The sequence below is a fragment of the Bos grunniens genome, chromosome 8 (genome assembly GCF_055505025.1).
Source record: "Bos grunniens cultivar Pamir isolate PY7600 chromosome 8, Bosgru_T2T1.0, whole genome shotgun sequence".
NCBI lineage: Eukaryota > Metazoa > Chordata > Mammalia > Artiodactyla > Bovidae > Bos > Bos grunniens.
The window spans coordinates 44,541,367-44,685,545 of NC_141172.1; the positions used below are offsets into that span (position 1 = coordinate 44,541,367).

General features: G+C 39.2%; 1 protein-coding gene across 2 annotated transcripts; it reads left to right on the forward strand.

Annotated features, from left to right (window-relative positions):
* Positions 1–6,980: 6,980 nt before the first annotated feature.
* CFAP95 (cilia and flagella associated protein 95) lies at positions 6,981–111,251 on the forward strand. Of its 2 annotated transcripts, XM_086415478.1 has the most exons (6): positions 6,981–7,194; positions 34,559–34,667; positions 49,415–49,533; positions 50,102–50,170; positions 86,913–86,970; positions 110,954–111,251. In XM_086415478.1, exons 1-6 carry the CDS (start codon positions 7,043–7,045, stop codon positions 111,143–111,145), a joined length of 699 nt encoding a protein of 232 aa, XP_086271604.1. In that variant the 5' UTR covers positions 6,981–7,042; the 3' UTR covers positions 111,146–111,251. The 2 variants fall into 2 exon arrangements, with proteins under 2 accessions (XP_086271604.1, XP_086271605.1); XM_086415479.1 differs by lacking the exon at positions 86,913–86,970.
* Positions 111,252–144,179: the final 32,928 nt, after the last annotated feature.

Sequence of the window (144,179 nt, forward strand, 5' to 3'; positions counted from 1 at the left end):
ACTGTGCATAGAAGTTAAATAAGCAGGGTGGCAATATACAGCCTTGACATATTCCTTTTCCTATTTGGAACCAGTTTGTTGTTCCATGTCCAGTTCTAAATGTTGCTTCCTGACCTGCATACAGGTTTCTCAAGAGGCAGTCAGGTGGTCTGGTATTCCCATCTCTTTCAGAATTTTCCACAGTTTATTGTGATCCACACAGTCAAAGGCTTTGGCATAGTCAATAAAGCAGAAATAGATGTTTTTCTGGAACTCTCTTGCTTTTTCCATGATCCAGGGAATATTGGCAATTTGATCTCTGGTTCCTCTGCCTTTTCTAAAACCGGCTTGAACATCTGGAAGTTCGCGGTTCACGTATTGCTGAAGCCTGGCTTGGCGAATTTTGAGCATTACTTTACTAGCATGTGAGATGAGTGCAATTGTGCGGTAGTTTGAGCATTCTTTGGCATTGCCTTTCTTTGGGCTTGGAATGAAAACTGACCTTTTCCAGTCCTGTGGCCACTGCTGAGTTTTCCAAATTTGCTGGCATATTGAGTGCAGCACTTTCCCGGCATCATCTTTCAGGATTTGGAATGGCTCAACTGGAATTCCATCACCTCCACTAGCTTTGTTCGTAGTGATGCTTTCTAAAGCCCACTTGACTTCACATTCCAGGAAGTCTGGCTCTAGGTGAGTGATCCCACCATCATGAGCTTTTGCTGCTAAGTCACTTCAGTCGTGACTCTGTGTGACCCCATAGACGGCAGCCCATCAGGCTCCCCCATCCCTGGGATTCTCCAGGCAAGAACACTGGAGTGGGTTGCCATTTCCTTCTCCAATGCATGAACGTGAAAAGTGAAAGTGAAGTCGCTCAGTCATGTCCGATTCTTCGCGACCCCATGGACTGCAACCTACCAGGCTCGTCCATCCATGGGATTTTCCAGGCAAGAGTACTGGAATGGGGTGCTATTGCCTTCTAAATCCTTGGAATTTCCTAAGCAAGGAGAACAACAAAGGTGTCTCCTGTTATGTAAATAAGGTGACTTCTGGCCCTCACCTGAAGTGCAGGTTGCCACGGGAACCAGCAAAGTAAGAGTAGGAACTTAGTCCCACCCTCAACCTTCAGGGAAGGGAGCGGGCTAGGAAATTGAATCAGTCACCAATGACCAGTGATTTAGTTAGTCATACCAATGTAATGAAGCCTCCCCCCAAATCCAAAAAACAGGGTGCAGAGAGCTCCTGGATTGGCGAACATTGGAGATTCGGGAAGAGTAGCGCGCATGGTGAGAGCATGAAAGCTCCAGTGCCCTTTCCTGTACCTTGCCTTCTGCCTCTCTTCCACTGGCCTCTTCCTAGGCTATATTCTTTTATAATAAACTGATGTTCTAGTAAGTAAAATGTTTTCTGAGTTCTGTGAGCTATTCTAGCAATCTAACTGAACTCAAGGAGAGCATATAATCTCTGATTTATAGCCAGTTTGGTCAGAAGAACAGGTAATAACCTGGACTTGTGACTGGTGAGTGGGGGGGCAGTCTTGTACGGCTGAACACTTAACCGTGATATCCAATGCTATCTCTGGGTAGATAGTGTCAGAATTGAGCTGAATTATAGAATGCCCAGCTGGTATCCTGAGAATTGCTTGTTGATCTGGGCTCTCCCCTGCTCCCCAACTCCCACAGAGGAACTGAGTGCAGAACACCTTTATCAAGTGAGAAGGGTTTAGAATTCTCTCAGAGAGCTTCACATGTCACCCAGGGATTTGGAGGACCTGGTGAGTAGTGCTCAGTTTCTAGCCTAGAAATATCTGCAGGTTAGAGGCATTCTGGAGCTTTATATGGTAGCAGAGCCTGTGAAGCAGCTTGTGCTTCCAGGATTTAGAGGGCACCAAACATGCTGTTTTCCATGGACAAGAATGAACACTGGAAAGATTAACTGAGGATGGGCTGATTTCAAAGGACTCTGCCCAAGACGTATGAGGGCAAGGGTAAGATGACCTAAATAATCAGGATACATGATCTGCTCTTAGCAATAATGCAGTCTAAGGGGGCCTTTGAGGAACCTACAAAAATTCCCTATGACCAACATTTAGGCATCAACCACCCAGAGGGCTTTGACAGAAATTATGAGGTGAGCAGTCAGATAAGATGCTACTTCCCACCCCCTCCCCCTTAACTCTCCTCCAACCCTCAATCCTAACAAGGAAAGGAGCTGCATAGTGAACCCAGGAGGAAGAGAGGAGTTATTAAGGTGAAGGAATAGTAAACAGCTGACCTTACCTCCAATTCCTCTAGAATTCCATGGTGGGCTTACCCCCAAAACACTCCTTTTCTGGCAGACACTATTTGTTGAATAGTACTTCCAGCTTCCTGTGAAAAGAAACATTTCAACTCTTTTTCCCAACTTGAGCCATGGGCCAAATTTCAAGAAGTATACTAATTAGTCATAGAATAGTGGCAAAAAAGTAAACAAGCCCTCTGTCTTAAAGATCCTTACTCTTAAGTCCTTATTTTCTTTATTATTATCTTTTAATGTTATCTTACTTGATTTTAGCCCCCTCCTGGCAAAGAGTCAGATAGGACTGAGCAAGGAACACTTTCACTTTTGACTGTTTAGAAAATGATCCTTCTGAAATATCCTGAGCCTCCCTACTTAAAGCAATCTATACATCATGGTATAGAAAGAGATTTAATTAACAGAGGAAACAGCGTCATAAGCCTAATTAACAGAGGAAACAGTGACATAAGCCAACTGAACACTGGAAACTCAAAATCATGCAACCCCGGGAAAGACCCTACAAGTTCAGAAAGTTTTCCAGTTTCTGCCCTAAGCTCCCCTTCTTTTCCCCAGACTGGTGACTCAGAATCCTCAGCTATGTGCTTCGCTCACTCAACAACTAGAAACTTTGTGCATACACTTGACCCTCTGGGAGAAGCCCTTTTGCAAGTTTCTTATCAGGCTGCTCATCCTGCAGCTGGGGGTGGGACTTATGAGGAACATAGGAAAATGTTTACCACCACCAGGAGCAGCTGCTGCTGCTGCTAAGTCGCTTCAGTCGTATCCAACTCTGTGCGACCCCATAGACGGCAGCCCACCAGGCTGTCCGTCCCTGGGATTCTCCAGGCAAGAACACTGGAGTGGGTTGCCATTTCCTTCTCCAATGCATGCAAGTTAAAAGTGAAAGTGAAGTTGCTCAGTCATGTCCGACTCCTAGCAACCCCATGGACTGCAGCCTACCACGTCCCTCCGTCCATAGGATTTTCCAGGCAAGAGTACTGGAGTGGGTTGCCATTGCCTTCTCCCACCAGGAGCAGAAAGGAGCCCAAATCCAATTTCTTTCCTCTGAGCTTCTTCCCTGGGAGAAAATGTTCCTTCATCTAGATTAAAGACCACAGGGAACAAAGAAAGTCACAAAGATATTGAACTTAATTTCCAGTGCCACTTTTACATAAGAACTAGTAACTGGTAGCTAAATTATCTCATTCTTGCTGCTAATAAACAGTGAAGGTGCCAAAACACCAAAGAGGCACAGAAGAAACATGGAAGAAACTAAGGGTTTAGATCATTTGTGAAAATGGGTATTCAGTCTTTGAATAATTAAGGATATCCAACTTGTAGAATATTAAAGAAATCCCTAATCTACATTTATGTTAGAGTATGTCATTACTAACCCAGGTCATTAAAGTTTTAACATGATATCTATGAGCAACTCTACTGAAGAATTTCACTTATTGGCTGGATTATATATCAAAATAAGGGAAATGCTGAATTATAGAATACTATACATTGAATATTTAATAAATTAATCCCCATGTTGACAGTAGGAGTTCCAGAAATAATGTCTGCTGCATGATAGGACTTAATCAATACTAGTTAATAATGGCTTGAGAGCAGGTCAATGCCTGATATGTTTGCAATCCAAATTAGAAGCACTGAAGAATCATATTCAAGGTTAAATTCCTCTAAAAAGACTGTTGGTAGTTATGAATAGCTAAAGGAAAGGCAAGAAGATTGAAGCTTTCGTTAGCATTACTCCTTTAAATATGAACTTATTCAAATAAATTTTGGCCCAGATTTCTAGGTCATACTATTTTCCTTTTATATTTTTCATGTAACTGAATTGTACCAAAATGTCTTGAGGGCTCAGCAGTAGTTTTTGACTCTAAAATCCATACTACTTCTCAGGAGGAAGAAGAAGAAGAAGAGGAAACAGGAAGAGGAAAGGTGGGAAGAGAGAAAGAATAGGGAAGAAGGAAAGAAAATAAAGAGTGGTGATGGAAGAGGAAGGGATAAGGGGAGAAAAAGTGGGCAAAAGGAAACGAAGGAGAGAAGGGAGAGAGAACAGGAGATACGTAGCGGGGACAGCGGGAGCAGGGAGGACCAGACACCTCTCATTCATTTTGATCCTAAATTTTTTATACAAAATATTTGAAAGAGAGCCCCTAGATATGTATATGGTGGGTGATGGGAGGTCCTCATTTCTGGAGAACTAAAAAAATTCTATGCAATCCTTAATTAGGACATAAATACTTGTTTCAAACTTTTAAGTATTATACAATTTCAGTACAAGTTTTTAAATAGATTTAAACTAGACTCATCATGAAGATAGTACAAACTAATGTTCTTGTGTAATTAAAATTTTTTTCTCTCAAATAATTGCATGACACGTGGTAGAAGAACTAGGAGAGGATAAGTTGATGGTGACTTTGGAAGGTGCTGAGTAGGGGCTTTTCCAAGAATTGAGCAGACTGTTAAGAAAGAAAGGAAAGGAGATGGTAAGGAGGTTAACCTCCGTGGTTATTTACATCTGGCTGGATTACATCTGTTTTAGGTTTACTGTTCTGGTCAGGTCTCCTTGGCAACCTGTTTATGGATCTGATAAAGCTAATAAAGAAATACACTGGAGTAGGCTGAGATGAAGGGATTCCCACTTCGCAAGTTGGTCTGCCTGTACTTATCTTACAGAGAAGTACTGATTCAGCCACCTGAGCTGTAATTTTCTCACTCCAAGGATATTATGTTGAAAAGAGATTACTATAATAGAAGGCCTTGCATTAAGCCCTACACGTCATTGGTTTGATGAAGATTGAGGAAAACAGGAATAAGTCAAGTATGTCAAAGATCAGTGATTTCATAGTTATAAAAAATAAAGCTTATTAAATGATCTTGAAAAGATTCCATATGAATATAAAACCATTGTTATCATTGGTAACAATATATAAAAATATCTGCCAACATTTTTCTGACTCAGGCTATTAAATTTCATATTAAAATATGATGAAAAGATATTTATTAAATACACCTTATAGACAAAGCTTGAAAAATAGTGAAGTATACTTAGGAAACTCTACAAAAACAACAAGCAGTTTAGAGTATTTTTTCTAAAATGATAAGAACAAAGTTAGTATGTAGTTGTAACATTAGTAATTGAAATTTAATTGAGGACTGAGCATGTGTTAGGCACCGTTCCTTCTGCTTTCAATAAAGTTACCATCTTATGTAATTCTCACAAAACCCCCTCTGCAATAAATACTGTTCTATTACTGTAACTATTATTCTGTTCTGTAAGGATGGAATTAGCAACAGAAAATTCTATGAAATGTACTGCTGTATACAAAGAGAATAGATTATGTCTGAACTTGAGGGTATCAGAGAGTTAATCTCATACATCTCGACTTGGGAAAGTATTTAGTAGACACAAGACAATAAAGTTTATCAAGTTGATATAAAGGGGAAGAGTGTAACAAAAAAGCAAATTCTTAGACTTCAAAATGCTGTCTGTTTGGCTTAAGGAACTCTAAAATAATGAATTATGCTTGTTTTGTTTGCTTTTGTAGTATATTGCTAGTTGGTGTGTTAAAGAGCTTTTAAATCTCTGCAGCACAAGAAAAAAGACTTGGCTCTGGGCAGCTTCCATCTCTCAGTCAAATTGGCTAGAGAGACCTGACATGTTGGATGTACATATATTATGTTGCCACCTCTTAAAGCATAAGTAAAACAAATACACTTTAAACATAAGTAAAATAAAATAAACCAAATGGTAATATGATAATAGTATTTTTGGAGCAACAGCAATGTGCTATGCTTTGATTGGACAGAATTGAGATTAGCATGGATCTTGTTTACACTTCTAATTTTCTTTTCATTCCTTCAAGAAGTAAAGGGCTAAAATAGCAATCAGTGCTCTCCTAGCACTAGGCAGGTGACAGTGGGCTGTTTTTTTGGTTCCAAGAAACGTGGTTTAACCATGACTGTCAGTAAAATAGGGGCCTACACCTACCACAGGTGCCCACACTGGGCACTGCAGGCCACAGAAAAGCACTTAGTAGTTGTGTGTATTCAAATTTGTGAAATCTAATCCAGAACACTATTAGGCATACCATGATAAATCTTTTGCGAACTAGAAAATCGATTTGTAATGTGAAATATCTCTTGTGTTTTTAAGCTTGTGTAATGTGGTCTTCTTACAATAAGAAACTTCTGGAATTTATTGAAGCCTAAGGCTCTTTCTCAGAAAAGTTGTATGGAAAAGACATATTTTATGGTTTGAGGGGTGTTCTCTAGCTCCCTTTTAGTCAAATTTATGTAACTTGTAAGCAGAAGGTGTGGTGGCAACAGATGCTTAATGGTAAAGAGAAACTTCCCCAAGGACAGCCAGAACAGACCAGCCCGGGGTTCAGGTCCACTTAGGCCTTAACTGACCCAGCGCTCCTGCTTAACTCCGAGCACTCTAAGGGGTAGGCTGTTAGGAGGGTGAAACTACATATCCCAGGATGCAGTTGTCCCTCCCAAGCTGTAGGTAGTCTGCTCACTCCTCTCACTGCACTCTGGGGAGTGTAGTTTATTCCTTATCAGTAATTGCGTGCACTGTCTAGGAAACCAGGACTGTTAAGTTTGAGGGATCGGCCTCTCTATTGGCCCCGCCCTTCCATTGACCCCGCCCCTCCATTGACCTCGCTCCAGGTTGCTTAGGAGATGAGAGACGCGGAATCTTGGACTGTGTCAACACAGAGAACAGGATAGGTTCAGAGAGAAATCCTTCGAGGTCTGAGTCAGGAGGGCCGCCATGGATAGCTCTGACAGTTCCTGCCAGGAATGGTGCAGCCATGGACAATACTGGTTGGAACTCGGACCCACGGACTTAATGGAGCGCAAAGGCTCCCTAACCCTCCGCTCCCATCACAAGAAATACTCGAAGCCAGTATTGGTGTATTCCTGGTGAGCGAGCTCTCTTCGGATTCTTAGGTGCTGGGAGATGGAGAAGAAGGGAAGGGATGGGGGACGGGGGAGGAAAGGAGAGTAAGAGACAGAGGACGAGGGTGAAGAGCATGAAATAAACAGGAAAGAATAAGAAAAGAGGAAAAGAGCAGATAAAGAAAAACATCATTCAAGAGAGAGTAATCAGGAGGAAAAACAAAAGGAAACAGATCTTCAAAGGAGAAATGGAGAGTGTAGGATTGAAAGTTTGGGCAGGGCAGACGAGAGATAGAAGAGGACTCCAAGAACAGCTCCCTAGTACACATGGAGACCTGCTGCCACCAGACCCTGTCGGCCAGAGGTCACAGATCACCCACACAGAGAGTGGAGGTGGAGGGTATCTGCAGAGGCCAGGGAATCGTGGCAGAGTCTGTTAGGGGACCAAGGCACAGGAGGAGATGTCTGTTCAGAGGATGGCCTCAGGATTGCCATTTCTTGGGGGCAGTGAAACACAATGAATGATTTGAAAGAGGTCCCTAAAATTCCCTGTGTCCCCCACTGGGTAAACCAGCAAACATAGTTTATTTGACATGCACTGTGTTTACATTTTTTCTTTTAAAATAATTGACGACATTTAAAACCAGGAGATTTCACATGGAAATAGAGGATTGTGTCTTCTTTTGAAAAGCTGAAAGCCTTGGCAACAAAGAATTTTATTTTTTCTGGCGACTATGAATGTACTGGAGAGTTGAACACTGGCTACTGTTTAAGATGAGTCTACCCCTTTCTCTGGTAATTTTGACTTCTTGCCTGACCTCAGCAAACATTTACTTCCCTGCATTAAGTTTTGGGCTTGGAATTCACTTAGAGATTCTGCTATTTATTAAATATGACAGTGCCCAGTAGCAAAAACATGACACATATAATTGGGAGAAAAAATGAGGCCTTTTTAGAGCATTTAGAATTCTGTCCTTTGGGTCAATTTTCCTGGCTGTATTGTTGAGAATTATTGTTTTTGGATTATTTAGAATATTCTGGGTAAGAGGAAGATCTGAAATGAAATTTCATATCTTGTCCTCTTTATACTTTCACTTTTGAAAGAAAATAATTTTGACTCTAGCCCAGGGCTAAATTCTCCTTGATCCCTTCATTCATGTAATGTATGTGACTCCTGTTGTTTCTGTCTTGCAAATTTTCTATTGTCTACTCCCTTTCCCATGAGCCCTCTCCCTTAGTTTTACTTCTTATCCCTAAAACCAACTCTTTGCCTACTTTGAACTCACTATGACAGGTTATATTAATTTGAAATCAAGACCTACACTGGGAAGTAGAAAAATCCTCTTTAGCCTCATAAGAGGGGTTACCCCACAGGCCTCAAGCAAAATACTTAACTCTTCCATGATTTTGTTACTCCATAAGGATTTAGGTCATAATGTAAGTCACTACCAGAAATTGTTAAGGAGAAAGACATTTTTCAAGTGGACAGTGCTTCTGCTCCCTTCTGTACCTCTTTTGCTTTCAAGATTTTCCTTGTGGTCATCACAGACATCAGTAACAAAACACAGAAAAACATGTATGAGAAAGAGAATGAGGATCTTGGTGGGAGAAAAGGGTGGTGTAACTGAAAGTCATTCTGATCACTACTGGAACTGTAGAGAGTTCTCATGTTGTTGGTTTTAGAAAGAAGATTTGGGAGCAGGAAGAAATAAATTCAACCCAACAAATATTTTTGTGTCATGGACTTTGCTATGTGTTGGAGATAGAGATGGATAAAGTGGTTCAATGAAATAATTTATATAAAGCATTTAATACCATGCCTGTGCATATTAAGGAGTCAATCATACATAGTAACTAATATTTATTTAGCATAATATAATGATTAAAAGCTTGGATTTTAGGTTTCAATACCAGTTCTGCAGCTTGTGATATGGTAAGTGACATGACTGTTCTAGGCCTCTGTTTCTGCAACTGCAAAATGGGGTTGATAGTATTATTATAAGATTAAACAAGGTATTATATGTGAAGCATCTTTTGACAGATAGCCTAGCAGGTAAACACAGTAAAGAGTATATACATGTATTAGGACATGATCATTGACCTCAATGAATTTCATTGGCCAATAAAGTAGAGTGTCAGTAAATTCAGTATAATTTGATTTGTGCAAAATAGAGATGAGTGTAAGAGACAAATATAATAGGAGTGGGTGGTTAGTGTGCATATGGTTTTCTGAGCAAGGTTTAGAAGGAAGAATAGGGGTTCCATAGGTACACAAAAGAGAATAGACAAGAGCAATGTAATAGGAAGAAGCAGTGTCAGAGGGAAATAGAAGAGGTTCTCTATAGTTGGTAAATACAGTTGATCTCATTCCTTGTAGATTCTGTGTTTGCAAATTCCTTGCAAAAATTTATATGTAACCCCAATCATTACTTGCAGTGCTTTCATGTTCATTTATGGACATGTGCTGAGAGGCAAAAAATTTGAATCATCCCACACACATAGTCTTAGTTGATGTCAGACACTCTGCCTTCTTGTTTTAGCTCCTCTTCCTGTAAACAAGTATTCTTTTCACAGTCTACTTAGTGCCATGTTTTTTGCATTTTCGTACATTTTGTTGGTGATATCATTGTTCAGGTGGCCCCCAAACATAGTGTTGAAGTGCTGTCTAGTGTTCCTAAGTGCAAGAAGGCTGTTATGTGCCTCATGAAGAAAGTATGTGTGTTACATAAACTTCATTTGGACTTGAGTTACAATGCTATTGGCTGTAATTTCAATGTTAGTGAGTCAACAATATATATTAAACAAGATGTGTTTAAACAGGGACACACATAAAACCAGGTCACGTATTGATTAGTTGATGAAAATGTGACCTGAAGCTCATAGGAACCTAATCCTGTATTTCCCCTAAGAACAATGATTCGGTATTTTCTAATTGTTTGTGACTTTTTAGAACATAACAGCCTCAAATAATGAGAATCAATTATCAAATCTGAGAAACACTTGCATTTCTCTGAGCTGGCTGTGCTGCTGGCATCCTTGTTTTCCTTCCACATCCATTCACCAAGATCTGTCCTAAAAAAAAAAAACTATATAAAGTTCAAATTGTATAAATTTCTAGATGAATAAATGTCATTGACCATTTTGTTTTTATGTATTCCGGTCATCACTGTTTGCTTTCTTTTGACTTAATTTGTTATATATTAAAACTTTTATTGAATTTTTAAAAGACTTTTATTGGATTTTAACCTTATGTTAGTGATTAATTGATGAACACCTACTATCTAAAATACACCATTTGAGGGTATGTCAATAGTGGCTCCAGAGAAGGCAATGGCACCTCACTCCAGTGTTCTTGCCTGGAGAATCCCAGGGACGGTGGAGCCTGATGGGCTGCCGTCTATGGGGTTGCCCAGAGTCAGACACAACTGAAGTGACTTAGCAGCAGCAGCAGCAGCAGCAATAGTGGTTCAGTGGTTAAGACTCCATGCTTCCACTGCAGGGGTCATAGGTTTAATCTCTGGTCAGGGAACTGAGATTCTGCATGTTTCATGGTGTGGCATAAAATAAAATATAAAATAAAAGAATCATTTTGTGGCCTCTCAATTGAGTAGTTGATCAACTAAGGGACTGTGCCTATAGGTTTGCAAAATATAATCTAACTGGGAGAAATTCTGAGGTACCTCTTAATAAACATTTAAGTGATTCCTGTGTTCCTCTTTATGCAGAATGTAATGCAAGTCTGTTTGACTTCACTACACATTAAAAAGAGTTGTGTATAATAGACATGATAAGCTGAAATACCCAGAATGGCTGGTAAAAGTGTTTCTGGTCCATTACTGGATGAGAAATTGTATAGGAGCCTTGTCTTCTTGCAGTTGGAGTGGTGAATAGAGAGACATATCACTTGCATTATACCTTGATGCTTCTGACTTTTTTCTAGAAACTATCTTTCTCTCTTCATTCCTGTAGCATTTATGGAGCTATATCATCAGATGTTTCCATTGGAAATTATGAGTTGAGGGGAAGTTTTCTCTTGGGATATCTTCCCACTCATTGGAATAATTGAATACTAAGAACCAGGACAACTAGATTTGCCCTTAATAAATTCTCTAGTGTGAGGCTAGTTCTTATTTATTTATTTATTATACTTATCTCTTTTTCCTTGGCCAAATTGACATCTGGTAGTAAGTGATGGAAGAAGGCAATGGCAACCCACTCCAGTACTCTTGCCTGGAGAATCCCATGGCCAGAGGAGCCTGGTGGGCTACATTCCATGGGGTCGTGAAGAGTCGGTCTCGACTGAGCGACTTCACTTTCACTTTTCACTTTCATGCATTGGAGAAGGAAATGGCAACCCACTCCAGTATTCTTGCATGGAGAATCCCAGGGACAGAGGAGCCTGGTGGGCTGCCATCTATGGGGTCACACGGAGTTGGACAGGACTGACACAATTTAGCAGCAGCAGCAGCAGTAAGTGATGAGCCAAAAAAATTCACTCAAGTCTCCATGGAGACAGTCCATGCTCTGGTCTCCATGGTGACATTTAAAGAGTTTTAAGGACTCACTCAGGTTAATTTTATATATTTTTAATTTCAATTACTTCTCTCTCCTGCCTGAGTCCTAAATTAAAGAGCTTGGGTATTTTACTCTCCTGCCTCATCACCCCCATTATAGGAAGAAAACAGAAAGAGAAAGGGGAAAAAGGAAGAAAAATTAAAATGTGGTGATAATTGTAGGGTAGGGAATTTGATAGTTTTAAATTTTTTTACAGAAAACCATTTGGGTGGGGGAAAGAAATTAAAGAACTTTCTATGATGCTCTTCAGACTTATATTCTATTGTGCTGTTTGAACAAGGAGTTCATATGAATTCAAGGTACTTCACATTTAGAGGAGAATCCAGTTTCAAGGCACTAGGATATCATTAGTATGTTTATTAGAAAATAGAGATGACTTTTCTAATGTGCTGTATGTTCTTCTTACATTTAATCAGCAGTTTTCTCGTGGACTAACCTGGAAGTCTTAAACAGATCTTCTTTATCCATCAATCCCATCTTCTCATATCTCCAGCACACACTCAAGATAAAAAGGCAAAGAAAATAAAGCAAGCTCTTTAGTAATGTCATGTTGCAGCCTGCCTCTGTTGAAATCCATAAATGCTTCCCCTTCCAGCAAGCCTCCATTCTTCTACTTTAACAACTTAGACCCTCAGTCAAAAGTTTTTAACTCTTTTGTGCATTTTAAATGTTTGGTTATATGGCGAGCAAAGAGAAGAGAATTTAAAGAGCTTTTTTGGTCAGTAATGAGAAGTGAGAAGAGCAAGCCTCAGGGTAAATTATAAGAACACAGTTGTTGCTCAAATAATGTTTATCAAAGAAATGAACAAATGAGCAGATAGAAAGGACACACACACAAATACAAAAGGCATTGCAGGCTGGGGCCTCTATTTTATATTTTAAAAAGACCCTAAGGTAAAGGACTACAGGATAATGCAGATCCATAATAAACCCAGAGCTGATTTTCACAGTCCTGACCCTTAAAACATTTTTTAAATTAAATTATATATAGTTGATTTACAATATTGTGTTAATTTCTGCTATACAGAAAAGTGACTCAGTTTTACATATATATTTTTTTCAAATTCTTTTCCATTATGATTTATTACATGATATTGAATATAGTTCCCTGTGCTATACAATAGGACCTTTTTGGTTGTCTATCTTGTATATAATAGTTTGCATCTGACTAATCCCAAATTCCCAATCCTTCCTTCCCCCCAGCGCCCTCCCCCTTGGCAACCACAAGTCTGTACTCTGTGAGTCTGTTTTGTAGAAATGTTCATTTGTGTCCTATTTTAGATTCCACATATAAGTGATATTATGTGGTTTTTATCTTTGTCTTCCTGACTTAATTGGTTTGGCGTAATAAATCTCTAAGTCCATCTGTGTTTCTGCACATGCACAGCCCTGATCCTGATACAGCAGGATGACACTGAAGCATGTTTGGTCACCTCTGTAGAGGTAAGATTAGAGGATTATAAAGCATTAGGCTTTGATTAGAATGGTAAAGAATTTTAAAATGGGAGCTAAACATGTACTCTTCCTAGATGTACTACACGAATTACCAGGAATGTACTAGTAATGACAGGTACATGAATAACAGGTAGTTAGGAAATTCTTAGTTAGTATAGGGACAAAGGATAGTCACATTTTAAAGAGGCATTCTAATTTCTTAACTCATACTTAAAAAAAAATTTGGCTGTGCTGGGTCTTCAATGCAGGGTGCGGGCCTTCTCTTGTGGTGGTGCAAGGACATCTCTAGTTGCAATACATGGGCTTCTCTTGTAGGGCACAGATTCTAGAGTGCACAGCACAAGCTCAGTAGTTGTGTCTTAACTCGGGCTTTAAAAAACATTTCAAGTTATAATACTGTGTGACCATTTAAGATGATGTGGTAGTATAGATGGGGAAACAGTGGAAACAGTGTCAGACTTTATTTTGGGGGGGCTCCAAAATCACTGCAGATGGTGACTGCAGCCATGAAATTAAAAGACGCTTACTCCTTGGAAGGAAAGTTATGACCAACCTAGATAGCATATTCAAAAGCAGAGACATTACTTTGTCAACCAAGGTCCATCTAGTCAAAGCTTTGGTTTTTCCTGTGGTCATGTATGGATGTTAAAGTTGGACTGTGAAGAAAGCTGAGCGCCAAAGAATTGATGCTTTTGAACTGTGGTGTTGGAGAAAATTCTTGAAAGTCCCTTGGACTGCAAGGAGATCCAGCCAGTCCATTCTAAAGGAGATCAGTCCTGGGTGTTCTTTGGAAGGAATGATGCTAAAGCTGAAACTCCAATACTTTGGCCACCTCATGCGAAGAGTTGACTCATTGGAAAAGACTCTGATGCTGGGAGGGATTGGGGGCAGGAGGAAAAGGGGACGACAGAGGGTGAGATGTCTGGATGGCATCACCAACTCGATGGACAAGAGTTTGGGTGAACTCCGGGAGTTGGTGATGGACAGGGAGGCCTGGTGTGCTGCAATTCATTGGGTCGCAAAGAGTCGTACATGACTGAGCGACTGAACTGAACTGATAGTAGATCAATGACGTGGAAATATACTTACTATCTAGTCGGTGGAAGAATTAGAAATTTTCATGTAAGTCAGATACATATATAAAATTTGTTTTCTAAAACTGATCCTTAAGGTTTTTCAACTGTTGGTTACTAGAGAAAAATTCAAACATACCAATTTAAGGATTTCTCTATCTCTGAGTTTAAACAGTTTGTTTTAGATTAAAATAGTCTCTTTCGGAACAGTTCCCACTCTTCTGAGTCCTACCTCCTCCACCCTCTCCTTTTCCTGCATGAGGGACTGAAGTTATACGGTATTTTGGTTATGGGGGAGTGAGTCTCCCATATCTACATGTGGATCCTTGTTCTTGCTCACCTCATTCTTATTCCAACTTCTGTCCTTGCTATTGGTGAATTTTTGACTAATCCACTTGGTTCGTTGAAGACCTGAGGGGTCTGCTTACAGACTCATTTCTATTTTGGCTCTCCTTAGCACTATAGATCCCCATGTCAGCTCATCCTCCCCTGTACCCTAACTTAGGCTGGTAGTAGCCACTGTGGTAGGGATACCCAGAACATAGTGGTCCTGTAGCTGGCCCACTGACTCTCAAAGTTTAAGAAATTTAGCCCTTTTATTTCTTAACAGCTCCTGACTTTCAATAAAAGCATCTGACCCAGGACTAAAGAGGGCTTCCCAGGTGGCTCAGTGGTAAAGAATCTGCCTGCCAAACAGGAGATGCGGGTTCAATCCCTGGGTTGGGAAAGTCCCCTGGAGAAGGGAATGGCAACCCACTCCAGTATTCTTGCCTGGGAAATCCCATGTACAGAGGAGCCTGGCAGGCTACAGTCCATGGAATCACAAAGAGTTGGACACAATTTAGTGACTAAACAGCAGCAGCAGCAGGACTAAAGGAATTTATTGTTATTCAGAAGTTAATCACCAACACTTTATTTTTCTTAGTATTCAAAACAGTCCTAGATCTTCCCAGTGCGAATGTGGATGCCTCTAATTTATTAGAACAAAGATTATTTTAAAGAGTTAAGCAAAGAAAAATGTTAATATTTTAAAATATAATCTCATTTTAAGTAAAAAAAGAAACAGCATGTAATAAAGTCTTTTGTTAAAAATATATGTCTATATGCATTGGAAAGAGGCTGAAAGATATTTACTATGCAACACAAGATATTTTATTACTGGATGGTGGATTTATGGATTATTTGTCCTTTACTTTTTTCCTATTTGCCACTTTTACATTTTCCATAATGAATGTATATTATTTTCATAGTAAGAATAAAGTAAAAGTACTTTAAAAAATTTGATATCACTTTCTACAGCTTTTCCCTTGGAGCAAACATTCTCTAAATGATCAGAATTTAAACACAATACTTCATCTCTTTCATAGTCTGAGTCATTCTTCATGGTTTATTATGAATCTTTTAAAAATATCTTTTTAATTGCCAGTTTATATTGGATAAAAAGGATGATGCTATTCACATTCCTTTAGTTTAACCACCCTTTCATTCTTGTCTGTGTTCTATAATGGTAGGTCCTACGCGATGGTTATTTTTAATCTTAGTGCTACATACTTATTCCTCAACATACGCACATACCCACAAATGCTTTTGAATGTAGTAGTTTTGGGGAGGGAAACATCTTATTTTCTATTTTTCAGGACGATGCAGGACATTCTGCATCCTTTTGTCTGGACTGTATTTTTCTTTCAGTGCTATTCTCTCTTTGTGAAATCCCAACCAAATTATTTTCTGAAAACCAGTGGTTATAAAATTGTACCTTGACCTTTGTGTGAGGTTTTGCTTAATTTACCTGATGGCCAAAATAAAACAGTTTTACTTGCAAGATGAACCCTTGACCTGTAGGGCAGATATTATAGGACAGGCATTTCCTCATGTGGGTGCACTTGGATTAGAAAAGATCATTGCTGTATACAAGTACCTCTGCCAGAGCCAACTCCCTCCTGTTCTTGGGACCATCTCTCTCCTGGGCTGCAGGAGTCACCAGAGCCTTGTCATAATGCTGCTGCACTCTTCCTCACAGAGAGTCACATGTGCTTTTTCACCAGCTTTCTTTCCCTTAATGATGGTCCTTTTCTAGGTAAGGATGTGTAGGGTGTGAGGGAGGAGGTAAGAAGAAGGTGGGGCTTAGTGATATTTTGATAAGGAGAGGTTCAATCTTATGGACCCCAGGATACCCAGGCTCAGAGCTCAAGGTTTTCAATAGCACTAGAACGAGCACTGTTTGATAAACTTCTCTGAGTTGGCCTAAGAAGCCACCTCATCAGTACTATTTTCTGTGTACTGATCAGACTTCTTTTGACTGCAGTTGACAAATACTCAGCTTGCACTAGCGTAAGGAAGGAAGGAAATGAATTAGGTCATGATATTCATAGAATGGTTGATCACTAGATAAGAAGTGCAGGGATGCAGCTCAACCTCAGGAAAACAGATGTAAGGGATGCTACTGCCTCCAGGTCTTGCTTCACTTCTGCTCTCTCCTCCTCTTTGTTTACCCTCATTGTATCACTGAAGACTATGAGAAACATGACTGCTATGGTTCTGTAATCTATAACTTAGATCTTCAACCAACAAAAAAGCTGGTTTTAAGATATCTTAAGTTCTGAATTTTAAAATTTCAGGTCAGATGTCCATTATTGGGCCAAGTATCTGTTTGGGGTCATCTGACTGGTCAAGGTTAGGTAGAAAATGGCAGCTCACCAATAGCCATAGGGCACAATGGACATTCCCAGGAGAAAGGAGAAGTGCTAGGCTGATAATCCTATGTATGCTTAGTTGCTCAGTCATATCTGCCTCTTTATGACCCCGTGGACTGTGGCCTACCAAGCTCCTCTGTCCCTGGTTTTCTCCAGAGAGAAAATTTCTCCAGTATTCTTCTCCAGAGAAGAATACTGAAGTAGGTAGCCATTCCCCTCTCCAGACGATCTTCCCCACACACCTGTGTCAAACCTGAGTCTCCTGCATTGCAAGCAGATTCTTTACCATCTGAGCCAACAGGGAAGCCCAATAATCCCATAGATATCTACTATGTCCCATCCTATCTTGTAGATATTTGTATGATATAATACTATATCCTATAGAAAGTTACTGCAGTGGAGAATGAATTCTAAATTCCAAATACCCAAATTTATAACACAAGTTTAAAATATAATCCATTAATATATTGATGTTAATGGAGGTGATGGGATTTCAGTTGAGCTATTTCAAATCCTAAAAAATGATGCTGTGGAAGTGCTGCACTCAATATGCCAGCAACTTTGGAAAACTCAGCAGTGGCCACAGGACTGAAAACGGTCAGTTTTCATTCCAATCCCAAAGAAAGGCACTGCCAAAGAATGTTCAAACTACCACACAATTGCACTCATCTCACACTCTAGCAAGGTAATGCTCAAAATTCTCCAAGCCAGGCTTCAACAGTACATGAATCATGAACTTCCAGATGTTCAAGCTGGATTTAGAAGAGGCAGAGGAACTAGAGATCAAATTGCCAACATCCACTAGATCATCAAAAAAGCAAGAGAGTCCCAGAAAAGCATCTACTTCTGCTTTATTGACTATGCCAAAGCCTTTGACAGTGTGGATCACAACAAACTGTGGAAAATTCTTCAAGAGATGGGAATACCAGACCACGCAACCTGCTTCCTGAGAAATCTGTATGCAGGTCAAGAAGCAACAGTTAGAACTGGACACGGAACAACAGACTGGTTCCAAATTGGGAAAGGAGTACGTCAATACTGTATATTTTCACCCTGCTTACTTCACTTATATGCAGAATGCATCATGTGAAATGCTGGGCTGGATGAAGCACAAGCTGGAATCAAGATTGCTGGGAGAAATATCAATAACCTCAGATACATAGATGACACCACCCTTATGGCAGAAGGTGAAGAGGAACTAAAGAGCCTCTTGATGAAAGAGGAGAGTGAAAAAGTTGGCTTAAAGCTCAACATTCAGAAAACTAAGATCATGGTATCCGGTCCTGTCACTTCATGGCAAATAGACGGGGAAACAGTGGAAACAGTGACAGACTATTTTTAGGGGCTCCAAAATCACTGCAGATGGTGACTGCAGCCATGAAATTAAAAGATGCTTGCTCCTTGGAAGAAAAGCTATGACCAACATAGACAGCATATTCAAAAGCAGAGACGTTACTTTGCCAACAAAGGTCTGTCTAGTCAAAGCTATGGTTTTTTCCAGTAGTCATGTATGGATGTGAGAGTTGGACCATAAAGAAAGCTGAGCGCCAAAGAATTGATGCTTTTGAAATATGGTGTTGGAGAAGAATCTTGAAAGCCCCTTGAAATGCAAGGAGATCCAACTAGTCCATCTTAAAGGAAATCAGTCCTGAATATTCATTGGAAGGACTGATGCTGAAGCTGAAACTCCAATACTTTGGCCACCTGATCCGAAGAACTGACTCATTGGAAAAGACACTGATGCTGGAAAAAATTGAAGGCAGGAGGAGAAGGGGACAGCAGAGAATGAGATGGTTGGATGGCATCATTGACTCAATGGACATGAATTTGAGAAAGCTCTGGGGGTTGGTAATGGACAGGGAAGCTTGGTGTGCTGCAGTCCATGGGATCGCAAAGAGTCGGACATGACTGAGCAACTGAAGAGAAGTGAATATATTCATGATTTCCTACATTAGCTATTATTTCGACTTTAAATTTCCCCACTCACTCACCCAACTGGCACCCATACATGCAGTTTTCAAAAATTGACCTTAGGGACTTTCCTGGTGGTCCAGTGGTTAAGAATCTGCCTGCCAATGCAAGTGACATGAGTTCAATCCCTGGTCCACGAAGATCCCACACACTGTGAAGTAACTAAGCCTGTGTGCCACTACTACTGAGCCAGCTCACTAGAGCCCAGGAGTTGCAACTACTGAAGCCCATGTGCCTAAAGCCCATGCTTCACAACAAGAGGAACCAGCACAATGAGAAGCCTGAGAACCTCAGCGAAGAGTAGCCTCTGCTCCTCACAACTAGAGTAAGCCTGCACATAGTAATAAAGCAATAAAGACCCAGCACAGCCAAAGATAAATTAAAAAAAAAACTGAATCTTTAAAAAAATAATTTTAAAAAATTGACCTTAGATATCACAGATAGAAAATAAAAATCTTGTGTAGAGATTTGGTGAACAAAACATTTTGTGGTGTTTTGAAATATTTATGAATAAATTTGAGTATTATATTGCTGCTTTTAATAGACACATCTTCTATTACTGTTTATAATATTTAATTTTGAAATACAATTACATTTTAATTGATATTAGTCACACTAAGTGTTTATTTTTATCACACTAAGTTTTGATGCATTAACAAAGGTAATTAATTCACAAAAAAATTATGTTTCTTTGTTGAGATGTTAGATCCTCAATCAGATAGTTCCAAGTTCAATCAAATGGAAGAATTAATGTAATTTAATTTATTTATTGCAAAGAATTTATCTTCCTTTTGTAGAAAGTGGTAGGAAGAATATTTTGAAATTAAAATTTATGAATCACTTGTCACAATTTTTAAAACACTTGGGAAAACACTGAGCTGTTCCGCCAGGACCCAGAAGCATGAAATGAGCTTTTGAAAACAAAAAGCAAAATACCAAATAACCCCTACCCCCTCCAAAAAAAAACAAACAATGTTTTTTTCTAAATAAAGAGATCTCTTATGAATGGCATCAACTGGGTTTCAGATTTGACAGTGAATAAGAGATTCTCCCTGCCCTTAGGAGGTCAAGATTACTGTGAGACAGTAATAAGACCTATAATAAATAACATAACCCTCAGAGGGGTCTTGCTGGGCAATTACTATGTACTGTAATACTTGCTAGGACTGGAGTAAGCAGAGTGCTCTGGAGACATCTAAGAGGAGCACTTAGGCCTGTTGGACCAGGGAAAGTTTTCTAGAGCAGGTTGTCCTAGCTCCTAGGATCCACATGGATAACTAAAGATGGCCCATTATTTTAGTTTTCAAAGTGAAGGAATTACTTGTCCTTCCCCTACAGTGTTTGAAAATATGTGTACATTTTTATATTAGTTAATTTCAGTTGCTCAGTTGTGTCCAACTCTGCGACCCCATGGACTGCAGCACGCCAGGCTTCCCTGTCCATTACCAACACCCGGAGCTTGCTCACTCATGTCCATTGAGTCAGTGATGCCATCCAACCATCTAATTCTCTGTCGTCCCCTTCTCCTCCTGCCTTCAATATTTTCCAACACCAGGGTCTTTTCCAATGCGTCAGTTCTTTGCATCAGGTGGTCAAAGTATTGGAGTTTCAGCTTTAGTATCAATCCTTCCAATGAATATTCAGGATTGATTGAATCAAACCTTTTGGATTGACTGGTTTGATCTCCTTGCAGTCCAAAGGACTCTCAAGAGTTTTCTCCAATGCCATAGTTCAAAAGCATCAGTTCTTTGGCACTCAGCTTTCTTTATGGTCCAACTCTCACATCCATACATGACTACTGGAAAAACCGTAGCTTTGACTAGACAGACCTTTGTAGGCAAAGTAATGTCTTTGCTTTTGAATATGCTGTCTATGTAGGTCATAGCTTTTCTTCCAAGGAGCAAGCATCTTTTAATTTCATGGCTGCAGTCACCATCTGCAGTGATTTTGGAGCCCCTAAAAATAGTCTGTCACTGTTTCCGCTGTTTCCCCGTCTATTTCCCATGAAGTGATGGGACCAGATGCCATGATCTTAGTTTTCTGAATGTTGAGCTTTAAGCCAACTTTTTCACTCTCCTCTTTCACTTGCATCAAGAGGATCTTTAGTTCTTCTTCACTTTCTGCCATAAGGGTGGTGTCATCTATGTATCTGAGGTTATTGGTATTTCTCCCAGCAATCTTGATTCCAGCTTGTGCTTCATCCAGCCCAGCATTTCACATGATGCATTCTGCATATAAGTGAAGTAAGCAGGGTGAAAATATACAGTATTGACGTACTCCTTTCCCAATTTGGAACCAGTCTGTTGTTCCGTGTCCAGTTCTAACTGTTGCTTCTTGACCTGCATACAGATTTCTCAGGAAGCAGGTTGCGTGGTCTGGTATTCCCATCTCTTGAAGAATTTTCCACAGTTTGTTGTGATCCACACTGTCAAAGGCTTTGGCATAGTCAATAAAGCAGAAGTAGATGCTTTTCTGGGACTCTCTTGCTTTTTTGATGATCTAGTGGATGTTGGCAATTTGATCTCTAGTTCCTCTGCCTCTTCTAAATCCAGCTTGAACATCTGGAAGTTCATGATTCATGTACTGTTGAAGCCTGGCTTGGAGAATTTTGAGCATTACCTTGCTAGAGTGTGAGATGAGTGCAATTGTGTGGTAGTTTGAACATTCTTTGGCAGTGCCTTTCTTTGGGATTGGAATGAAAACTGACCGTTTTCAGTCCTGTGGCCACTGCTGAGTTTTCCAAAGTTGCAGGCATATTGACTACAACATTTTAACATTATTATCTTTCAGGATTTGAAAAAGTTCAACTGGAATTCCATCACCTCCACTAGCTGTGTTTATAGCGATGCATCCTCAGGCCCACTTGGCTTTGCATTCCAGCATGTGTGGGTCTAGATGAGTGACCACACCTTCATGGTTATCTGGGTCATGAAGATCTTTTTTGTACAGTTCTTCTGTGTATTCTTGCCACCTCTTCTTCATATCTTCTGTTTCTGTTTAGGTCCATACCATTTCTGTCCTTTATTGAGCCCATCTTTGCATGAAATGTTCCCTTGGTATTTCTAATTTTCTTGAAGAGATCTCTAGTCTTTCCCATTCTGTTGTTTTCCTCTGTTTCTTTGCACTGGTCACTGAGGAAGGCTTTCTTATCTCTCCTTGCTATTCTTTGGTGCTCTGCATTCAAATGGGTATATCTTTCCTTTTCTCCTTTGCTTTTCACATCCCTTCTTTTCACAGATATTTGTAAGGCCTCCTCAGACAGCTATTTTGCCTTTCTGCATTTCTTTTTCTTGGGGATGGTCTTAATCCCTGCCTCCTGTACAATGTCAGGAACCTCCATCCATAGTTCTTCAGGCACTCTGTCTATCAGATCTAATCCTTTAAATCTATTTGTCACTTCCACTGTATAATCATAAGGGATTTTATTTAGGTCATATGTGAATGGTCTAGTGGTTTTCCCTACTTTCTTCAATTTAAGTCTGAAATTTACAATAACGAGTTCATGATCTGAGCCACAGTCAGCTCCTGGTCTTGTTTTTGCTGACTGTATAGAGCTTCTCCATCACTGGCTGCAAAGAATATAATCAATCTGATTTCAGTATTGACCATCTGGTGATGTTTATGTGTACAGTCTTCTCCTGTGTTGTTGGAAGAGGGTGTTTGCTATGACCAGTGCATTCTCTTGGCAAATCTCTGTTAGCCTTTGCCCTGCTTCATTCTGTACTCCAAGTCCAAATTTGCCTGTTACTCCAGGTGTTTCTTGACTTCCTATTTTTGCATTCCAGTGATAACATACAGCTCCTAAAATCTCAGTGGTTTAACACATAAAGGTGTATTTCCTGCTCACAGAAGAGTTTCTTTAGGTTTCTGGTGAACTTTCGGCATTCCTCCACAGAGATCCTCTGGGATTCAGGCTGATTGAGGTGCCATCATCTAGAAAGTCTTTTGCTTTGGCAGGGAAAAAAAAGGTTTGAGAATTCTACAGGAGAAATGAAATGTATCATTTCTGCTCTTTTTTTTTTTTTTTTTTTTATTGGCCAGAGCTAGTCAAATGAACCTTACTAACTGCAAAGTTTCTGGGAATTTTAATCGCTTGTATTTCCAGAAAAAAGGAGAAATTGTATTGGCAGGCTAAATATCTGTCACATATGGAAGACTTCCTTGTAAAACTCCCATCCTAGGTGGGCTCCAGGGCTAGACTTTAGTACCTCCAGCCCTGAAGCCATTGCCCCTGTGCATATTAGCAAATGTCCCAAGGGCATCAACAGGTTTTGTGTTTTAAAATTCTATTTATCCCTTTGGTTACAGGCTTTCATCCAAAAATTGGCCTTTAAATTCCCCACTGGATTATCAGCTCTTTCATACTTTCAATGTGTTGGAATTTAAAATACACACACGGACACACGTGTGTGTATATGTATATATTGATCTAGCATTTCCACTGTTTTCAGTGAAAGAGTTTATCTGCAAAACTATGAGAATGAGGTCTGGCTGGTGCTCTGAGAGTTCCTAGTTTTCGACAGTCTCTCTACTGAGATTATCTGCTCTGTCTCTGCTTCTTCCACTTGTCTTCAACTGGGACTTGGCTGCTTAACGTAGCCCTTATACATGATGTAATCTAGGGATTATAACTTTGCCATAAATTAGTTTTCTTTTAATTTTTCCATTTCCTTTGCTGCTTTTGAATGATTTTTAGGAAGAAATGGAAAAAGTGTTCATTTGTGTAGCTAATGATGCTGTGAAAGTCCTGCACTCAATATGTCAGCAATTTTGGAAAACTCAGCAGTGGCCACAGGACTGGAAAAGGTCAGTTTTCATTCCAAGCCCAAAGAAAGGCAATGCCAAAGAATGCTCAAACTACCGCACGATTGCACTGGTCTCACACTCTAGCCAAGTAATGCTCAAAATTCTCCAAGCCAGGCTTCAGCAATATGTGAACTGTGAACTTCCAGATGTTCAAGCTGGTTTTAGAAAAGGCAGAGGAACCAAAGATCAAATTGCCAACATCTGCTGGATCATGGAAAAAGCAAGAGAGTTCCAGAAAAACGTCTATTTCTGCTTTATTGACTGTGCCAAAGCCTTTGACTGTGTGGATCACAATAAACTGTGGAAAATTCTGAAAGAGATGGGAATACCAGACCACCTGACCTGCCTCTTGAGTAACCTGTATGCAGGTCAAGAAGCAATAGTTAGAACTGGACGTGGAACAACAGACTGGTTCCAAATAGGAAAAGGAGTACGTCAAGGCTGTATATTATCACCCTGCTTATTTAACTTCTATGCAGAGTACATCATGAGAAACGCTGGACTGGGAGAAACAAGCTGGAATCAAGATTGCCAGGAGAAATATCAATAACCTCAGATACACAGATGACACCACCCTTATGGCAGAAAGTGAAGAGGAACTAAAAAGCCTCTTGATGTGAGTCAAAGAGGAGAGTGAAAAAGTTGACTTAAAGCTCAACATTCAGAAAACTAAGATCATGGCATCCAGTCCCATCATTTCATGGCAAATAGATGGGGAAACGGTGGAAATAGTGGCTGACTTTATTTTTCTGGGCTCCAAAATCACTGCGGATAGTGATTGCAGCCATGAAATTAAAAGACACTTGCTTCTTGGAAGGAAAGTTATGACCAACCTAGACAGCATATTGAAAAGCAGAAACATTACTTTGCCAACAAAGGTCCGTCTAGTCAAAGCTATGGTTTTTCCAGTAGTCATGTATGGATGTGAGAATTGGACTATAAAGAAAGCTGAGTGCCAAAGAATGGATGCTTTTGAATTGTGGTGTTGGAGAAGACTTGAAAGTCCCTTGGACTGCAAGGAGTTCCAACCAGTTCATCCTAAAGGAGATCAGTCCTGGATGTTCATTGGAGGGACTGATGTTGAAGCTGAAACTCCAATACCTTGGCCACCTGATGCAGAGAGCTGACTCATTGGAAAAGATCCTGATGCTGGGAAAGATTGAGGGAAGGAGAAGGGGATGACAGAAGATGAGATGGTTGGATGGCATCATCGACTCAATGGACATGGGTTTGGGTGGACTCCTGGAGTTGGTGATGGACAGGGAGGCCTGGCGTGCTGCAGTTCATGATGTTGCAAAGAGTCAGACACGACTGAGCGACTGAACTGAACTGAACTGTGTAGCTATGTTCATAATGAAAGACTGTTTTAGCTATAGATACTACTTATGAAGAAAGGCTTTTTCATTTGTTTCAATGTTAATAGAATGAATTGCTTTGAAATGAAAGAACATTGTATTATCTACTCAGTATACTTTTCTCATGGATTCATAGAAGTGTGCATTAAAATGGTCCTTTACCTCACATAATATAATCTTTTCATGTTACATGTTCATGCTCAGTCACTTCAGTTGTGTCAGACTCTGTGACTTTATGGACTGTAGCCCGCCAGTCTCCTCTGTCCAAGGGATTCTCCAGGCCAGAACACTGGAGTAGGTTGTCATGCCTGCCTCCGCAGGCTCTTCCCAACCCAGATATTGAGCCGTGTCTTGTGTCTCCTGTATTGGCAGGCAGATTTTTTACCACCAGTGTCATCTAGGAAGCTCCATTTTATGCTACTCTACAGTAATTAATTCAAGTTATCTAAGCCAGTAATATTAAGACTGTAGGGATAGGAGTTTATGCAGGTAATCAGGCATTTGTTTCTAGTTTGAAGGGGCCAAACTAGTCTTCATGCCATTCATGCCAGTATACTATCAAAGTGTTCTTTGGATAACAGTAATTACCAATATATAATACACTTTAAAGACTCAGTCTCTTTTTAGTCTTACTATTCCACCATCCTAAGTGTCTTTGGCCAGCCAACATAAGCTGTTTCTGGAGGGGAGATCAAAGGAACCCTAAGAAGTATCCTCAAATCTGAAGACAATTGAGATCCAGTAGTCAAAAAACATCGGTTAACAAAACGTCCCAATCCTGATTTGACCAGGACAATGCTGGTTTTCACCACTCTCAGTGTACTTAGTACCTGATTTCCCTCTAACCGTGTCCCAGGTGGGATAATCAATTATAGTGTCACTCCATTTAATCCATGTTCCTCCAGCTCTTTTCAAAGTCATACTGAAGGAGGAAACAGAACAGGCTCCATCTTGAAAGCTGGACTCCATCTCAGGCTGGACTGTGCACTTTGAGCTATATGCTCAGTATCTGTGGAAATGACATACCAACTGGAAAACCAGACCCCCTGGATGGAAGAGCCCTAGGGCTTGTATCTAGACTCTCCCTAGCCTAAAAGAATACCCTAATTATCTGTGTAACTGAATAGAATCATAAATTCTATTATGCTTTTTGGGGTATGACCACAGGCCTATTGATAATTATCCACTGTTAACTACCTAGGCTTAAGGCATATGAATCACGGGTTTAAGGCATACGAATCAAGGGTTAACTTTGATTGTATCTTTCTTTTCCTTTGTTTAGACTAGTTTCAGAGAATTTGGGGAGATGAGTTTGAGCATCTACACTTAGGGTATATAAGGTTTTCACAAAAACTGCTCGGGATCCTTGGCTAAGAGGAGACTCTGCGTTAGGCCCATCAGTGTAATAAACCACTCCACTATCTGCATTGTCCTTCTGAGTGAGTTTGTTTCCCGGAATGCGTGGCTACAACATGTTTGGCAGTTAATTATACTGACAACATTTAACATTTCAACTGTTAAGATAAACAGTCTCCCATGCTGTATTTTTTTGTTTACTTTCTATATTCTCCATGGGGCTTCCTGTTTCTAAAGTTTCTTATACAAAATTTCACAATAATGATGGGTCTTATTTACATGCCATTCAATATATGCTGAGTGAGGGAAATGACCTCACTTATCTGTCTCCGTCAAATATTTTTCTTTTGAGTGCAGTTTTTAGGTTTCGAATTCTGTGGCTTCATAGTTATAAATACACAAATCACATACAGCATGAGACACATTGAAAAACAAAGTCCCTCTTCATAAGTCTGAAATGTCACCATTTCTCCCAAGGACATAAAATTTTCTTTATGACTCTTGCAAATATCTCTAAAAGTCTTCATTTGTCAGTTTGAGAAATGTGTCACAAAATAGCAATATCTTGGCATATAAATCATTTGCCTCTGAAATCTTTGAAGAGGATTGTCAAATATTTCTTTGTAGTCTGTGATTCTACTAGTTTTAATGCTTCTAATGTGCCAGGAAATATAGCTGAGTCTCTGGGGTAATTTTCGTGTAAAGTCCTAGATAGCAGTTGATTATAAAACCTAATAGAAAAGGTTGGCTCAGATTTACATCAGAAATACAATAGCTGACAGAGTAGCTGTGAGCTACATTAATAGTTCTAAAATTTTAAATTAATATATTCTCCCATCTGGAGTCAACATTTTTAACATGTTTGAAATTCACGAAGAAAATGTGTTTCTTGTCAAGTAACCAGAAACCAGAATTCAGCTCTGATTTTCGTTGTCAGATATTGCTCAGGTTCACACCCCCTTTGCAATCAGTGTTATGCATATGTATGCTGAGACTTTTCCCATTCAGCATGCAGATTTATAATTCCTCTGGAGACAAGTTTTTGTTGAAAAGAACTAGCATCTCTATATGCATAATCACTCCTTTTTTATGTGCATTTTTGTTGAGTGAGCTGGGGTGCTCTTTATTTTTATGGACATGTTTGAAAGCCTTTGCTTTCAGCATTTATATTAAGGTGACAGGAACAAAATGTAAGAAATTCAATTAATCAATCATTTAAGATTTAATGAGCATTTACAACATGTAAGTCTTTAGGCACTGAGATCACAAAAATGAGTAAAAAAAAAAAAATGATCCCTGTGTCTAAGATGTTCTTAGTCTAATGAAAAGGAAGATTCATTAATGGATAATTGTTTTAAAACGTGAAAGGTGGAGAAGTTTGCAAAACCCCACTGCATTTCCCTCAGTTAGTCTTGACACCACAGAGAGAAACCTTAGGGAGTAACTTGGTCTCCTCTCCTGCAAGAAGAATCCTGTGATTTAACCCAGCCTTGTCCTTTTCTGAGAGCTGGACCACTATGGCTTAGGGCAGCCTGAGAGGATCTTCAGATCCTTGCCCCAAGTATGTTCTGGAATTGAGTTTGTTTAGTCCTGGAACTCAGTTGGGAATTTATGTGTTCAGTCAACTAGGGCTTACAGATTTGATTTGATGTGAAATCATCCAGCTCTTATGGTAGGAAACCCAAGCTCCCAAAGGACCCCAGAAACAAATCCAGAAAGTGTTTTTCATGAAGTTTTACTTGGGACTATGTTAGACTGGAGGAGACAGGAAATACAGGATCTAGAGCATTCAGGTAATTGTAGGATTGGTAGTGGAGTATTTTCTACAATGGAACCTACTTGTGCTATCTTTGCCTTACTAGATTCAATTGACCTTAATCCTCTCTGAATCAGTCCAAGTGGCATTTTTGACATCAGGGTCATCATTCCAAGCTCCTTTTTATACAGTTGGCAGCTCTGATCCTGTCTTGTCAGCCCTTTCCTCATTTGTAATTCTGTTCATATTCATACTGTTTCTCCCACAGTAGGGTAGAGAAAGCAAATTTCCTTTCTTGTAAATAAGGATGTCTTACATAAAGATTTCTCATATAAAAAAATAGCCACAGCTTAGCTCTGGGCTTGACAGAGCAGAAGCAAGGCTGATTGTCAAAGAAGATGCTGGCCCTGCTGGCAGGAGGTCAGGAGGTCCTAGAAGCACTTCTTCCAGCAAGAATGTTAGTCTGTATCTGCACACCTGACATCAAAAACACAGCTCTTCCTTCAGTGAACAGCACAGAATACCTGTATCAAGCTGCTTTAGCCTTGAACTGACTCCTGCTGTCAAATTCATGTCTGGAGAAAACTAACATCTGCAGATCCAGTCTGTAGACTACACCAGGGCTGGTCAATAATGACCTTTATACTAATCCAAAGCGATGTGCAAACTATAAAGACAATGTAGCAAGTTTTTCACATAGCTAAATTTATTCAATTTAAAGGATTTTAAGATTGATTTTACTTATCTTTGGTGTTGGAAGCCTTCTTATTAAAGGTGATGGATAGTTATTTTATTTTTAATGTTCCTGTTAAGAGAAAGTGTTGGCAATTTTATGTTGGTTTTACAAATTTGGGGATAAAGTTTTGCTGCTCCATGAAATGCTGAGGTTTGGGGACCACTAACCTTATGGCAGAAAGTGAAGAACTAAAGAGCCTCTTGAAAAGAGGAGAGTGAAAAAGTTGACTTAAAACTCAACATTCAGAAAACTAAGATCATGACATCTGGTCCCATCACTTCATGGCAAATAGATGGGGAAACAGTGGAAACAGTGACAGACTTTTTTTGGGTACTCCAAAATCACTGCAGATAGTGACTGTAGCCATGAAATTAAAAGATGCTTACTCCTTGGAAGAAAAGCTATGACCAACATAGACAGCATATTCAAAAGCAGAGACATTACTTTGCCCACAAAGGTCTGTCTAGTCAAAGCTATGGTTTTTCCAGTAGTCATATATGGATGTAAGAGTTGGACTATAAAGAAGTCTGTGTACCAAAGAATTGATGCTTTTGAACTGTCGTGTTAGAGAAGACTCTTGAGAGTCCCTTGGACTGCAAGGAGATCCAGCCAGTCCATCCTAAAAGGAGGTCAGTCCTGGGTGTTCATTGGAAGGACTGATGCTAAAGCTGAAACTCCAATACTTTGGCCACCTGATGTGAAGAGCTGACTCATTGGAAAAGACCCTGATGCTGGGAAAGATTGAGGGCAGGAAGAGAAGGGGATGACAGAGGATGAAATGGTTGGATGGCATCACCAACTCAATGGACATAAGTTTGAGTGAACTCTGGGAGTTGACGACAGATAGGGAGACCTGCCATGCTGCAGTCCATGGGGTCGCAAAGAGTCGGACATGACTAAGCGACTGAACTGACTGATCCAAGAATCTGGTATACAGTCATTCTCTAGCTCTTTCTCAACCTTGGTACTTTTGACATTTTGGATCCGATAGTACTTTATTGTGTGGGCTGTCCTGTGCACCATAGGATATTTAGCGGAGCATTGCTAGCCTCTTTCCACTAAATGCCAATAGAAAACCACTCCACCCAGATGCAGCAACTAAAAATGTCTCAGGATGGGTTTTAATGGAATAGGTGGGGACTATGATCAAAAAATTTGAAAGTTACTGTTCTACAGACATTGTAAATTTTACTTCATTTATATTCATTATTTTCTCATAAAGAATTTTTATTGCAATAAATGAGAAGTCATGGCAGCCATAAATAAATTCAGGTAGCAGTCAAAATAAGGCTATATAAAGTATATGTATATGTATAGACATATATATGTCTATGTATATAATACTTTGATTATGCATATTTACATTATTACAAAGATGCTATAAAGCTTAATTGATATTGACAAAGTATTTAAAAATCCGCAACAAAGCATATTGTAGATAGATATAATATTATTACTCATAATAACATTTGCATTTTTATGTCACTTTTCACTTGAGACTCTCATTCAATTGATTTGTGTCCTTAGTGTATGATTCCTAGTTCATCTTGGGGAAACTGAGGCGCAAGTCAATGTTCAACTGACATGATAAAATCAGGACTAATTAGGCCTCTCATATCCTTTATAATACCCTAATCATTTTTACTGTTATTATATGTGGCAAATAAGCCCCTGAAGGCAATGGCACCCTACTCCAGTACTCTTGCCTGGAAAATCCCATGGATGGACGAGCCTGGTAGGCTGTAGTCCATGGGGTCGCTAAGAGTTGGACACAACTGAGCGACTTCACTTTCACTTTTCACTTTCATGCATTGGAGAAGGAAATGGCAACCCACTCCAGTGTTCTTGCCTGGAGAATCCCAGGGACGGGGGAGCCTGGTGGGCTGCCGTCTATGGGGTCGCACAGAGTCGGACACAACTGAAGTGACTTAGCAGCAGCAGCAGCATACATTTAGTATTATAATAAATATATTTTTATTGTTAATTTTACATTTTGAATATTTTATATTTTACATTTTTGAACACATATGTTTATTTTTGCTAGGTTGGCAGCATCTAGGAAATAGGGGCAGGTCTTCAGCTGCGTGTCTCTCAGAACCTGCTGGCTCTGGGCACATCATTTGTGGGCAGCCAGCAGACTTTATGGAATGCCAATTGCATTGGCTTAGTCCTCCAAAGTTTCACTATAGATTGATGTTTTAATGCTGGGCTTTTGATTGTTGTCTGAGATTGTGGTAAGAAAAGGAATGTGTCTGTATTTTTGGTAATCTAGTTATAATACAACTTAAAATACATGGTGGGATAATCAAGGCTGCATTCTGACTTTCATGGACTTTCTTTGCCTTCATGGGTCCCTTCCTCCATTAAAAAAGTTTTAAATGATAGTTTATGATTGCTTTGGTATAAAGATGTATATTGTTCAAGCTTGATTATATTCTTTTTTACTGATTTGAAAGTGATTAAAACACTTTCCTTGGCCCCTAAAAGTTTCCCAGGCCCTGGACACTGGGCCTGTGTGTGTGTGTGTGTGTGCTCAGTCACTCATTCATGTCCAACTCTCTGTAGCCCCATGGATTGTAGCCTGCCAGGCTTCTCTTTCCGTGGGGTTTTCCAGGCAAGAATACTGGAGTGGGTGGCCATTCCCTACTCCAGAGGATGTTCCCAACCCAGGGATCCTATATTGCCTAAGATAGAGATGGGCCCTGGAAATAATACATTGAAATATTACTTGGTGTTTTGGCCTTTCATTCCTGTGTTCCTAGGGAGGTATTCTGGTTTTATTGCCTCAGGGAAGAATGACCCAACAGGCAACAAAAGAGCTAAATTCTTGGCTTTGAGGTTCAAAGCTTTAGGTCTTGGGATAGATTTGAAAGAATAGATGAAGAGCTGGGCTATTCTGTCCCTTAGTAGATGAAGAGTTCATGCACCAAAGATGAAAGAGGCCAGAGAAGTTGAGAATATGTGGATTTGTCTGGGATCCCAAACTTGGATTAAACTTTGGAAATCCTAGAGTAGATGGGACCTATCACTGCCTAATCATTTATTCCCAGGGTAATGTTTCCAGAGCTGTTGATGTGTGGGGCTCTGATGTGTCTCCCAAGCCCAGTGTGGTGGAGACATGAAACAAGTGCCTTCTTTGTGGGCCAGGCAAACAACTCAGGGATGGCATCTGGGTTTCTAGGAACCCTGGTTGGAGAAGGACACAAAAAGGTTTTTGGTGGTTTGGATAGTGGCAGGCTTCCCTGGTGGCTTAGATGGGAAGCGTCTTCTTGCAATGCGGGAGACCAGAGTTCGATCCCTGGGTTAGGAAGATCCCCGGAGAAGGAAATGGCAACCCACTCCAGTACTCTTGCCTTGGAAAATCCCACGTACAGAGGAGCCTGGTAGGCTACATCCCATGGGGTCGCAAAGGGCTGGACACGACTGAGCGACTTCACTTTCACCCTTCTGGCAAAGTGCCAGTCTGTGTAGACTGTGTGGCAGGACGAGGCGGGCAGAGCAGAGCTCTGCATGGATCCATAATGGAAGAACATTGGAGAAGGAGGATGTTTCCATGGGTTCCAGCAAGGAGATATGATGCCAGCAAAGATGGACTCTTGGCATTGTGGTACCACATGAACTCTTTAGAGTTGGAAGAGAACCAGAATTGACAGATTAGGTTTTTTTCACCTGAAATTATGAGCACTTGGAAAAGAAATTAAGTACAATAATGGAAAAATTAAGTTACAAATTTTGTACCTCAGAATTTTTTGAAGCCAGATTAGTATTCATTATATATAGGTTTATATGGGTTCTTTACATTATTTGCAGGACCTTCCACCTTTAATTTTTTTTCCTTTTAACTCTTCTAAAAATCTTAAAATGTATTGGTATAATTTCTGTCCTCATTTTATACATAAGAAAATAAGGGCACAGAAAAGTTAAGTGACTTCCCCAAGGTCACACAGCTAGCACTTTGCTGAGCAATGACTCAAGCCCATGACCCCATTCACTCTACCATTCCTGTTTGTGGTGTTTTTTTTTTTTTTGATTAATTAATTTATTTTTGTCTGTGCTGGGACTTCACTGCTGTGTGCGGACTTTCTCTAGTTGCAGTGAGCCAGGACTACTCTCCAACTGTGGTGCACAAGCTTCTCATTACATGGGCTTCTCTTGTGCAGCATGAGCTCTAGAGTGCTCGGGCTTCAATAGTTATGGTGCACAGGCTCAGCTGCCCTGCAGCATGTGGTATCCTTGTTCCTAGACCTGGGATCAAACCCATGACCCCTGTATTGGCAGGCAGGTTCTTAACCACTGGACCACCAGGGAAGTCCCCTACTCCTGGTTCTTAATGTCTGATATTCCCCTAAAAAACTTCAGTGAGAGCTTTCTCTCAGGCTCTCAAAAAATAGTATTGGTACCAAAATGCTGTTAGTGTTTTGCAGTTAATGCTCAGATGTGAGGAGGGCTGAGGGCTCATCTGCTGAGGCTCTGCTAGCATGCCCTGGGCTCCCTCTCTGCTGTGTTCTATGCAGAGCTCTGCTTCCATGAATGGTGGTGGGGAGGTAAGGGTATAATCTGAATACAGGGCCCCAGCACCAATGCAGTGGGATGAGGTGGGGTGGTCAGGTCCTAGGCTGGGTGCCCCACCCAGGTTAGTTGATGCTGTTCTGCTTCTACAGTCCTGTACTCACACTTAACAACATTGTAGATTTTTCTTATTTAATTGCCCACTCCTTTCCAGACTATGAGCAACTGAAGGCAGGAATTACACCACACTTTCTCCCCATTTGTATCTCCTGCACCTAACAGGATGCCTGGCATGTAATAGGTATTTAAAATATTCGCTCAATGAATGAGCAGATAGGTGGATGGATGGATAATAAGATCCTGGGTACCTCAGTGTCCCTCACATAGTCCTAGTCCCATATCTCTTGATAAAAAAGCAAGCCTCTTTTGATGGGTGTTTGGGTTCAGTTTCCTTTATCTCACCTGAGAAAGCTTTGTGAAAATAGCTCCTTCTGTTGTGGGCCACTTCACCTCCTCTTTCCTTCCTTATCCCCAAACCTTTCCTTTATTATTATTTTCCACCACTGTTTTAGTCAAAATGTTCAGAATACTTTTCCTCTTTCATCTACATGTTTTAAGAACTGTTATGTTTAACTGTTAACTTCCTTTAAACCCTCTTTAGAAGCAGAGACCACATGTTATAAATCCATATGAGTAAATATTTTACTGTCTCTTGTTTTGAGAAGAATTGTAATTAAATTTCATGGTAGAACAATTTCTAAAGTGGTAAGTTGCCTTTCTAAGATATTACCATGTCTTGTTTTAATTCTTACTTTCAGTAACTAATTTACATTATTAAATAAGATTCACTTCACTGGAGTCACTGAATAATCACTGCATTGGATAAGTGTTGTTTTATGACATTAGTTTTATCACGTTTTTAGGAAGTAGCCTCAGTATTACCTGAAAAGAGATGGGCAATATATGTCCCAAATCCAGTAATTTATCATTAGAACAATATCACAAATATAGTAAACTTTCATTGCATTATTTTTAAAATATTTAAATGCAATACATGATAAATAAGCTTTGTCCTTTAACAGATTCTAATTTTTTTTCTTAAGGCACCGTGACAGAGAAACTTATCCTAAAGATTATGATATAGAGGGTCCTGAAGAAGTGAAAAAACTATGTAATTCAACATATCGTCGACTTGGAACCAGTGAACCCCCAGTAAGTAGTAACCACTAATTTCTCTAAGTCCAAATCTTCCTCCTAGTGAAACATGAAAAAGTAGAGGGAGGAGCATTTTCTCAGGGCTCCTCTTACTTGTGTTAGTTACTTAGGCAGGTGGCTTAGCCACTGTTTGCCTCAGTGACCTTACCTGTAAGATGGGAGCACTTCATAAGGTTACTGGGTAAATAAAGCAAATAAAGTGCTTAACTCAGTGCCTGGCACATAGCAAGTGCTCAAGAAATTATTACTGCTATTGTGATACCTTGCTAGATGTCTCCTCTAACCTTCATCATCACCCTATGAAGTAGGTATTCTTATCTCTATTTTACAAATGCAGAGAAACTCCTAGACGTTAAATGACTTACTCAAAGTCACCCAGCCAGGGAGGTGAAAGAGTGAGAGTTTGAACCCATTTCTTTGATTTTATATCTTTTGTATTTAAGGTGACAGAGTTGTAAGTAATTTAAACATGCTGTTATTTCTTATAACATTTGTACAACCAAGTTACTAAAGGAGAAATCATTGCATAAGTACTTTCTGTTTGAATTGTGGATGGATTATTCCATGGTTATTTAGGTGTTTTTTTCTTTCTTTCTTTAAAAGATAATTTTGTTTATTTATTTATTAGCTGTGCTGGGTCTTTTTTTTCTATTTTATTTTAAATTTATTTTTTTATTAAAGGATAATTGCTTTATAGAATTTTGCTGTTTTCTGTCAAACCTCAACATGAATCAGCCATAGGTATACATATATCCCCTCACTTTTGAACCTCCCTCCCACCTTGCTCCCCATCCCATCCCTCTAGGTTGATACAGAGCCCTGTTTGAGTTTCCTGAGCCATACAGCAAATTCCCGTTGGCTATCTATTTTACATGTGGTAATGTAAGTTTCCATGTTACTCTTTCCATACATCTTACCCTCCTCTCCCCTCTCCCCATGTCCATAAGTCTATTCTCTATGTCTGTTTCTCCATTCCTGCCCTGTAAATAAATTCTTCAGAACCATTTTTCTAGATTCTGTATATGTGTGTTAGAATACGATATTTATCTTTCTCTTTCTGACTCACTTCACTCTGTATAATAGGTTCTAGGTTCACTGACCTCATCAGAACTGATTCAAATGAGTTCCTTTTTATGGCTGAATAATATTCCATTGTGTATATGTACCACAATTTCTTTATTCATTCTTCTGTCAATGGGCATCTAGGTTGCTTCCAAGTTCTAGCTATTGTAAATAGTGCTGCAATGAACAATGGGATACATGTGTCTTTTTCAACCCTGGTTTCCTCGGGTATATGCCTAGGAGTGGGATTGCTGGGTCATATGGTGGTTTTATTCCTAGTTTTTTAGGGAATCTCCATACTGTCTTCCATAGTGGCTGTATCAATTTACATTCCCACCAACAGTGCAAGAATATTCCCTTTTCTCCACACCGTCTCCAGCATTTATTGTTTGTAGACTTTTTGATGATGGCCATTCTGACTGGTGTGAGGTAATATCTCATTGTGGTTTTGATTTGCATTTCTCTAGTAATGAGTGATGTTGAGCATCTTTTCATGTGTTTGTTAGCCATCTATATGTCTTCTTTGGAGGAATGTCTGTTTAGTTCTTTTTCCCACTTTTTGACTGGGTTGTTTGTTTTTCTGGTATTGAGTTGTATGAGCTGCTTGTATATTTTGGAAATTAATCCTTTGTCAGTTTTTTCATTTGCTATTATTTTCTCCTATTCTGAGGGTTGTCTTTTCACCTTGATTATAGTTTCCTTTGCTGTGCAAAAGCTTTTAGGTTTAATCAGGTCCCACTTGTTTACTTTTGTTTTTATTTACGTTATTCTAGGAAGTGGGTCACAGAGGATCTTGCTTTGATTTATGTCATTGAGTGTTCTGCCTATGTTTTCCTCTTAGAGTTTTATAGTTTCTGGTCTTACATTTAGGTCTTTAATCCATTTTGAGTCTATCTTTGTGTATGGTGTTAGGAAGTGTTCTAATTTCATTCTTTTACATGTAGCTGTCCAGTTTTCCCAGCACCATTTATTGAAGAGGCTGTCTTTGCCCCATTGTATATTCGTGCCTCCTTTGTCAAAAATAAGGTACCCATAAGTGCATGGGTTTATTTCTGGGCTTTCTATTTTATTTCATTGGTCTATATTTCTGTTTTTGTGCCAGTACCATACTGTCTTGATGACTACAGCTTTGTAGTATAATCTGAAGTCAGGAAGGTTGATTCCTCCAGCTCCATTTTTATTTCTCAAACTATTTAGGTGTTTGCTCAATCAGTGTGAGGCAGGAGCCTCCCAAATTCTGTCCTACAGTGTCAAGAGATTTGGGACTAGTTGATGGCTCGGTTCAACTTCTTAGTTTGGCCTTGGGGCCTGAAGAGTTGGTAATTTCACAGACAGATATGAATGTGTTTAGAAGTCTGGGTTTGGATCACATTCTTCCCCTCAAAGCCTGGGCTACTTTAAAAAAGGGTAAGCCTAGGAAGATCCATAATTCTACCACTGAGGATGGCTCTAGAAAATTCTCTCTTCTGCAAGATGATGGGAAAAATTTAGCTTAGCAGAACCTATGCTGTTCCCCATTCCTTTTATAGTTATCATAGGCAGAGAATAATAAACATAGACTGAAAATGGGAATTTATTATAAAGATGCAGCTGCCTGGATATGGAACAAGGACACTTACTGGAACCAAGACAGCTCTAAAGCAAGTCATCTCTCTCTCTCCCTCTCTCTTTCTCTCCCCTCTGTTTTCTCTCTATCTGATACACACACTCTTTCTCAGAATCTCTATTTCTCTCTGCTTTGTCCTCCTTTAGTCCCACAGCTTAAATCTCAGGGGCATTCTGCCAGTTTCCCCAGTTTTCACCCTGCCCTCTTGCCTTTGCACAAGGCTGCCTAAGTGGTCATTAGCCAGCACATGGATGGAGCTCTTGAGCATAATGCCCAACTCAGAAAATAACCACCCCTTCCCACTTCTCCAAATCCAGCTTACCCCTGCTTTCTTGAGCATGGTGAGGATGAGAGCAAGGTGGACAATGCAGGCATTGTCTGGCATGCACTTAGCATCTTTGACCCTTAAAAACATTTATTTTTTATTCCTAAATGAAAATACTCTTGATCTCTAGATTGTGGGAGGAAGTGAGATGAAGTGAAATATAAGGAGTAGGAACCTCAAACATTTATTCCTTATATTCCATGCATTGTAGCAGTTAATTCTCAGGTTTAATAGAGAATGTATAAATGAAATAATATTTACCCTCTTTATGATTTTCATTCATAGTCATTGAAACCTTGTCCTACCAGGTTTACAGTGTGTGTTAGATAGGAATGTTACTGAATGAACTTGGGTCCACTTCCCAACCTGCAGCAAAGCCAAAATTCAGTTTGAAAATAGAGACAGGATTTTGGAAAAGGTTTACTATAAGTCTCATCTGCAAAACTAAGTTACAGATATGAGGCTCTGGTAATCTATCTGCAGTAGCAGAGCAGCAAGAAGGCAATCAGCTACATATTCATCGGTGGTGGGACAAAGATAAGTGAGTAATCAGGCCCAGATTTGGCTTTGGGAGATGAGATATGGGCCATGTAGAAGAGAAAGATGACAGAGAGCCATTTTAGTGTCTGCCCAAGAGCATCTCATGTAGGAATGGGAGAGGGATTGACTGTATTCCCATGAACTGAGCCAGGACATCGAAGTACAGAGATTGGCATCCTGTATCATGAAACACACCGCTGAATGTTCCCAGAAGAGTTCTCAGCTTCTATTAGAACACTGCAAGAAAGTCAGGTTTGAACGTCCTTCAGTGCCAGAGAGGGTCAGACACAGGCAAACCCAGAGAAACCCAAAACAAGAGTACATGTCCACTTTTCCTGCATTTGCTTCTCTCCTTCCTCATGTCTTCTCACCCTCAAACCCTCAAGGAGCCAGAAGGAGTTGGGGTGTAGGAAAGAATTCCAAGGGGGACAGTTGGGAAGAAATCAGCTGAAGTAGACCAGACTGACACATGCTTCTTGAGAACCTTTCATTTTAAGTGAAATTTTGGCTGGTACATGGGACTGGGCATTTTACTTACTCAGTAAAACTGTTCTTGGGACAGAAGTAGCCAAAAGGTTTTTATAATATCTGAGTGACCAGAAAATCCTGAAGCCTGTCCTATATTTCAGCAAAGAGCATAAAAAGGAACTATCCCTTCCAAGTAACTATGGATGGACAGCAATGAAAGAATAGATTTGTTTTCTGATTGTACCTACTTACAAGACCTATTTGTTCAAAGAGCCAATTGCCCATTTGTATATAAAATAGAAGTCTATTCACATCATCCCTCTCCATCCTCTTCCCTTACTTTAATTTTCTTCATGGCACTTCAATGACTGGACATATTTAAGACTTGTTAGCTGTTAATTGTCTGTCTCTCCCTACTAGAATACAAGCTTTATGGGAGAACAGATGTTGGTCTTTTTTGTTCTCTGCTATATCTCCATTTCCTCTAATGGTGTCTGGCACATAGTGTGTGTGTGTGTGTGTGTGTGTGTGTGTGTGTATGTTAGTCGCTCAGTCATGTCTGAATCTTTGCAACCCATAGACTGTAGCCTGCCAGGCCATGGGATTCTCCAGGCAAGAATATTGGAGTGGGTTGCCATTCCCTTCTCCAGGGCTGGCACACAGTAGGTACACAATAAATATTTACGGAAGGAGGAAAGAAAGGAAGACTGTATTCCACAAATATGTATTAAGTTCCTATTATCTTGTTAAGTGCTGGTCTAAGAAATGTTGTGCCAAGTCATCATGATGAGTGCTAGGGTTAGAAACATAATTCAAAGCAAGGTCACTGTACATCAGGAACTCACAGGCTTTGGGGGGGTAATGGGTGCATGCAACCGCAGTGGTGGTATGTATGATGGATAATATGACAGGAAGAAGGTCAGGGCACTTGAACTGAAATAAGTTGAGGAGAGGGTCAAGGATGGCTTCCTAGGGAATTCCCTACTGGTCCAGTGGTTAGGACTCAGTACTTTCACTGCCGAGAAACCTGGGTTCACTCCCTGGTTGGACACTAAGATCTCGCAAGCTGTGTGGTGGTGTGGCCAAAGAAAAGTATGGCTTCCCAGTAGAGGTGACCACCTGAAGCTTCTGGGCTGAGTGTTTAAAGGAACTATCTGTTGGTGGAATCTGGAAAGGTACTACCCAAATTTCAGTGGTAGCATAGTCGAATTCCTACCCCAGTGACCCCTCTGGCTTCAGGAAGCTGAGTGGAGTCGTGGATTCATAGGGGAGCAGTCATTCAAGCCACTGGAATTTCTGATTGTGTTAATAGTAGTCTAAGTGATTATGGGAAGTAGTATTTTAAATTACAATAGTTTGTGTTATTTTATTTGGACTTCATTAAGGTATTACTTAGCTATAACAGAGTGAGTTCCATGTAAAGTAAATGATCAAGAGTACATCTATCATTATTTCTTCATTTGTTAAGTCCCTCACCCAAGGACCTCATGGCAGATTATGACCCTCTGTCATAATCACTTATGTAAGACCACTTCTAAGGAAGTGTTGCACATTGAATCCCATAAACTTGGAAGGATTAACTACAGAGTAAATTTGATGTTGTATCGCAGAAGATGAGAAATGTCAGATAGAAAGGAACAAAGAGAAATTTGAGTAATTTTATTAAGCAGATTTTTCTTATACAGCTAATGGATCAATGCCAAGGGATTTTTGGAACAGGATAACACTGATGAGCAAATTAGTCTAATATTAGATTAGTATTAACAACATCACAGTCATTTTGGACTTAAAATGGCAAACAAATGAATAGTACAAAAGTGTGCTAACATTCACTTTATGAACAGATGAATACTAAGTAGGTCTCAAGTAAGAGCTGTTTTGGTGGATGAAAATACAACATTTAAAAATTAAAGACCCTAAAAGGAATATAATTATAATGGATTTGAGAAATTAAATTGTCATTTACTTAATTGGTTCAGGTATTTTTTTTTCTTTGATTGACATAGTAGAATAGTATTTTGAACACTACAATCTTACAAATGCTTCCTGCATTCAGATCTAAGTACTACCTGAAAAACACATATGGATCAAATCTTTATAAATGGAATAATTTTAAATGTCAGTGAAAGAGAACCACTTAAACCAGGGAGAAGAAAGATGTTTGGAAGATAGTGGACTATTGAGTCAGGGCCCTTTCTTGCTTTCTATCTCCATAACCTCTGAATTTGAAGTTGATGCCACAGGTTCCAGCATGCTCTCCTGGATTTTGTCTTTTCCTATGTCAGTACAATTGCATCTGACTTTCCTGTTTCAGGAATTCTGTGTAAGTTTTGGCCAACTCGAGCGTATTTCCTTGTCTTATGCTTCAGCTATGGGCTTGGGAACTCTATCGAGTATCACTTCTTGGCACTTGGATGTGAATGAAAGGAGGTATCTGCCATTTTGATCCTATTACTCTCCTTTGTGACTCTTTTTCTGTGTCAGTAGTCATGCCACATGGCTTCCCAGGTGGCTCAGTGGTAAAGAATCTGCCTGCCAGTGCAGGCGGCCCAAGAGATGTGGGTTTGATCCTTGGGTAGGGAAGATCCCCTGGAGTAGGAAATGGCAACCCGCTCCAGTATTCTTACCTAACAATTTCTATGGACAGAGGAGCCTTGTGGTCTGCAGCGTATGGGGCCTGCAAAGAGTCAGACAGGACTGAGTGATTGAGCCCAGTCATGCCCTAATTTAACTTTTAGAGAAACTAGCTTTTAATATTTCATATGTGTCCATTTGCTTGTGTGCGTGTGTGCGTGCTAAGTCACTTCAGTCCTTCAGTATGAGTTAGAGGAGCATGCTTTCAGGGAACCCTTATAAGGAACCCCCCAAAAAATGCCTGTTGGGCATCATTTAAAATGAATCTTGCTGAGAGAGATTCTGCCAGGGGGTAAGTCTTCCTCAGCACAAATAGGCTGGTTACATTCTAATGTGAAACTTGAGGCGAAGTCCTAAGTGACCTACTCTTTTCCTGTACCCATTATCCAGATTATACACCTACTGGCTTTCCTTAAATGTAGCTATACGGGAAGAGTTCATTTTGGAAGATTAGAAATAGAGACTTAAAAAATTGATACTCAGGAAAATGGGGAATAAGAATGATATTATGAAGTGTACTTCCTGTATACATATTAGATATTTTTTATATTACCATTTTACTCAAGATAGATTTTATTATGCAAATTAAATGGAAATTTTAGTGCTTATCCTGTAAGCTTGTGCTATGATAATTGCACATATCAAATTGCTGATATCCAGTTTGTGATACATATATATATACAGCCCAAAAGACTTTTAAACATATGGAAGTGTTTTTATAAATTATCCACCCTTATGTCAGGTTATGAACATTTCTAGACCAAAGTGATTTTTCACATTAAGATGGTGTAGGATTAGGTTTGCCTACACACAACAGAAACCAGAAATCAACAGTGGCTGTTCACGTAAGGTTTTATTCTTTTATATAAAAAGTCGGTGGCACCAAGCAGCCCCCTGCATTGAGCCGTGGGTATAAGGGTTTGGAGTTGGGTGTGCTGTGCCCCACCCTCAGTACAGAGCAGAGAAGGCGGATGTTTCTTTGGGGTCATGTTGGTGTGCGTCAGAGGAACTTAAATATCTGGCCTTGGTTCAGAAATCTAACAGATTGCCAGACAAAAGGAAACACTTGAAGTAAGAAGCTTCCTGTAAAGCTTTATAGGTAGAGTTTATATTTATAGCACCAATGTACATTTTGAAACCTTCTTTCAGGAGTGGGAGTAAAAGGGGAAAAAAGGGGGGTGGTGGGTGAAGGGGTAGATGAAAGCTTTAATTTAAAAAGAAAGTTCAAAGAAAGGAAATTATTTTGATTAAATATATTTCATTTGGGTATTTTTGGACCATATAGTAAATTAATTGTTAAACTGCAGTCGAGTTGTGGGAGTGAGAGTTTTGATAAGCCCTGTATGGACTGCATTGTGAATCACTTGCCAGTTGTATTTTATGGAGCTTATTTAATGATTTAAAAGACTGTACTGTATATAGGAGGTATGTTGCCTTCTTATTTGTATGTTTACCATATACTTTGATATTTGAAATGTTATGTACTGGAAAGGCCACTTATATTTCTAGAAAAGATTGGATTTTATGTAACCTCTTTTCCTTGAATTAACAGCAATAAAAAAATTAAAAAAAAAAAAAGTCTAGAGGATAACAGGCCAAGAGTGGTATGAACGTTCGATAAATTGTCAGACACCTACTGCTTCTTGCTTTCTGCTCTGCCATCCCTTACAAAAGGCCCAGTATGGCTGCTGGAAATCTGCCATTATGTCCACATTCCATGCCATAGAAAGAGAAACAGAAGCTGCAGGTTGTATATATTAATTCCATTATGTCCTATTGTCCAGAACAAGTCACTGGTCATTTCTAAGTATAAGGGAGGTTAGAAATGTAGTCTGAAACCTCATGGGCCCAACTAAAATCTGAGGGTTCTATTATTGATGAATAACAGAATTGGAAGTCTAATATTGGAGCATACTATTTACCTCTGATATGGAGGACACAGAGGGTAAGCGTGGGCTCTGCTGACAGATTGCTTCTCATTGATTCTTGGCTCCACCACCTACTAGGTTGTAACTTTGGTCAAGAGTTTACAATTTTCTGTTTCTTTATTTACTTGGGTAAAAAGTGGGAATAGAGTTTTCATGAGCATTTAATGTGAAGACATTTAGAATGGTGTCTGATCAATATGGCATTGTTATTGCCATTATTCCATGGTTTATTGCAACTAACTAAGCTACACCCAGTAGTCTCTGGGTTTTATTTACTACTATAGCTCTAGAACTTAGTAGGATGCCTGGCATTTCACATATATGGACGGATGGATGAATGACTGAATGAGTCAGACTGCTTGTTTTAAATTGTGGAATTTCTTTTCTCTCTGGTTTATCTGAGCATTAATCCCTTTCAACCTCAGTTTTCCCCTCCTTAAAATGAAGATAAAATAAGCCAAGAGTCTTTCCTTTCTCCCTCCAGAACTACTCTCTACCCGTCTCAACCCTGCTGTGTACCAAGGAGGCTGACCTTTATGGATTATGTCAGTGAGTTTTTTGCCCTCTGGCTTTCTGTGAATTTCCAGGAACTGGCCTGTGGAAGGCACTGACAGGTGATCAGCAATGGAAGGAGAGCTGGCTCTGACATTTCTTTGCTTTCCTCCTGAGAGGCCATTTTGACAGTGGCTGTCTTCTATGGATTAAATGATTGTGTCCCTTTCAAACTCAAATGTTGAAATTCTAACTCCCAGTTCAGTTCAGTTCAGTCGTTCAGTTGTGTCCGACTCTTTGCGACCCCATGAATCGCAGCACGCCAGGCCTCCCTGTCCATCACCAACTCCCGGAGTTCACCCAGCCTCACGTCCATCGAGTCAGTGATGCCATCCAGCCATCTCATCGTCTGTAGTCCCCTTCTCCTCCTGCCCCCAATCCCTCCCAGCATCAGAGTCTTTTCCAATGAGTCAACTCTTCGCATGAGGTGGCCAAAGTCCTGGAGTTTCAGCTTTAGCATCAGTCCTTCCAAAGAAATCCCAGGGCTGATCTCCTTCAGAATGGACTGGTTGGATCTCCTTGCAGTCCAAGGGACTCTCAGGAGTCTTCTCCAACACCACAGTTCAAAAGCATCAGTTCTTCAGTGCTCAGCCTTCTTCACAGTCCAACTCTCACATCCATACATGACCACAGGAAAAACCATAGCCTTGACTAGACGAACCTTTGTTGGCAAAGTAATGTCTCTGCTTTTGAATATGCTATCTAGGTTGGTCATAACTTTCCTTCCAAGGAGTAAGCGTCTTAATTTCATGGCTGCAGTCACCATCTGCAGTGATTTTGGAGCTCAAAAAAATAAAGTTTGACACTGTTTCCACTGTTTCCCCATCTATTTCCCATGAAGTCATGGGACCAGATGCCATGATCTTCATTTTTTGAATGTTGAGCTTTAAGCCAACTTTTTCACTCTCTACTTTCATTTTCATCAAGAGGCTTTTTAGTTCCTCTTCACTTTCTGCCATAAGGGTGGTGTCATCTGCATATCTGAGGTTATTGATATTTCTCCCAGCAATTTTGATTCCAGCTTGTGTTTCTTCCAGTACAGCATTTCTCATGATGTACTCTGCATATAAGTTAAATAAGCAGGGTGACAATATACAGCCTTGGCATACTCCTTTTCCTATTTGGAACCAGTCTGTTGTTCCATATCCAGTTCTAACTGTTGCTTCCTGACCTGCATACAAATTTCTCAAGAGGCAGATCAGGTGGTCTGATATTCCCATCTCTTTCAGAATTTTCCACAGTTTATTGTGATCCACACAGTCAAAGGCTTTGGCATAGTCAGTAAAGCAGAAATAGATGTTTTTCTGGAACTCTCTTGCTTTTTCCATGATCCAGCAGATGTTGGCAATTTGATCTCTGGTTCCTCTGCCTTTTCTAAAACCAGCTTGAACATCTGGAAGTTCACAGTTCATCTATTGCTGAAGCCTGGCTTGGAGAATTTTGAGCATTACTTTACTAGCATGTGAGATGAGTGAAACTGTGTGGTAGTCTGAGCATTCTTTGGCATTGCCTTTCTTTGGGATTGGAATGAAAACTGACCCTTTCCAGTCCTGTGGCCACTGCTGAGTTTTCCAAATTTGCTGGCATATTGAGTGCAGCACTTTCATAGCATCATCTTTCAGGATTTGAAAGAGCTCAACTGGAATTCCATCACCTCCACTAGCTTTGTTTGTAGTGATGCTTTCTAAGGCCCACTTGACTTCACATTCCAGGATGTCTGGCTCTAGGTCAGTGATCACACCATTGTGATGATCTGGGTCATGAAGATCTTTTTTGTACACTTCTTCTGTGTATTCTTGCCATCTCTTCTTAATATATTCTGCTTTTGTTAGGTCCATACCATTTCTGTCCTTTATCGAGCTCATCTTTGCATGAAATGTTCCCTTGGTATCTCTAATTTTCTTGAAGAGATCTCTAGTATTTCCCATTCTGTTGTTTTCTTCTATTTCTTTGCATTGATCGCTGAAGAAGGCAAGGCTTGCTTATCTCTTCTTGCTATTCTTTGGAACTCTGCATTCAGATGCTTATATCTTTCCTTTGCTCCTTTGCTTTTCACTTCTCTTCTTTTCACAGCTATTTGTAAGGCCTCCCCAGACAGCCATTTTGCTTTTTTGCATTTCTTTTCCACAGGGATGGTCTTGGTAACTATCTCCTGTATAATGTCACGAACCTCATTCCATAGTTCATCAGGCACTCTATCTATCAGATCTAGGCCCTTAAATCTATTTCTCACTTTCACTGTATAATCATAAGGGATTTGATTTAGGTCATACCTGTATGGTCTAGTGGTTTTCCCTACTTTCTTCAATTTCAGTCTGAATTTGGCAATAAGGAGTTCATAGTCTGAGCCACAGTCAGCTCCCGGTCTTGTTTTTGCTGACAGTATAGAGCTTCTCCATCTTTGGCTGCAAAGAATATAATCAATCTGATTTTGGCGTTGACCATCTGGTGATGTCCATGTGTAGAGTCTTCTCTTGTGTTGTTGGAAGAGGGTGTTTGCTATGGCCAGTGCATTTTCTTGGCAAAACTCTATTAGTCTTTGCCCTGCTTCATTCTGTATTCCAAGGCCAAATTTGCCTGTTACTCCAGGTGTTTCTTGACTTCCTACTTTTGCATTCCAGTCCCCTATAATGAAAAGCACATCTTTTGTGGATGTTACTTCTAAAAGGTCTTGTAGGTCTTCATAGAACCGTTCAACTTCAGCTTCTTCAGCATTACTGGTTGGGGCATAGACTTGGATTACTGTGATATTGAATGGTTTGCCTTGGAAACGAACAGAGATCATTCTGTCATTTTTGAGATTGCATCCAAGTACTGCATTTCGGACTCTTTTGTTGACCATGATGGCTACTCCATTTCTTCTGAGGGATTCCTGCCTGTAGTAGTAGATATAATGGTCATCGGAGTTAAATTCACCCATTCCAGTCCATTTCAGTTCACTGATTCCTAGAATGTTGACATTCACTCTTGCCATCTCTTGTTTGACCACTTCAATTTTGCCTTGATTCATGGATCTGACATTCCAGGTACCTATGCAATATTGCTCTTTACAGCATCGGACCTTGCTTCTATCACCAGTCACATCCACAGCTGGCTATTGTTTTTGCTTTGGCTCCATCCCTTCATTCTTTCTGGAGTTATTTCTCCACTGATCTCCAGTAGCATATTGGGCCCCTACTGACATGGGGAGTTCCTCTTTCAGTATCCTATCATTTTGCCTTTTCGTACTCCCAGCGTGATGCAATTAAGAGATGGGGCATATGGGAGGTGTTTAGTTCATGAACGTGGAGTCCTCATGAATGAGATTAATACCCTTATAATAGAGACACCAAAGAGCTCTTACCCACTTCTGCCATTGTGAAGACATTGTGAAAAGAGGGCTGTCTATCAACTAGAAAGTAGACTCTCACCAGTCACTGCTTGTGCCTTGATCTTGGCCTTCTCAGCCTTCAGAATTCTAAGAAATAATTACCTACTGTGTATAAGTCACTCAGTCTATGAGATTTGTAACAACAGCCTGAGCAGACTAAAACATTGTGTCTGTTCTGAAAGCCACAACTACCAAGTGACCCTCTCTTTAGAGCTATAGATCTGAGTTCCATAACTGCCCAACCTGTGACTCACCAGTATTGCTGTTGTCAGGGTGCTTCATCGTTGTATGCTGGTTTTCTGAATTCTGGCCACACTTTTATAAGTAGATTCTCTATTAAACTTTCTTCATTTCCCCCATATGATTTTTCTTTTACTTCTGGCACCATAATTAATACATAACACTCAGGGTTGCTTTAAGTATCTAGAGGGATAATGTATATTAAATGCTTAATATGGTATCTGATACAGAATCCGTCTAGTCAAGGCTATGGTTTTTCCAGTGGTCATGTATGGATGTGAGAGTTGGACTGTGAAGAAGGCTGAGCACCAAAGAATTGATGCTTTTGAACTGTGGTGTTGGAGAAGACTCTTGAGAGTCCCTTGGACTGCTAGGAGATCCAACCAGTCCATTCTGAAGGAGATCAGCCCTGGGATTTCTTTGGAAGGAATGATGCTAAAGCTGAAACTCCAGGACTTTGGCCACCTCATGCGAAGAGTTGACTCATTGGAAAAGACTCTGATGCTGGGAGGGATTGGGGGCAGGAGGAGAAGGGGACGACAGATGATGAGATGGCTGGATGGCATCACTGATTCGATGGACGTGAGGCTGGGTGAACTCCGGGAGTTGGTGATGGACAGGGAGGCCTGGCGTGCTGCGATTCATGGGGTGGCAAAGAGTCGGACACGACTGAGCGACTAAACTGAACTGAACTGGTACAGAATAAGCAGTCAATAAACTTAAAAGCCACTAATGCTATTATCTGTTTCCTTTTACTATTCATTATTTAAATTTGGCAATACCTTTGTTTTATATAATTTTCAATGGTGTTGATTGATTTATTGAAATATTTACTGTCAAAAATGACTAGATCATATCTAAGATTAATTGTTGGGCCAACCTTACACCTTAAAAACAAAATGATACCTAGTAATTTTTTCCCTAAAAGATAATGCTTTATTTTTCATTAGAGTGTAAAATATGGAGCCCAATATAGAGTCCTCTGCTGCTGATTTGTGAAACTTGGAATCTCTGAGGAAGAATAGTTGAGTTACAAGTATAAGAGTCAGAGCTGGGAAATTAGGCTGCGAGGCTGTTGATTCAGGAGGTGAGGTCTTAGGGGACAGAAATCATAGAAGCCATGGAGTAGACCAAGGAACCAGGATCAGAGACTAAAGTTAAAATTGCTTTGAATAGGATGGGTTCTTAGTTTTACAGAGCCTCTTTAATCTTCACAAAAATGGACCAAAGGAATTTGACTCTAGCTCTCGGATACTCTTGCAGTTGAAGTCTTCAGTTTTCTAAACAGTATTTTCTCTCTCTTTCTCTTTTTTTTTAAAAAACAAAATCTAGTGGAATTGATATGATCTGAGGCTTCATTGGATATCTTAGGGAAGCTTGTCTTCAGGTTTGTAGCAAGTAATTGATTCTCTTGGTGGTAATGAGTTCTGAATCTCTGCTGTGAACCTCCATATTTGTGATCTTCTAGAGTATTGTATGGGAAAAATATTGAATCCTCAGCATACATTTTTATTCCTAAGGTCCTCTAGACATTACCCATGATGCTTCTGCAATTGACTTGAGTATATCTTATAATTATCAGGTTTTTCTCATAGTAATAATTGTTTGATAGTTCATTGAATTATCTTCTGTGATAGAGAATGGATAACAACGATAATGGTGGTATCTAAAGTCATGTGTGATTTACAAAGTGATTGCTACGTTTTCTTACTTAGGGAAGTTAAAATATACTACCTTGAGAAGGAAATAGAAAGCAAATAAGAGTTAGTATTTAGTTGAATGAAGTACTTTCTATTTCATGGAAACAACCAATCTGATTTTTGTTCCAACAAAACATAGTAAGAAATTGCCATTTTCATATATTTATGATGAAATCATTGACTGCTATGGGACATTTATTTTTTAATATGAATAGAGTCAACAATTAAAATCAGAATGTACTTCAGCAGAAATATATTTTAGTAAGTGAGAATTTTTAACTATTTATTTTCTTTATATGTAATTTTTTATTTTTTCCAGGTTTGGATATCAGAAACACGTGAAAAAATGGCACAGGTTTGTTTAAACACAAAACTGGCCAAAATAAAGAGCAAGGCTTTATTGAATGAGGAAACTATGAACTCTGGAATTATTGAAAGGTATGCTTAATATAGCCCTTTGCTTGGAACAGACATCTACAGGAAAGGGCTAATAAATAAGCAGTGAAGGAGGTAGGTTAGACCCAGCTACACATTATTGGACTACAGCAAGCACGGACACCACATCTCAAGCTGCCATGCTTTCTGTTCATGCTGCTTCCTCTGTCTGGAATTCCCTTTCCCTTGGTTGTTTTCCAGTCAGCTCTGTGCATTATAGGTCCAATTAAAGTGTCTTTTTCCCTTTACGTGTTTTTTTCTGGTCATGCTTCTGACAACCTAGGTTTGAACCCCATCTCTACAATTTATTGCTAAAAGTTAGTGCCTTTCTGTGGAAATGCATGACATAGACTTCCTCTTGTATTGTAGTTATTGGACAGAATGCTGAAATTTTCCATTTACTTGTTGAGACATTTTATTAATATTTTGCAAAGTGCATTAAACTTGCAAATATGGAAATCCTTTAAAAATTTATTATAAAAATTCAGCTCCCAAATTAGTTTTGTATGGCTTTGAAAGTTTGTAAATGTCAGTTTAACGTGTTTTCTAAAAATTGTTATCTTGTTTCCAGGGACACTGGATTGCCTGCCACAGGTTTTGGAGCTCTCTTTACTAGACGCTCACCAGATTGGAGCAAAATGTTCGTAGTCCCTAAACTGCTGCAGATTGCACAAAATGTTTCTTAATGATTCAGAAGGTTTAATTGCAGGGGTGAAGGAATTAGTGGTGAACCAAAGTCAACAAACTGCCCTTTATGTGGTATCTTACAGGTTACTTTCCTTTCTTAAAAAAAAATGGTGTTTGTTTTTTTCCAATTTATGAACACCATCAGACTGTTAGAAGAAAAGTAGATTATCATTTAAAAAATATGAACAGTGATATATGTGTTTGTGTGCATGTGTATACACAAAAATTAGCATGAGACTTCTTTCCTTTAACAAGCTTTTCCCATCAATATGCAAGCAATAATAACAATAATACAGTAGTCAATACTCAATATTTGTAGATTCTATGTTTGTAAATTCTCTTACTGCTAAAACTGATTTGTAACCCCCAAGTCAATACTAAGGGTGCTGTTGCAGACAATAATGCATATGCATAAAGACATTCAGTTCAGTTCAGTTCAGTCGCTCAGTCGTGTCCGACTCTTTGCAACCCCATGAATCGCAGCACACCAGGCCTCCCTGTCCATCACCAACTCCCGGAGTTCACTCAGACTCACGTCCATCGAATCAGTGATGCCATCCAGCCATCTCATCGTCTGTCGTCCCCTTCTCCTCCTGCCCCCAATCCCTCCAGCATCAGAGTCTTTTCCAGTGAGTCAACTCTTTGCATGAGGTGGCCAAAGTCCTGGAGTTTCAGCTTTAGCATCATTGCTTCCAAAGAAATCCCAGGGCTGATCTCCTTCAGAATGGACTGGTTGGATCTCCTAGCAGTCCAAGGGACTCTCAAGAGTCTTCTCCAACACCACAGTTCAAAAGCATCAATTCTTTGGCACTCAGCTTTCTTCACAGTCCAACTCTCACATCCATACATGACCACTGGAAAAACCATAGCCTTGACTAGATGGACCTTTGTTGGCAAAGTAATGTCTGTGCTTTTCAATATGCTATCTAGGTTGGTCATAACTTTCCTTCCAAGGAGTAAGTGACTTTAATTTCATGGCTGCAGTCACCATCTGCAGTGATTTTGGAGCCCCTAAAAATAAAGTCTGACACTGTTTCCACTGTTTCCCCATCTATTTCCCATGAAGTGATGGGACCGGATGCCATGATCTTCGTTTTCTGAATGTTGAGCTTTAAGCCAACTTTTTCACTCTCCACTTTCACTTTCATCAAGAGACTTTGTAGTTCCTCTTCACCTTCTGCCATAAGGGTGGTGTCATCTGCATATCTGAGGTTATTGATATTTCTCCCAGCAATCTTGATTCCAGCTTGTGCTTCTTCCAGCCCAGCATTTCTCATGATGTACTCTGCATATAAGTTAAATAAGCAGGGTGACAATATACAGCCTTGACGTACTCCTTTTCCTATTTGGAACCAGTTTGTTGTTCCATGTCCAGTTCTAACTGTTGCTTCTTGACACGCATACAGATTTCTCAAAAGGCAGATCATTAAAGACATTAATGGTGGCAAAATGGTGGCAAAATTAATGGTGGCAAAATATTTGAGCCAACCAAAGCACACATTCCCAGCTGAGGTGAAAAAAGGTGAGACTACCTTCTTGTTTCAGTTTTCAGAGTGTATGCAAGTGTCCTTTTCACAATCCTGTATTTTTTGCATTTTTTTGGTGATTTTTTAGTGATTTTGCTGTTTGAAATGGTTTCTAAGTGTAGTGCTGAAATGTTATTTATTGTTCCTAAGGGCAAGAAGGCTGTGATATGATTTATGCAGATAATAGATGAATTTCCTTCAGGCATGAGTTACAAGTGCTGCTGGCCATACTCAAAGTTAATGCATAAACTATATATTGAATAGAACGTCTTTAAACAGAAACACACATGAAACCAAAATATGTATTGATTTTCTGATGAAAATGTTGTAACCAGAGCTTGAAGGAACCTAACCCTGTATTTCTCCTAATACATTCAAGATTTTCTAATTCAGTGTTCACAATGACTTTGCAGAACATTACTGTGACTAGTGAGAAGTGACTGTATAGGAAGAAACTACTATTTTTTTTAACTAATAAAAGAAATTGCTTTTGGAGACAACATGGTTTGTCACTACAGAAAAAATATTTCTTTTCTACTCATCTTTGTAAAGAAGACAAACTTTCATAATTGCTATAATTATATATATATGCATATATATAAGTGATGAAATATAGGTAACTATAAGCATGAAATGGAGAAGGCAATGGCACCCCACTCCAGTACTCTTGCCTGGAAAATCCATGGATGGAGGAGCCTGGGAGGCTGCAGTCCATGGGGTCACTAAGAGTCAGACACGACTGAGCGACTGAGCGACTTCACTTTCACTTTTCACTTTCATGCATTGGAGAAGGAAATGGCAACCAACGCCAGTGTTCTTGCCTGGAGAATCCCAGGGACGGGGGAGCCTGGTGGGCTGCCGTCTACGGGGTCGCACAGAGTCGGACACTACTGAAGTGACTTAGCAGCAGCAGCATAAGCATGAAAAAATTCTAAGTGTTGGATCGTGTATTATGAAGATATGAGTGTATATATCATCACTGGCAATTTAGTTGTTTGTGCTTCCTTTGAGAACTGTCTGGCTTTAGAGCTAACCTATTTTGCAGAGTGTGTGTAGGGTGGTAGTGGAAAGTGCTGTAAGCTGACCCTGAGTTGTCTCCTACAACTCCAAGTAGGGAAAATATTCTCGGATATAGAGGAACTGGAAAGTATATCTTGAGGAGAAAGAAATGCCAGGGAAAATAAGTGCAGTTAAGCCCAGAGAAGTACAGCAGAGGCATTCAACTCATATCTCTTATACTCACAGTGAATACACCAGCTGAGCCTCCCTTTTCAGTGGACCATGTATAGAGTCATCAAAAGCAGAGGCAACTGATCATCTTATTAATAATACAGCTGAATTCCTGGTCTTAAAAATATCATGACACATTTAAAGAACAAAAGCATCATGAAGAATGAAAAGACATAGACAACTTCTACCAGATGAAATAGACCTGATGGAACAAATGTAACAGGAGTTCAAAACTAATGGAACAGAAATAGAAAGCTTAATTACTTAGGGAAATAAAGAAAATGGTTGCAAATATAAGGCAAAATAATAAAAATCAGATTGACAGTAGTTTCCAAACAGCAACACTGGATGCAAGAGCATATTAAAGTATTGAAGGAAAAGAATTTTGAGCCCATAATTATTTAAATGTGAGAGTCAAATAAAGATACTTTCAGGTATACAAGGACTAATTTCAGACTTACTGTCCTGACATGAATAATGATAGAACTGGGCAAAATATTAATATGTTATGCAACTGTTGTCAGGATTGAATAGCAACCAGTGGGGTTCTGTGCTCCTGAAGATGAGAACTGAGGATCACTCACTTACTGAGGTCACTTTTCCTGGCTACAGTGCAGAGGTGAACCCAAGAGTAGAGCAGTGTTATTGTTGAGCTGGGGGTGGGGAATAGGAATTTAGAGCTTCTGATGTAATTGGAATTTGTAGGACAGACAACTGGACAGAAGGCTGTTGTGTTTGGAGGTAGGAACAGAAGTCTGCATGCAATGTCCCTCAGGTTCTTAGTCAATTGCTCGGCTCTGCATACACTATCAATATAGTACATACTCCTGATTTAAAAAATCAAATGGAACTGTCTAAAGTGTTTTCTGAAATTTCACAGTGCTGCCCCTTCCTTCATGGTAGTATTGTATAGTGAACTTCAGGGCTACATTACCTACTTTCAAATCCTGGCTCTGCCACTTACTAGCTATGTGAACTTGGGCTATTAATAGTTGCTTAATCATTTTGTACCTTGGTTTCTTCATCTGTAAAATGGGGATAGAGTTATAGAGTTGTTGTGATGACTAAGTAAGTTAATACATGTGAAACAGAACAGTAATTCGTGCATATATGTTAAATGCTAAGCAGATCTGCTGGTCCAGCCACTCAGCAAACGCTTTTGGTCAAGAAACTCCTATCTTTCAGTTCAGGAAAATATTCTTCATTTATTTCACTGATGATTTATATCTTCCATTTTCTCTGTTCTCACTTTTGGATATACTTTATTTAGATGTTGGTTTGCCTGGCCTGGTCTTCTAATTTTCTTGTCTTCTCTCTCATATTTATCTTTACTGTCTAGTTTACCCTCTGTGTCTTCAACCCTACTATTGAGTTCTCTTTTTGTTTTCTGAATCTTTGGTTTTTATAGAATTCTGTTTGTTTCATGACTGAAATATCTATTTGGCGATGTTAGTAATAGTTTTACTAAATTTTTACCATGCATAGTATCTATTTCCTCCAAGATGCTTTTTATTAGTTTGCCTTTTGTTTATTTGGTGTCTATCTTCCATACTAGAAGCTTTCCTTAGATGTTTGGTAATTACTTCTTGGTTCTCTGCTCATGGGTTTCCCCGGTGGTTCACCTGGTAAAGAATGCTCGTGCAATGTGGGAGACCTGGGTTTGATTCCTGAGTTGGGAAGATCCCCTGGAGGAGAGCATGGTAACCCACTCCAGTATTCTTGCCTGGAGAATCCCCATGGACAGAGGAGCCTGGTGGGCTACAGTCCATGATGTTGCAAAGAGTTGGACATGACTGAGCAACTAAGCATTCCTGCTCATAATTAAGAGATGCGGCTCAGAGCCTGTGTGTGAGGCTTATTTATTTGGAGCTTCACTGGAAGGATCTATGCATGTCTTTTTTTTTGTAGAAGCCCTGGTGTCAGTATTTTAGTCTTTCCTTATAAGCTGGTCACATTCCCCAGAGGAAGTTCCCCAAATTGCCCATGTGGGCTAGTACCTGTGGTGTTGGAGTAAACAAGGCAATTGGCTTGGACATCCATGTTAATCCTTCACTGTGTATGGTCGCTGAACTATGTTGTTGGTCAAGGACTTTCTCTTTTACCCTTTCAAGTGAATAAATTTCTAGCTTCCTCCTGAAGTAAGGGAGTAAGGGAGGGGCAGTTACTCAGTAATGGGGTGTGGAGGAGGATCCTGCCTGGAGTTTATGTGCTTCTCAAAAAGTTCTGCCCCAATCTTCCTTTGCTGGTTTAGGATTTGTTCAGCTTTCTGCTAAGTCAGAGACCACTTGTCCATCTTCTCTTGAGCTTTGAAAGTTCATTTCTTGTGTTACTTTTTCTGTTCTCCTTGTTCTTGTGGGTTTATTTTTATTTTTAAAATCTCTTTAATTTGATTTTAGTGAAGCTTTTTGAGGAAGCAAGATTCAATGTGCACATTCAGTCTTAACCTTGAAGTCATTCAGTCTCATCTGAAATTTCACCTCTTCTGAAGGACCTTCCCTTCCTACTGCCACTCCCAGCCCCCATGGTAGGTCTCTTGTGGGTGTTCATAGTACCATGTACTTCTTTTATCCCTATCTAGTTAGGTTGCTGTTACTTACATTATTTGTCTTTCTTACTGAATTCAGTGCTCTGAAGCAAAGGCTGTTGCAGCTCTCCCCAGTCCTAATAAAGAGCCTGACCTACTGTAGATATAATTAATTTCTCAAATGAACAAACTATTTCTGATGTTGAACAGCAAATTATACTGGAAAAGGGGTATAACTAATTCCTATTTTACTTGATTTTACAATTTTAAGTCCTGAAGAACTTAAGTTCTCAATGTTAGTTTGGTAAATACATTAAAAGACATGGTCTTTTAGAAAATCAGCTCTTATTAGTTTGAATTACTAGAATTACTTGTTTGTTTGATTTGATTCACAAGTATTAGCAAGGAAATGAATACATTAGTACCTTCAACCATCCTCCACTAATTCCATATGTAATTCTTTCTTTCAGTTAATGTACACTAATTATAGGGCATTCTATACAATAGAATGCTCTGGTGTTGTAGAATCTGCTCTCTTGAATATTAAATATTCTTTTGCTTCTTGCCAACTGTACAGCTGTAGAAGTTAAATGTCAACTTTAAAAGGCAATGAATAAAAATGAGTTTGCTCAATGGACCAAAATAATGTGCCTTTAACTTATAAAATAAAAGCTATAATCATAATGTAAATTTAAACTTCAGGTTATCTTGATGGTAAAAAATCAGAATACAGATATAGCTTTGTTATTAAGGAGACATTAGTTAGATGCATTTATCTTAATTTTAGATAACATTCATTATGTTGTGATAGCATTTGACAGTCTGTTTCTTTTCTTGCAACTCAAAAGCAGTAGCCCACCTACTTTATTTTGAGCCAATGTGAAGAAGACACAACACCTCTCTTCCTTAAACTGGCAGCAAACATCTCAGTGGAACATTTTGAAAATCAGAACAACCAGAATGTTTGACATCACTGGATTTATCACTCCTGACCTTAACTAGAGAAAAGGGCTTGGTGAATAATTCCTTCCACACATCCAGATGGAGATATGTTTTTGACAACTGCAATATATAGAATGGTCAGGTTGAGACCAAAAGTGATATTGATGACTTACACTTTAAAAATGAGATTGATATGCCTTGAGGCTGGAGTGAGCTTGTCCAGAACTAGAGTTATTGCTTCTCTAGAGAGTTGATTGCATTTCCATAGTGAATAACCAAGGTTGGCATTGGCCAGTGATGGAAGGGGTGAGAGTCAAGAAGGCTCAAAGATGTCAACAGTGCTCTTATGGTCTCAAATGGATACAGTTGCATGTTTAGGGGTCTCTAACATACATTACTTTTACTATATGGATAGAGAGACTAAAGGTCTAGAAAAATAATGAGGCACATTTCTTTTAAGGCACATAGGAAAAGTGGATAGAAACATGAAGCTGTAATAAGTTACTTTCTTTGCCCTTCTACCTGGTTCTTAAGACTCCTCAAGGAGCTTTCACTTAATTTGAAAGTACTTTTTATGAGGGATGAAAAACTCACTGTCAGAAGGCTCCTGGATATCTATTATCTAATACAAAATCATTTTATGATTTGTCCACAGAACCAGACAGTTGTAGCTGATTTATTATAAGAAATAAGGTTTTTCATGTGCAGTATAATGTCTTGACTGTGTCTGTGACCATTAAACAAACAAAAAAGCAGAAACCAAATTGACAGAACAAACAACCACAAAAACTATATAAAGCAAATCCAATTTTTAGAGATGTGGTATAAATATAATTTTAAGATCTTATTTCTCAGAAGCCCTTATTTAAATATAGGTACATAACCATATATGGTCCTGGGGTAATGGTTCACAGGAGAAGTTTTTTTTTTTTTTAATAGGAAAAAGCCAATTCTAACATAGCATATTTGCTGGGTGAAAAGCAGATCCACGGGCTTCTGGGTTAGTTTGAGGGCAGCCCAGAAGTATTAATCAACTACTAGAGGGTGGAGAAGAAGCAAGGTAGGTCTCTTACAAGGTCAGCTCTAACTAATGTGTCCTGTCATTTTTGCCAAATTTCATTGCCTTCTGGTGGTAGTGATTAGTGTTTATTGTTGAAATTTTATGATAAATGTGTCTTGTTTCCAGAATTGTCCAAACATTTATGTGATCCACCTGACTGGAGAAGAAAGAAATCAGTAGTGTTTTAGATCACTGGGTAGCTTTTTCTCCATAGTGTAGTTTTTAAGAAAGGGCGTGGTATAGGAAAATAGGAGACATGGATTCTACTTTCAGACATGAGTTAAACCTACTATGTGACCTTGTGGTGGCTAATAACCGTCTCTGGGCTCCAGTTGTTTCCATTTGGAAAATGAAAGGATTGAACCAAATGATCTGTAAAGTCCTTTCCTGCTCTAAAATTTTGTTTCTAAAGGAGAAAGGCATCTGTAGCTGCATAAATGGACAAGTTAAATGAGGCCAAAAAGTAGTTCAGTTAAGCTTTCGTTATTGCCATACAGCACTTACCCTTATGTGTGCAGTGATTACCTCACAGTAGTAGTAGCAAGCTTAGGCCACAGTTTAAACTTCCAGTTCACTCTTCTCACTGGGGCATTTAACATCTGTAAAACCTTTGGCACTCTTCAGAGGGAAGGGATTGAATATGAAGAGCAAGAGGGTCTTTTTTCCACCTCAAAGTGTAAGGCATTTACTTTCTTTTTTTTTTTTTAATTTTATTTTATTTTTTAAACTTTACAGTATTGTGTTAGTTTTGCCAAATATCGAAATGAATCCGCCACAGGTATACATGTGTTCCCCATCCTGAACCTTCCTCCCTCCTCCCTCCCCATACCATCCCTCTGGGCCGTCCCGGTGCACCAGCCCCAAGCATCCAGTATCGTGCATCGAACCTGGACTGGCAACTCGTTTCATACATGATATTATACATGCTTCAGTGCCATTCTCCCAAATCTTCCCACCCCCTCCCTCTCCAACAGAGTCCATAAGACTGTTCTATACATCAGTGTCTCTTTTGCTGTCTCGTACACCGGGTTATTGTTACCATCTTTCTAAATTCCATATATATGCGTTAGTATACTGTATTGGTGTTTTTCTTTCTGGCTTACTTCACTCTGTATAATAGGCTCCAGTTTCATCCACCTCATTAGAACTGATTCAAATGTATTCTTTTCAATGGCTGAGTAATACTCCATTGTTTATATGTACCACAGCTTTCTTATCCATTCATCTGCTGATGGACATCTAGGTTGCTTCCATGTCCTGGCTATTATAAACAGTGCTGCGATGAACATTGGGGTACACGTGTCTCTTTCCCTTCTGGTTTCCTCAGTGTGTATGCCCAGTAGTGGGATTGCTGGATCATAAGGTAGTTTTATTTCCAGTTTTTTAAGGAATCTCCACACTGTTCTCCATAGTGGCTGTACTAGTTTGCATTCCCACCAACAGTGTAAGACGGTTCCCTTTTCTCCACACCCTCTCCAGCATTTATTGCTTGTAGACTTTTGGATCACAGCCATTCTGACTGGCATGAAATGGTACCTCATAGTGGTTTTGATTTGCATTTCTCTGATAATGAGTGATGTTGAGCATCTTTTCATGTGTTTGTGAGCCATCTATATGTCTTCTTTGGAGAAATGTCTATTTACTTTCTTTTCCTACTCTGGCACTTGGATTATGGCTTGTCTCTTGGTAAAATACCACCAAGTTGTTGAACATTTCTCTACAAGAAAAAAAGTTTAAAATTGCCAGATGGTGATGGTGATGAGGATAACAACAAAGAAAATGTAGAGAGGAGAGTTGTGTGGTGAAATGATTATGGAATGAGAGGGAGACAGATCTGAATTAAATTCTTTTATCTTCTAAATTAAAAAAATTATTTTAAATTGGAGGATAATTGCTTACAGTGTTGTGTTGCTTTCTGCCATACAACAATGTGAATCAGCCGTAAGTGTATATATGTACCCTCCCTTCTGAACCTTCCTCCCACCTTCCACCCCATTCCAGCACTCTGTGTTGTCACAGAGCACAGAGCTGAGCTCCCTATGTTACACGGCAACTTCCCATTGGCTATCTACTTTGTATATGGTAATGTATATGTTTCAATGTTACTCTCTCAATTTGTCCCACCCTCTCCTTACCTTTGTCCATAGTTCATCAGGCACTCTGTCTATCAGATATAGTCCCTTAAATCTATTTCTCACTTCCACTGTATAATCATAAGGGATTTGATTTAGGTCAAATCTGAATTTAGGTCAAATACCTGAATAGTCTAGTGGTTTTCCCTACTTTCTTCAATTTAAGTCTGAATTTGGCAATAAGGTGTTCATGATCTGAGCCACAGTCAGCTCCTGGTCTTGTTTTTGCTGACTGTATAGAGCTTCCCCATCTTTGGCTACAAAGAATATAAACAATCTGATTTCGGTGTTGACCATCTGGTGATGTCCATGTGTAGAGTCTTCTCTTGTGTTGTTGGAAGAGGGTGTTTGCTATGGCCAGTGCATTCTCTTGGCAAAACTCTATTAGCCTTTTCCCTGCTTCATTCTGTACTCCAAGTCCAAATTTGCCTGTTACTCCAGGTGTTTCTTGACTTCCTACTTTTGCTTTCCAGGGATAACAAACAGTAATATTCTGTGTCTTGATGGTCTGGATAACCACAGTGGTGTGGTCACTCACATAGAGACAGATATCCTGGAGGGTGAAGTCAAGTGACCTCAGAAAGCCTTATTACCAATGATGCTAGTGGAGGTGATGGAATTCCAGCTGAGCTATTTAAAATACTAAAAGATGATGATGTTAAAGTGTTGCACTCAGTATGTCAGCAAGTTTGAAAAACCCAGCAGTGGCCACAGGACTGGAAAATGTCAGTGTTTTCATCCCAGTTCCAAAGAAGGAAAGTGCTAAAGAATGTTCAAACTACTGGACAACAGCACCCACTTCCTATGCTAGTGGTTATACTCAGAATCCTTCAAGCTAGGCTTCAGCAGTACGTGAACCAAGAACTTCCAGATGTACAAGCTGGATTTAGAAAATGCAGAGAACTAGAGAGCAAATTGCCAACATTCACTGGCTCATAGAGAAAGCAAGCAAATTACAGAAAAAAACATCTATACCTTTTTCATTCACTATGTGAGAGCCTTTGACTGTGTGGATCACAATAAACTGGAAAATTCTGAAAGAGATGGAAATACTAGACGATCTTACCTGTCTTCTAAGAAACCTGTATGCTGGTCAGGAAGCAAGTTAGAACCTTACATGGAACAACTGACTGATTCAAAATTGGGAAAGGAGTACAACAAGGTTGCATATTGTCACCCTATTTATTTAACATATATGCAGAGTACATTATGTGAAATGCTGTGATAGATGAGTTACAAGCTGGAATCAAGATTGCTGGGAGAAATATATATATATGATACCACTCTAATGGCAGAAAGCGAAGAGGAACTGAACAGCCTCTTGATGAGGGTGAAGGAGGAGAGTGAAAAAGTTGGCTTAAAACTCAATATTCAAAACACTAAGATCATGGCATCTGGTTGCATCACTTTATGGCAAATAGAAGGGAAAAAACTGGAAACAGTCATAGATTTTCACTTCCTGGTCTCCAAAATCACTACGGATATTGCCTGCAGCCATGAAATTCAAAGACTCTTGCTTCTTGGAAGGAAGGCTATGACAAACCTAGACAGAGTATTAAAAAGCAGAGGCCACTTTGCTGACAAAGGTCCATATAGTCAAAGCTATGCTTTTTCAAGTAGTCATGTACAGATGTGAGAGCTGGACCACAAAGAATTGATGCTTTTGAACTGTGGTGCTGGAGAAGACTCTTGAGAGCCCCTTGGACAGCAAGGAGATGAAACAAGTCAATTCTAAGGGAGATCAACCCTGATTAGTCATTGGAAGGAATGTTGCTGAAGCTGAAGCTCTAATACTTTGGCCACCTGATGCGAAAAGCCTGGAAAAGACTCATTAGAAAAGACCCTGATTCTGGAAAATGTTGAAGGCAAAAGGAGAAGTGGGTGGTAGAGGTGAGATGGTTGGGTAGCATCACTGATTCAGTGGACATGAACTTGGGTAAACTCCAGGAGATGATGAGGGACAGGAAGGCCTGGCATGCTGCAGTCTATGGGGTTGCAAAGAATTGGACACAACTTAATGACTGAACAAAAACAACAAATATTCCATTTATATATATCTCATTTCTTGAGGTAGGCTTCTATTGTTATAAACTTACTTCTTAGAACTGCTTTTGCTGTATCCCATAGGTTTTAGGAAGATCAGTGATATATACTGAAAACTTTTGGAGAACTTACATAGAAGTCATCTACAAAAAGATATGGGTTTCCTCAGTGGTGCACGTTCAATTCCTGGGTCGAGAAGATCCCCCAGAGGAGGAAATGGCAAGCCACTCTAGTATCCTTGCCTGGAGAATCCCATGGACAGAGGAGCTTGGCAAGCTACAGTCCGTAGGGTCACAAAGAATCACACATGATTGAAGGGACCTGGCATGCACACATGGGTTTTGGGTCATTGTGTTTTCATTGTCTTTTGTTTCTAGGTATTTTTAAATTTCTTTTTTTGATATGACATCTCGGTTATTTAGAAATGTGCTGTTCAGCCTTCATGTGTTTGTTTTTTTTTTAACTGATTTTTTTTTTCCTGTAATTGATATCTAGTCTCATTCCCCAATGACTCAGAGGGTAAAGAATCTGCCTGAAATTCAGGAGACACAGGTTTGATCCCTGGGTCAGGAAGATCTCCTGGAGAAGGAAAATGGCACACCACTCTAGTATTCTTCCCTGAAAAATCCCATAGACAGAGGAACCTGACATGCTACAGTCCAAAGAGTTGCAAATAGTCAAGACACAACCGAGGGACTAACCACAGCAGCAAGCACAGAGAGTTGTGGTTAGAAAGTGTGCTTGATATGAGTTTAATTTTCTTAAATTTACTGAGGCTTGATTTGTGACCCAAGTAAAGAGCCTCTTGATGAAGGTGAAAGAGGAGAGTGAAAAAGCTGGCTTAAAACTCAACATTCAAAAAATGAAGATCATGGTATCTGGTCCCATCACTTCATGGCAAATAGATGGAGAAAAAAATGGAAACAGTTATAGACTTTTTTCCTTGGGCTCCAAATCACTGTGGACAGTGACTTCAGCCATGAAATTAAAAGGCTCTTGCTCCTCGGAAGGAAAGCTATGACAAATCTAGATAGTGTATTAAAAAGCAGATATCATTTTGCCAACAAAGGTCCGTATAGTCAAAATGATGGGTTTTCCATTATTCATGTACGGATGTGAGAGTTGGATCATAAAGAAGGCTGAGCACCAAAGAATTGATGCCTTCCAATTATGTTTGAGAAGACTCTTGAGAGTCTCTTGGACAGCAAGGAGATCAAACCAGTCAATCCTAAAGGAAATCAACCCTGAATATTCATTGGAAGGACTGTTGCTGAAACTGACGCTCCAATACTTTGGCCACCTGATGCGAGGAGCCAAAATTGGAAAAGACCTCGATGCTGGGAAGGACTGAGGGCAGGAGGAGAAGAGGGCAATAGAGGATGAGATGATTCGATGGCATCATTAACTCAATGGACATGAATTTGGGCAAACTCCAGGAGATGGTAAGGGACAGGGAGGCCTGGTGTGCTGCAGTTCATGGGGTCGCAAAGAGTCAGACATGCTGAGTGACTCAACAACAACTAATGTGATTTGGAGAATGTCTCATGTGCACTTGAGAAAAAGCATATTCTGCTGTTTTAGAATGGAATGTCCTGAAGATATCAGTTAAGCCATCTGGTTTAAGGCTTGTGTTTCCTTATTAATTTCCTGTGTGGATGATCTATTCATTGGCAAAAGTGGGGTGATAAAGTCCCTTGCTATTATTGTGTTACTGTTGATTTCCCCTTTTATGTTTGTTAGCATTGTTACCTGGAACACCAGAGGGCACTTTGCCCAAAACTTCGATTACTATACTAGAGTGCATTCTGATAGGCCTGGCCTGGGTCATATGCCCAGGTGTTTGGGGTTTGTCAGGAGGTGAGAGTGGAGAAGAGAATCATCCCATTCATCATACAATCTAATTGGATTGCACTGAATGGGAGAGAGAATGTTATCCAAAAGAAGAACGCTGGACACAGAAACAAAAGGTCCTACAACAAATAAGAAGAATCAACAAATTCTGAATTTGTCAACAATCATCTGAATTCAATTCTTGACTTCCTTTCTTTTGTTAAAAAATTATTTTACCAAAATATAGTTGACTCATAATGTTATGTTAATTTTTACAGTAGAGCAAAGTGATTCATATATATATATATATATATATATATATTCAGATGTGTGTGCACTCATCTCACATGCTAGTAAAGTAATGCTCAAAATTCTCCAAGCCAGGCTTCAGCAATACGTGAACCGTGAACTTCCAGATGTTCAAGCTGGTTTTAGAAAAGGCAGAGGAACCAGAGATCAAATTGGCAACATCCACTGGATCATGGAAAAAGCAAGAGAGTTCCAGAAAAACATCTATTTCTGCTTTATTGACTATGCCAAAGCCTTTGACTGTGTGGATAACAATAAACTGTGGAAAATTCTGAAAGAGATGGGAATACCAGACCACCTGACCTGCCTCTTGAGAAATTTGTATGCAGGTCAGGAAGCAACAGTTAGAACTGGACATGGAACAACAGACTGGTTCCAAATAGGAAAAGGAGTACGTCAAGGCTGTATATTGTCACCCTGCTTATTTAACTGCTATGCAGAGTACATCATGAGAAACGCTGGGCTGGTAGAAACACAAGGTGGAATCAAGATTGCCAGGAGAAATATCAATAACCTCAGATATGCAGATGATACCACCCTTATGGCAGAAAGTGAAGAGGAACTAAAAAGCCTCTTGATGAAAGTGAAAGAGGAGAGTGAAAAAGTTGGCTTAAAGCTCAACATTCAGAAAACGAAGATCGTGGCATCCGGTCCCATCACTTCATTGGAAATAGATGGAGAAACAGTGGACACAGCATCAGACTTTATTTTTTGGGGGCTCCAAAATCACAGCAGATGGTGACTGCAGCCATGAAATTAAAAGACGCTTACTCCTTGGAAGGAAAGTTATGACCAACCTAGATAGCATATTCAAAAGCAGAGACATTACTTTGCCAACAAAGGTTCGTCTAGTCAAGGCTATGGTTTTTCCTGTGGTCATGTATGGATGTGAGAGTTGGACTGTGAAGAAGGCTGAACGCCGAAGAATTGATGCTTTTGAACTGTGGTGTTGGAGAAGACTTGAGAGTCCTTTGGACTGCAAGGAGATCCAGCCAGTCCATTCTAAAGGAGATCAGTCCTGGGTGTTCATTGGAAGGAATGATGCTAAAGCTGAAACTCCAGGACTTTGGCCACCTCATGCGAAGAGCTGACTCATTTGAAAAGACTCTCACGCTGGGAAAGATTGAGGGCAGGAGGAGAAGGGGACGACAGAGGATGAGATGGCTGGATGGCATCACTGATTCAATGGACGTGAGTCTGAGTGAACTCCAGGAGTTGGTGATGGACAGGGAGGCCTGGCATGCTGTGATTCATGGGGTCGCAAAGAGTCGGACACGACTGAGCGACTGAACTGAACTGTTATACACACATATGTTCTTTTTCATATTCTTTTTCATTATTGAATATAGTTCCCTGTGCTATACTACATTAAGACTTTGTCATTTAATCCATTCTATACATAACAGTCTGCATCTGCTAATCCCAAACTCCAAATCCATCCTTCTCTCTTAGCAAACCACAAATCTGTTTCTCTATGTCTGTGAGTCTGTTTCTGTTTTGTAAATATAAAGTTCACTGTGTGATATTTTAGACTCCAATTGTAAGTGATATATAGTATTGAGTTGGCTAAAAAGTTTGTTCTAGTTTTTCCATACCATCTTGTGGAAAAATCCGACAAACTTTTTGGCCAACCCGGTATTTCTCTCTTTCTGAGTTACTTCACTTAGTATGATAATCTCTGTGTCCATTCATGTTCCTGCAAATGGCATTTTTTCTTTATTTTTTATGGCTGAGTAATGTTCCATTGTGGAGAAGGCAATGGCACCCCACTCCAGTACTTCTGCCTGGAAAATCCCATGGATGAAGGCGCCTGGTAGCCTGTAGCCCATGGGGTCACTAAGAGTCGGACACGACTGAACGGCTTCACTTTCACTTTTCACTTTCATGCATTGGAGAAGGAAATGGCATCCCACTCCAGTGTTCTTGCCTGGAGAATCCCAGGGACAGGGGAGCCTGTTGGGCTGCCGTCTATGGTATCGCACAGAGTCGGACACGACTGAAGCGACTTAGCAGCAGCAATGTTCCATTGTATACGTGTACCACACCTTCTTGATGGACATTTAGGTTGTTTCGAATAGTGTTGCTATGAATGTGCAGGTATATATCTTTTTGTTGATTCTTCTTATTTGTTGTAGGACCTTTTGTTTCTGTGTCCAGCGTTCTTTTGGATAACATTCTCTCTCCCATTCAGTGCAATCCAATTAGATTGTATGATCAATGGGATGATTCTCTTCTCCACTCTCACCTCATCACAAACCCACAAACACCTGGGCATATGACCCAGGCCAGGCCAATCAGAACGCACTCTAGTATAGTAATTGGAGTTTTGGGCAAAGTGCCCTCTGGTGTTCCAGGTAACAAATTATAGAGAGCATCTTGCTGCTAGTGGAGCATGTCTGTAAATGCAACTGAACAGAGGTGTGGGGAAAGAGTTTGATTATATTCTTTTTACCTGTGGTGGTATTTTTCTTTTTTTCCTCTTCATTGAGTTTAAATTACTTATAGCTTAAGAGTAACACTACTAATAGCAAATATTTATATGATGTTTATTACATACCAGGCACCATTTTAAGGGTTTCATATGTACCGACTTATTTACTCACTATGAGTTGATTCCATCATCATCCACATTCTATGAAAGGGGGAAAATAATAGGTATGGAGAAGTTGAGTAACATGTTCAAGCTGGTAAGTAATAATGAGCCAGAATTTGAACTGAGAAGGTCTTACATCAAAGTTCATGGTCTTAGCTACTCTACTGAGCTGCTTCTCTGAATGATAGATCAACTAGGACTCTGAATATCACTTTCCTTTGCTAACTCAGAGATGATAATTGCTACATTTAGCCTTGAGCACTAAGCTCTTGAAGGAAGTACTGGTGAAAGTGTGGTCACAAGTCTCCAGAGGTGGCTTCCAGCAGTTCCTTCTCTCTCTGTATATGCATGCTCCCATCAAGAGGCAGAGGTTATCTCTCTTGTCTGGCCTTATGACTGCCTTTGATCAGTAGAATGTAGCAAAACTGATATCCTAAGACTTCTGAGTGCAGACTTTAAAGGGACTGGTAGTTGCTGCTTTCTGATTCTTGGACTCTAGCTGACATGCTGTAAGTAACCAAGACACATGGAAGAGAACAAAGGCACTGTATTTGACAGCTCCAGTTGAGCTTCCCAGACAACAGACAAAACCAGCTGCCAGCCATGTGAGTGAGCTATTTAGTGTAGTCAGATACCTAATGACTTTAGCTCTCACTGACATCACATGGGGCAGAAAAACCACCCAGTGGAGCCCATCATCCCGCATAATAATCAGAGATAATAGCATATTGTTATTTTAAGCCAGGAACATTTAAGCCACAGCAATAGGTAATTGAAAACAACCGTCATGCCTCTAACTACCATGATTATATGGCTACTCCTACCATTATTTGGCCTATAGGTATAGTTTTGTCATAGCTAATCCATAAGGCATACAAGCAGTTCAAACCTTTGAGACTGATGAGCTAATAAAACAAATGAGTGGTAAAGATTTTCAAAATGTCAATATTGTATAATTTGTATTTCAATCCTGTTTCCTTTTATCTCATGCCCATTAATGATGAGCCTGTATTAATCTTTATAATATTGGAAGTTTATGTAGTTGTCATAAATTTATCATTATTTATAATTACTTAAAGTAAGTCTTCAGCGGGTCCCAGTGGATAGTACTATACAATGCATCTGTGAGCCACAGAGGTGATTTCACAAGAATATGAACTTTCCAGAATTACAGAAATCTTTGCTACTATCCATATTTAATTTGATCCCATATTTACTGCTTACATAGTTAACTTATTACCCTAACATGTAAGAACAATATATTGCTTTCAAATAGCTTCCAAAAATTATTAGGCCTAAACAAATTTTATTTGTTCCATATATCTGAGTTTATTCTTTCAACATAAACAACAGAAAAATAACTAGTCATTTCTTGTGTATTAGTAGGAGATATACTTTGCTGAAAGTGACAGAAAACCTAACTAGAAGCAACTTAAATAATTAATAAATTTGGTCATTTGGCATGAAATATAAGGAAGTTCAAGACTGATGTGGCACCTAAACAATGCCATCAAGGATACAGGGTCTTTTTGTCTTTCTTCTCTACCAGTTTTGCTAGGTAGCTTTCATCCTCATAGTCTCAAGATAGTTACTATGTCTCCCAACAGCAATCTGTTCTAGAAAGGAAGATTTTGGAAAATGAAGAGGATCTTCATTTTATATCTATTGTGATTATATCAATTGATAAATTGTGACATGGCCACCCTTGGCTACGACAGTCTTCAAAGTAGAGAAAGACAAGGGAAGTTGGAATAGGGGTTGAATAAGCCAATCAATTGGACATGGAACAATAGACTGGTTCAAAATGGGGAAAGGAATACATCAAGGCTGTATATTGTCCACACTGCTTATTTAACTTATATGCAGAGTACATCATGTGAAATGCTGGGCTGGATGAAGCACAAGCTGGAATGAAGATTGCCAGGAGAAATATATCAGAAATACCTCAGATATACAGATGACACCACCCTTATAGCAAAAAGTGAAGAGGATTTGAAGAGCCTCTTGATGAAAATGAAAGAGAAGAGTGAAAAAGCTGGCTTAAAACTCAACATTCAAAAAGTGAAGATCATGGCATCCAGTCCCATCATTTCATGGCAATTATTGTGGGGAAACAATAGAAACAGCAACAGACTATATTTTCCTGGGCTCCAAAATCACTGCAGATGGTGACTGCAGCCATGAAATTAAAAGACACTTGCTCCTTGGAAGAAAAGCTATGACCAACCTAGACAGCACATTAAAAAGCAGAGACATTACTTTGCTGACCGAGATCTGTATAGTCTATGGTTTTTCCAGTAGTCATGTATGGATGTGAGAGTTGGACTATAAAGAAAGCTGAGCGCCAAAGAATTTATACTTTTGAACTGTGGTGTTGGAGAAGACTCTTGAGAATCCCTTGGACTGCAAGGAGATCAAACAAGTCAGTCTTAAAGGAAATCAACCCTGAATATTCATTGGAAGGACTGATGCTGAAGCTGAAGTACCAATACTCTGGCTACCTGATGCGAAAAATTGACTCATTGGTAAAGCCCCTGATGCTGGAAAAGATTGAAGGCAGGAGGAGAAGGGGATGACATAGGTGGAGATGGTTGGATAACATCACCGACTCAATGGGCATGAGGTTGAGCAAACTCTAGGAGTTGATTGATGGACAGGGAAGCCTGGCATGCTGCAATCCATGGGTTCGCAAAGAGTCGGAAACAACTGAGTGACTGAACTGAACTAAAGCCACTCTATACCCTACAACATGCTAGGGTGAACATAGTGAAACTTGAGTTCAATCATGAAATAGGAGTTGGAATTAGCTAGACCAACAGGAGCACTCATCTCACACACTAATAAAGTAATGCTCAAAATTCTCCAAGCCAGGCTTCAGCAATATGTGAACCATGAACTTCCAAATTTTCAAGCTGGATTTAGAATAGGCAGAGGAACCAGAGATCAAATTGCCAACATCTGCTGGATCATTGAAAAAGCAAGAGAGTTTCAGAAAAACATCTATTTCTGCTTTATTGATTATGCCAAAACCTTTGACTGTGTGGATCACAATAAACTGTGGAAAATACTGAAGGAGACTGGAATACCAGACCACCTGACCTGCCTCTTGAGAAACCTGTATGCAGATCAGGAAGCAACAGTTAGAACTGGACATGGAACAACAGACTGGTTCCAAATAGGAAAAGGAGTATGTCAAGGCTGTATATTGTCAGCCTGCTTATTTAACTTCTATGCAGAGTACATTGTGAGAAATGCTGGGCTGGAGGAAGCACAAGCTGGAATCAAGATTGCTGGTAGAAATATCAATAACCTCAAATATGCAGATGACACTACCCTTATGGCAGAAAGTGAAGAGGAACTAAAAAGCCTCTTGATGAAAGTGAAAGAGGAGAGTGAAAAAGTTGGCTTAAAGCTCAACATTCAGAAAACTAAGATCATGGCATCTGGTCCCATCACTTCATGGCAGATAGGTAGGGAAACAGTGGAAACAGTGGCTGACTATTTTGGGGGGCTCCACAATCACTGCAGATGGTGATTGCAGCCATGAAATTAAAAGACACTTACTCCTTGGAAGGAAATTTATGACCAACCTAGACAGCATATTAAAAAGCAGAGGTATTACTTTGTCCACAAAGGTCCATCTAGTCAGGGCTGTGGTTTTTCCAGTAGTCATGTCTGGATGTAAGAGTTGGACTATAAAGAAAGCTGAGCACTGAAGAATTGATGCTTTTGAACTGTGGTGTTGGAGAAGACTCCTGAGAGTCCCTTGGACAGCAAGGAGATCCAACCAGTGCATTCTAAAGGAGATCAGTCCTGGGTGTTCATTGGAAGGACTGATGTTAAAGCTGAAACTCCAATACTTTGACCACCTGATGCGAAGAGCTGACTCATTTGAAAAGACCCTGATGCTGGGAAAGATTGGGGTCAGGAGGAGAAGGGGACGACAGAGGATGAGATGGCTGGATGGCATCACCGACTCAATGGACATGAGTTTGGGTATACTCTGGCAGTTGGTGGTGGACAAGGAGGCCTGGCATGCTTCAGTCCATGGGGTCGCAAAGAGTTGGACACAACTGAGTCACTGAACTGAACTGAGACCAACAGGAGAGAAGGGCAGCCCAGGCTGAGAATATTGGCCATACAGACATGGGACGTATGATGAACATGCCTGGCTCAGAGTACACAGTTGATCTGTTGACAGCCAAAGTTGGAGAGAGATGCTGGGGATGAAGCAAGCAAGGCCTGAAAGCTATGTTAAGGAATATGGTCTTTATCATGCAGGCAGGAGTGAAAAGTATGCACCTGTGGGGTAGGAAAGATCAGATTTGTGTTCAGAAAGCAGAAAACAGATTGGTAGGTACCTGAGACTACAGTCAAAAGACTGCTGAACTAATCAAGGCAAGACACAATAAAGGCCTGAACTTTAGTGATGGTGGCATGGAGGGAAAGAAGGGCTCAGATTTTAGACATCTTAAAAGAGAGTAATAAACATTTACTTGATGATTGGTTAGTTATGAATGGCAACCCACTCCAGTATTCTTGCCTGGAGAATCCCATGGACGGAGGAGCCTGGAGGAGCCTGGTGGGCTACAGTCCATGGGGGCCGCAAAGAGTTGGACACGACTAAGTTAGCAACTTAGTTATGAAGGTAGAGAAGATTCAAAGTTGAATACCAGCTTCTGGCTTACCCAACAAGGGCTTAATGGGGCCATTCATTGAGGCAGTGAAGATGGGAAGAAAAGCAAATATTAGATAGCAAGTGGATATTTGAGACTGGGATGAGAAGAGTCAGTGACCCAGACCGTTGCTAATACAAATATCTTAACTAGTTCCTCTGCTTCCAGTCTTGTCCCTTTCAATCTGTTCTCCATTAAGCAGTTTGAATAATCCAATTAAAATGAAAAGTAAATCATGTTCTTCTGTTTACTTAGTATCATTACAGTATTTTTTTTCTTTTAGTGTTAATGAGCACATACTCTGGCACTGAGCTAAGGGCTTATTTCATTTAATTCTCATTCTTTGAGATGGCTGTTGCTACTATCTATCTCCATTACAAAGGGGCTCAGAGAGGTAAAGTAACTTTCCAGGATTTCCTCTGGTCCTTACTTAATAAGCACCAGGGCTGGGTTTTAACTTCATGTCTGGCCTATCTGACTGCAGGGTCTGTTGTTCTTAACCCTTCTAGTATGTGTCTTTCATGTGTCTTTCATGCTTAAATGGATAAGAGCACTCCATATCCTTCAAAGTATGCATGATTCTCTATCCTTTTGCTCCCCACATCATTACAAGGCCATTTGGATAGACATTTTATTAATTGTATAGATGAATAAATCAAAGCACAGAGGTAATAAAGAACTCCAATTCCTTATTAATCCATCCATTCTGTAAATACATATGGATCAGATACTAATAAAGGAAATTAAGATGCAGAAGGCTTAAGTTGCTTGCCAAAATCCCCATGACTACTTGCTTGTAAAAGCGGAGATTAGAATTTTGGGGTTCAGTTCTGTGTTCTTCATGAGAGGGGAATACTGCTTCTAAGCTGCTACGGAACTAAACCACAGCTTGGGTTGGATCAGGAGTAAAAGCAGATTCAAATTATCCTCCACTTTTTCTTTCTTCCCCATCTCTTACTCACTAGTTTTTTCAAGGTTGGTTTCTGAAAAATAGTCTTGGCATTCAGCAGTTGTGGAAGAACTATCAGATTTGTCTTCACAGCTTCCTCAGTAAATAGGAGAAGGAAATGACAGGGATATCCATTTTAGCTTGATAGGAGATTTTTTAAAATGATGGTTGCTTGTCCAGAGTGAGACAGATTTCCCAGAGTGACTATAAGATTTCCCTTCCCTTGTATCACACAGTGTCAAGTAGAATTCAAGGCCCTCTGTGGCTATACTCGTTCTAAAAATGGATGCTGCTTCTACTGCTGTCAGTGATTGGATTAATTCCAAATTAATTCGTTAATTGAGTTGGTAACTTAGGTTCTTAGGTGGGACCATCTGATTAGTTGAATAGATGTCGCATGTCACTTTTCTGGCTGTTGGGAAGCGGGGTGAGAAAAAATCTGCCCCTCTTCTTGATAAAAAAGAAAAGAAGCGGTTAACCTTTAAAATTCTTCCAGACTTAAGAAGCTGTGATTCCATGGTACATCATCTCATCTTAGGTTTTGGTGCATCATCTTATAGAGTCATACATGTTACCACTGATGTTACTTGGTGTTGGTGTTTTAAATGATACATGGCTTTAATGGTAACTGTCATAACAGACTCCTTTTCCTTTCTCATCTTACAAAACACTTTTAGTTGTTCTCTACCTTACAACTGTTAAAGGTTGAAGAGGGCATGAGTGGCAAACTGTGGGTGGTGCTGGATTAAAGCCAGCTAGTGAATTTCCAAGTGTCCTTTCAGCATGGCATATCTTGGTGAATTTACCAGCATCTGGTCTTCAGTTTTACATTCCCAGAAAGACAATTTTTTCTGTGCTTCAGAATTTATCTGACTCATGGAAATTGAGTTGTGCACATTAAACTTACAAGAAAAGCCAGAATTCTAATTAGTTAATTTATAATGAGAAATAAAATCTTCAAGCATTCCAGTCATGTCAGACTAATAAAAGCATTCTCTCTCATTAAAAAAAAAAAAAAAAAAGCTGTATAAAAAGCCAAACTCTAGTCAGAAGGTTGCCAGTCTGTTTGGAATCAGAGTGAAGGGGATTAGCTATATGATTACAGTGATCAATGGCCTCAGACTTTGAATGCCTGATTGTAATAGGACCCTTTGGCTGTACGTAAGAGAAGGCACAATTAAAATTACCTTGGGCCCAAAAGGGAGTTCATTGAAAACAGCACTCAAGTACCTCACGGAACTCTGGGAAAGTGCACTGAAGGGTTGAGTTTCAGAGACTGCTGAAATCAGGACTAGAAAACCTCCAGGATTCTCTTCCTGTTGGCTTCATTTGCTCCCTCTTAGAATAGGGACATTATAGCCCGTGATTCTCATCACAGGAGAGTGACCCTTTCCCATTAGTGTTTCTTAAGATATTTCAGGGGAGAGCTCTGACAGACATGAGCTGGAGTCTGATGTTTGGACCTCTCATCTATGGATAGTGATGGAGTGGTAGAGGAGGCATAGCATAGGCTTGCTCCTGTGACTCCAGACATGAATTAAAGTAAAAGTTGTCTGCCATAAGTTGGACTGGAGCCCTGACATTGATATACTCCAGCTCTGTTCTACTCATGAGCCAGAATACCCCTTCCCCAGAATATGCCAAGAACCAATGCTTCCTTTCCCTCTCTCTCCTTTTGCTTTCCCGAATTTCTCTGAAGGCCATTTCTCTTCTATGGACTTTTTCTTTCCTTCCTTATGTTCTTTATTTGGGTACAGCTTTAAGCTGATATCTAAGAGGAAGATTCATGTTGGTCTTTCATATTTTTATTCTCAAATGATAATTCGATTAAATACATCACTTAAAGACTGTTACTCTCTTCTTCAGATTTATAGAAAAGAAAAGGAGAATCACTAAGAGTTTATAAGTAGCCATAACTGACTGAAAGTCATTATTCAGTACTGTAAAAGTTTCCATGTTGTCTAGCTATATCATTGCCTTTTCAGTTAATCTTCTACCTCTGTTTACTTAGAATTCTCATTGAATTGAATTCTCTATATTTCTTTATGTTTTAATTTATTTTATTGCTTTATTCATTTAGTAAATACTTTTCAGTGTCTACCTTGTATCAGGCTCTATGCCTGGAGGTGATAATAAAGAAAGGGAAAAGGGCCTGATCTTCATGACCCAGATAATCACAATGGTGTGATTGCTCACCTAGAGCCAGACATCCTGGAATACGAAGTCAAATGGACCTTAGAAAGCATCACCAGGAACAAAGCTAGTGGAGGTAATGGAATTCCAGTTGAGCTATTTCAAATCCTAAAATATGATGCTGTGTAAGTGGTGCACTCAATATGCTAGCAAATTTGGAAAACTCAGCAGTGGCCACAGGACTGGAAAAGGTCAGTTTTCATTCCAATGCCAAAGAATGTTCAAACTACTGCACAATTGCACTCATCTCATACGTTAGCAAAGTAATGCTCAAAATTCTCCAAGCAAGGTTTCAACAGTAGTGAATCATGAACTTCCAGATGTTCAAGCTGGTTTTAGAAAAGGCAGAGGAACCAGAGATCATATTGCCAACATCCATTGGATCATCGAAAAAGCAAGAGAGTTCCAGAAAAACATCTACTTTGCTTTATTGACTACACTACAGCCTTTGAGTGTATGCTGTTACTGCTAAGTCACTTCAGTCGTGTCCGACTCTGTGCGACCCCATAGACGGCAGCCCACCAGGCTCCCCCGTCCCTGGGATTCTCCAGGCAAGAACACTGGAGTGGGTTCCCATTTCCTTCTCCAATGCATGAAAGTGGAAAGTGAAAGTGAAGTCGCTCAGTCATGTCCAACTCTTAGCGACCCCATGGACTGCAGCCTACCAGGCTCCTCCATCCATGGGATTTTCCAGGCAAGAGTACTGGAGTAGGGTGCCATCGCCTTCTCTGCTTTGAGTGTATAGATTACAACAAACTGAGGACAGTTCTTCAAGAGCTAGGAATACCAGACTGCCTAACCTGCTTCCTGAGAAATCTGTATGCAGGTCAAAAAGCAACAGTTAGAACTGGACATGGAACGACGGACTGGTTCCAAATTACAAAAGGTGTATGTCAGGGCCGTACATTGTCACCCTGCTTATTTAACTTATATGCAGAGTACATCATGAGAAACGCTGGGCTGGATGAAGCACGAGCTGGAATCAAGATTGCCGGGAGAAATATCAATAACCTCAGATATGCAGATGACACCACCCTTATGGCAAAAAATGAAGAACTAAAGACCCTCTTAATGAAAGCAAAAGAGGAGAGTGAAAAAGTTTGCTTAAAATTCAACGTTCAGGAAACTAAGATTATGGTATCCAGTCCCATCACTTCATGGCAAATAGATGGGGAAACAATGGAAACAGTGACTGACTTTGTTTTCTTGGGCTCCAAGATCACTGCAGATGGTGACTGCAGCCATTCACTGCAGATGGTGACTGCAGCCATGAAATTAAAAGACACTTACTCCTTGGAAGAAAAGCTATGACCAACATTGACAGCATATTCAAAAGCAGAGACATTACTTTGCCAACAAAGGTCTATCTAGTCAAAGCTATGGTTTTTCTAGTAGTCATGTATGGATATGAGAGTTGGACTATAAAGAAAGCTGAGCACCAAAGAACTGATGCTTTTGAACTGTGGTGTTGGAGAAGACTCTTGAGAGTCCCTTGGACTGCAAGGAGATCCAACCAGTCCATCTTAAAGGATATCAGTCTTGAATATTCATTGGAAGGACTGATGCTGAAGCTGAAACTCCAATACTTTGGCTACCTGATATGAAGAACTGACTCACTGAAAAAAACCCTGATGCTGGGAAAGATTGAAGGCAGGAGGAAAAGGGGATGACAGAGGATGAGATGGTTGAATGGCTTCACTGACCCAGTGGACATGAGTTTGAGCAGGCTCCAGGGTTTGGTGATTGACAAGGAAGCCTGGAGTGCTGCAGTCCATGGGCTCACAAACAGTTGGACACAATTGAGTGACTGAACTAAACTGAAAAGGGCCTGAACTCGGGGAATGGGTTTCTGCCTGCTTTAAGTGAGTTGAGAGATGCCCAATGCTAGCTTTCAAGGTCGACCTGCCCAAAGCAAACTTTGATATTTGAATGATAATCATATTTGAGTCATAACATCAGGTGAGAATAAAGTAGGAGAATAAGTTTATTTATAGTCATCTATTCACACTTAAACTTTTTAAGATGGAATATTTCCAAATAAAATACTTTCAAACACTCATCAACTCATTATCTGGTTACAATGTAAGTTAATATTTTTAATCAAATTTGCTCTACAATTTTTTTGAAAAATGATTTATCTAGTTATCCAATATATCCACCCTGTTGATGGACCCATTAGATAGTTTTCAAGTTTTTATTATTGCAAATAAGGCTTCATTGAATATCTGTATACATGTACATATGTCTCCTTCAATATATATGCAAGGATTTCTTTATACTCATGTATGAAACGAGTCACCAGTCCAGGTTCGATGCACGATACTGGATGCTTGGGGCTGGTGCACTGGGACGACCCAGAGGGAGGGTATGGGGAGGGAGGAGGGAGGAGGGTTCAGGATGGGGAACACAGGTATACCTGTGGCGGATTCATTTCGATATTTGGCAAAACTAATACAATATTGTAAAGGTTAAAAATAAAATTAAAAAAAAAATAAAGTGTTAATGTATTTGCATTAAAAAAAAAGATGTGTGCATCTTCAATTTTGTAAAAATATTGCCACCAATAGTGTACTAATATCTTCATTCTTTCAGATTTTTATCAACATTTAGAAAAATTTTAGTTTTTACCAATCTAATGGATATAACATGTTATATCTTGTAGTTTTACTTTGCATTTCACTAATCACTAAATTTGTCTGAATTTTAAATTTTAATTCATTTTAAAATTTCATTAGTCATTCTGATTTTTCTAGTATGAATTGACTGGTTATTTAAAAAACCCATTTTTATGAGATGTCTTTTATTGATTTGTAAGAATTTATAAAATATGGGCTAATCTTGCTTTAGTTAATTTTATATTATAATAACTCCTAGTCTTATAACTGTTTATACTGTCTTTTGAGCAATAGAAGTTTTAAATTAAAATTTAATCAAGACCTATATATAAAATATCAAACATTAAACCTTTTAGAAATTATATATATACACATACACATATGTAACATATGTTAAGCCATCCATTATAAATCAGTTCTTTATGTCCTTTTGATTTTTTTATACATTTTCTGCATAAATGTCAATCTTCTGTTGTATTCCTATAGGAAGCTCAGAGATTTTATTGCAATTATAAGTGGGATTTTACCACTAATTACACTTTCTAATTTCTTGTTATTGGTGTATGGCTGTTATATTTTTGTATATTGATCTTATATCTAACAACCTCCCTGAAAGTTGCCTATTTTTATGATTTGTAGATTCTTTTGGGTAGTCTAACGTACAACCTTATCATCTGTTGGAAAATGAGAATATTGTTCTTCCATTCACATTAGTATATTTGTGCTTCGTTTTCTTGTTTTACTGTATCTGCCAGAATCTTTAGTACATCATTGAATACAAATGTTGATGGAGAGCTTCTGTGACTATTTGGGAAAATATTTCTTGGGAGGATTTTCATCAGTTTAGTTTTGATTTTCACTTATTGTTTTCTTCTTATAGTAATGTTGCCTTTTGCTATTTAAATATATTGAGATTTCTTGGAATAGTAGCAACCATGTAATTGTACAAAGAGGGAATGGAAGTTGGGCAGTTTCCTCAATATCTTGGTTCAGGAGTGCCCTCTTCTGTTGAATCAGTGAAATGAGCTTTATTTCATTAATGGCATCTTTTATGAAAGAGTGGTGGTTCTAGGACCCTTAACTTGTGGGCTTAATTTCTTATTTTTCTTTACCTTGTTAGTTTTCTAGAGGCAGTGCCTTCCCAAGACTGCTATTGTGGTCTTTCATAATTTCCAAGTCTTTTTCTTCGAAAGCCGATGTTCAAATCCTCTAGTCTCAGGCTTGTTTTCAGCATTTTCCCAGCTTGTTCTCAGTATTTCTCTTTCTCCTTTTCCGTGTAATCCTTGCCTGATTTTGCTCCTAAATGGGCTCTGGATCTGCTTCTACTGATTCTGGATTGTTCTCCCACCTCTGTGTAAACAGAAGTTTGTAGTCTTTTCTAGCCTCTGTTACACTCTATGCATCAATACCTACATGATTTTGTTTGCTGTTAATCTATACGGTATTGGAAGATGTATGTAGATATAGGTTTAAGGAACCCAAGTTCTAGGCATGTGGTTCATTCTTCCTCTATAACCATGAATTAGTCATTTTATCCTAGTGATTCTGTCATTTTTTGTCTTACATATTCTCTGTGTTGTTAGGTTTATTGATTTGGGATTATTATGTCTTCTTTAGTGACTTATTCCTTTAATCAGTAAGTAATGATCTTTATAACTAATAATTTTTGATTCAATATCAATTACATATGATATTAATAAGAACAGTTGCTTTTGGTTAATATTTGCTGAATATGTATTTTTAATATCCTTTTATTTTCAAACATTTTTTGGAAAATAATTTTATTTTAGGTGTAAAAAGCATAGAGTTGGGGAGAAGATCAACCAAGATATAGAGTAGGAGGACATGGAACTCACTTCCCCCCATGAACACATTAAAAAATACATCTACACGTGGAAAAATTCTCACTGTAAGCTAACTAGAAACTGGAAGAAAGACCTCTGTTCAACCAAGACTATAACAAAAGTACACATGTAATTAAGTAGAGAGGAAAGAAAAGCAGTCAACCTGGAATCTGTGCCCCTGGGAGGGGACCCAGAAGAAAAAGATTGCATGAGTGGAGACATGCCCCAGAGACTGAATGGTTCAAGTCACATATCAGGTACCCCAGTCCTAGGGCCCAGAAAAGGAGAGATGAGCCCCCTTGGCTGGCTGGAGGACTGCTGAGACTAATAGAAGGGTTATGTGAAGCCTGGATTCTGAGGCAGATCAGACGTCAATTGAAGACTGCTCTACTGGTTGCTGGGTTTCCTGGAAACACTTTGGCATGTGCCCCAGCCTGAGGTGAGCAAATGCTCTAGCCTCACTTACTTCACATCACAGAGATCTAGGACTGCCAAGACCAGGGAAAAAGCTTGGCCATGGGATACAAAAATGACTTGGTTCTCAGTGGAGGCACAATGGCCATTGTTAGTGCTAACTCAAGCAATGCCTCAGAGATAGCCCAGAACAGTACTGTGACCATGGCTAGTTTACCACAGCTCATGCACCAATATATGCCAAGAGTCTGGAACAAGACAAGGATGCCCAGTCTTGCCACTTCTATTTACATGGTACTGGAAGTCCTAGCCACAGTAGTCATATAAGAAAAGGGAATAAAAGGCATCCAAGGTGGAAGGGAAGAGGTAAAATTGTTTCTATTGGCAGATGACATGATACTGTGTATCCAGTGAACCAGTGAATTTGCTCAGTCATGTCCAACTATTTGGGATCCCATGGACTATAGCCTACCAGGCTCCTCCATCCACAGAATTTTCCGGGCAAGAGTACTGGAGTGGGCTGCCATTTCCTTCTCCAGGGCATCTTCCCAACCCAGGGATCAAATCCAGGTCTCCCTCATTGCAGGTAGGTGCTTTATCATCTGAGCTAACAGGGAAGCCCTGATACTGCATATAGAAAACCCTAAAATCTCCAAAAAAAACTATTAGAACTAATAAATCAATTCAGTAAAGTTGTAAGATACAAGATTAATATACATAAATCTGTATATTATTAATCACTAATAATGAGCTTTCAGAAAGAGAAAGAAAAAAAGGGAGGGGGCTTATTTAAAATTGAATAAGAAATTATAAAATACCTAGGAACAAACTTAACCAAGGAGGTGAAATACCTATACTCTGAAAACTATAAAATATTGATTTATATTTTTATAAATTTAAATTGAAGATGATATTTAAAATATATAAAGGAAATTAGAGATGATATTTTAAAATGGAAAGATATCCCATGTTCATGGATTAGAAAATTAATATTGTTAAAATGGCCATACTTTTCAAAGAAAGCAATTAATGCAATCCCTGTTAAAATACTCATGACAGTTTTCATGGAACTAGAACAAATAATCCTAAAATTTATATGGAACCACAAAAGACTACTGCGTGTTAATGTGTGGCAAAAAATTTCCAACGTGATCGTCAGAAAAAATAACAAGGCTGAAGGTATCATTCTTGCTGACTTCAGAATCTACGAAAAAGCTACAGTAATCAAAAGAACATGGTACCGGCATAAAACCAGATACATAGATTAATGAGACAGACTAGAGAGTCTAGAAATAAACCCATGCATCCATGGTCAAATAATCTATGACAAAGTAGGCAAGAATATACAGTGGAGAAAAGACACTCCCTTCAATAAATAGTGCTGGACATAAAAACTGGAGAGCTACATGTAAAAGAATGAAATTAGAACATTCTCTAAAACCATGTTCAAAAAATAAATTATAAATGGATTAAAGACCTGAATGTAAGACCAGATACCATAAAGCTCCTAGAGGAAAACATAAGCAGAACACTCTTTGACATAAATCATAGCAGTGCTTTTTGGAGTCTGTCTCCTAAAGCAAAATAAATAAAAACAAAAATAAACAAATAGGATAACAAAACTTAAAGGCTTTTGCATGGCGAATGAAACCACTGACAAAATGAAAAGATAACCTATTGAATAGGAGAAAATATTTTCAAATGCTGTGATCAACAGGGGGTTAATATCCAAAATATATAAATAGCTCATATAAGTCAATATAAAAAAACGAACAACCCCATTAAAAATTGGGCAGAAGACCTGAATAGACATATTTCTGAGGAAGACACACAGATGGCTAAGAGGCACATGAAAAGCTGCTCAGTATTGTTAATTATTTGAGAAACGCAAATCAAAACATTAAGTGGTCCACTGGAGAAGGGGATGGCAAAACACTTCAGTGTTCTTGCCTTGCGAACCCCATGAACAGTATGAAAAGGCAAAAAGATAGGACACTTAAAGATGAACTCCCCAGGTCGGTAGGTGTCCAATATGCTACTGGAGATCAGTGAAGAAATAACTCTAGAGAGAACGAAGGGATGGAGCCAAAGCAAAAACAACACCTAGTTGTAATGGGACTGGTGATGGAAGCAGGGTTCAATGCTGTAAAGAGCAATATTGAATAGGAACCTGGATGTTATGTCCATGAATCAAGGCAAATTGGAAGTGGTCAAACAGGAGATGGCAAGAGTGAACATCGACATTCTAGGGATCTGTGAACTAAGATGGACTGGAATGGATGAATTTAACTCAGATGACCATTATATCTACTACTGTGGGCAGGAATCCCTTAGAAGAAATGGAGTAGCCATCATGGTCAACAAAAGAGTCCAAAATGCAGTATTTGGATGCAACTCAAAAACAACACAATGATCTCTCTTCGTTTCCAAGGCAAACCATTCAATATCATGGTAATCCAAGTCTATGCCCTGACCAGTAATGCTGAAGAAGCTGAAGTTGAACGGTACTATGAAGACCTACAAGACCTTCTAGAACTAACACCCAAAAAAGATGTCCTTTTCATTATAGGGGACTGGAATGCAAAAGTAGGAAGTCAAGAAACACCTGGAGTAACAGGCAAATTTGGCCTTGGAATAAGGAATGAAGCAGGGCAAAGGCTAATAGAGTTCTGCCAAAAGAATACACTCATCATAGAAAACACCCTCTTCCAACAACACAAGAGAAGACTCTACACATGGACATCACCAGATGGTCGACACTGAAATCAGATAGATTATATTCTTTGCAGCCAAAGATGGAGAAGCTCTATACAGTCAGCAAAAACAAGACTGGGAGCTGACTGTGGCTCAGATCATGAACTCCCTATTGCCAAATTCAGACTGAAATTGAAGAAAGTGGAGAAAACCACTAGACCATTCAGGTATGACCTAAATCAAATTCCTATGACTATACAATGGAAGTGAGAAATAGATTTAAAGGACTAGATCTGATAGACCGAGTCCCTGATGAACTGTGGATGGAGGTATGTGACATTGTACAGGAGACAGGTCAAGACCATCCCCAAGAAAAAGAAATGCAAAAAACCAAAATGACTGTCTGAGGAGGCCTTACAAATATCTGTGAAAAGAAGGGAAGTGAAAAGCAAAGGAGAAAAGGAAAGATATACCCATTTGAATGCAGAGTTCCAAAGAATAGCAAGAAGAGATAAGAAAGCCTTCCTCAGTGATCAGTGCAAAGAAATAGAGAAAAACAATAGAATGGGAAAGTCTAGAGATCTCTTCAAGAAAATTAGAGATACCAAGGGAACATTTCATGCAAAGATGGGCTTGATAAAGGACAGAAATGGTATGGACCTAACAGAAGCAGAAGATATCAAGAAGTGGCAAGAATACACAGAAGAACTGTACAAAAAGATCTTCATGACCAAGATAATCACAATGGTGTGATCACTCACCTCGAGCCAGACATTCTGGAAGGTGAGGTCAAGTGGGCCTGAGGAAGCATCACTATGAACAAAGCTAGTAGAGGGGATGGAATTCCAGTTGAGCTATTTGAAATCCTGAAAGATGATGCTGTGAAAGTGTTGCACTCAATATGCCAGCAAATTTGGAAAACTCAACAGCAGCCACAGGACTGGAAAGGGTCAGTTTTCATTTCAATCCCAAAGAAAGGCAATGCCAAAGAACACTCAAACTACTGCACAATTGCACTCATCTCACACACTAGTAAAGTAATGCTCAAAATTTTCCAAGGCAGGCTTCAGCAATACGTGAACCATAAACTTCCAGATGTTCAAGCTGGTTTTAGAAAAGGCAGAGGAACCAGACATCAAATTGCCAACATCTGCCAGACCATCGAAAAAGCAAGAGAGTTCCAGAAAAACATCTATTTCTGCTTTATTGACTATGCCAAAGCCTTTGACTGTGTGGATCACAATAAACTGGAAAATTCTGAAAGAGATGGGAATACCAGACCACCTGACCTGCCTCTTGAGAAACCTGTATGCAGGTCAGGAAGCAACAGTTAGAACTGGACATGGAACAACAGACTGGTTCCAAATACGAAAAGGAGTATGTCAAAGCTGTATATTGTTACCCTGCTTATTTAACTTATATGCAGAGTACATCATGAGAAACGCTGGGCTCAAGGATGCACAAGCTGGAATGAAGTTTGCTGGGAGAAATATCAATAACCTCAGATATGCAGATGACACCACTCTTAATGGCAGAAAGTGAAGAAGAACTAAAGAGCCTCTTGATGAAAGTGAAAGAGGAGAGTGAAAAGTTGGCTTAAAGCTCAACATTCAGAAAACTAAGATCATGGCATCTGGTCCCATCACTTCATGGCAAATAGATGGGGACACAGTGGAAACAGTGGCTGACTATATTTGGGGGTTCCAAAATCACTCTAGATGGTGATTGGAGCCATGAAATTAAAAGATGCTTGCTTCTTGGAAGGAAAGTTATGACCAACCTAGACAGCATATTAAAAAGTGGAGGCATTACTTTGCCAACAAAGGTCCGTCTAGTCAAGGCTATGGTTTTTCCAGTAGTCATGTTATGGATGTGAAAATTGGACTATAAAGAAAGCTGAGTGCCAAAGAATTGATGCTTTTGAAATGTGGTGTTGGAGAAGACTCTTGAGAGTCCCTTGGACAGCAAGGAGATCCAACCAGTCCGTCTTAAAGGAGATCAGTCCTGGGTGTTCTTTGGAAGGACTGATGTTAAAGCTGAAACTCCAATACTTTGGCCACCTGATGCGAAGGGCTGACTCATTTGAAAAGACTCTCATGCTGGGAAAGATTGAGGGCAGGAGGAGAAGGGGATGACAGAGGATGAGATGGTTGGATGGCATCACCAACTCAATGGACATGGTTTTGGGTAGACTCTGGGTGTTGGTGATGGACAGGGAGGTCTGGTGTGCTGCAGTTCATGGGGTTTCAAAGAGTCAGACATGACTGAGTGACTGAACTGAACTGAACTGACTGAATCAAAAGAAAAATGAGATATCACCCTACACCTATCAGAACAGCTATCATTAAAAAAGAACACAAATAACAAATGTGGGTGTGATGTGGAAAAAACGGAACCCCTGCACACTCTTGGGAATGTAAGGCAGAGACTCTGTGGAAAACAGTATGAAGTTTTCTCAAAAACTAAAAATAGAACTACCTTATGATCCAGCAATTACACTCCTGAGTATATTTCCAGAAAAAAAAGGAACACTAATTTGAAAAGATACATATACTGTAATGTTCAGAGCAGCACTGTTTACAATTGCTAGGATATGGAAGCAACCAAAATGTCCTTGAACACATGAATAAAGATGTGGTATATATATATATACAGTGGTATATATATACAATGATATATTTTACTCAGCCATACAAAGAATGTCATCCTGCCATTTGCAGCATCATGGGTGGACCTAGAGAATATTAGGCCTAGTGAGAAAAGTCAGACGGAAAAAGACATACTGTATGTTATCACTTATCTGTGTAATGTAAAAAAATAATAAAACAAACAAATGTATATAGGAAAACAGAAACAGACCCATAGAAAACAAGCTAGTGGGCTACCAATGGGGAGAAGGAACGGAGGAGAGGAAGATCGGAGTATGATATACAAAACCACTATGTATAAAATAAACAAGCTCAAATATAGATTGTACAACACAGAGAATTATAGCCATTATTTTGTTATAACTGTTAATGAAGTATAATCTATAAGAATACAGAATCACTATGCTGTACCTAAAACTAATATAATATTATAGATAACTATACTTGAAAACCAAAAACCAAAAAAAAAAAAAAAATACTAGTACAAAAAACACCCCATAGAGTTGGGCTATATAATACAGCTTGATTTTCAATCTAAGTTTGAGAAAATATTTTCACTGATGGGTTTAATTCCTTTACTTTCTTTGTGATTACCCAAGGTGTTTAGTTTTTTATGATTTTAATTGTCTTCTGAGCAGAAAAAAATTTTCACATTTTTTTTTTTATCCTTTCCTGCTTTCTATTAGAGTGTTCTTTAAAAATTTTAAATAATATCCTATTTGCTGGTTTGAAAGTTACACTTCTAATTTTTGTTCTTTTAATTGCCAATACTCATACTTTTAGAATCACCTAGAGCAGGGGTCCCCAACATCCAGGATCTAATGCCTGATGGTCTCCAGTGGAGCTGATGTAATAATAATAGAAATGAAGTGCACAATAAATGTAATCTGCTTGAATCATCCCCAAACCATGTCCCCCCATTCCCAGTCTGGTAAAATTGTCTTCCACGAAGTAGGTCCCTCTTGCCAAAAAGATAGGGGACCAATGACCTAAACGGCTTGTTAAAGCAAGATTGTGGGGCCCACTCCTAGAATTTGTAATTAAGTGGACTTGGCGTGACATCCAAGTATTTGCATTTCTAACAAGTCCCCAGATAATGCTAATGTTGCGCCTCTGGAAATCACATCTTGAAAATCTGACAGTAATTAATTGGTGGTTGCTGCTGCTAAGTCGCTTCAGTCATGTCCGGCTCTGTGCGACCCCATAGACGGCAGCCCACCAGGCTCTCCCATCCCTGGGATTCTCCAGGCAAGAACACTGGGATGGGTTGCCATTTCCTTCTCCAATGCATGAAAGTGAAAAGTGAAAAGTGAAAGTGAAGTCGCTCAGTTGTGTCCAACTCTTTGGGACCCCATGGACTGCAGCCCACCAGGCTCCTCTGTCAATGGGATTTTCTAGGCAAGAGTACTGGAGTGGGGTGCCATCTCCTTCTCCGAATTGGTGGTTAGCACCAGATAAATATTAGCATCTGTACCCAGTAACCATTCTTAGTTGACATCCTAGTTAGTTTTGAATTCTTCTACTTGTTCTCTACCCTCCCTTCAGCTCAGTCATATGTTAAAATGTTTAAATGTCCTTTTTCCTGGTATTTTTAGGTTTGCAATTCTCAGATGAATTTCTTTGACCATCTAATCCCATAATATTGCCAGAAACAGAATCAGGACAGTAATTTCTCATAGGAGAAAAAAATTTTCCCCAATTCTGAGTACTAGACAGAGAGAAACTTTCTTGCAATTTTCCCTAGTCTGATGGCTAGAGTTTCTTTGGTCTCTTTTATATGTAGGTACAACATTTACAGACTCTTGACTAGAAGCAGCAGTTTAGTTCTGGTGAGATACAGTATATAGTGTCACAAAGAGTTGGACACTTAGCACGCACACATATGGAGGTACAGCCTTTACAAACTCCTGATTATAAGTAGCAATTTAGCTCTGTGCCTTCTGTGAACCCAAGGTCATGTCTCCTGCCCTTGATAGGCAGTTCAAACTCCAGCTTTGAGTCTTAGACTGTGTTTGTAAGACTTGGGGGAGAAGGATGTATTTCACTCAGCATTTCTATGTATTTCATGGAGTGGAGGTTGGGGAAACTATGTAATCTCAGATGACCTGGTTTGTATTATTTTTCAGTTGCCAACTAGCAGAGAACATGGGGTATAGGGTCAAAAAGTTTGAAAAGTACAAAGTGAGTGGAAAAGAGAACCCTTGTCTGGAATGAACCTGAGCTTTGGGACTTGGTAGCATATCATTAGCATAGAAGAATAGTAGGTGATACTGGAAGTAATTGAAGGAAGGCACCTTGCTGGTGATAGTTAACACTATAAATGAGGCCTGGGAAATTAAAAAATTTAAAATTTTTATTAAGGCCAATTTTCCTTGAAATGTTTTTATTTTGTTTAAAGCACATACTACTAAAAAATTAAGATGTTTTTCTTTTGGAGTCATTCTTTTCTCAGATATTGACTTATCTTTGTTAGGTGTACATTGACAACATATGCTGAAGAATATGCTCCACCATATGAATATCAGCCACTTGTGAGTATAACAGAGCTGAAAAGCCATATTCTAATATTTCTGTGCTTAATATGATTCTTTACATCTAGTGTAAATAGTCAAGCTTGAGAAGAAAGGACAAATTGTTGAGATTTATGATGTTTTATATTTATCTAGAGATATTAGCTATTTGTGGGAGTTAATGGAATATTTTATGGTTATGATTTATTTTGGGAACAAGTTTATAGATTTCAGGGAGAAAATATTGCAGTATCTAAAATATATTAGTTACTTTCTTCCTCATCTTTGTTTTATTGTCCTGCTCCATAAATGCAATTTATCTGGAATAAGAATCTACCTTTCTATTCATTTGTATTATATTAGCATATGAAAATAAGTGGTTTAATTTAGCCCTGGGAAATACGTATGCTGATAAAATATGTCTAGTTTTACAACTTCAGTATCAGTTCAGTTCAGTCGCTCAGTCGTGTCTGACTCTTTGCGACCCCATAAATTGCAGCACGCCAGGCCTCCCTGTCCATCACTAACACCCGGAGTTCACCCAGACTCACATCCATCGAGTCAGTGATGCCATCCAGCCATCTCATCCTCTGTCGTCCCCTTCTCCTCCTGCCCCCAATCCCTCCCAGCATCAGTCTTTTCCAGTGAGTCAACTCTTCGCAGGAGGTGGCCAAAGTACTGGAGTTTCAGCTTTAGCATCATTCCTTCCAAAGATCCCAGGGCTGATCTCCTTCAAAATGGACTGGTTGGATCTCCTTGCAGTCCAAGGGACTCTCAAGAGTCTTCTCCAACACCACAGTTCAAAAGCATCAATTCTTCGGCGTTCAGCCTTCTTCACAGTCCAACTCTCACATCCATACATGACCACAGGAAAAACCATAGCCTTGACTAGATGGACCTTTGTTGGCAAAGTAAAAAGTTGGCTTTTCAATATGTTATCTAGGTTGGTCATAACTTTCCTTCCAAGGAGTAAGTGTCTTTTAATTTCATGGCTGCAGTCACCATCTGCTGTGATTTTGGAGCCCAAAAAATAAAGTCTGACACTGTGTCCACTGTTTCCCCATCTATTTCCCATGAAGTGATGGGACCAGATGCCATGATCTTCATTTTCTGAATGTTGAGCTTTAAGCCAACTTTTTCACTCTCCACTTTCACTTTCATCAAGAGACTTTGTAGTTCCTCTTCACTTTCTGCCATAAGGCTGATGTCATCTGCATATCTGAGGTTATTGATATTTCTCCTGGCAATCTTGATTCCAGCTTGTGTTTCTTCCAGTCCAGCGTTTCTCATGATGTACTCTGCATAGAAGTTAAATAAGCAGGGTGACAATATACAGCCTTGACGTACTCCTTTTCCTATTTGGAACCAGTCTGTTGTTCCATGTCCAGTTCTAACTGTTGCTTCCTGACCTGCATACAAATTTCTCAAGAGGCAGGTCAGGTGGTCTGGTATTCCCATCTCTTTCAGAATTTTCCACAGTTTCTTGTGATCCACACAGTCAAAGGCTTTGGCATAGTCAATAAAGCAGAAATAGATGTTTTTCTGGAACTCTCTTGCTTTTTTGATGGTCTGGCAGATGTTGGCAATTTGATGTCTGGTTCCTCTGCCTTTTCTAAAACCAGCTTGAACATCAGGAAGTTCACGGTTCACGTATTGCTGAAGCCTGGCTTGAAGAATTTTGAGCATTACTTTACTAGCATGTACTTGTACTTAAAACATTATACAACAAAAGCAAAACAAGGCTGCTTCCTATTAGTCTTGTTCTAGAAGTCCTAACTGGTGCAATAAATAAGAGACTTAGCTACTGAAAAAGAGGAGAAAAAAAATCTTTATTTTTGGATAGTATGATTTCTTCTCAGGAGAACCAGGATGTTAAAATAATAAGTACTTAGAATCAGTTTAGACCACTTAGTAACGTGATTGAATATAAAATACATCAAAGATAATATTTTTCCTTCATATTAGCAATAACTGCTTAGTAAGCAATCCATAAAAGAAAAAAACATACAAATTGCTATAGCAACACAAATTTTAAGTACTTTTATGAAGAAAATTCTCAGATAAAGATCAATAAAGAAGATGTGGAAGCTCCTCTCCAAAGATGGTAGACAGGCTACTTACCCAGCAAGAGTTAAATGTTCCTCCACCTTTTGAATCACGGTTGTCAGGTGACAGATTTGAGCAATAGAACATGACAACAGTAACTCTGTGCCAAATCTAGGCTAGCTTTAATAAGACTGCTTCCAATTCCTGGAGCCCTGAGCCACGGGCTAGGAAATCTAGGCTACTCTGCTGAAGGGAGAGGCCATGAGGAGGGATAATGATATACTTAACTTATGAACGATGAAAGCATCTTGGACATCCAGCCTCGTGGGCATAGACTGAAGCTTCAGTTGTCATCTGACTACAAACCACAAGAGATTGCAAGAAAATAATAATAAATTGTTATTTGAAGGCATTAAGTTTTGGGTGTTTTGTTTTTTTTTTAATAAATACACACCAAAGGTAACTGAAACAGAAATCTCAAGTACAAGGGAATATCTACTGTTTAGGGGACTGGGAAACTAAATTAATTATAAGTTAAATTTATAAATTTAATATAATTACATTAAAAAATCCCAATGGACTTTGTTTACTATCTGAGAACTCTAAGATTCTGAAAGTTATTTGAGAGTATAAACAGATGAGAATAATAAAAAGTTATTTGAAACAGTGGCATAACCATTTATGGAAATAAAAGATTCCTGATACCACCTATATTATAATATTATGTATTTTTGCTTATTAAAAAATACAAATCAAGCTGTTAGAAAAGCAAATATGATGGCTTATGGATTAATATGCTTAATACATAAAGAATTCAGATTTATTGGCAGGAAAACTGTTCAACCATAGGTAAATGAGCCAAGGGCATATAAAGACAATTCACAAATTGGGAAATAATTATTATTAGTTAACTGACAAATACAGGGCAAATCCCAGTCTACAAATAACAGAATGTGTGGATTAAAACAGTACATTTTTTTGCTAGAAAAATTGGTGATATTTTTTAAAATAATAATACTCTGTTGAGTGACACTAGGGTGAGATGGCTACTTTTTTTTCTATTGCCAGAAATATTGTAAATTGTTTGTCTTTCTGGAAAGGAATTTTTCAATATGAATTGATACACTATTTGATCTAATAATTCTAAGGATTTCCCCAAGAAAAACAATTCAATCCAGGGACAAAGTTTATATCCATTGATATTCATCACTGAATTATTTATTATGGCAAACTTGGAAATTACTCAGTGTTTTAGAATTGGGTACAGTACTCTAGGGATTCAGAATGAGTCTCCAAAAAATGTTTCACTCCTGCATGAGGATTTTTTTGAGCCAAAGACCCTGTGGGTTAAGATAACCTAATCTCCTCCTTTAACTACCTAGAAGAATTTAAACTGGGAATTTTTCTCAGGAAAAAAAAAAGTTATTACTGGAGATAAATTTTAGCTAAGTTGCTGCATCTATATTGCAGGGCAAATGTCTAATTGCCAAACATCTGCTCTTATTGTCTTGAAATAAGACAATTCCTGTCTTTGGACGCCCCAGGCCTCTATCCCATTCCTTAGCTCAGGATGACATGTATACCTCATTTTATCTTTCTGTCTTTGAACCTTCTCATGTATGTCAGGTTCCTGTATGTATGAAATTAAATTAGACTTTTTCTGGCTAATCTGTCTTATGTCAGTTTAATTCTTAGACTAATCAGAAGAATCTATAAGTGTAAAGGAAAGTTTTGTTTTCCTTTCTGACAGTACTAATTAAATAGGTTGTAATCACATAATGAGATATTTTATATATTTATATATTCCACCCTTTAGAAAGTCCATGGATAGTTCTTAGTGTCTTGATAAATCTTCTTATTTAAGGTCAAGGAAAATCATTAAGATACAAAATTGTATGTGTATTTTTCCTCCATACTTTTATCTAAAAGTATGGAGGAAAAAAAGCCTGAAGAAACTGTTAAATGCTATAAAAGTTGGCTAGTGAATGCTGAAATTCTAGATGATTTCCTTCATTATTACACTTTTCAACATTTTTCAGTGTAGCAAGCATGGTGGTTTATAATCAGAACCACAAGGAAATATATATTATTTAAAAATGAGTTTCAGGCTCATTTCCTTATTTGCATGGGATTTGGTCCCATCTCTAAAAAAAGGAAGTTGCAAGGCACATAATTAAAAACTCACAAAATTCAAAGGACTAATTTTCCCATAAGCATAAATATAAAGAATGTGGGATGTATTTTTTGGGTGAATAACTCTTTAGCCACTGTGTTATGTATTTGTACTTTTAATTTTTTCAGCATTATGTCTAGTATTTCTCATGTTGCTTGTTTCCACATTAACAGCACAGCATGCAGCATGTGATGGCAGTTGTTTGGCTTTATTTAGAGTTTTGTTCATTTACTTCTAAGTTTCTTGTCAAAGTAATTGACTTTGAGCATGTTTTCAGTACTGCTTCTAGCACCCCCATTTAATAATGCTTGCATTACATTGTTATAGAATATAAAAACTATTTTAAATTGTAATGACAGTGAATGGTTAAGTAATAGCAGAATAGTGACTGAACTCAGACTTAGAAGATACCATTCACATAAAAAAATATATGATTCATAAAATACTGACAAAATAAAGAGAATATTTTTTACTTGCTAGAGACCTCACCATGTGGCCTTTACATAAACACAACTCACCATTCACTCAGTCTATCACTTTTGCAATTATGCAGTTTCTGGAGAAATCTTAAAATATTTTGATTTGTATTATCTCAAATTTTATGCATGAATTGAGGCTTTATAAATTTTTATATTGTGGTCTCTTACATTTGCTTAATTCACATTTGCATAAAGTAGGATGGAATTATAAGAAGTCTTGAAGTGAAGTGAAGTCTCTCAGTTGTGTCCGACTCTTTGTGACCCCATGGACAGTAGCCTACCAGGCTCCACCATCCATGGGATTTTCCAGACAAGAATACTGGATGGGCTGCCATTTCTTTCTCCAGGGGATCTTCCCAATCCAGGGATCGAACCTGGGTCTCCTGCATTGCAGACAGACACTTTACCGTCTGAGCCACCAGGGAAGCCCTAAGAAGTCTTAAGGGAATCCAAATAATCTCCCTATATGAATAATAAATCCAAAATATTAGGAAGCTATGAAATTATTTCTAAGGAGAGAAAAGAAAGAGAATTGCAAGTTTCTTCTTCAGAATTCCACTTCCTAAAGGGAGTATTTAATTTCAATGAAAGATACCTTCTCTTAAAATCTTTCCTATCCGTCTCCCAAAGAACCAAAATAAAGGAAAAGTCACAGAGATATTACATCAGAAGATTGGTCTAAGACTGGATGTTTGTAGGGTACATGAATCTTTTAGACAAAGGACAAGTGAGGAGAGGGTAATGGTGGAGAGTCAACTGAACACACTTAGAATTAGTAAGGAAAATAATTATTTCAGGCATGGACTAGCAAACTCAGGAAGTTGAGGAGTAGGGAATTAAAAAAAAGAACAAGCATGGCAATAGTGAAGGAGTGAGAGAGCTAAAAGAATTAGAGGTAGTGAGTGAAGGGGATGTGCTGGAATTTATTGATATTTCTGGTTTAGAACAATCTGGGGGAATCACAGATCCCAAGATGTGGTCATGGGAATGAGGTGTTATAATGGAATCTAAGCCATTGACTTGAGAAGGTGAAAAAATGGTAAGTGAGAGTGTTGGCTAGATTCTACATATGAGTGTTGACGTCAGCCTACAAGATAGTAGGAAAGAAAGGTAGGACCAAAGACTGAGTCAAATGACCAGTCCCTCGGTGGGAGCATTTTGGAGATTCATGGCTCCTCCCAGCCCTGCAGCTGCCATTTGAGTACATCTGATTGGATGGGGGAGCCTGGTGGGCTGCCGTCTATGGGTTTGCACAGAGTTGGACACGACTGAAGCAACTTAGAAGAAGAAGAAGACGAAGAAGATTGGTCTTTACTGTGTGAATTACCATCCTTTTTCCTAAAGAGAGCTGTCTATTGAATTATCTTTCCAGGCATATGTGTAGCTTTAAGCCAGAAAATGTTTCATATCTCAGTTCTTTCAGAGATAAAAAACTGAGGAACTCTTAGAGAGTTACGTGTTAAAGCTGGCATGCATTCCAAATTGATTACAAGGAACCTAAGCAGTGTTGCCCAGTAGGTAAGAAAGAGGCTGTATCTGTTTAAAATATTCCCAACAGTGGTAGGATTGACCTACCCTGTCACCGGGATTCTGTGCCCTGGTATGGATACAGCATTGTTAAAATATTGATATTTCTGTGCTATTTAGAAATTTGCTGTGGCCTTGTGTTCTCCAGAACCCTGCTGCCTCAGTAGCCCAGCATTCTGGACTCCCAGGACCCAGGGGTACATTATGACTTACCTGGGCCCTAAGGACTTTCATGGGCTCCTTCTTCCACTGAAAGAAAAAAAAAATTAAATAATTTATTTTACAACTGTATTGCCATAAAGGCAAATATAATCCAGGTTGGATTATATTCACTTTTGTTAATTTATTTATTTTTATTTTTTATTTTTAAATTTTATTTTATTTAACTTTACAATATTGTATTGGTTTTGCCATATATCAAAATGAACCTGCCACAGGTATACATGTGTTCCCCATCCTGAACCCTCCTCCCTCCTCCCTCCCCAAACCATTCCTCTGGGTCGTCCCAGTGCACCAGCCCCAAGCATCCAATATCGTGCATCGAACCTGGACTGGCGACTCGTTTCATATATGATATTATACATATTTCAATGCCATTCTCCAAAATTATCCCACCCTCTCCCTCTCCCACAGAGTCCAAAAGACTGTTCTATACATCAGTATCTCTTTTGCTAATTGAAAGGCTTATTGAAGAGATGTATTTTTAGGCTGCATTTCTCACTGGTATTTTGTAAAGATTACCTATCCTTTTTTCTTTTATATTTTTATACTGTTCTGCCTCCTTGCCTATTTTTGATTATTTGTGACTATACTATTGTATTTTATAGCCATGTTATGTGATCATGTTATTGTTGACCCTCCTGAAATTATCAGTATACTATGGGTGTTATTTTTGTTGTTGTTTAGATGCTAAGTCGTATCTATCTCTTTTGTGATCCCATGGACTGTAGCCTGCCAGACTTCTCTGGCCATGGGATTTCCCAGGAAGTGAATTGTCATTTCCTTCTCTAGGGGATCTTCACTGGAGTGAATTGCCATTTCCTTCTCTAGGGGATCTTCCTGACTCAGGAATTGAACCTGCGTCTCCTGCATTGCAGGCAGATTCTTTACTGCTCAGCCACCAGGGAAGTCCAGTAGGTGTTATTACACAAAACTAAATCATACAACACTCATCTTTTCCTGAGAAATACTTTTGGACTTTGGTACTCTATTTTAAGCAAAATTTTCTGTATAATAGCTGCCATTGCTTACTGCCTTGAGATGTTTATGGGTATTAAATTACTGGCATCATTTCCTGGCTTCAATATGAGTTTCTATCATTTAATAGAGTTAGTTTTTCAAAATGGCATTTGCATTTTTCATTATGGTAAAATATATATAATATAAAAGTACCATTTTAACCTTTTTTTAGTTTACAATTTAGTGGCACTAAGTACATTCACATTATTGTTATAGTCACTTTGAAAATTCTGATTTTAAAATAAATTAAAACACTTTTGTGGGAACTTTAAAATACTATGGGCCTTAGACACTGGGCTTTCTGTGCCTCATGGCTCAGTGGGCTGAGCCTGGATTTTCTTTCTGGTAGCTTAACACCTGCCTGACAGGGGCATCTAAAACTTGTCCAAAGTGCTTGGTGTGTATTGATTTATAAATACTTTGAATATCATCCCAAACCAAGATACACCTCAGCTAGGAGTCACCTTGAGCACTATCAAGAGCCTTTTATTGTTTTATTAGGCTCAGAAACATGAAAGAAACTCCTTAAAGCCTGGAATTACCCTTAGTTTCCTGCTTCCCAGGAAGGGATGTCTAACAGGGGCTTTAAAAAGAAGATAAGGGAAAGAGTGACTTACCAAAAACCACCAATAGTTGGGTCAGAAAGTGAATCTAGAACAGGTTGGGGTTTCTGTAGGAAACATTACCCATCTGAACTAAATTAGCTTTCATTTCCACTTCTTTTTAAGCCCTTCTCTTTGTATCTGCTCCATTCTGTGTCCCTGTGATCTTCCATAATTCCAGTGTAGATAGTCTTTTTCTTTTTTTCTTGTTCTTTTGTTATTATTATTGTTTTAAAAATGTAATAGCATGAAAAGTTGTTCATTGTAAATCTGGTCACACTGAATAATCATGTGTAAGCCTTGTAGTCTAGAATAGAGTGTAGTTTTGCCAAGCTTTCATCCAAAAAATTAAGGTTGAACTTTAATTAGGTAATGTTTCAGAGTCCATAATGTGTCTTCATAATTTTTATTTTAGTACTACTTCGCTTTGTACTGCATCTTAATATATCTACTATTTAATTTTTTCTTTTTTCTTCTGTTAAGGTTCTGACTCACTGTCTACTAAGAGTATAATCATGGCCCTTTGCTGAATACTCTTGTTTATCTTATTATGTACTGTTGACTGAAATGAAATGAGAGAGAGGTTTACATTCTTCTGCAAAAGAGGTGTAGTGGTGATGGAGTGGAATTGGAGAAGAAGGAAGAGAGGTCACATGATTGTACCTAATATTTTTTGATTGACATCAAGGTGTTTCAAAATCCTGCTTCTAGTTAACCACAGAAACAGCCTTCTCTTACTTGGGTTCAGAAGGAGATGGTGGCTTTCTTTGATGTATATTCATACCTGAAAGATCTCAATATGTGTTGTACATATGTGTGCTGACCTGAAACATACATATGGCCATGATTTTGTAGCTTATAGGCAAATAATTCTGAATCTGAGTCTCATGGCATTCTCCGAGTGCTAAGAGACCACATTTCCTAAAATGGGAAGGAATGGGTGAATTTAATTCAGATGACCATTATATCTACTACTATGGGAAAGAGTCCTTTAGAAGAAATGAAGTATCCCTCAAAGTCAACAAAAGAGTCTGAAATGTAGTACTTGGGTACAATCTAGAAAATGACAGAATGATCTCAGTTCATTTCCAAGACAAACCATTGAACATAACAATAATAATCCAAGTCTGTGCCCCAACCACAAATGCCACAGAAGCTAAAGTTGAATGGTTCTATGAAGAGCTACAAGATATTCTAGAACTAATGCCAAAAAGAGATGTCCTTTTCATAATAGGGGACTGGAATGCAAAAGTAGGAAGTCCAGATACCTGCAATAACAGACAAGTTTGGTCTTAAGATACAAAATGAAGCAGGACAAAGGCAAACAGAGTTTTGTCAAGAGAGCACACTGGTCATAGCAAAAGCACCCTCTTCCAATGACACAAGAGATGACTGTACACATGGATATCACCAGATGGTCAACAGTGAAATCAGATTGATTATATTCCTTGCAGTCAAAGATGGAGAAACTCTTTATAAATCAGCAAAAATACTTGGAGCTGACTATGGCTCAGATCATGAGCTTCTTATTGCAAAATTCAGGCTTGAATTGAAGAAAGTAGGGAAAATCACTAGGCCATTTGGGTATGACCTAAATCAAATTCCCTATGACTATACAGTGGAGGTGATGAATAGATTCAAGGGATTAAATCTGGTAGACAGAGTGCCTGAAGAACTATGGACAGAGGTTTGTAACATTATACAGGAGGCTGTGACCAAAACCATCCCAAAGAAAAAGAAATGCAAGAGGGTAAAGTGGTTGTCTGAGGAGGCTTTCTAAATAGCTGAGAAAAGAAGAGAACTGAAAGGCAAGAGAGAAAGGAAAAGATATATGCAACTGAATGCAGAGTTCCATAGAATAGCAAGGAGAGATAAGAAAGCCGCCTTAAGTGAACAATGCAAAGAAATAGAGGAAAACAATAGAATGGGAAACACTAGAGATCTCAAGAAAATTAGATATATCAAGGGAACATTTCATGCAAAGATGGGCACAATAAAGGACAGAAATGGTATGAACTTAATAGAAGCAGAAGAGATCAAGAAGAGGTGGCAAGAATACACAGAAGAACTATACAAAAAAGATCTTCATGACCCAGATAACCATGAAGGTGTGGTCACTCAACTAGACCCACACATCCTGGAATGTGAAGCCAAGCGGGCCTGAAGAGGCATCGCTATGAAACACAGCTAGTGGAGGTGATGGAATTCCAGTTTAACTGTTTCAAATCCTGAAAGATGATGCTATTAAAGTGTTGCACTCAATATGCCAGTAAATTTGGAAAACTCAGCAGTGACGACAGGACTGGAAAGGGTCAGTTTTCATTCCAATCCCAAAGAAGGGCAATGCCAAAGAATGTTCAAACTACTGCACAATTGCACTCATTTCACATGCTAGCAAGGTAATGCTCAAAATCCTCCAAGCTAGGCTTCAATTGTACATGAGCCGAGAACTTCCAGACATACAAGCTGTATTTAGAAAAGGCAAAGGAACCAGAGATAAAATTTCCAACATTCATTGGATCATAGAAAAAGCAAGGGAATTCCAGGAAAACATCTACTTCTGCTTCATTGACTATGCTATAAAGCCTTTGACTGTGTGGATCAAAAAAAAAACTGTGGAAAATTCTTTAAGATATGGGAATACCAGATCACCTTACCTGTCTCCTGAGAAACCTGTATACAGGTTAAGAAGCAACAGTTAGAACCAGACAGGGAACAATGGACTGGTTCAAAACTGGGGAAGGAGCATATCAAGGCTGTGTTTTTTGTAACCCTGCTTATTTAACTTCTATGAAGAGAACATCATGTGAAATGGCAGGCCAGATGAATCACAAGTTGGAATCACCATTGCTGGGAAAAATATCAATAACCTCAGGTATGCAGATGATACCACTCTAATGGCAGAAAGTGAAGAAGAACTAAAAGAGCTTCTTGATGAGGTTGAAAGAAGAGAGTGAAAAAGCTGGCTTAAAATTCAGCATTCAAAAACTAAGATCATGGCATCTGGCCCCATCATCACTTCATGGCAAATATGTGTGTGTTGAGTCATGTCCGACTCTGTAACCCCATGGACTGTAGCCCTCCAGGCTTCTCTGTACATGGGATTTCCCAGGAAAGACTGCTGGACTGCTGTTTCCTACTCCAGGGGATCTTTCTGACCCAAGGATTGAACCCATGTCTCTTACGTACTCTGCATTGACAGGCGGATTCTTTACCAACTGGGCTACCTGGGAAGCCAAATAGAAGGGGGAAAAGTGAAATATTTTATTTTGTTGGGCTCCAAAATCACTGCAATGATTACTGAAGAAATGAAATTAAAGGACACTTGCTCCTTGGAAGGAGAGTTTTGACAAAGAGCTTCCTTTGTAGCTCAGTTGGTAAAGACTCTTCCTGCAATGCAGGAAACCTGGATTCAATCCGTGGGTCAGGAAGATCCCCTGGAGAAGGAAATGGCAACCCACTCCAGTATTGTTGCTTGTAGAATCCCATGGACAGAGGAGCCTGGCAGGCTATAGTCCATGGGGTTGCAAGAGTCGGACGTGATTTAGTGACTACACCACCACCACCAGACTACATGTTAAAAAGCAGAGACATCACTTTGCTGACAAAAGTCCATATAGTCAAAGCTATTGTTTTTCCAGTAGTCATGCTGGATGTGAGAGTTGGGCTATAAAGAAGTCTGAGGGTCTAAAAGTTGATGCTTTCCCATTGTAGTGTTGGAGAAGACTCCTGAGAGTTCCTTGGATTGCAAGGAGATCAAACCAGTCAATCAACCCTTAAGGAAATCAATCCTGAATATTCATTGGAAGGACTGATGCTGAAAAGTGAAGCTCCACTTTGGCCACCTGATGGGAAGAGCTGACTAATTGGAAAAGACTCTGATGCTGGCAAAGATTGAAAGCAAAAGGAAAAGAGGGCAACAGAAGATGAGATGGTTAGATGGCATCACTGACCCAATGGACATGAGTTTGAGCAAACTTCAGGAAATAGTCAAGTACAGGGAAGTCTGGCATGCTATTGTCCATGTGGTTGAAAAGAGTCGGACATGATTGCGACTGAGCAACAACGACAAGCTTTAACCTTTGTATCATTTGGCAGTTGCTCATATAGTTCCACAAGGCTTCCCCAGCTTCTCTCATTGATCTTTATTTAGATATAGAGATTAATAGACACATAGATAAGATGGAGAGATAGATAAGATATATAGATAATATGACTATCATATCTATTCTCTCTATCTCAACATTCAGAAAACTAAGATCATGGCATCCGGTCCCATCACTTCATGGCAAATAGATGTGGAAACAATGGAAACAGTGACATACTTTAGTTTTTTGGGCTCCAAAATCACTGCAGATGGTGATTGCAGCCATGAAATTAAAAGATGCTTGCTCCTTGGAAGAAAAGCTATGACCAACCTAGACAGCATACTAAAAAGCAGAGACATTACTTTGCCAACAAAGGTCCATCTTGTCAAAGCTATGGTTTTTCCAGTAGTCATGTATGGATGTGAGAATTGGACTATAAAGAAGGCTGAGCGCCAAAGAATCGATGCTTTTGAACTGTGATGTTGGAGAAGACTCTTGAAAGTCCCTTGGATTGCAAGGAGATCCAACCATTCAATCCTAAAAGAAATCAGTCCTGAATATTCATTGGAAGGACTGATGCTGAAGCTGAAACTCCAATACTTTGGCCATCTGATGCAAAGAACTGACTCATTAGAAAAGACCCTGATGCTGGGAAAGATTGAAGGTGGGAGGAGAAGGGGATGACAGAGGACGAGATGGTTGGATGGCATCACTGACTCAATGGACATGAGTTTGGGTAAACTCCAGGAGTTGGTGATGGACAGGGAGGCCTGGCATGCTGCAGTCCATGGGGTCACAAAGAGGTGGACACGACTGAGCGACTGAACTGCACTGAAAAGGTTATTTTTTGATGTGACTATTCATTGTGGTCATGTATGGATGTGAGAGTTGGACTGTGAAGAAGGCTGAGCACCAAAGAATTGATGCTTTTGAACTGTGGTGTTGGAGAAGACTCTTGAGAGTCCCTTGGACTGCTAGGAGATCCAACCAGTCCATTCTGAAGAAGATCAGCCCTGGGATTTCTTTGGAAGGAATGATGCTAAAGCTGAAACTCCAGGACTTTGGCCACCTCATGCGAAGAGTTGACTCATTGGAAAAGACTCTGATGCTGGGAGGGATTGGGGGCAGGAGGAGAAGGGGATGACAGAGGATGAGATGGCTGGATGGCATCACTGACTCAATGGACGTGAGTCTGAGTGAACTCTGGGAGTTGGTGATGGACAGGGAGGCCTGGCGTGCTGCGATTCATGGGGTTTCAAAGAGTTGGACACGACTGAGTGACTGATCTGATCTGATCTGATCTGATTCATATAGACCTCCATATTTTTCTTTGGGATGACCCTAACCCTAACTCATTAATGATATAGATGTTTATACTTATATTCACAGTCTATACTTCCTTGAACTTCCCATGACTATTTTCTTTGGTTGAATACTTTTATTTGTTACAAATGTTTCTCCTTTGTAAAATTTTACCAAATGAAAAGATATATATAAAGGTTTCTTAAATATATCCAACTATCTGCATGTTCTTTACAGCTGCATATGCCAGTTACTCTTATTCAATCATTGAGGAAAAAATATCCAATAGAAATGAAATCAATTTAAAAGTAATGTAGGGAAATGAACAAAGGAATCTGTCTAAAATGCCTATGACCTGTGATTCCCAGAGTTAGTAAAGTAATTTTGGCTGTAGGAGAATTGTTCTTTTCTTCCCACATCACTCTGTGTGTTTAGAAGACAGCCTAATTAGGGGAAGACAGGTCTTCAGCCAAGTGCATGTGAGTAGGGAAGAATTTTATATGTGATATATACTGAAATTAAACAAAATATCACAACAATCTACTTTAATATCTTTTTAAATTCCATCCAATGTGACATTTGGATAAATAAGCTTGTTGCCTCCATACATTTTAAAGAGTAAATGGAGTACACCAAATGAGGATGCTTAAAGGCATGCTAGGGAAGAATGATCTTTGCTGTATGAATACCAGGTGGCTAATAGCTATTTGTAATGGTGGACACAAGGTTAGTTCCCAGTGACTGATTTGGGCAGGAAACAACCCATTATGTATTTTTATGGATGAGCTCTCTAGATGAAGGAATTGAGACTGCTCTCAAATTATCTAGTGATATTAAGTTAGGTAGAGTTATTGATATTCTAGAAGGCAGGACTAAAACTGAAAATGACCTTGAGAAATAAAACTATGAAAAATAAAAAGTCCTAAAAAAACAGGATGAAATCAAATAAGAATAAGTGAAACCACAGAAATGGGTAAGGACTGGGTATATGGTTGACTAAGAAACAGCAATGTCATTTTATCCTGAAAAAATGGTTTGTAAGATAAATGATGCTTAGAGGTTATGGGAATGAGGTGGGAAAGGGATGGGAATCTAAGAATTGGATACTCATCACTTACTGATACATTTTACTGATGTACGTGGTAAAACCATGTCTTATTTGTCTTTCACAAGGAGGGAAGGTTGACTGGGCACTCAAGAGGACCCTCTGTAATATCCTAACCTATTTTTCTATTATCTGTTAAAAATAAGAAGGAAGAAAAAGAGAAGGAAAGGAAAAAGAAAACTTTATTAGCCTTAATGCAGATTTTCTGTATAGTGATTCTCTTGCTGGGTCTTTAGTAGTTCCCGTTGCTGCAGGGCCTATTTGCCCTCTGTGTTCCTTTCTCTGACACTCTTTTTCCATCTTCTATCAGGATGTTTTGGTTTCCCCAACCATTCTCTGAAACAGCACAGTCAAAGATGACAAGAGATTGATTCTTATTGTTGGTTGTGTTTTATCAGGTCTTGCCCTCTATGATGCTTCTTTGGAAGTGAGTAGTCATTGGCTACCACTGCATTCTTTGTGTCCCGCCTTTCCTTAGAATCTATAGCTTTGCAATGCTCTCTCCATGACTTTTTGTCTCTGTCTTTCATGGCTTTTTTATGAACCCAGCCATAAGTATTCCCAAGAATTGGGTCCCAGAACCCTGCTCCTCTCATTTTACATAATCTCAGAAAATTAATCCACTCCCATGGCTCTGTAACCATCACCTTTGAGGGGGTAACTTATTTTTATATAATTTCAAACTTACAGGAAATTTATAAGACCAGCACAAGGAGCTCCCATATAATCTTTACCTAGAGTCACCAATTATTTACCATTTGAGAGTAGATTGGAGACTTTGTGCCTCTTTACCTATAAATAATTCAACGTGCATTTCTTAATAACAGACACATAGCCATGGTAAAGTTTTCAGCCTCACAGAAAATTGATACAGGATAATTATGAAAGCCAGAGTCCATATTCAAATATAATCCATGGTCCTAGTGATATTCTTTATCGCTATTTTACCCAATCAATTATCACTGCTGTGCACAGGGCACTGACTTCTCTCCTGGACATCTGTCCAACAGCATTACCTTTCAAATAAGAATTTTGTACTGATGTCATCTCTAATTAAAAATGTCTGAGAAGTGACTCATCATTTGCCCCCTTTAACAAGTCCTCCTCATCTCCATGTCTTTTTAATTCTTTTTAATGGTGTTAGAACTCTCCCAGCCATCCAGATTTGAAGGTATGAGCATCTTCGATTCTTTATCCCCAGTTAGGCTAGTAAGTCCTTTAAATTCTTCCTGTGAAATGCCTCCTCTAGTACAGCTCTGCTTAAGCTGTGTGCTCTGTTGCCCACCCATTCCATACTTCAGACGAATTCTGTTACCCTCATCTATCCGGAAGACTCGGACAATTCAGTGATATCTTAAGATATCTTAAGAGTACTTTGTCAGTGATATCTTGAGTACTTTGTCAGAACTCAGGGTCTGTGTGGCACCAGAATAGTGGATCAGCCAATAATGTGAAATAATCCACAAATCTTTTTCTATATACAATTTCTAAACACTTCTTCCCAACCCACTTAATAGATGTTGAGTAATCATTTAGATATTATGTTAGGGTGTTGAAACTCTAACAATTGTCCACAATTCACATATGCAGAGGAAGTATGTCTAACTGATCACTGGCCCTCTTCCTAAGCCCATCACCAGTGGGAAAATACTAATTCTCAATCAACATAAGCTTAGTCTGATTCCATGATTTAAATAGCTCCTATAAGAAAATTTAATCTTTCTTGAAAAAAAAACTCACTTTCTCAGAGATCCTCTCCCACTTTCAATGTGTAGAAAAGAACTGAGACTGTTATCTGTTAAAAGGTCTGCTTACAAGGTTGGCCTTTGGTTGGCATGTGGAGATAAGAATTCCCTAATAAAAGTAGTTCACAGTGTCTGAACTGTTGGCACAAACAATGTGCCTTATGTTGAACAATTGTTTTCCTTCTAGGAGTCTGGAATTTTGGTATATGCTAGGCAGAGGGTGCCTATGTGACCAGTTCCTAAGAAAAATCTTGGCCTTGGAGTCTCTAATGAGCTTCCCCAGTAGGTAGCATCTCATACCTCATGGCTGGAGGGAATCAAGTGCATCCCATGTGATTCACTGGGAGAAGGTTCTTGATCTCAGAATTTCATACCTGTTTTTTCCTTGACTTTAGCCTATGTGCCTTTTCCCTTTGCTCACTTTGATTTGAATCAACTTGCTGTAATCAAGCATAGCCACGTGCATGCATGCATGTGCTCAGTCATGTCTGACTCTGCAACCCACAGACTGTAGCCTGCCAGGCTCCTCTGTCCATGGGATTTTCCAGGCAAGAATACTGGAGTGGGTTGCCATTTCCTACTGCAGGGGATCTTCCCTGACCCAGGGATCGAACCCATGTCTTTTGTGTCTCCTTCACCTGCAGGCAATGGCACCCCACTCCAGTACTCTTGCCTGGAAAATCCCATGGACGGAGGAGCCTGGTAGGCTGCAGACCATGGGGTCGTGAAGAGTAGGACACGACTGAGCGACTTCACTTTTACTTTTCGCTTTCATGCATTGGAGAAGGACATGGCAACCCACGCCAGTGTTCTTGCCTGGAGAATCCCAGGGACGGGGGAGCCTGGTGGGCTGCCATCTATGGGGTCGCACAGAGTCGGACATGACTGAAGTGACTTAGCAGCAGCAGCATCTGCAGGCGGATTCTTTACAACTAGTGCTAGTTATTCTTTATAACTAGTGCTAGCACTAATCATAGTCACAAGTACAATTATATGTTGAGTTTAATGAGTCCTCTGAGCAAGTCATTGAATCTAGTGGTGGTCTTGGGAATCCCAACACACCCTAATTTTCTCCCTGTGGCAAACTGCTATTTTCCCCAAATGGTTGCCACATGCGCTGCCATGGCATGTGCTCTTACAATGTGATTTTGACACTCTTCACATTGAGAGGTAGAGTCCGTGTTCAGTTCAGTTCAGTTCAGTCGCTCAGTCGTGTCTGACTCTTTGCGACCCCATGAATTGCAGCACGCCAGGCCCCCCTGTCCATCACCATCTCCAAGTCTGTGTTACATCCCCCCAAATCTGGGTGAACTGTGACTGTGATGAAAGTGATGCTATATGATTTCTGGAGTAGCTGTTTAAATGCACTGCAGTTTCCTCTTGTTCTCTTTGTGCCAACCTTATTCTTAGAACCCAGTCACCATGCTGTGAGGAAGCCCATGCAGGCACAAAGAGTTGTTGTGTAGCTGTTCCAGCAACATCTAGTCTCTGGGATGATATCCCAAGTCTACCTGGTTGCTCTTTTTCTTACTGGTATAAGTGGCTATAGTCTGTGAGTCTTTCAGTCTTTTTCTATTTCCCACTCTTTTTTTCTGGGCTTGGTTGGAGCCCTCATGGCTTGTCTGAGATGACTGAACTTCATTTCCACTTCCATAGATACTGTTGACCCCACAGAAGCCTTCTGTGATTCCCATTCAATAACTAGCTTCAGTGCTCAGCTCTGCAGCTAACAGTTGAACCCTCTCTCCAGACTTGCAACTACTTTCAGGGTCTTGTTTGTGCCACAGAATACCAAACATGCCTCAGGACTGATGATTCTCAGACCTCCCTCTGCCTGACCAGGCTGCTTCACTGGTTTGAGTTTGGCTGTGCCCCAGGCAAACGAAAGAACAGCATGAGAGGTGGTCTGTTTAAAGATCTCATGAGAAATGAGGGCCAGGAGACCCCTATGCCTTTCTGCCATTATTCTCACGTATCTAATGTACTTCTCTCTGTCCATATCAATGAGACCCTATCTGGTTTAAATCTGTGCTGCAAGCTCAGTTGTGTCTGACTCTTTTGCGACCCCATAGACTGTAGCCCACCAGGCTCTTCTGTCCATGGGATTCTCCAGGCAAGAATACTGGAGTGGGTTGCCATTTCCTCCTCCAAGGGATCTCCCTGACCCAGGGATCGAAGCCACGTCTCCTGAGTCTCCTGCGCAGGAGGGTTCTTTACTACTGAGCCACCGGGGAAGCTTATGAAACTGTGTGAAAGGTGTTGCTCAGTCATGTCAAACTCTTTGTGATCCCATGGGCTGTAGCCTGCCAGGCTCCACTGTCCATGGAATTCTCCAGGCAAGAATACTAGAGTGGGTTGCCATTTCTTTCTCCAGGGAATCTTCTCAACCCAGGGATTGAACCCAGGTCTCCTGCATTGCAGACAGATTCTTTACTGTCTGAGCCACCAGGGAAGCCCTGATTTAAGTCTAGGGATGGGAAAACTGGGAAATGCATCAACTATTTCTCCTGTCCTTTTGTGCTTTTACCTATTTTCATCTTTCTACAATGCCCCAAACTTCTGTATTTTCCTACTCTATATTCCAACTCTTGTTTAAGGTTTCATGGCAAAGAATGTTTTCTCTCCATGCTTGGAGAAATCTATGATTTGAATCTTCCAGGTATGGTTATTGATATTCTAAAATCCTCAAGAGTGTGCATTGGATTGCAAGGTTGTTGTCTTTAGGAAAAACTGTATTTTTCATTAGAAGGTGATATTACTTTGCTCTTTGTCATTTTTTTCTAAAACAAATTTTGATCACCCCTTGGGAAAATGGGTGGTTACATACAATGAAAAGAGAAAACTAATAATAATTTTGAAATGATTACTCCCTCCCTATATATTTAGTTTCAGAGGTAGACCAAATTACTTGCTTGTCCAAAGCTCCCAGCATCTCAATTTGGCCTTGGGTATGAGCTGCAGTCAATATAAAAGGTCCTTTGATGTAGGACCTTCTTGGTTGGTGAAGCTGCTTTTTTTCTATTCTATTTGGTGCCTTTTGTACTAAACTTTGAAAAACATACTTTATTCTGCTTCCTTATAGTAATTATACCCTCATGGTTCCTAATAGTTTGTTCTTATTTTTGAAAACCTTCTTTTTTCACCTGTTCCATATTTGCATCCTTCTAATTCCTGGGTGTATGCTTAGGCAGAAATTTACTGTCTGCCTTTACTCCTACTTTTTAATATATTTCCATCTCCCTTGTTTTTGACCCATTTCCTTGCTCTAACTCTCAGTACCTCAGTGTTCCAATAATGCAGATTATTCAGGTATATATTAGATATACCTGATGCTTTCAGTAGGTTGTACAAAAACCAACTCAAACTAGATTAGGCAGTAAAAGTAATTTATTGGCCCATATATTTTTGAAAAGTCTGGCTTCAGGAAAGGATTGATATGGCAATGTCATCATACTTTTTACTGACTCTCATATCTGCCTTTTTATGGTATTGGTTTCATGCTATACTGATTGTAGGCAGGCTGCCAACAGCAGCCTGGGCTAGGTGCTTCCTTATTTATATCCAGTAGTGAAAAAAGAATGTTTTCTTCCCCAAACCCTTGAACAGAAGTCTCAGGCTTTGAGCTGTTTGGATAAACTGAAGTCACATGTCTAACACTGAACTAATCACTGTCGTTGAGAGTGGAGTGAGATTATCCTGATTGTCTTAGGCCAGTTAGATTCTGCCCCTAGACCTAGAGGGGGCTTAATCTACTCACATTGCATGGCTGCTGCTTAATGGGAAATGAGAAAAGTGGATTCAGGATGAGCTGGAGTCACCTCTTAAAGTTTGCATGAAATGAGTCTGTTCATGTCTTCCCAACTCAGTGTTCACTACTGACTTCACTTGAAATCAAACATGGTAGGAGTATAGACAATGAAGAAATTGTCAAATATTACAGATTCAGTTGTATGGGTTTTTTTTGGGTGGGGAGGTTGGTTTACCATCTCTGATCATGGGAGGCATTCAGTTTTATGTGTGTTAACAGGCAACAAACATTCTCTTAATTAGTTTTCCTAACTTCAGCATTTTTCACCCCTTCTTATCCACTTGTAGAAAATAATGGCCTTACTGAGATATAATTTACTGAGATTTAATTCACATGCCATAAGTTTCACCCTTTTAAAATGTACAATTCAGTGATTTTTTAAAATATATCTCCAGTGTCATACAATCATCACCACAGTCAATTTTAGAACATTTTCATCATATCCCAAAGAAACCACATACCCAGTGTACCAGTCAGGTTTCTCTACAGAAACAAACCAAAGCTGAAATCCTAGGAAAACCAGTGCTTGAGAATCAGAAGCACCAACGAGCAGGATAAGATCAACATCTCAGCTCAAGCAATCAAGCAAAATGGGCCAATTCTTACTTTCTCTGCCTTTCTCTTCTATTCAGGCCCTCAGCAGATTGGATGATGCCTACCCACATTGGGGAAGGCAAACTACCTTATTGAGTTCATCGATTTAAATGCTAGTTTCATCTGGATACAACCCGCAAATAATGTTTAGCCACATATCTTGGTGCCTTTTGATCCAATCACATTCATTAATAGTCACTCCTCATTCTTTCCCCTCCATCATCCTCTGGCAAAGCAACTTTCTCTCTTTGTGGACTTGCCTATTTTGTCATTTCATATAAGGAATCATAAAATCTGGCTTTTGGCTTAGTTTCATGCAATTAGCATAATATTCCCAAATTTCATCTATGCTATAGAGCTACCAGTATTTTATTCCTTTTTTTGGCCAAAATAAATTATTTCGTTGTGTGAATAGACCACATTTTGTTTATACATCCATGAGTTAATGACATGTAAGTTGTTAAGATCCATTTCTAATCATAGCTCTGGGATCCAGTCTTTTTCATCTTCAGTCTTTAGCACCTTCTGCTGCCAGAATATTTCTCCTAAAACATCACATTTATTCTTATCATTCGTCTCATCAAAACATATCATCCTCTCTGCCTAGGAGATACTAAAGGAAGGTGTTGACTTACATGTGAAGCTCTCCTCAGTTCCACTGCAACAGGGGTAGGAATGAGGAGATCCTGCTTCCTACTTAGAGGGCAGTTTGGCAAGTGATGCTCTAATCTCATTTAAAGGATCTCTACCTGACCCAAAACAAACAAACAAACAAACCTCAAAGAAATAGAACCCCAACACAAAGCAAAAGCCCAAAACTATATAGAAAGTGACATGGATATTATGTAGCTTTCAGATTTTATTGTTTGTATATTTTATCTTTGAATTATTAAGAATTTCATGAAGGTGCTAGTGCACTAATGTGTCTTACAAGCAGACAGATTGAAGCCCTGACTGAATCACTGGCATTCTTTAGCTTCTTCGCTGAGATTTTAAGCAAATGATATTTTCTTGCATGTAAAGTGGGAGTAATAATTCCTACTTCAAAGCCAGTTGTGGATTAAAAGTTATACTCAACTACCATGTTCAGACCATAATAGGCACTCAGTAAATAAGTAGACACCATAATTATTATGAGATTAGAATTTTCAATTGTTTTCAACAAAGCCTATCTAAGATTAGAACTATTTTGGTGTTCTTTCATTGTTTCATAGTTTTGGTGATTTAATTTCAATTTTGTCCTAGTGCTTTAAAATCAGTATCAATTTAAAGCAGAAATTAGATAATCAGTACAGGGGCTTTATGTTTCTTGTTTGCCATTATCCTTGATGTAATCTGAGTGAATTAATATTTCCTTTGGGAAGTGGAAATGATAGTGTTTTGTTCTATTACGATAGAAGTTTTTATGACGTACTCTAAGGATGCGTATGTGCTAAGTCACTTCTGTTGTGTCTGACTCTTTGTGACCCTGTGAACTGTAGCCAGCCAGGTTCCTCAGTCCATGGGATTCTCCAGGAAAGAATACTGGAGTGGGTTGCCATGCCCTCCTCCAGGGGATATTCCCAACCTAGGGATCGAACCCGTGTCTCTTATGTCTCCTGCATTGGCAGGCAGGTTTTTTACCACTAGCACCATCTGGGAAGCCCGCTCTAAGGATAAATACCTTAAATATTATACTGGGTTATACTGAGGTAAATTTCTCATAGGATGAACCTTCCAGCTTGGCATTTACTTGCAAGTATGACCTGATAGCAGTTATTAAAAATATAACCCGCACAACAAAGGAAACTATAAGCAAGGTGAAAAGACAGACTTCAGAATGGGAGAAAATAATAGCAAATGAAGTAACTGACAAAGAATTAATCTCAAAAATATACAAGCAACTCCTGCAACTCAATTCCAGAAAAATAAACAACCCAATCAATAAATGGGCCAAAGAACTAAACAGACATTTCTCCAAAGAAGACATACAGATGGCTAACAAACACATGAAAAGATGCTCAACATCACTCATTATCAGAGAAATGCAAATCAAAACCACAATGAGGTACCATTTCACGCCAGTCAGAATGGCTGTGATCCAAAAGTCTACAAGCAATAAATGCTGGAGAGGGTGTGGAGAAAAGGGAACCCTCTTACACTGTTGGTGGGAATGCAAACTAGTACAGCCACTATGGAGAACAGTGTGGAGATTCCTTTAAAAACTGGAAATAGAACTGCCATACGACCCAGCAATCCCATTGCTGGGCATACACACTGAGGAAACCAGAATTGAAAGAGACATGTGTACCCCAATGTTCATTGCAGCACTGTTTATAATAGCCAGGACATGGAAGCAACCTAGATGTCCATCAGCAGATGAATGGATAAGAAAGCTGTGGTACATATACACAATGGAGTATTACTCAGCCATTACAAAGAATACATTTGAATCAGTTCTAATGAGGTGGATGAAACTGGAGCCTATTATACAGAGTGAAGTAAGCCAGAAAGAAAAACACCAATACAGTATACTAATGCATATATATGGAATTTAGAAAGATGGTAACAATAACCCTGTATGTGAGATAGCAAAAGAGACACAGATGTATGGAACAGTCTTTTGGACTCTGTGGGCGAGGGCAAGGGTGGGATGACTTGGGAGAATGGCATAGAAACACGTATATTATCATATGTGAAACGAATTGCCAGTCCAGGTTTGATGCATGAGACAGGATGCTCGGGGCTGGTGCACTGGAATGACCCAGAGGGATGGGATGGGGAGGGAGGTGGGAGGGGGGTTCAGGATGGGGAACACATGTACACCGTGGCAGATTCATGTCAATGTATGGCAAAACCAATACAATATTGTAAAGTAATTAGCCTCCAATTAAAATAAATAAATTTATATTAAAAAAAGACAATAAAAATATAACTGAAGATATTAGTCTTTGGAAAAATTATATTAATATAAAAGGTGTTAAATGGTAGTTAAATTGTTGTTGTTTTTTTCATATGTAGAAATAGTTCTTTATGCTGTATATTTATGGTTTAGTAATTTTTGCACATATAATAATTTATAATTTTATAAATAAGACAATCATTAATTAGACTTATCATTCATAATTAGAAATGCTTATAAATGCAATAGCCAAATACAAGAAGTGATGAGTAATTTGAGAGATTATATTAATCAACTGTTTGAAAATTAACCTTTGATCATAATAAGACTAACACATTAAAGATCAACTTTTGGAAATCATTCCTTTATACATATTTCAGTCATTTAATATTTAAATTGTCTTTTCCCTCCATAGGGTGATCCTTGTCAAGATGATGATTATTCAATTGTCCACAGAAAATGCCGTTCTCAGTTCACAGATCTAGATGGTTCCAAAAGAGTTGGCATCAACACTTGGCATGACGAGAGTGGGATTTATGCCAATTCATATGTAAAACGAAAACTCTACTCATTAACAGGTGGCCCTATTGCTCCCTTTTTAAAATAATGTATGGGGTCAGATTCTATAACTAACGAAAGGTAGTGGATGTAACAGTTGATGATTTTCTATCCTAATAAATACAATGGAAACTTTACATTCCTTTAACACAAAATCTTAAATTCTACACTAGTGTGTATATCCTTTTTTTCATAAGCTACTCTGGTATTTCCAAAGTTTAGTATGTTTATCATTGAAGGTATGTATAAAATTCTAGATAGTACTTGGAGGAATTTTATTTAATTGTACTTTATTTTATTGACTGGATTTATTTTATTGAATACATTTTATTGGGAAAAATACATAAAGCTAACACAGTCAAGCTCTTGATTGCTTAGGGTGTATCTGATTTTAAAAAATGAGGTAACTTCCACTTTTAAGTGAATAAAAATTTAGGTGGTGCTCAAATTCCTCACGAAACTCAAATTGCTGAAATTTGAGCAACACTGACCCTATGATGGTGTTGAATGTGTGTGTATGTGTATTGAGGGGGAGTGTGTCTGTTTATAGACTTTAACATATCTGTGGTGGCTAGCTGCACTATGGATTATCATTTCAGCATGGTATTTTTTCCTTATTTAATATTTAAGGAATATTTTCCTTATTTAATATAACACCTCTTGATTGTATGGCATAACAGTCATGCAGACAGAATCTTAGTGAAACTTTAAGGGTTTAATGGAAAATCCAATCATCTAGTGTTCGATTTAGAAGAAATCTTAGCAGTTGTTTTGACTTACACTTCCATTTTACAGATGAGCAGAGACAAAGTTTCAAGTAGCTTTCCCAGGGTTACATAAATAGCAGATTCTAGTTTAACTTTGGGGTGCATTTGAACTTTCATTTTTTCTGAGGAAGGTCAGCCTATTTGGTCAGCCTGAGCTAAATTTACTCTCATTATTTTTCTTTAAAAAAAAAGTAATTCATGAAATAGTATTTCATGATAAATGTTAATGTGGTTAGAAAAATACAGGTGAGAACACAAGTCTTGTGAATAGGGAAATGAAAATAAAGAAAATGTGGAAATGGCAAGGAAGCATTCACCAGCAGAGTTTTACTATATTTTCTTGCTGCTTAGTACCTATTCTCAGAGAAGGCAATGGCACCCCACTCCAGTACTCTTGCCTGGAAAATCCCATGGATGGAGGAGCCTGGTAGGCTGCAGTCCATGGGGTCACGAAGAGTCGGACATGACTGAGCGACTTCATTTTCACTTTTCACTTTCATGCATTGGAGAAGGAAATGGCAACCCACGCCAGTGTTCTTGCCTGGAGAATCCCAGGGACGGGGGAGGCTGGTGGGCTGCCGTCTATGGGGTCGCACAGAGTCGGACACAACTGAAGCGACTTAGCAGCAGCAGTACCTATTCTAGTGGATTACTTTTCCTTCTATAAACTATAAATTCAGGTTTAAGCACTCTGAACATTCGTTAACATCTAGGATGGACAGCTGTTTGAAGTATGCAAATCTGTATGTCAAGCTACTTATAATTTGTTTTTCATTTTGTAAGGGAAAAGTCTCAATGGCCATACTGACCTTTGAACTTGCCATTTACTTAGAATAAAAAATTCACCTTCTTTAGCAGGAATTCTGTATTATTACAATGATTAGCATTACATTTTACATAAATAACCTGGGTCTGTCACGAGGGATCAATTTAGAAATCAGTTTTTGCTTGATGAGGAGAATGAAATAAGGAGGGGTTGTATTTTAAACTAGTTGAATAATATGATGCATTGAAAAAATTAAAGATTACTTAGATTTTTCAGGAGTAATTATTTTGTGTTGATTTGGATTTCTTTAGATAACTGCTTTAATGGTTCACTCACTAGTGTCAGAGACTGTTTCAAACATAAAAGCTTAAACTCAGATATTGTTAGAGAATGTCTTCTTTAGGAAGTGACTGCACTATCTTCTAATGGTTCCACACATATACTTTGACAGATTTCACTTGAGACATCAAAATAACACTATATTTTGTATGTTTTTATACAGTTAGCATTCATATTTGTTCAGTATTTTTATTTTGGCCTTTATATGGTATTATATCTGAATTGTTGGTGTGAGCTTACCATGGCAGAGTGCAGACTGCTGTGGTGGTCCTTGATTAAATTTGGCCCACCATAAATTTTATTTAATCTTCAGTGGCTTTTTCTTTAATTTTAAAAAATCAAAATCATATGAATAAAAATTTTGTAAATACAGATAGCCTTCTGCAAGGTCCCCTTGGGTTTCATTTCAAAGCTCAGCTATTACCTTACTGTGTAAAAAAAATCAAAGAAAAGAATCTAAAAGAGAAAAAAAAATTGAGCCACATTTTATAGACTAGGACATTTTACTTTAAAATTCAAATTCTTATGTCCTTGGCACATTTACAGATCTGGTAGCACTGGTCTGATTTTTTTTTTTTTAATCTTGGTTTTTCTTTTTTCTTTTCTTTTCTTTTTTAACTTTACAATATTGTATTGGTTTTGTCATATATCAAAATGAATCCAGCAGCAATCATCAGGGGTATGATGGGGGGCCCTCTCTGGATGGGTTAAGTTCACCATTTTGCTGCAGTTCTCACCTGGTATACTTATTTATGGAGGCACTGTGACCCTTTACCAAAGGATAGGTTGGACAAATATGAAATAAGTTGTAGAGGGAAAGAGGTGGTAGAAAAATGGCAAAATTGGCAGATTCTTGGTGTCTGAGATTAAGATAATAAAGGCAGAGGCCACATCCTAATAGTAGGGACTGCAAATCTGGTTGAGTTCAAGTAGGAATCAAGATCCTGGAGTATATGATGTAGAAAATAGAGATATGGACAGTCTTATAACCACAAGGAACTGAGTTCCTCCAACAACCCAAATGAGCAGGGAACAGATTCTCTCCAAGAGCCTCTGGAAAGGAGCACAACCTGCTACCACCTTGATTTTATTCCAGTGAGAGCTGTGCCAGACTTCTGACCCAAAAAGCTGTAAGATAATACATTTTTTTTCAAGCCAAAAAAAAAGAAAATAGAGATGGAGAGTGGGAGAAGGCAATGGTACCCCACTCCAGTACTCTTGCCTGGAAAATCCCGTGGATGGAGGAGCCTGGTAGGCTGCAGTCCAGGGGGTCGCTAAGAGTCGGACACGACTGAGCAACTTCACTTTCTCTTTTCACTTTCATGCATTGGAGAAGGAAATGGCAACCCACTCCCGTGTTCTTGCCTGGAGAATCTCAGGGATGGGGGAGCCTGGTGGGCTTCCATCTATGGGGTCACACAGAGTTGGACACAACTGATGCGACTTAGCAGCAGCAGAGATGGAGAGTGGGTGGATGGCTCCACCTTAGAAATACTAAATAGAGAAATCTCAGATCCACTGGTTTATACTGGGAATCCCTTTGTACTGAGGCAGGAAGTGAGTATTTTTTTCAAATGTGTATTTATTTATTTATGGCTGTGCTGGGTCTTCATTGCTGCATGGAGTACTCTAGTTGCAGTGCACAAGCTTCTCATCGCAGTGGCTTCTCTTGTTGCTGAGCATGGGCTCTGGGGCATGCAGCTCAGTAGTTGTGGCTCCCAGGTTTTGGAACACATGCTCAGCAATTGTGGCACGCAAGCTTAGTTGCCCCACGGTACGTGGGATCTTCTCTGATCAGGGGTCAAACCCATGTTTCCTGCCCTGCCAGGCGGATTCTTTACCACTGAGCCACCATGGAAGCCCCTCACTGGTTTATTTACAGAGGAAAATCACTCCCTGGATTCCAGTGCTCATTTTTCTAGAGGCACAGAAAAACTCCAGATTTACCAAGACCCTAGGTAGCAATGGTAAAAGTCCTTTCTATGATAGGACATAGAGTACAGGTAGGTGACAGGGTAGGTGAGCCCATAGAATTGCTGGTATTGCTACCATCAACAACAGAGAGGCAGAAAGATCCTTTCTTAAAGCTGTGCTGGCCAAAAGCTAACTTTATTTCAGAGTGAGCAGGAGGGCAGTTTGCCAATACCCAGTAGTCATGTCTGACTCTATTAGCCCTCTAAATAGCTGTGGTGGAGCAAGCCTGAGGCAAATATTGTAAATGAAAGTGGAAAACCCAAACAAAACCCCACACAGTGTTCCAAATATTAAAATCATAAGCTTTATCAAAAATTTATTAGCTTTATTGAGATATGATTCACAAATTATAAAGTTCACCCTTAAAGTGTGTAATTCGGTGATTTGGGATATATTCATAGAGGTGTGCTACTATCACCACAATCAATTTAGAATGTTCTCACCATCCCCAAAAGAAACTCCTTACCCATTGCTGTCATTCCCCATTGCCTCTCCATCTCTTGGTTCTGAACAACCATTAATCTACTTTCTGTCTCTATGTGCATGTATGCATGTGTGCTTGCTTAGTCACTTCAGTCGTGACAGACTTTTAGTGACCCTTTGGACTGTAGCCCTTCGGGGTCCTCTGTCCATGGGATTCTCCAGGCAAGAATACTGGAGTGGGTTGCCATGCCTTCCTCCAGGGTATCTTGCTGACCCAGGATCGAACCCATGTCTCATGCGTCTCCTGTATGGTGGCACTGAGCCACCTGGGAAGTCCTTTCTGTCCCTATAGATTTACCTATTCTGAATATTTTATGTCAGTGGAATCATATGCATGGTCTTTTGTGATTAGTTTCTCTCACTTACAATGTTTTGAAGGTTTCATGTTGAATGAAATATCAGTGTATCATTCTTCTTTGGCTGAATAATATTCTATTTTATAGCTATATTACAGTTTATCCATTCATCAGTTGATGGACATTGGGATATTTCTGTCTTTTGACTATTAAAAAAAATGCTGCTATGAATATTTATGTATGAGTTTTTGTGTGGACATATGTTTTCATTTCTCTTGGGCATATAGGTAGCAGCGAAACTGCTGGGTCATATGTTAACTCTATGTTTAACCTTTTGATGAACTGCCAAACTATTTTCTAGTGTATTTTACATTTCCACCAGCAAAGCTTGAGGATCGCAGTTTCTTCATATACTTGCCAACATCTGTTGTTTTGCTTATAACCATCCTAGTGGGTGTGAAGTAGTGTCTCATTGTGGTTTCGATTTGTGTTTTCCTGATGGCTAGTAATGTTGAGCATCTTTCTATGTGGTTATTGACCATTTGTGTATCTTCCTTGGAGAAGCCTTTATTTGGATCCATTTTCCATTTTAAATTGGGTTATTTAGCTTTTAAGATCATAACCTATTTGTAATATAGTTTTCAAACAATTGAAACACATAAATCTGAAAAAAAAAAAGAGTTTTGTTGGCTTGAGAAGTAGCTTGGGAGATTTCATTTATAAACAAATACTGGAATTTCTGTTCCAACACAACAGAATATTTGAAAATGAATAGAACCTTAAGATCTTGTAGGAAAGCACTGTCAAGTGAAAATTTGTATTGCACATATGTGGTTTAACCAATATTTTTGACAATGATAGTGATGATACAGTGAGTCAATAAATAATACTGAAATTATTCATAAAATTCTGTTCTTTAATTTTTCATCACACAGTTCCGCTTTTCATTTGTCAGGATAGTTACTAGGGCTTGTTTTCTGGGAATCAAACTCAGCTCATTTGCTAACATTCTTCCTTCATACTAGAATTTTCCTTTTAAGTGTGGATCTCACCCTGCTATGCTTATGAACGCCTTTGACGGTCTGATGAAATCCAGACCTTTGCCCTGAAAAAGTTACAAATATTCCTGTTGAAAATATTGAGAAATATTCTAACATCACTAAGTAAAGAAATTTTCCTTTCCTTTGGAAGAAGATTAAATCAATTGTGAATATTTAACAAGTTACTGTTAAGGTCTGTGTGCCCATTTCCAGAAGACAAAGTATGCATGCATATATACACTTACATTCATGTATTTATACTTGGCGACCATGAAAGAGAATGCATAATTTTATCAGTTAGCTTTTGCTAACCACCTGAAAACATACTGACTTAAAATAAAAAATAGTATTTCTTATTGTTCTGTGGTCCACTGGGTGGTTTCTCTGTTTTGGGGCTAGATGGTTCTAGGATGGCCTCACCTAGTTGGCACTTGGTTCAAAGACAGCTGGGATGTCAGGGACATCCTGGCCATGAGTAGTTCATCATGTGGCAGGACAAACTGGGCTTATTCATTTGGTAGTAGTGCAGGGATCACAAGAGAAACAAATGGGGGTACTTCTGTGCACAAGGGTTTGTCAGACATCGTGTGTCATGCTTACTAAAGCCTGGCTGGAGCAAGTCAGGAGGCCAGCCTGGAGTCTGTGTGGGTGTGCTCTACCAAAGAGTGTGGGTAGAAGGAGGGGATAATTTCTATTTTTGCAGTCAATCACAGTCTATGCTGTTGCATGCTTCTTATGCAAAGTCCTTTGTACAAAAATTCTGCCTCTTCCTGCTCAGCACTTCTACAAGAGAGTCAAGAAGGAATCTTGCCCATTCGTCTTAAATTGGTAACATAATTTGGTGCTTTTTTGTCACTTGTGGCCCAAGTTGTTGGTGTTCATGGAACCTAGTTATGGGCTAGGATAACCCTTTTGGATCCATTCCTAAGGCAAAGTGAATCCCTCCACTCAGGGGTCCTGGATGGCTAAGAATTATGAGAAGTTTTTCCTTTGTCACAGATCTGGAATAGTGTAAACAAAGAATAAAAGGATAAGAAAAAAATAATTTGTGGACTTCTATCTCCTGATGTTCTAGAACTACCCCATTGCAGTTGAAAAATCAAAGCAGTTCCTAACTTAGGGAGGCAACTAGCCCTTAAGTTAAGCACATTGTAGGAAAAAATGGAAGCAGTGACAAATTTAATTTTCTTCAGTTCAGTTCAGTTGCTCAGTCATGTCCAACTCTTTGCGACCCCATGGACTGCAGCACACCAGGCTTCCCTGCCCATCACCAACTCCTGGAGTTTGCTCAAACTCATGTCCATTGAGTTGGTTTATTTTTTTGGGCTCCAAAATCACTGCAGTTGGTGACTGCAGTCGTGAAATTAAAGGACATTTGCTCCTTGGAGGAAAAGCTTATGACAAAACCTAGACTGCATATTGAAGAAACATCACTTTGCTGACAAAGGTCCATATGGTCCAAAAAACTATAAAGCTATGGTTTTTCCAGTAGTCATGTGTGAATAGAAGAGTTGGACCATAAAGAAGGCTGAGTGCTGAAGAACTGATGCTTTCAAACTGTGGTGCTAGAGATGACTCTTGAGAATCCCTCGGACAGCAAGGAGGTCAAACCAATTAATCCTAAATGAAATCAACCCAGAATATTCATTGCAAGGACTGTTGCTGAAGCTGATGCAAAGAGCTGACAGAGGAGCCTGGCATGCTGCAGTTCATGGGGTCACAAAGAGTCAGACACGACTTAGTGTCTGGAACGACAGGATAGTACCATCCATCCAGTGCTACCTACCATTTCAGGAGGTTTGCTGATACCCTGAACCCAAGTCATCCAGGTTTATAAGTTGTAGGAGGCGATAATTATGCAGGTGAAAAGACTAAATTGAGTTTCTTAAAAGTGACCCGTGGCTTAAAAGTACAGAATGTACAGATTTAGAGTTGATAATTAGAGCTGAGAACCAACACGTGCCAGCACTTTTAGTATATTTGCATTTCATCATCACAACAAAATCTGTGAATACTGTGTGTGTATATGTGTGTGTGTGTGTGATTATCATTAGTACTTCTCTTTGGCCCTTAAGCCTCAAAGTGGTGAAGGGAGTTGTTGGAATTCAAACCAAGATCATCTGAAAATAATCTCAGAACTTTTCACATCTTCACAGTTGAGCAAAGTATGATTCAACTCTTAGAGATTAAGGAGATACTGTTCATTTAGCCTGTGACTTTCCAGTCCTGTGTTGTGGCCAGTTTGTCAACTGGGCACACAATCCATGGCCCACCTCATCTTCCTAATAGAAAGCTAGGTCTTTATTTCTTTAGCCTGACCACTTTCTGCCTGATGTTACCTGTATGTGAAATTCTTGTTTTTCCATGTATTAATACTTTATCAGCCATTATTTTTATGAACCAAAAGATAGAAGCTTGCTTTGTACTTAGAGGCTCAAAACATAGAATTGTGACCGTTTCTGACTGTTTTAGAAATATTCTCCCTCTAAACATTATCCCCACATTCTCCTTAAGTCTGATATTAGTTGCTCCCCAGTCATTTGTGCTTTTTATGTGTCTCTGTATTATGGCACTCACCTGCTTTTCTTATTACCATTTACCAGTTTTTGGAGAGGAGGCATCATGTCTACTCATTGGGGGCCACTTGTGTCTAAAACAGTGGGCACTCAGAAATGCTGAGGGCATTGGTATAAAGACATTTGTCATAATCATATACTGGTATGGTGAGTGTATGGATAATAATGATTGCAATCCATATGATCAGAATGGGATTAGCTAAAAAGACTCAGTTAATTAACAGGTTTATATTACCAAGAGTTTCAGTTATAATCTTGGGAAAATGGGAGGAGATAGCAAAATTGACCTAAGAAAATTTATGCCCTGCATGGTAAACAGACAGTTTGCCAAAGCATCTATTAATCTGACTGAAATCCTACTTAAAGTAAAAAAAAAAAAAAATTTGCTCACAAGCCAGAGCATCAGTTTGAATGAGTACTTCTCGTGTCCCCAAAACTGGTGAAAGTTGAACTGTGTAGCACAATAGGTGTGATGAAGGTAGCTAGTAAGACTGAAGGCTGAAAAGATGGTGTGGAAGAGGAGTGGAGAGGAAAGTTGCTTTGAAGAAATGCTGCACTGAAGGAAAATCAGCATGCACACTAGCGTTCTCAGGTTCACAGTCTGCATACAACTGTGCAACTGCCTGTGGTAGCTACAAACTTGGAGAATGATGGTCCTGAATTGGATGTTTGAGGATAAATATTCAGTTTGCCTTTTTCATATTCGTCTCAAGCCTTCCTCACTTAAATTTCTTACTGTAGAAAATGAAATTGCTTCATAAGTACTCTGAAGGTCCCTGGTTGATGGTTCATTTTTATCTCTACTCAAGCCTTCTGTTTGTGTTATGGGCTTGAGAAATATTTATTAAGTGACAGGATTTTGTCATCTTTTGGTTGTCTGAACACAAACTATCTTACTGATGTAAGTCACCTTTCTATCACATACTGGGAGTGGACAGTAGCTGTCCCAGTGAAGTAAAACAAAGAAATCAAAAAGCTGAAATAAGTAACCAAAATATCAAAATGAATGACATTCAAATTTGACTTCTCCATGGCATAACCTATTTACAGCACCATAGATGACCAAGAATTAGCCATGGAAGGAAGTACTCTACAGAGCTTCAGTTAAAAGGGGAAAAAAAAAAAAAAAAACAAAAGACAAACACATACCAATTCCCAACTTCCAGATAAAAATATTATTTTAAAATTTATATTCTCTTTATTAAAGGTTAATTTATATTAACACTATCTGAATCTTAAAAATATAGAGATTGACCAAATAGTAAAATTTGTAACAAAAGAAGATTTTATACAGTCTGGAGTCTTGGTATACAGCAATGCAAGGAAGAGGTGTACTTAAAGAAAAAACTTGTAATAGTTCAGCTCTGAGGATTCTTGAGAAAAAGTAGATTTATCTCTTCTCCTGAGTTGCTTAATACTAATGAGCAATCTGGTCAAAAGTTAAACATGAAATCTTGAAACTTTTGCCTATCCACAAATATTTTCTATGTCTTTATCCTTCAAGGTAAAGATAAACAGTGTTTTCTAGAGAGCATCCAGAGCACCAACATAAATGACTTTTGGAAGAGAAGCATGAAAGGAGCCCCACAAATGGGGAGGTAAAGGGCTGTGGCCTCTCCAAATAGGCTTTTGAGAGGTTGTCCCTTCTGCACTTTGCTGCATCAGCTATGCACTCCACCCCTTAATCCTGCTACTCTCTCAAACCACTGGTGTCATCCTTAAAAAGTGGATGATACTTAGCTGTCTGCACCTTTTGCCCCAGCCACTCCTTTTTGTCTGGATTCTGCGATCATCTGTGCTTCCTATCAGCTATTGCCCTTCAGATCCACTCCCCACACTTCCTCTTCCTGTTCTGGACCCTGAGAGGCTGTGCTTTAGAGACGCTTCGGTGGACTCCATGGCCCTCTGGCTTAGGGTTGAATGGTTTAGCAAATGAAAATATAGGACATCAGGCTAAATTAGAATTTCCAGTAAAAGGATAGTTTTTAATGCAAGTATGTCCCATGTCGTATGTAATATGAATACTTAGACTTACCAGAAATTCAAATTTAACTGAATGTGTTGTGTTTTATCTGGCAACCCCACTCTGGCTTAGTCATTGGTTTAGTCAGTGGGAGCACCAACAGGTAATCAAGAAAATCGAAGTAAAGTCAGAGTATTTCCCTGCCCTGTTCCCTCTTGACTAAGTTGATACAGGCTGATTTTGTCCATTAACAGATGGTCCTACCTCTTGTTATGCAGTCCCTGGTTCCAGGAGCCTCACCTTTCCCAAGTCTCTTCTGACATAGGGAAGGTAAATACTTCTCCAGTGCTCACATTTCTTTGTTCTTCCTTAATACTACCTGGGTAACTTGTCATTTCCCTGGTTCCTTCTCATATTTCCCACACCTTTTTAATACTATATTAAATGCTTCTTAAATAAACCAAATCGAACAGCTATCTGTTTCCTGCCTGGATCCCTAAAGAGATGCACTCTTACAGACCTAGTCCCATCATTGTCTTCTGGACCCTGACACCTTCCATTTCTCACAACAGTGGCAATATTGACCCAGGAGTCCTTTTGTGAGTCATGGAGGCACTGCCCTGCCCACAACTCCTCTTTCACTGGCTTGCCTTACTTTTCCTAACTGTAATACCCAGGTATTTCCCTGGGTTGACTTTTACCCTGCTCTCTGCATACAGTGTCTTCAGATCAGATCAGATCAGATCAGTCGCTCAGTCGTGTCCGACTCTTTGCGACCCCATGAATCGCAGCACACCAGGCCTCCCTGTCCAACACCAACTCCCGGAGTTCACTGAGACTCACGTCCATTGAGTCAGTGATGCCATCCAGCCATCTCATCCTCTGTCGTCCCCTTCTCCTCCTGCCCTCAATCCCTCCCAGCATCAGGGGCTTTTCCAATGAGTCAACTCTTTGCATGAGGTGGCCAAAGTACTGGAGTTTCAGCTTTAGCATCATTCCTTCCAAAGAAATCCCAGGGCTGATCTCCTTCAGAATGGACTGGTTGGATCTCCTTGCAGTCCAAGGGACTCTCAAGAGTCTTCTTCAACACCACAGTTCAAAAGCATCAATTCTTCAGCACTCAGCCTTCTTCACAGTCCAATTCTCACATCCATACATGACCACAGGAAAAACCATAGGCTTGACTAGACAGACCTTTGTTGGCAAAGTAATGTCTCTGCTTTTGAATATGCTATCTAGGTTGGTCATAACTTTCCTTCCAAGGAGTAAGTGTCTTTTAATTTCATGGCTGCAGTCACCATCTGCTGTGATTTTGGAGCCCAAAAAAATAAAGTCTGACACTGTTTCCCCATCTATTTCCCATGAAGTGATGGGACCGGATGCCATGATCTTCATTTTCTGAATGTTGAGCTTTAAGCCAACTTTTTCACTCTCCACTTTCACTGTCATCAAGAGGCTTTTTAGTTCCTCTTCACTTTCTGCCATAGGGTGGTGTCATCTGCATATCTGAGGTTATTGATATTTCTCCTGGCAATCTTGATTCCAGCTTGTGTTTCTTCCAGTCCAGCGTTTCTCATGATGTCTTAGACTCTACTATTACCTTCATGTGGAATTTGTTTTTTTTTCTTTTATTTATTATGATGCAAATGACAGAAAATATTCACATGTATGACATAATGCCTTGGATATGCCCAAAGTTCAATGAGGTCCCAGGAAATTGGTTGGGAACTAAAAAAAATAGTTTTGGATTCTGATTGCTAGAATTTTGTTAAGGATTTTTGCATCTATGTTCATCAGTGATATTGGCCTGTAGTTTTCTTTTTTTGTGGGATCTTTGTCAGGTTTTGGTATTAGGGTGATGGTGGCCTCATAGAATGAGTTTGGAAGTTTACCTTCCTCTGCAATTTTATGGAAGAGTTTGAGCAGGATAGGTGTTAGCTCTTCTCTAAATTTTTGGTAGAATTCAGCTGTGAAGCCGTCTGGACCTGGGCTTTTGTTTGCTGGAAGATTTTTGATTACAGTTTCAATTTCCGTGCTTGTGATGGGTCTGTTAAGATTTTCTATTTCTTCCTGGTCGAGTTTTGGAAAGTTGTACTTTTCTAAGAATTTGTCCATTTCTTCCACATTGTCCATTTTATTGGAATATAATTGTTGATAGTAGTCTCTTATGATCCTTTGTATTTCTGTGTTGTCTGTTGTGATCTCTCCATTTTTGTTTCTAATTTTATTGATTTGATTTTTCTCCCTTTGTTTCTTGATGAGTCTGGCTAATGGTTTGTCAATTTTATTTATCCTTTCAAAGAACCAGCTTTTGGTTTTGTTGATTTTTGCTATGGTCTCTTTTGTTTCTTTTGCATTTATTTCTGCTCTAATTTTTAAGATTTCTTTCCTTCTTCTAACCCTGGGGTTCTTCATTTCTTCCTTTTCTAGTTGCTTTAGGTGTAGAGTTAGGTTATTTATTTGACTTTTTTCTTGTTTCTTGAGGTGTGCCTGTATTGCTATGAAGTCTCCCCTTAGGACTGCTTTTACCGTGTCCCACAGGTTTTGGGTTGTTGTGTTTTCATTTTCATTCATTTCTATGCAAATTTTGATTTCTTTTTTGATTTCTTCTGTGATTTGTTGGTTATTCAGCAGCATGTTGTTCATCCTCCATATGTTGGAATTTTTAATAGTTTTTCTCCTGTAATTGAGATCTAATCTTACTGCATTTTGGTCAGAAAAGATGCTTGGAATGATTTCTATTTTTTTGAATTTACCAAGGCTAGCTTTATGGCCCAGGATGTGATCTATCCTGGAGAAGGTTCCATGTGCGCTTGAGAAAAAGGTGAAATTCATTGTTTTGGGATGAAATGTCCTATAGATATCAATTAGGTCTAACTGGTCTATTGTATCGTTTAAAGTTTGTGTGTCCTTGTTAATTTTCTGTTTAGTTGATCTATCCATAGGTGTGAGTGGGGTATTAAAGTCTCCCACTATTATTGTGTTATTGTTAATTTCTCCTTTCATACTTGTTAGCATTTGTCTTACATACTGTGGTGCTCCCGTGTTGGGTGCATATATATTTATAATTGTTATATCTTCTTCTTGGACTGATCCTTTGATCATTACGTAGTGACTTCTTTGTCTCTTTTCACAGCCTTTGTTTTAAAGTCTATTTGGTATGAGTATTGCTACTCCTGCTTTCTTTTGGTCCCTATTTGCATGGAAAATCTTTTTCCAGCCCTTCACTTTCAGTCTCTATGTGTCCCCTGTTTTGAGGTGGGTCTCTTGTAGACAACATATGTAGGGGTCTTGTTTTTGTATCCATTCAGCCAGTCTTTGTCTTTTGGTTGGGGCATTCAACCCATTTACGTTTAAGGTAATTACTGATAAGTATGATCCCGTTGCCATTTACTTTATTGTTTTGGGTTCGAATTTATACACCGTTTTTGTGTTTCCTGTCTAGAGATAAAAACCATATGATTATCTCAATAGATGCAGAGAAAGCCTTTGACGAAATTCAACATCCATTTATGATAAAAACTCTCCAGAAAGCAGGAATAGAAGGAACATACCTCAACATAATAAAAGCTATATATGACAAACCCACAGCAAACATTATCCTCAATGGTGAAAAATTGAAAGCATTTCCTCTAAAATCAGGAACAAGACAAGGGTGCCCACTTTCACCATTACTATTCAACATCGTTTTGGAAGTTTTGGCCACAGCAATCAGAGCAGAAAAAGAAATAAAAGGAATCCAAATTGGAAAAGAAGAAGTAAAACTCTCACTATTTGCAGATGACATGATCCTCTACATAGAAAACCCTAAAGACTCCACCAGAAAATTACTAGAAATAATCAATGACTATAGTAAAGTTGCAGGATATAAAATCAACACACAGAAATCCCTTGCATTCCTATACACTAATAATGAGAAAACAGAAAGAGAAATTAAGGAAACAATTCCATTCACCATTGCAACGGAAAGAATAAAATACTTAGGAATATATCTACCTAAAGAAACTAAAGACCTATATATAGAAAACTATAAAACACTGGTGAAAGAAATCAAAGAGGACACTAATAGATGGAGAAATATACCATGTTCATGGATTGGAAGAATCAATATAGTGAAAATGTGTATACTACCCAAAGCAATTTATAGATTCAATGCGATCCCTATCAAGCTACCAACAGTATTCTTCACAGAGCTAGAATAAATAATTTCACAATTTGTATGGAAATACAAAAAACCTCGAATAGCCAAAGCGATCTTGAGAAAGAAGAATGGAACTGGAGGAATCAACCTGCCTGACTTCAGGCTCTACTACAAAGCCACAGTTATCAAGACAGTGTGGTACTGGCACAAAGACAGATATATAGATCAATGGAATAAAATAGAAAGCCCAGAGATAAATCCACGCACATATGGACACCTTATCTTTGACAAAGGAGGCAAGAATATACAATGGATTAAAGACAATCTCTTTAACAAGTGGTGCTGGGAAATCTGGTCAACCACTTGTAAAAGAATGAAACTAGAACACTTTCTAACACCATACACAAAAATAAACTCAAAGTGGATTAAAGATCTAAACGTAAGACCAGAAACTATAAAACTCCTAGAGGAGAATGTAGGCAAAACACTCTCTGACATACATCACAGCAGGATCCTCTATGACCCACCTCCCAGAATATTGGAAATAAAAGCAAAAATAAACAAATGGGACCTAATTAACCTTAAAAGCTTCTGCACATCAAAAGAAACTATTAGCAAGGTGAAAAGACAGCCTTCAGAATGGGAGAAAATAATAGCAAATGAAGCAACGGACAAACAACTAATCTCAAAAATATACAAGCAACTCCTACAGCTCAACTCCAGAAAAATAAATGACCCAATCAAAAAATGGGCCAAAGAACTAAATAGACATTTCTCCAAAGAAGACATACAGATGGCTAACAAACACATGAAAAGATGCTCAACATCACTCATTATCAGAGAAATGCAAATCAAAACCACTATGAGGTACCATTTCACACCAGTCAGAATGGCTGCGATCCAAAAGTCTACAAATAATAAATGCTGGAGAGGGTGTGGAGAAAAGGGAACCCTCTTACACTGTTGGTGGGAATGCAAACTAATACAGCCACTATGGAGAACAGTGTGGAGATTCCTTAAAAAACTGGAAATAGAACTGCCTTATGATCCAGCAATCCCACTGCTGGGCATACACACTGAGGAAACCAGAAGGGAAAGAGACACGTGTACCCCAATGTTCATCGCAGCACTGTTTGTAATAGCCAGGACATGGAAGCAACCTAGATGTCCATCAGCAGATGAATGGATAAGAAAGCTGTGGTACATATACACAATGGAGTATTACTCAGCCATTAAAAAGAATACATTTGAATCAGTTCTAATGAGGTGGATGAAACTGGAGCCTATTATAGAGTGAAGTAAGCCAGAAGCAAAAACACCAATACAGTATGCTAACGCATATATATGGAATTTAGAAAGATGGTAACAATAATCCTGTGTACGAGACAGCAAAAGAGACACTGATGTATAGAACAGTCTTATGGACTCTGTGGGAGAGGGAGAGGGTGGGAAGATATAGGAGAACGGCATTGAAACATGTAAAATATCATGTAAGAAACGAGTTGCCAGTCCAGGTTCGATGCACGATACTGGATGCTTGGGGCTAGTGCACTGGGACGACCCAGAGGGATGGTACGGGGAGGGAGGAGGGAGTAGGGTTCAGGATGGGGAACACATGTATACCTGTGGCGGATTCATTTTGATATTTGGCGAAACTAATACAATTATGTAAAGTTTAAAAATAAAATAAAATTTAAAAAAAAAAGTTTTGATGGTTAATTTCATGTGTCAACTTGACTGAGCTATGGTGCCCTGCTGCTGCTGCTGCTGCTAAGTCACTTCAGCTGTGTCCAACTCTGTGTGACCCCATAGACAGCAGCCCACCAGGCTCCCCCATCCCTGGGATTCTCCAGGCAAGAACACTGGAGTGGGTTACCATTTCCTTTTCCAATGCATGAAAGTGAAAAGGGAAAGTGAAGTCGCTCAGTCGTGTCTGACTCTTAGCGACCCCATGGACTGCAGCCTACCAGGCTTCTCCATCCATGGGATTTTCCAGTCAAGAGTACTAGAGTGGGGTGCCCCAGATATTTCATCAAATATTGTTCTGGATATTTTCTGTGAGAGTGTTTTTGGATGAGATTTATAATTAAATTGGTAGACTTTGAGTAAAGCAGGTTGCCTTTAAAATATGATGGGCCTCTTCCAGTCATTTGAAGGCCTGGATAGAACAAAAATGCTGACCTCCCTTGAACAAGAAAGAATACTGCAACAGACTTCCTTCAGACTTCAGCATCAGCTCTCCCTAGTCTCTAGCCTGACAGCCTGAGAGCCCACCCTGCAGATTTTGGACTTTCCAGCCTCCATAAATCATATGAGTCAATTCCTTAAAATCTATCTATCTATCTACACACAAACACACACACACACACACACACACACACATCTTGTTGGTTTTGTTTCTCTGGAGAATCCTGACTAATATAACAGTGCATAGAATGCATTCAGGTGGGAGAAGAGGGTGGGCATAACAGTCAGTAAAACATTTTATAAAGGTATGATATAGATTAGATTGGCTACAGATTATGAAATATTTAGATCAGGCTGGGTTTAACTGTGCTGCTTTCTCTCCCACCTGGAAAAGCTTTTCAGAATGTAGGTCAGTGAGAGTGGTATTATTATAGGCATTCGTAGTTCACATACTTCTGCTTGCAAGAAACAAAAGTCTTAGACTGGCTGAAACACTAAGTGCTTTTATGATCTCACGTAACATGAAGTTCAAAGGTAGGACAGGCCCTTGGTCTGCTGTGTCCTGGCTCCTGAGTTCTCTTGCCTCTGCCCTCCTCAGACTGGCTACATAATGGATGAAATTGTTCCAGCCCTCATGTCCAGGCATGAAATGTTCAGAGGAAAGAGAATGACTTTCTCTTCTTTGATGCATTTCTCAGAAGCTAGGAAAATTTCACAGAGTCTCCTTCATGTATATCTCAGTGGCCAGAATGGGGTCACTTGCACATTCCTAAAACCATCCCTGGTAAGGGGGATGCCATGACTGGCTTAGACAAGCCAGAATCTCCTCCTGAACTACAAATGGTGTTGGCTTCCACTGGATTCTGTTATATGGCTACCTGATGTAAAGCAGGGTGTCAGGAAGAAAGAAGAGGGAAGCAGATGTTGAGCAGGTAGTCAACAGAATCCACCAAATTGGCTACCTATTCTAGGCTGTCCCTTCTTTTCATGCATCTGAGTGTTGTCTTGATACTCTGCCAAACAAAACATTGCTTTCTTTAAAAAAAAAAATCAAACCACACTCAGTATATGATTTTTTGAAAATTTGCTTCAGTTACTGGGATGTGAGGGTAAGTTATATCACATAGCATGTGGCAGTTTAATTGAAAACCTCCACCAAGTGTCTCTGCTCTCACGTTTCTTCACCCCCTTCTTTCTCTTGCATCCCTCCATTCACCAAACCATTTCCTATTTTAAGACTTGAACTCATACCCTTTTCCTGGTCTATGCAGGGAATCTGCCTACTACTATTGATGTGAGGCCCTGGAAGCCCAGTGCCACCCTCAGATTTATCAAAGTACCCATTCAGTCACTAGTTGCTGAGAAAATAAATTTTCTTTGTATCATTCATTACATGCAGAAAAGCCTATAATATTATTTTCTTCGAAAGTGTAAAGCTTTTGCAAATTTGGTATTTTAACCAATGTTAGTAAAAAGTTACTTGTGACCTATCTCACAAGCCATTGTAATGTATCAGAGTGCTAAGGCTATATAGTAGAAGACTTCTAATTAATCATAATCAATAACCTGACCTCTCTCCTGAGCTTGAGTCTCGTATATGCTGCTCATTTCCACCAGACAGGAAAGGAACCTCATTATGTTCAAGATGAAATAATATTCCATTGCAAATTTGTCTCTCCTATTTCCTATTGCTATTAATAGTATCACTGTCTTCCCAATAGTCATTTTAATTTCTCTCTCCATTTCTCTCTCTATTAATCTCTCACTTCCAAAAATTTGGCCTGGAGATTTTAACAGGTGTTTCTTGAAGGAAGTGTTCTGTTGGCCAAATGTCACTGGGGAATACTATATGCCATCTCTCTATCTTGGAACATTATAACACACGTTCAAATATCAAAGACCCTGAGAAATTCTGTAGAATAGAACGCAGTTTACTCCTATTTAATCTGATATTTTCTGGGTTTATTTCATCACAGAATCATTTTTGCTAGGAATATTTTTTCATATATTCTAGGATATTAGTATGTCATGGAAAATAGGGAAAGCATCGCTCTAAGCATTTTCTGAATAAGGATGGAGAACAAAATTAATATTTATTGTGTAGTAAAAACGATATTCATAGGTGAAGTAGCCTTTTTCTTTTCTTCTTTTTTTAAAATTCCTATACTGTGGCCTGCCAGCCACAAGTGTCATGCCACAGGCCTTCTGTGGGTGCCTGCCTCAGTGTGCTACAGATGTGTGTGGGCTGAGCCTCCCTCACAGGGCTCACAGGTTTCTGGGACTCAGCAAGGGAGGGTGGCTGGTGGGAGGACTTCTGTAAAGAAGGTGGAAGATAATTTTTCCATAATTTATGAAGTTGTGAAAAAGCCATTATCATGATTTTTACAGTGAATAGTGGAATATTTCAGAAATAATAAAGATATTTTCCTAATTTCAAAAAAAATTCCAGTACTACTAATAAGGAAAAAAAGCCCAAGTACTTCTTTTAGTAAACAGACTTAGACAGAAATCCAACCTCATGATGATGAAGTATAGATTCACCTTAAATGTTATGATAATTGGCATGTATATGTTTGACTCTTCTCCCTTATCTTTCTAAATGAAGGGTAATGGCTAACTCTGCTTTACCTTATAAAAATGATTTGTGTCACATTTCACTCTGAGATTTTCATTAAGCACAACTAAAACTTGTGGCCTAGGGTTCCAATTATCATTTTAATATAGGCAGGATCAAGTATTCATTGATTATAAATATTTTATTCTCTATTGTACTACCAGACTAAGGATTAACAAGTCTTTTTTCCCTTAAAACTTAATGTGTTGAATTCATATAGGTGCATAATATATGTCCTTTTATTTATTGAACATGAGAATGTTAGATTCTATAGGCTTTTGGCCTAATATTAAGAACAGTTAGGAAAAAAATGCATTTAATTAAACTTAAGTCTATACAGATGGGTGGAGTTGCCAAAGTAAGAAAACAAATTTGGAGATATTTGGGAGAGGATAAATTCAAGTTATAATTGGAAAGTGAGAAGAGATTTAAAAAATGGATTAAAGGTAGAGTATTTTTCAATATTGTACATGTTTGGTGCATTTAATTCAAATTTTTATTAAATATGCATACAAACTCTGAGTAAGCTTATTTCAGATACTATACTGATAAGATAACTGATATGACACTGGCAATTAAAGGGTTGTTTGGGCTTTTAAAAAAAATGAGACCCCAGAATTGGCCACAAGAAAGTGCTTATTCATTACTTAAGAAACAAACTGCATAGTGTATATAGTGACTTTTTAAAAACTGAAGTACATCAAACAAAGAAATATTTCTAAAAGCCTCAAGCAAATGTAGGAATCTGAAAACACTTATCTTTTCAAGCCAACTGAAGAAAAGAACATAGGGAAATCATAAAGTAAAGAACATTTCTTTTCAGAATGCCTCTTTCTCATAAGTAGTTTAAAATCCAGTGGAGTATGCAAAAAGCTCTTTCATAAAGCAGGAAAATAGAAGAAAAAAGGCTGTTGGCATTTCTGATTTTATTGGATAATTGTAAGACAGTGGCTATGAAAGACAAGACTCAAGGAAATGGGTAATCGAGAGGCAGGATAAAATGATTTAAAAAAAGCAGATGAAGTAAGTGTGGAGGCAAATTTAATGCCTCTCACTTTAAAGAAATCAGGCAGAGAAAAGTATCTCAAGAGATTGCCAGACAGATGGTATGCTACAGAACCTTAGATTTCTCTGAAGAATGAGTCTGCCTCAGTTCAAGTCCTGGAGTAAGGAAAGGAGTTTTTCTGAGTAGAAGGTAAGCAGATCATTTCACCTTTCAATTGCTGCTTTGTATGACTTGAGGGTGGGGATCATTCATGGGAAAATATCAGTGATGGAATTTTTAAATATTTCTAGATGTTTAGCGGAGAAGGCAATGGCACCCCACTCCAGTACTCTTGCCTGGAAAATCCCATGGACGGAGGAGCCTGGTAGGCTGCAGTCCATGGGGTCACTGAGGGTCGAACACGACTGAGCAAAACTTCACTTTCACTTTTCACTTTCATGCATTGGAGAAGGAAATGGCAACCCACTCCAGTGTTCTTGCCTGGAGAATCCCAGGGACGGGGGAGCCTGGTGGGCTTCCGTCTATGGGGTCACACAGAGTCGGACATGACTGAAGCGACTGAGCAGCAGCAGATGTTTAGAGCTAAACAGCAAATAATTCTATATTTCTAGAATTTTAGTTCTAAACAGAAGAACTAAACAGTAGAACAGTAGGGCATGTGAGATACATACAATTTATTCAGTGTATGCAGCACACAGTGACTTTCTTCAAAATAGTATGGAAATAGGGAAAGAAGAGTAAGTTTGTAGTGAGCACTCCTGGTAAACATTACCTCAATGCAGTGATCAAGGGCAACATCAGCAGTAATAAGTAGTGTCTACCCTTGATAGGTGTCCCCAGTGACTCATCAGTGAAGAATCCACCTACAATGCAGGAAATACAGAGATGTGAGTTTGATCTCTGGGTTGAGAAGATCCCCTGGAGTAAGAAATGGCAACCCATCCCAGTATTCTTGCCTGAAAGATTACATGGACAAATGAGCCTGATGGGCTGCAGTCCATGGGGTCGCAAAGAGTTGGACACCACTGAGCAACTGGAAGCATGCACACACCCTTGATATTATATGAAGAAAATGGCACTTGACCTCTCTGGTCTTCCTCTAAAATCCCCTCACTCCAGCTGAATCATGGGAAAACAGACAAATCCCAATTAAGGGACACTATGAAATATCTTACCAGTACTCATCAAAATTTTCAAGGTCATCAAAAACAAGGAAAGTCTGAGAAACTGTCACAGACAAGAGGAGCCTAAGGACATATGATTACTAAATGTAATGTGACATCATGCATGGGTTCCTGGAACAGAAGAGCATTGTATAAAAGCTAAGGAGAATTGAAAGAAGTAAGGACTGTGACATATGTACCATTCTAATGTTAATGATAGGGAAAACCAAGTGAGAGGTATACGAGAACTCTGTACAACTTTTGTGTAAGTCTAAAAATACTCTAACATGAAAATTTCATTGAAACATTTAAAAAAGTGTTCATGATGAATGCTGGCACCTGAACATGTTGACTGAGAAATTGTTACAAAGATGTGATATTTGATAGCCAAGCCTTGTAATATGAAATTTGTATTTTCCATAAGCCAATTTGCTTGGATTAAATGCCTTACTTTTTAAATGGCTAAAACACTTCTTTTTTTTTTTTCTAATTTTATTTTATTTTTAAACTTTACATAATTGTATTAGTTTTGCCAAATATCAAAATGAATCCGCCACAGGTATACATGTGTTCCCCATCCCGAACCCTCCTCCCTCCTCCCTCCCCATACCATCCCTCTGGGCCGTCCCAGTGCACCAGCCCCAAGCATCCAGCATCATGCATCGGACCTGGACTGGCAACTCGTTTCCTACATGATATTTTACATATTTCAATGCCACTCTCCCAAATCTTCCCACCCTCTCCCTCTCCCACAGAGTCCATAAGACTGTTCTATACATCAGTGTCTCTTTTGCTGTCTCGTACACCGGGTTATTGTTACCATCTTTCTAAATTCCATATATATGCGTTAGTATACTGTATTGGTGTTTTTCCTTCTGGCTTACTTCACTCTGTATAATAGGCTCCAGTTTCATCCACCTCATTAGAACTGATTCAAATGTATTCTTTTTAATGGCTGAGTAATACTCCATTGTGTATATGTACCACAGCTTTCTTATCCATTCATCTGCTGATGGACATCTAGGTTGCTTCCATGTCCTGGCTATTATAAACAGTGCTGCGATGAACATTGGGGTACACGTGTCTCTTTCCCTTCTGGTTTCCTCAGTGTGTATGCCCAGCAGTGGGATTGCTGGATCATAAGGCAGTTCTATTTCCAGTTTTTTAAGGAATCTCCACACTGTTCTCCATAGTGGCTGTACTAGTTTGCATTCCCACCAACAGTGTAAGAGGGTTCCCTTTTCTCCACACCCTCTCCAGCATTTATTATTTGTAGACTTTTGGATCGCAGCCATTCTGACTGGTGTGAAATGGTACCTCATAGTGGTTTTGATTTGCATTTCTCTGATAATGAGTTAAATGGCTAAAACACTTCTACATGAATTCAATAAAACTGGTTCCAAAAAAGAAATCTGGTAGGCAAAAAGAAGTAAAGAAAAGATAGTTGAGTTCACAGATGCAAAAAAAAAGTACTCTGTAATTTTATTTATAAAAAGTTCAAAACATATAATTAAGGGAAAATTAACCTACAGTATTAGAAGTTGAAATGGTGATTATTTTAGGGGGTCACAATATGACTAGGAAGGGCATTAGAGCTGCTTCAGAGAGCATAATGCTCTGTTTCTTGATCCAGCTGGTAGTTACCACACTGTATTCACTTTGTGAAAATTCACTGGGCTGTTAACTTTTGTATGCTTATTTTCAGTATGTATGCTCTACTGTGCTTAGTTGCTCAGTCATGTCCAACTCTTTGCAACCCCATGGACTGTAGCCCCCTAGGCTTTTCTGTCCATGGGGATTCTCCAGGCAAGAATACTGGAGTGGGTTGCCATGCCCTCCTCCAGGGGATCTTCAAAACCCAGGAATTGAATCCAGGTCTCCATTGCAGGCGGATTCTTTACCAGCTGAGCTACCTGGGAAGCCCCTTCAATATATATATTATACCTCAATTTGAAAGTTTATTAAAGAAAACCATTGAACTTGAGGAGTTGGATAAATTGCTTTCCAAGATTAAAAAATGTATGTACTATAAATGGTTTCTGAATAGTAAACCCATTTCAAAGCAGAAGATCTAGTATGCTGTGTTGTTAAAGGTGTATGTTGTCCATATATTTACTTACTCACTTCACAAATATTAAGTAACTAGGGCTGGCTTGTATCTAAAACCATAGATTATATGGGAAAATAAACCTATAAATAGACAGTAATATGATGATTTCTATAATAGATATGTGTGCAAATGTAATGGAATTCTAGAGATGTTCTTTGGTCTGTTGGGGGAAATCATAGAAGGCTACTCAATAAGTTGAAACATGAGTTGAAAGATGATGGAAGAGCATGAGTTCAGTTCAGTCGCTCAGTCATGTCCGATTCTTTGCGACCCCATGAATCCCAGCACACCAGGCCTCCCTGTCCATCACCAACTCCCGGAGTTCACTCAGACTCACGTCCACTGAGTCAGTGATGCCATCCAGTCATCTCATCCTCTGTCATCCCCTTCTCCTCCTGCCCCCAATCCCTCCCAGCATCAGAGTCTTTTCCAATGAGTCAGCTCTTCTTATGAGGTGGCCAAAGTACTGGAGTTTCAGCTTTAACATCATTCCTTCCAAATAAGGATCTGATCCAGGGCTGATCTCCTTCAGAACGGACTGGTTGGATCTCCTTGCAGTCCAAGGGACTCTCAAGAGTCTTCTCCAACACCACAGTTCAAAAGCATCAGTTCTTCGGTGCTCAGCTTTCTTCACAGTTCAACTCTCACATCCATATATGACTACTGGAAAAACCATAGCCTTGACTAGATGGAAAGAGCATGTTACTGCTAAGTCACTTCAGTCGTATCCGACTCTGTGTGACCCCATAGACGGCAGCCCACCAGGCTCCCCGTCCCTGGGATTCTCCAGGCAATAACACTGGAGTGGGTTGCCATTTCCTTCTCCAATGCATGAAAGTGAAAAGTGAAAGTGAAGTCGCTCAGTCGTGTCTGACTCCTAGCGATCCCATGGACTGCAGCCTACCAGGCCCCTCTGTCCATGGGATTTTCCAGGCAAGAGTACTGCAGTGGGTTGCCATTGCCTTCTCTGATGGAAAGAGCATACATTTGCCTAAAAGAAAGTGGTTATTTACATTGAGCAAAGTGAGAGGAGGAGAGAATTCTAGACAGAGGCAATAGCTAGAGAAAAGTCACAGAGGTAGGATGAATTTGGAATGATGGAAGCTAAGCATTATTGACTAAATGTCTATGTCTTCCAGGAAATTTGTAATTTGAAGTTTTGACCTCCAGTGTGATGGCATTATGAGATAGGGTGTTTGGGAGTTAATTAGGTTTAGATGAGGTCATGAGGGTGGGGTCTTTATTTTGGAATGAATGAAGAGACCAGAGCTTGTTCCTACTACCTCCCTCTTTCCCCACCATGTGAGGACACAGACCATGTCTGTCTGCAAGCAGGAGGAGAGACTTCATCAGACACCTACTCATCCGGCATCTTAATCTTGGACTTCCCAGCCCCCAGAACCATGAGAAATAAATGTTCATTGTTTAAAGTATGCAGTCTATGGTATTTTGTTTGTGGTGTTGGAGAAGACTCTTGAGAGTCCCTTGGACTGCAAGGAGATCCAACCAGTCTATTCTAAAGGAGATCAGTCCTGGGTGTTCTTTGGAAGGACTGATGCTAAAGCTGAAACTCCAATACTTTAGCCACCTCATGCGAAGAGTTGACTCATTGGAAAAGACTCTGATGTTGGGAGGGATTGGGGGCAGGAAGAGAAGGGGACGACAGAGGATGAGATGGCTAGATGGCATCACTGACTTGATGGACATGAGTTTGAGTAAACTCCGGGAGTTGGTGATGGACAGGGAGGCCTGGCGTGCTGCAAATTCATGGGGTCACAAAGAGTTGGACATGACTGAGCAACTGAACTGAACTGAACCAAAACTGACTAAGATACTGAGGCAGTAGAGGAAGACAGAAACGAGATCATAAAAAGCCAAGTATATCATGGAGAAGAAAAGACTTGATTCAGGAAATTTTGAGCTTTAAGCAGTGAGTAATATGATAAGAAATACGATGATAAAAATAAAGGCAGTGTGGAGAATGCTTGGAAGGAGCATGACTAGAAGCAGAAGGACCAGTGACGAAGCTACCATAAAAGGGAGGAGAGAAATGATGTCATTGTGGACAGAGAGCAGCAGACAGAGAAGTTTATGATTTAGAGTTGGCAGGTCTTAGTGATTAATTAGATATGGAGGGGGGGAGGTGGGAATCCAAGATGACATCAGTGGTACCATTGATGAGGATAGAGAACACTGAAGGAAAAGTGGGAATGTGGATGAAGATGAGTACTATCTGAGACATGTTGAGTTTGGGACATCCAGGTGGGGACATCTAGCAGGTAGTTGGATATAAGGGGAATGGGACCCAGAAGAATTACCTGGAGTTATGAGAGTTTTCTGTGGTGGATATATAGTTAGTAATTAAAACTGAGTTTACTTATGAAAAGTAAGAAAATCCTCATGGATGAGGGTGTGTAGATAAAAGGATTAAACATTTGAAACTCTTACGAGTGTTGCTGAAGTGCTATATTATGCATGGGTCCAAGCTCTGTAAGAAGGAAAGCATGGTCAGGCATGGATGTATGGAGTGGCCAAGAGACTGGAGGACCTTGTAAGGTGGAGTTACGGGATTTGGAATAGTGAGGGGATGAGAAAATGAGAGGGTGAAAGTTTGTGATAAGAGAGACTATTAACAGGGTTTAAGATATTTAGGCTGGGCTAGTTCTGAGGATAAATAGAACATGAGTTACATGAGGACAGGAGTATTTCAATTCTGTATGCCCAGTACATAGGACAAAGTGTGGCATATAATTGATGCTCAATAAATATTTGTTGAGAGCAGCAGACAGAGAGGTTTAAGATTTAGAGTTGAATCCTGGCAGGCTATAGTCTATGGGGTCACAAAGAGTCGGACACAACTGAAGCGACTGAGCAAGCACGCAGAGTAGACTGAGGGGAAGTTAATAGATTAGATGAGATCAAATAAGTCTGGTGAAATTCTTAGAAAACTTGTATATGACTCTCTGTTTTTCTCTTGCTGCTTTTAGAATCCTCTGTTTATCTTTAACCTTTGCCGTTTTAATTATATGCCGTGCTGAGGATCTGTTTGGGTTCATCTTGTTTGGGACCCTCTGTGCTTCCTGAGCACGCATGCGTGCACGTGCTTCCTGTACCTGGCTCTCTGTTTCCTTTTTCGGATTTGGGAAGTTTTCAGCTACAATTTCTTCAAGTACATTTTCCATCCCTTTCTCTTTCTCTCCACCTTTGAAACCGCTATTATGCATAAGTTGGCACATTTTATATTACTCCCTACAGACCTCGTATGTTGCTTTCATTTTTTAAATTTGTCTTTGTATCTGCTATTCTGATCGGCTGATTTCCATTATTCTGTATTCCACAGCACTTATTTGTTATTCCGTGTCATTTAGTTGACTATTCAATGTTTCTAGATTGCTTTTGGAAGTTGAATTATCTAATTTTTTATTGCTTCATCTTTATAGTTTCTAATTCCTTGTTACAGTGATCTGCATTTCTATTAATGCTCTTTCTTAACCCGGTTAGCATTTTTATTACCACTTTTTTTGAACTCAGGTTCTGATAGAGTTATTAGTTCTATTTCTTTATTTGTTCTTTCAGGGGATTTCTCTTCCTCTTTTAATTAGGAGTAGTTCCTCTGCTTTTTCATTTTGCCTAACTTTCTTTTACCCTATGAATTTAGGAGAAACAGTTATCTACTGTGGTCTTGAAGGAGTGTTTTTATGTGGGAGCATCCCTGTGTACACTGTGTGTGTCTGATGTCTTTGGTGTGAGAGTTCTTTTTGATATGGACACCAACCACATCTTTCCTCAGGTTTTGCTGGACATTTTCGCCTTGAAGGGGGTGTGGTTGGTGTCGGGGGATTCAAAGCCTGTGTAGGGTGTGAGGTGGGGGCTTCCCCTCTGCTTTATAGCTGTCACAACCTTGTCAGGGTGTGGTGTGGTCTGCTGCTCAGTTGTTGGAGTAGAAGTCACCCAGTCTCCATTTCCTTTGAGTGCATGCCATGCCCCCAAAGAGGTGATTTCTAAAGCAAGTGGGGCTCATGTGCTCACTGAGGACTGATGTGCCACCTGTGTAGATATCTGTGGCTCCACTTCGGAACAGCCCAAGGTAGCGTCCTTTACCTTGCCGTGGTCATCCCAGATCTAGTGCAAGGCTGTGGTGTGGAGTGGGTGGAGCCAGAACATCCACCAGGTTGGGGCTGGGAGTGAGGGTGTTGTGGCTGTGGGGACTGAGGTGTCTGTGCTGCTGCCAGAGATCTGGGCTGCCTCTGTGGCAGTCTTCTTCCAGGACCGGTCTGCCCCAGATGCTGTGTTAAGCTGCAGTATGGAGTGGGCAGGGTCAGGGTGCTCTGGGAGATGACATGTGCACACTCCTACAGCACCACCACCCCATGCATATGCTGACAATGGCCACCTCTGCCCCACCCAGATCACACACAAGCCCCCCAGTTTGTGCATAGCTAGACTAAATCTTTTTCCAGGACTCAGTTGGCCCAGATCTCATGCCAAGCTGTGGTATGGAGTGAGGAAGGCTGAGGTGTTTGCCCCATTGGATTGGGAACACTGACAAGGCAACAGTCATCAGTGCAAGGCTCTCTCCACTCTGTTGGCAAGCCAGCATGCACACTCCTCTCAAGTAGTCTAGGCTTCTCTAGCCCTTCTGTCTGTCCCAGCAGTTCTCCCAGCAGCCAAGGAGTGTTGTCTCCTCTGTACGGGACCCCATGACTGAGTTGTCCAGACTGGCTCAAAGTGCCTGCTCCCCAGAGCAAGGACTCACCCACATGGACCTTCTCTTCCTTTTAGAATCCTTTCAGGGCACAGGACCTCATGCCTTTATTTCAACCTACTTCCTTACATGGAGATCTTTCTTGTAGCTTTGTGCAGTTATCTGCCAGTTCCTGTTAGCTTTTCATGAGAATTGTTCCACATACAAATGTATTTTAATGTGTTTGTGGAGGGAGGTGAGTTCCACATTCTTCTTCTTTGCCATCATGATCCGTTTGCCCCAAAATACTGTCCTTAATGAAGACTTTTCAGTTGAGAATTCACAATGAAGAGGGGATAATCTCTTCAATAAATGGTGTTCGGAAAACTGGACAGTCACATGCACAAGAATGAAACTGTGTAAGTACACCATACACAAAAATAAACTGAAAATGGATTAAAGAGCTAAATGTAAAACCCAAACCATGAAACCATATAACTCCTGGAAGAAGGCCAGCTCCTTGACATTAGTCTTTGGTCCCAGCAATGACCTTTCAAATTTGATAACAAAAGCAAAGGCAACAAAAGCAAAAATAAACAAGTGGGACTATACCAAGTTAAAACTCTTTAGTTTTTGAACAGAAAAGGAAATCATCAACAAAATTAAAAAACAATTTATAGATGGGAGAAAATACAATGAAATAATATATCTGATAAAGGATTAATATTCAATATATATAAAGAACTCATACAACTCAGTAGAACTAGAAAACAATCCAATTTAAAAATGGGGAGAGAAGCGAATGAACAATTTTCAAAAGAAGACATACAGATGGCCAAAAAGTACATCAACATAACTAATTGGGAAAATGCAGATCAGAACCACAGATATTACCTCGAACCTGTTAGAATGACTTATTATCAAAAAACAATAGATAAGTTTTGGAGAGGATGTGAAGAAAAGGGAACACTTGTACACTGTTGATGGGAATATAAATTGGTACAGCAAATAAGGTAGGCATTATGGAGTTTGCTCAAAAAAAATTAAGAATAGAACTATCATATGATCTAGCATTTCAACTTCGAAGTATTTATCCAAAGGAAATGAAATCACTATCTTGAAGAGATATCTGCACTACTCTGTTCATTATAGCATTACTTAACAATAATCACAACATGGAAACAACCTGAGTGTCCATTGATGAATGAATGGATAAAATATATTATATATATATATATCTATACATTGTACATATAGACATTTTATATAATATGTATATATATACACACACACAAAATGGACTATTATTTAGTCATAAAAAACAAAGAAATCCTGCCATTTGTAACAAGATGGATGGATCTTAAGGGCATTATGCTAAATGAAATGTCAGATAAAGACAAATACATATGATCTCACCAATATGTAGAATCTAAAACAAACAAAAAAAAACACCAAACTCATAGATACAGAGAAAAGAGTGGTTGCCAGACGCAGAAGAGTGGAGTAAGTGGATGAAGGTCGTCAAAATGTACAAAATTCCAGTTATAAGATGCGTAAGTCCTGGGGAGGTAATGTACAACATTGGAAGTATAGTTAATAATACTCTATTGCATATTTCAAAGTTTCTAAGACACTAAATCTTAAAGTTCTCATTACAAGAAAAAAGTTGTAACTATATATAGTGATGAATGTTAACCAACTTTATTGTGGTAATCATTTCACAATATTATGTTCTATGCTGTATATTGTATATATTGTATTTTGTATGTCATTATGTTGTATGCCTAAAATAAATACAATGTTATATGTCAATTATATCTCAGTAAAAAAACAAAAGACTTCTCTTTACCTGTCAATGAAAAAGTTCCCACTTAAAAAAAATACCAAGCTATAGTGACATCTTTATATATCTGTAAGTTTCACTTGAAGTCAGAGACCCACAAGCCAAATAAATGGTTGTAAATCTCCTACCACTTCTGATGAAACTGACTGAGAATTGTTAAAAAAGAAGTAACAATTACTATTACTAGGAAAAATCTTGCCTTTAGTGTTGGCCTCTATGATACCATTTTTTGCTGTATTATGTAAGATTCAGAAGTGAAGATTATGTATCAAATTGCTGATTTCCTCTTTCTGAATCGGGCAAACAGTGCTAGAGAGTAAATTGTGATTTGGTTAACACTTAAAATCTGGCTCCCTCTACTGGAGGATATGATACTTTTCCTCCTTTTCTTTTAACTGAGGTCCAAAAAGCACTGGCAGGATTGGGGTTCACAGTTCAGGTTTTTCTAGTCCCTGTGCATATGGAAATTGCCTGATTGATCAACTGGGCATATATAATAAATTATGTATGATGCACATCGATAACATTCAGTAGCAATTACTGCATCAAATTAAGATGTATTTCTTGATTGCCTCTGTAAGTTAGACGCAAGATATACAAAGATGTATGAGATATGATCTTTGCTCCTCAGAGAGCTTATAGTTAATTAAGTTATATGAATGATAATTCCAGGGTATACATTGCTCCCTGTCTGCAACTCCCAATGGCTAAATTAAGTGACCTTTTTCATATTAAGAAGCACTGGTTCTTGACAGATGATTGATAATTTCTTTGCATAGCCACTTAATCTCCTTTATTTGGTATTGGTTCCCATATAGCTAGCTCTGAGGACTGACTGACCTTCTGAACTAGAAATTAGGGATTTTAATGAGAGGGTGACAATTTGTGTTGAAGTGGGTTACAAAATTTTGGTTCTGTTATTACTGTAGAAAATGACTTTGGATTATCAGTGAATAATCTAAAGTTCTTTTTTAATGGAAATGTCAGACTCTTCATAAGTTAATTGATTTCTTAGAAAGCACATCTGCATATTTGGTTCTATTTATTGGTCCAACAGCCTTAAGCTCACCTTGCAATCCTAAAACGCCTGTATAAATCTTTTGTAGTCAGTTCAGCGTGTGACTTTCATCTGCCCATTGGAACTTACAGTCCCTTGTAATGACACCATTCCTACCTATCTCTATGTGTGTATACAGACCCTCACCTAATTGTGAACTACTATGCTGAGAGAACAGAGACCAAAAGCCACTCTGACTTTGTTTGGACCACTCTACTGCTCATTTATTCTGCTGCCTCAAGAAGCAACATTTATATAGAGGCAGTCCATTGTAGTGTTTGTCAGAGCTTCAAACCCCAGCTCTACCTTTTGCCAGCTGTTTCACCTTGGGAGGGCTTCCCAGGTGGTGCTAAGAACCCACCTGCCAATGCAGGAGACGTAAGAGACACAGGTTTGATCCCTGGGTCAGAAAGATCTCCTGGAGGAGGAAACGGCAACCTACTCCAGTGTTCTTGCTGGAATAATCCGATAGACGGAGGAACCTGGTGGGCTATAGTCCACGGGGTTGCAAGTTACTCTCGTTATGCCTCACATTCCTTCTGAGATTGTTGTAATGAATAACAAATTAATATACACAAAGCCATTAGAACAGATTCTGGTACATAGAAAGCACATATATGTATCACTTACATTATTATCACTCAATTTGTATGTGCAAGGAAAACTAATATGGTGTATAGAAATTCTAAGAAAGCATTCAAAAGTCAACTTACAAAATGAAACCCAACTGAATAAATACCATTTCTTGCCGGTTCTGGAAACACAGATATGTGTGTTGGGGGGGGGGGGGGCGGGCAAAATTTATCTGGGGAAAGGGTGCCTTTTCAGTAACTGCAGGCATCAGGGCGAGAAACCTCAGTTCTGATTTAATAAACTAAATGTCAGTCCCCTGCTGCTCCCATATTTTCTGCTTAGAAGTTCTAAAAGCATTATGGAAATGATTTTTTAAAGTCCACTGTGGATCAGGAACCTCTAGAGTCAAAACAAATAATTACACTTGAGCACAAGTGTAAGATGTAAGCACATCTCTTCCTCCTGAAGTATCTTTAGAAAACATAGGTTCTCCTATTTCAATCAGTGGTAATTCTTGGATGCTAGGTTTTAACATCAAAGAAAAGGCACAACTGCAGACAAAAGGACTCTGTGTTCTTAATATTCACTGTGTCACATCAGGGGCTTCCTCAGCACCTCTCTTAAGACTTTAGACAATATGAAATGCCTTCCAGAGCTGAGAATGATTCTGAGATTTAGCAGTACCTCATTTTTATCAATGTAGATGTAAATGTGATTGTTGCAAATGACTAGAGCTTGTCCAAGCATTTAGCTTTTAAAACTCACATGAGACTTAATTAATGTTTCCTGTTTTATATCACCGACATCTCTTATTTTCAGCACTGAAATCAAGCTAAGTTTGAATTAAGGTCCTGTTTTTCAAACTGTTTCTGAAAGGTAAAGAGACTAGTTGGTTCACAGCTTCTTCAAGGCCATACAACATGTTGAGTTTTAGAAGTTTAATCATTTGTGTTACGTATGTTGTCTATGTGGGCTTCCTTCGTGGCTCAAAAGTAAAGAATCTGCCTGCAAAGCAGAGATGCAAGAGATGTGGGTTCGATTCCTGGGTGGATAAGTTCCCCTGGAGGAGGTCATGGAAACCCACTCCAGTATTCTTGCCTGGAGATTCCTGTGGACAGAGAAGCCTGCTGGGCCATGGGGTCCCAAAGAGTTGGACATGATTGAAGCAACTGAGCACATGCGTGTGATGTCTATCTCGGTTCAGTTCAGTCGCTAAGTCGTCTCTGACTTTTTGCGACCCCATGGACTGCAGCATGCCAGGTTTCCCTGTCCATCACCAACTCAAACTCGTGTTCATCACGTCGGTAATGCCATCCAACTATCTCATCCTCTGTTGTCCCCTTCTCCTCCTGCTTTCAGTCTTTCCCAGCATCAGGATCTTTTCCAATGAGTTGGTTCTTCGCATTAGGTGGCCAAAGTATTGGAGTTTCAGCTTCAGCATCAGTCCTTCCAATGAATATTCAGGACTGATTTCCTTTAGGATGGACTGGTTGGATCTCCT

Bases quoted from the DNA above. Each gene is read 5' to 3' on its own strand.
- CFAP95 (XM_086415478.1), top strand. From the start codon at position 7,043: ATGGATAGCTCTGACAGTTCCTGCCAGGAATGGTGCAGCCATGGACAA. The intron at 7,195-34,558 runs GTGAGCGAGCTC...TTTTTTCTTAAG, and splicing joins CCAGTATTGGTGTATTCCTG to GCACCGTGACAGAGAAACTT. The intron at 86,971-110,953 runs GTGAGTATAACA...TTCCCTCCATAG, and splicing joins CATATGAATATCAGCCACTT to GGTGATCCTTGTCAAGATGA.